Below are 121,896 nucleotides of genomic sequence, written 5' to 3'. Positions count from 1 at the left end.
CCATTTTCAATAGGTTTCTATTCTATAAAATGCAACCTGTTTCTAGACAGAATGACACCACTCTGAATGTCAGTTGGAAACCAAGGGAAACCCAACATGCCCGCAGAGAACTCTCATTTCATGGAGAGTCAGCTCCCACAGCAGGAGGAACACAATCTTTAGAAAGAAAGTACTGTGACGATTACACTTCCCGTGGGGGGAACAACGCAATACAAGCGTTTCAAACAAGCAGGACTTTCAGATTTGTCCACATTCAGCACAGAAACCGAACTGAACTAAAATACACACTGAGAAGTGGAAAGGGAACTGACCACAAAACAGAAACCAGCGGATGCATGATAAATCATATTTGTAACATTTATTTGTATTTGTTGCCCCCGGGAAAAATGTATTGTAATGTGGCTAGTTAAATGTCAAGCCCGTGTAAATTGTGTCAAATTAAGGGCTGGGGCTCATGTCAGCAGTAATGCAGTGTTAAAAGTAGAACAAATGGAAAGAGATGCAGTTAATTTGGACTGGCCTTTGTGTGGCACCTCTGTCAGAATGAGCATTTAACGTAAGGAGCTGTTCTGGGCCCTATGATTTGTGACTAACTGTCGCATTAGAGTCGGTGCTAAGGTCAAAGTTTGATTAGGACAACTAGTTTGGATCAAGAAACCAGGGCTGCTGGGTAATTACAGGGATCTATTTTGTTTAGCTGTAATATTTACTAATGGTAAGGACAGGTTTCTGGGCAACTGGGCAACATTTTGCCCTTTCAAACTAGACCTCCATTCGAGGAAAGTTACATTGGACCCCCCTCACTAAAGCCAGTGATTGCAGTGGGTCGGGGGTTTGGAGGTGAATAAAAACTGGAATTAAGGAGACTTGCAGTTTCAGATCAACATTTCAAAGTTTATTTGAATTATATAAAACTTATTTAAAAAAAAAAAAAAAAAAAGACATGATGGATTTTTTTTTTTTTTAACCTTAAAAGGCAAATGACATTCTTGTAACAGTGCTGTGCAGCTCACTACGAGCTGGATCTCAAACACATCCCTCTATCCCACTCCTCTTAACACCACAGGGTATAATTTATCAATGTTGCCCTACTATGCAGGCAGTGATAGGGGGGGGAGGAGGACAACAACAACCTTCAACTCCAATGGAAAGCATGTGGCTAGCTCATGAATCCCACAGTATGTCTAGAAAGGACATACAGGAGAAAGAGGATTGCCTCCTTTTGGTCCATAAGGATTGGGATGCCAGTGCCCGAGTGGAGTGCTAAGGGAAGGGGAGAGGGGAAGATCGGAGACCCAGCCCTGGATTTTGTGCATAGATTGAAGACATGTTCCTTCTTGCTACACAGACACAATGGAATGCTACCCCCTACTGTATTCAAACAGGAACTGACAAAGTGCACACTCTCAGGAAACAGGATTTAGATTACACAACAGCTGTGGCTTGAGTCTGGAAATAACCCTGTATTAAAAGTAAGAAAACTAGTCTTACATTATTAAAGTGATTATCTGGTACAAACTAGGTTAATAAGAGCAATAAAAAGGCACCCCCCTCCCCTACACCTGATACAATCAAGGGAGACGTTCAGAGAGGCCCAAACTGAATATAGACATCTTCAAAGTTTTGTGGCTATAATAAAAGCATCAAGAATACAGCCAAAAAATCAGAATAAAAAATAAATTAAAATCTTAAATTCAGCCCATGAAAAAAGTGCACCGTACCATCTGAAAATGTGGTAATGATGCGATTCAGATAGTAACAAGGAAAAATAAAAAAAGATTGCTTGTGATTTTTCTTCATTTTTTGATAATCATACAATTGCACACTATGAACTGGGTAATGCTTTGGTGTAGACGGTGCGGTAGGAAAAAGGAGAACTTGGGAGGAAGCATGGTGATACACTACTTTGTGGGCACAAAAGCCTCCAGAATGTGAAGCCAACGATACGTTTATTGGGATTGGTGGGTTCAAGACTGATGTACTGCAGGCCCAGGTCTGCATCGCATTGAGACTGACCAGCATGGATTGGTTTGAGTCCAGTAGCTGTATTTATTATTTACATTTTTTTTTTTTTTTGTATATTCTACAGACTCCAATTTTAGTTCAGGGATGAAAGTGGTCTAAATATTAGGATGTGCCATACTGTCGATGTATCAGAACATCTTATTTTATTTTGCCAAGACCCAGTAATACTCGGTGTTGAGTGTGCTAGACAAGGATGACTAACGCAGGTGGGAACAGCTGCAGGCGTTTACTGGCATCGAGCGAAGTGGCTTTCACCTTCAGTGAATTGATCTTTCAATTAAAGTGATTTACAGGCAAGACAAATCACATGCAGTACACACTGTGTCACCCCTAAATTATTTTTTAACATTTACCACCACATACATTCACAATGTATGTGCATAAACAACTGTAGGTGACTTAAAATTACAGAAACATGATTGCAATATGCTTCCTTTTCTTTTTGGCACAATGGACAGTGGAAATTTCAACTACATTACATGCTGAACAACAGAACATCCATACAATCAATATACAATGTGTGTGTATGCATATATATTATAAAAATGTGCCATATTTAATAAATAAAATGTGCCACACTAAACAAAACAGTCAAATGAAGGCACAATTTATGGAAAGAAAAAAAGTTATTTATAGTAAAGTGAACAACCCAAGAGTTTAAGTGCTCTTCTTCAAGGGTTTGGATGATCATTTTATATTGCCATCAAAGCAAACGCCCGTCTTATAACCCCTATATTAATTAATACAGATCCTATAGCATCAAATGTTCAGAAATAACACCCCCAGACACAGAGGGAGCTTGGAGTTTCTAGTTTCAGTCTTAAGATTACATTTCAGGAATACTGCAGTGGAACGGGAGTATTTTTTCCCACTCAGATGGTCAAGAATATGGTTCATATAGCTGGTTTCACAGAGCTTGATTAGCTCTACTCACCTAAATTAAGATTTTAGTAGTAGACCAGGACTAGTGCCAATATGGGCCTGTGAAACCAGGACTTAAAGGATTCAGCTCAATTTCCAAGATAATTGCACGGTGCAAATATAAGTCTACGTATGTATACTATCTGGCACCGCTGTAATTGTAGCACCAATTTAGAATAATGATATTCATTTAAGTCATCTATCATTATGATAATAGTGCATTCTTATTCACGAGCAAATTTAAAAAAAAATCTCAATAAAAATAAATAATCTAAAAATTTGGTTACGCACACACTTTTACTCCATGTTTTGGTTGTGTATATTTTTAAATAATCTCTCCTAATCCTTCATATAAAATTAGTAAGTGGACAACAAAATGCAATACAAATGTATCTCTTAATATATACTTCCCACTTCATTTTCCTACTATTCATTAGATACTATTGATTTCCATAAACTAAATGTTTATCCTCATATAGTAAGCCATATTTTTAAAAAACAGGAAGAAAAATAAAACTTACTTCTGTACAAAGTTCACAAATGAGTGCTTGCAGTGTTAACATTAGAGAAAATAGCCCAGAATGAGAGCTGGAAATTAATTAAAGGAGAAATGTTTTATATGAAAAAAAAAGATACTTACTTATACACATAAACTACATATCCCTAATCGTTCCTCTTAAATATAATTTGCTATACAATTACACTTTCATTTCTTTGTAAATATTCCACCCCAACCCCCAACAACAACTTTTTCCCTGGTCTGCAAAGATTAGGTAATCAAAAATAAATTCCAGCAGTGCAAGAACAAGAAAAAAACATTCCTGAAAAAAAAAAGGACATGTGCCGACTGTCTGAAAGAGAGGAAATATGTGCTTCTGAGAAAGGGGGGACCCTCCCTGCACATTTAATGAAAAGGAAATAAGAATAAATAAAAGCAAAAGAGGTTAAAAGCAGCACACCGAAGAAGGTCAAATAAAACTGGCCTTTAAATCCATCAAAGGGGAGGCGACCTTCATACCCTGAGTGATGTTTGGAGGAGTTGCGATGGGATGGCACGATGTTGCCCTGCGGCTTGGCATGGGCTGCGCACACCAGGTGGACCGACACAGCCTGCCGAGGCGATGAAGAGAGACGGGCTGATCCCCGCTGCTCACAGCTCGAGAGCAAGGAAGAGCAAACTGACCAGATACCAACGTTGAATCTGAGAACCCCAAAACATCACCACAAGTGTCTATTCTCATTTAAAATAAAAAACTAAGAACCCAATGTCTTCATCAAAACAGGTGGAGAACTCCTGGCTGGGCTTGTGTTAGTAACCAAAAACCAAAAACGAAATTGCTTCTTCCTACAGCGTTGTTTCCCGGGGGCTTGGCCACACACAAGTGTATTTAAGTTTCAAAAAGTGGAAGTGGACATTTATATATAAAAAAACAATCGTAGTGTTGTAAAGGTGAGCTCTTCCTCACCCATGTTCCTCCCACTTCATTCACCCGACAGGACACACTGTGGCCACACAGATTTCAAAAGCCCCCACAGGGTCCCTCAGCAGAGCACGCTGGCTCTGTAAAGCTCCACCACCGCCGACAGTTTCGTGCAGAGCCACTGTGCAAGCATGGCCCTTATAGAGACTGTTCACAGCTGTAACACGGTGAGATAATCGGAGGGGGAACAATAACTTGTGTAATCTCCAGGGGCATTGCTGGAGGCTTTCATTGGCATTGGTCTCTCAAGGTAGCTGCTTGAAGAAGAGCCACTCCGGGTGCCGAGGCCTGGCTGCCACTAGTCCTGCAGCTCCCTCTCCAGGTACTTCTGCAGCCGCAGGCAGCGAGGGCAGGCAGCAGACTGCGCCTTGCAAGAGGAGTGAAACACAGTCTTGCACTCCTGACACCTGCAGGGAGAGAGGGGGACAATCGCTCAGCACCGCAGTCCATGTCTCCCACCCTGTAGCTCAGTCAGGGCTGACTTGGGGAGAAACGTTAAATGAGACTATTGTTTATGTACTATTATTACTAATACAGATAAGTCAGGACTTAGGAAGGATTTAATCACCACCCAATACCGCAAATTGCCTTGCCGATGCGGTGCATTTCCTAGAAGGAAAGACGGTCAACAGCCTTATCTATAGACCATGACCAGACGTTCAACCTGCTGTCCTAAGTTGTGCGTCGACGATTAGACAGGTTTAACTGCAGCCAGAGGTGTTTTTGCCACATGGTTCTGATTTAGTCTTAGTCTTTAGACTAAAATACATATACTATTTAGTCACATTATAGTCATACTGTCTGCATTCATTTTAGTCAAAATAAAAATGACAAATCTAATTTTAGTCGACGGAAACGACCATATGTGTTTTAGTCACATTTTAGTCATAACTGTACTGTACACTAGGGCTGGGTAATAATAACGTTTTTCCGATTAATTGGGATGCTATTAGGGACGATCTGATCTAGATTCTTAAAATCCTCAGATCGGTCTTTTAAATCTATGCATTTTCTCAGTGAATGAACAAACGGTGCCAAACGTGTGAAAACAAAAAAAGACTTTAAAGCTTCACGGACACACACAATAAACTTAGACTTACACTATTTTGAAAGTTGAGGTATGCTTACTCAAGCGTTATTATTCAGACTATAGTGAAATAGAAAATAGTAGGTTTTGAGTGATTATACACCAGGCAGCTAAATTTAAGGTGTATGTGTGTAGTTAATACATGTGGTGACTTTATTGTGCACTTTGGTGAAAGACATCTCAGAGCCTTGGTTAATTTGCCATTATTTCATGGTAGTTTATAAATGATGTACTTTTTTTATTTAGATAATTTTTTGTAAAAAACAAAGCTTTGGATATTTATATTCATGAAATAAAAAGCAATCCAAATGTAATGTTTTGGGCCTGGTTGTCAATGTTTAACATTAATCTTTAGAAATCTACCATAAGTTAGAGGGTTCCCTGTGCAGTTCTTAGCATTCATTCTCAGAGAAAACGCTCTCATAAGCAATGCTGGTATTGTGATCACCACTAATCCCAAATTAAATCGAAATGGAATCGAAATCAGTTCGAATCAGGACCTTGTGAATCGAAATTTAATCGAATCGGGAGATCAATACCAATACCCAGCTCTACTGTACACGTTTTAAAAATGTGCTTAATCAATTGGAGATCAAAAGAGTACATTTGGTGGCAGTAGTGTATTGTCTGTGCATGGTTTCCTTTAGCGTGACTTCACAATGCATTGCCCCCAGTGGAAACAACTAGCTAGTTCCATTTGGTGCAATGCATTGTGAAGCCAAGCCCTGAAACACAAGCTGCAAATTTAAAGGTAAAAAAAATGATTTTGAAGATTTTGCAATAGAAGATTTGGCAATTGGGGATAAAATAGTTTTAACCCTGATAGCCGGGTGAATAAAACAAATAGTCATTTTATATTTACTAATTAAATTGGTTCAACAAATAGAATATCATAAAGATTTTCTTTTTTGAGGGCAAGTTTCAAAATATTTTCACAAATATATATCAACATGTATGTTCATATAAAACAGACATAAATACCAGTAAGCAGTGTACAATACCTGGTCGTTGTACTGAACTCAAAAGGGAAAATTATGTCATCGTGGTTGCAAATCTGGCAGATGAAGCCTCTTTGGGTGCAAAGGACACAGTTGTAGACATGGATGGAACCAAACTGGATAATCGTCTGCAGAAAGGCCTCATACTGCCCCTCTGCGATCTACACATGGGCAGGAGAGACACGCCAATGAACACACATGACAAATGCATTTCTGATGACTGACTTGGCAAGTCAGATTAAAAACCATATAATGAGAAATCCACTTTACCTGCCGAAGATCCGCCACACTGTACTTGTGTGCCGATTCCAGGAGATAATGTCTGTGTTGGAGTCTGACAGGATTAAGGAAGAGACAGTTCCAATTTACAATTAATATATGTATATTTAAATCACAGCTGAAAGTAAAGATCCTGATAGGTAAATATCCATCAGGATCTTTACTTTCAGCTGTGATTTAAATGTTTAACTTAAAAAAGAAAAAGAGAAGGTAACAGATAACGAAAGCAAGGAGAAAAAAAAAAACTCACTTACTTGGCCTGCATGTTTTTTATAGCGCCACTCCGACAGGTTTTCAGATAATCCCCCAGCAGCCTGAGCTTCTGCCGGCTGTTGTAGATCTGCATCATCTGATCCACATGGCTGTAGAGACCAGGATTCAGGCGCTCCATGTTGATCAGGGGCTCGTGGGCAATCTGAGCGAGAAACTTCATAGCCGGTCGGGAAACCTATCATAGCAGAAGAGTTAAAAAAAAAAATTGCACAGAGATGAGACCATCTGCGTGGAGAAGGAAAGCTGAGTCAGCATTCCATGAGTCGGAGGAAAAGAGGGAGGATGGGAACGAACACGGAGGAACTAAACAACAGGAGAAAAAAAATCACTCACCTCTCTGGCGGCAAGGTCCCAGTTATGAATGATCAGGGATGGAATAACAGAAACCTCTCCCTGGTGGCAGCCATCGCAGTAATACTGCCTGGAATATTCACACAGCTTGGGTTTCCCGAAGGAGAAGCCAATCTGTATGCGGCAGCCTATAGAAGCAGGAGGCATGGAGTCAGTTTTTTTTTTTTTTTACATGAATCATCATTTTAGAGTGGAAGAGTAAATGCATGACAATGGCCTGCAAGTCTAAACAAGAAAAATACTACCTGAGCATTTTGCCAAATAAATATCAGCTCTCAGTTGACATTGTGTCTTGCCACTTCGGTTACTTCAAAAAAGTCATTTATGGCTGTCCCCAGCAGATGGAGCCACAAACCAAACAGTTTCAAAATATAGTGTCATGAAATTTAAAGCATGAAAATGAATGCATAAGTGGACATCTGGGCTCCTTAACTTCACAGAATAAATATAGAAAGAGCTGATCAGTAACATCTCTGGGCAGCAAAACCTCAAGCAGAGAGCAGCTAAACTGCTGGTTTATCCCCGACCCCACCACCCCCACTGCATCATGAAGTAAAGCCACTCTGGGATTGTTTGCATCACCTGCACATTTAAACTTCTGCACATCCATTCCTCTCTCTATTGGGACAGTGCAGAGGTAGGGCAGGAGCGTGGTGCCGGCCCGGAGGCTGTGCTGGATGAGCCGGTGGAGGTTGCTGCTATCCCCAGTTCCCGAGGCCTCATCCTCCGTGGTCTCCAGGTAGGAGTTGAGCGCCCCACGGATCAGCCTTCGCCATGAGTGCGCCTCTCTCTCGCACTCGGCCTGCAGCAGGAGGGTGCACTTGGATGTCAGGACCTTGAAGAAGGCCGGGCTTCCCTGGGAGGTGTCCGGCACCACGTCCCTGATGGACTCAATGCTATGCGTGCAGTGCGGGAGCTTCTGCCCGTGCTGGACCCGGAAGACCTTGAGGGCCTCGAGGGAGAGCGAGAAAACATAGGGCGTCCAGCTCCTGCCGTCAGTGGAGTGGTACAGCACTGTCTCTTTGATGGCGTCCTGCTCGGGGTCGGTGTCCCGGATCCAGCACAACACGGGCGGCTGGCTCTCCTCTAGGCTGGGCTGCTTGGAGGCGGGTGAAGAAGCAGGCGTGGGCTTCTCCGGTCCGCCCCGGTCAGAGGCCTGCAGTATCTCCCACTGTTCATCCAGAGGGGCCGGGCGTAACTTAGTGATGGCCTCCCAGAGCCGGTCCACCCAGTCCTCGGCCTCGTCCTGGGAGGGGGCTCGCAGGAACAGCTTCTTCCCGGTGAAGTGCAGCTCGAAGCGGCCGTCACTGTTGGGGCTGCGCACAGACTCACAGCGCCGCAGGGAGCAGTTCTCGCAGCAGGTGCGCTCCTCGTCGTTCAGGTAGAGACGGAATTCGTAGGGGGACAGCTCACAGTAGTACTCCTTCCAGATCCCCACCGGCCCCCGCCTCTCCAGGTTGCCGAGCTTCAGAAGCCCACGGAATGGGTTCACTAGGCCTGGATGACAAAAGGGAATTGAAATCAGGAAATCACATGGGACCCGAGCACACCCACGATCCCGTCACCACCTTCACAAGTCAAACAGAGCTTGGGGAAGTGTACTGTGTTTCCAAGGGACCTGAAAACTGCACTGAATTAAATACATGAAAACTGACTAAATTGCACCCCTGGGAACACCGTCAGAAGGCACTGAATCACTTGTGTTAAGGGATTGTTACAGAGGGCCATACATTTCACAGACAACTCACTAACTGGCTAAGGAAGGCGTCACACAGAAAACAGAACTGATAACTGACAATAGGGAAGTCTGATTTTCAGTGACGTAAAAAACAAAGCACAAGAAAAGCCATGAAGATCGTACGTGCGCATTATACCTAAGGGTTCATAAGGATTTGTACATTTTTGCTCCCCCTGCCAACCCCTCCCCCATATAAATGAACAGTCAAAAAGCCAGCACACACAAATTAGTGAAGGATTTCAGGCAAAAAATTGCTAAATATAACAGTGTATCGATTCTGCACTGCAAAACCCCAAGTTGCACTCGGCACCTGACCTCCATTACAATCCACAGCTGTGCAAAGGAGGTTCTGTCCAGTTAGTTTGTGCCAAGCGATGGTCATAAAAACCTTGGTTGTATTTGTGTGGCTGTGTTTGCAGCTTACCCGTCTGTCTACGATGGACCACACTGGGTGGGGGCTGCTCAGGCTCAGGCTCAGGTACAGGCACAGCCGGGACATCTCCATTAACGAGGGCAGCACCACAGCACACTGCCTCCTCTGGTCTGGAGGTTTCCTCTTGGCATGGCTTATAAAAGTCATCCTCTGATATCCAGCTCCTGTTTTTCTGAAATGGAGGGGATTAAGTAATTAATAATAGCATTGACAATGCAATACTTTCTGAAGTTTGGTAAACATGGCTGTATATTTAACAATTTATATTAAGATTAAACAGATGTAAGAAAACTAAAAGTATTAGTGAACAGGAAGGTAACACCTAAAGGTGGACATTCTGTGGGAAACAGGAATGTACATATTATGTAGGTATCATAACACATGACCTTTCAGTCCCATGTGGTCCTGCAACTTATGGTAGAATGAACAGCAGAAGAAAACACCTCAATATACACTAGACTCTTCAAATACACATTTACCTAAAGTATGTGTCTTGGGGGGAGCAGGATTGAACCAACAACTGGATCTAAGGGTATACAAACTAAAACCTTCAATAAAAATCACACAAATGTGAGCTGAGAAGATAGATTGATACAGCCCATCTGATTCTGCACACCAAACTTTTGAAGAGAAGTTAAACCCACACATCTCTGTTCCAAAACAAATTTAAAACATTGTCGCACTTCAGGGAAGAGAAAGGTGAATAAAGAGTACTTACGGGAAGCCCAGTTGTTGGGGAATGTAAGGAATCTACAGAGAGACAGCTGCTCAAGCAGCTGTCTGTGCGCTTTGGTGCATCGCCCTGCGGCTGCTCCTCTACAGAGGGGCACGAGGCAGGTTCGGGGAGAGACGTCTGTGGGATGAAGACCTTCAAAACAGTCGGCTCAGCTGCAGGAGAGTGTGGATCAGGGACCGGCTTCTGCCTTGGCTTGCTCTGCTCCCCGGGAATGTCTGTGCTGGTCAGGGGCAGCACAGGGGCCGAGGGGCCGGTGGTAGGAGGGTCTGCCAGAGGAGTCGCTGGGTGGTGTGTCTCGCCATCAGAGCCGCTGGATTCCGTGCTCTCTGACAGCGGGAGCGGAGCCTGGCTGGATAGACCGGAGTCGTCACTAGAATGGGCATTTTCACTGAAGTCCGTCATTAACCTTAAGGAAAAGAAAAATCTATAAATAATAGCACTTAGAAACTAGGTGACGAGGAAGTCACTCCTTGTGAAAATTTAAAATGGAAGGAAATCATCAGCTGAACTCTGTTTCAATTGTAGCACTAACCTCAACCCCAGCCCAGACCACAAAGTAACTAGTAGACCACAAATTTCATCCCTAAATTTGAATTGTTCTAAATCAAGTCAAAAGATCATTCTACACATAACGACCGCCTCTCCTACCTTCACCTCTATACCTAACTGCACCTTTGACTTCATCCTTCTACTGCATGACATTAGATCCCTGTGCTGTCTAGCTCATTCATCATTACTCACTCTGGTGAAGACTCGGTGGGGAGTACATCCAGGTCGCTGGGCCAGTGCTCCTCGGAGGACTTGTCTGGACTCTTCTGGCCATTGACCTGCAGAAGGCTATCTGAGCTGAGGCTGGAGGAGAGCTGGGAAGAGCCAGTGGTGTCCAGGCTGAGACTGGAGGCATTGAGTTTGGTGGAGCCCACGTTCCTGGCCTGGTGAGCGGCCGGCCCAGAGTTGTGCTGCACTTCGATGATGTCGGAACCGGAAGACTGGGATGTGGAATCCCAGGACTGTTTGCGCTTAGCGACGGGATTTATCGGGGCTGGGAGCTCCAGGGAGTCGGAGCTGGGCACAAGGCCCGCCAACATCAGCGGAGTGACAGTCCATTCGTTGAGCACCGCAGACTTGTAGGACAGCTCGAAGGACAGGGAGGTCAGGCCCTGGAGGTAGCTAAGCAGCACCTCACGATCTTCTGAGTCAAATAAGAGGGCTGTGGACTGGTAATACTCGGAGAGTTGTGAGCTCTCGCGCAGCAGGGACATCAGGTAGCACTCCATCAGTCCATCGTTGAGAGCCAGTCGAACCCAAGCCCGGCAGCGGCCCACGTCTGTGCTGATGAAGCTCAGATGCTCCAGCTCGGTGATCACATCTCTGAGCAACACAGATGATGAAAAACAAAACAAAATCAGACCTTTTTGACAAGGAAATACTCATGAATCACTACCACGCTGGAAATTAAACACTGCATTGTGATGGATAACAGGTCATTTTTCCCCAATGGAAAAGTATTAAATTCCAGTCTGCTTTGAGCTGCAATTACTTGTGTCATTTCACAGTAGTCCAATAAATGTTTTTATTTAATTTCTGAAATCAAACAAGTCTAATGGGTAAGGAGAAATATGAGCAATACTTCATTCTTGGAATTTACTGATCATTTCTGCTGCTTTCTAAACTTTGCTGCACAGATGGCCAAGGTGGATGGATTTGCAGAGAACACAGCAAAGACACCTGACTTTCAATCCAGCCTAGTAGTCAACGTATACAAAATCTAGTTGCTATACTTTGACCACACCAGGGTAGTGCTAATTTAACAGGCAACTTCCTGCAGGAGTCTGATCCACAGACTAATTTCCCTCTCTCTTAGAAAGGAAACCCAAAAGGACATTAAATCAGGTCATGCCCATGCATCTCCAATAGAAGGGCGCTGGTGAGGAGCAGCGCAGGCGCAGTGGCGTACCGGTGAGTGACAGTCTTCAGCAGGGCCCAGAACACCGGCTGAGGCAGGGGGCCCCGGAGGCCCTTCTTCCCCCTGGCCATGGCCTCCGTCCTAACGTGCTTGTTCTTGATGCCATGGATGAACACGGCCTCCAGAGCGCAGCACAGGGCGTTGGCATCGCCATCGTCGCTGGTGACGGCGGTGTCAGAGGTCACGTAGCGCTTCTGCAAGGCCTTGAGAGACAGGGCCAGCCTGGTCTTGAGCCACTACAGCAGGGAGGAGAGGAGAAACCAAGTGAACAGCGAGCGTCAGGGCTCCACTGAGGCGGAGAGGACTACTATCTGTGGATCTGACGTGACTGGTGGCTTAATAACATGGACAAAAGGTCTGTTAGAGTGCATGCATTGTATATATTATTAAAAGACATCGATGAAACCTGTAGAGTTCTTGGTGTATGCCAAGACAATCATGACAATCACAAATTAGCTGTAACTCCCATCACCTTCAAGGTAAGGTATGTTTGGCAGATGCAGGGTACAGGACCAAACACTGCACTTCGCACTTCACAGGCACAGCCCTTATGCAAGCAGCAACCCTGTGATGCTTACAAACTCTTGTTAAAACACACAGTAACATAGGAAGGAACTGTAATATGCTTCCCCTTTCATGGCCCTCATCATTTCCATTCTTTTGATGTTATACTATATGTGAATAGGTTGTGTGAAGAGCATCTCTTATGGTATAAGAAGTGCTTTCTTGCACACTTTTGGCCGGCACAAACTGCGCCGAGTAAAGAGGTGGCATATGAACGCTAAAGTTCAGAGATTAATGAAAGCCAACTTGAAGACATCTGTAGCCTTTCACATGGTTTTGTCTTATGAGTTACATACTCAGTCTTGGAAACTCTCCAGCAGCTCGTGGTAAGCAGGGATTTAGTTCCCCAATTCATTACCTCAAGATGTACATTCATGGAGATGCTTCCGAAATGTCATGCACAACACATCTTCTTGAAGATACAAAGAGGCTTAGCTCAATCACAATGGGCTCTGCTCTCAGTGATAAATGTAAAATGATCAAGTTCAAATCTCTGCTAGAAGACTGTCGGTAAACAGGCCCTGCTTGTATGGGTCTCTGCAGTTCTTAAGATGCTCAAGATATACTCAGTGTGGTCTGTCTTTAAGTACGGTTCGTAATCTTGGCGGGTTTTAGTTCACAGTACTTCTATTGGCTTTATTTAGGTGTCCTAACAATGTACTTTATACCAGACTTTGATTATGAAGGAAATAACAATCTTACAATAATCTTGAAGGCATGTGGAGTCCTTAACAGATTTTAAATGGTTTAAAGTGCAGCACGAAACGTTTTCATTTTTCTTATTTAACACCAGTAAAATCCTGTCCAGGATATACTCCGTCTATAATACTGTCTCACTTATGCATTATTTTTACAAAACAAAAAAGGGTAGTATACAGATGCACTAAATATAGTAACAGCAGGCCTGTTCCTCTTGAGCCCAACTCACTCTGTCCTATGGATTTCGTTTTTAATTTGAGCTCAGTAACAAGGCTGCAGGTGCCTCAGGTTACCTGTTTGACTTCTTTAGGCTCCGGACCATTTTCAGGCATTTGTGTTGAAAGCATTGCACCTTCCCCGACTTCTCACTCACATGACACCCTGCAACACAAACAACAAGCCCTCCTTAATGTTACTCACTGCTAGGCTTTCTATCTATTCTATAGTTCAGTTTCTCCCCTGCAGTCTCCCTAGAAAGACTACAAGACTCAAGTCCCTCCAGACCATAAACCCCAATCTCTGTAAAGTTCGATAAGCAATCTGTAAAATCAATTGGATAACTTGCGGTACGTGTGGCAGTGTTCTGGACCAAGGAATGTGACCGTCAGCTTGGAGCTGAAACCAGAGCCAGACTCCACTAATAAAGGCTCGTTTCCAAATCCAACTGCACTGACAGTAGAACTGGGGTAATCAGCACATCCTTCGCAAAAGCACACAGCTCTACACAGCGGTTTGATCCAAACCACAAGATTGTGCAACGTGACCCCATTGAGGTACTGTCTTTTGCTGATGCTTATTTCATTATGGTCTCTGCAATTATCACCTCCTCCAATCCCACACACACAATTATTGTCCACCACAAGCTCAAAACTGTAATTTGCAAAAGCTGTGTCAGCTCATGCCCTTGGAAACCTGCAGATCTGGTAGCTCGCGTTTCCTCTTCTGGGTTTCTTTACTGAGTTATTATCAACAGGTCCGCTTTACTGTGTGCATGTGGACATATCTCACCTCAGCAATCAAAAGCGAGAAAATTGACAAAGACCACAGAAAACTTTCAACATCTTGGCAATGCAAGCCAAAAGTAGGCGAGTGCGTTTGGTTACCCACTGAGTGCTCCTATATGTAGAGATTGCAGCCACGATTTCCGAGAAATTAGAGTACATATTACGTGAAGAATACACAAGCAGTCAGACTGGAAGCCTGCCCTCCAAACGTGTTAAAAAGAAAAAAAAAAGAAAAAAAAAGACAACAGCAACAAGAGCAAAAAAGTTAAATCCACATTTAATAATTAAAAAACAAGAAACATTTGCTATGTATGATGAAAGCAAAACAAAGACTGTGGTTTGTTCTTTTTCCCTTTAATTTTTTATACTTACAGAAAAAACTGGGATTTCCATTTCATGACTCAAATGTCACCTGGTTGTATTTACATATTCCTTCCTTTTGCGGACAAATCAACAACCCCCCACACTCCACAGCAACCAACTGAGGCTTAGTCAAGCTTTCACAGAAAAAGGGGATCAGATACACACAATGTTTTTGCAAAATCCTCTTTCATCTCAATATAGATCACATGTTTTATCTGAGTCATAGTTAAGTCTCCTTCAGTTAAGGAAGCTTATTTTGTCTCATCTAATATACATATTGACCTGAAATCACAAGAACAGAGAAATGTACTGAGCAATGTATAGTTTAATTTATTTACTTATTATTAAAACTAGTTTTGTCACGTTAAAAACTAAGTATAGGCCTAAATGCATACATTCAATTACATGCATTCACATTATCTTTGCAGAGCAGCTAACTGATTAAGATCTGACAATAGATCTGAACTTCAAAAGGATTAAGTTATTTAACTACTTGTTTTTATTAAGTTTACTCTTAAAACAGAACTTGCCTTGTATGATTGGCACCTAGGACACAGAAGTGTCTGCTCGTTATCTTTACACTTGTTACGCCTGCCACAAAATATAACAAAATTAAAGTGACTACTCTTTATCGGTCTGCTTGTTATTCTCATAAGCAAGTCAGTTTGCACATAATCTGATTAGCAAATCCAGGCTTCCTGAAGTTACAGAAGCCCTGCAACTGCGCTAAGCCCTGTATATGAAACAGAAAGATTATGAATATATGGGACTTTTGAAACTCCTGCAAGAGAGGAGACACTTAACACACTGTTGCACGTTAGCGGAAAAACTGAGCAAGTCAGATGTAAAGAAGTGGTCGTCTGAATATCGCAACTGCGCCTGCATCAGTACATCACACAGCACGCTGCATTCATTTTATTCATTATTTCAGTTTTAAACTGCAAGTTGCATGCACTGTTACGTCAAACCAGTCTGTTACATTTAGGAATAAAAACAGTAGGCACCCTTTGCACAAGGAGCTGAGGGGAGGGGGGCTAACAGAATCGGACTCCGGTTGCTTCTCAAACAGGTGCCTGGTGCCATTTAGACACAGATCACTTTATTATCGATCATATCAACTGCATCTCTCAACAGCTGAACTGGTGCCATCGAGCAGTTTTAGTTTCTTTCGCTAACTCCCCAGTAAGTCATCGGCAACATTATAAATAAGACTAGAATCAGTGCGGACTCGACATACAATGTCACAGAAAGCAACGACCTATTATGATCCATTACATACTACAGGTAGATAACTACACATTAAAAAACTGTTGTGGCATTTGCTCTCAACTAGGCAACTATAAACATACACAAATGCATGAGACAGTACATAACAGGGGACATTATATACGAATATTGTACTTCAGCCAATCGAGGATCTTATCGATATAACAGGTGTCACGTTGTTAGTATAGCTACGAGAAATAACTGCTGACCCAAAGCTGCTTATATTGGCAAACATGGCCAGAGACTTTCAGTTAGGCTGTGTAATCGCTTCCTCTTGTTGCTGTAAATAAAATGACAAGACCGGAGAAACACTGCGCTTGAATCCGGGCAGTGAGGAGGACAGTCCTGTCCTGGTTGACCAACACCACGATTACACATTACACTGCCTGAGTTTAGATCACAGATAATATAAATCATATAACCACTTTCTTACCGTTTGGGACCCCCGTTCACGCTCGGGTTCATCGGCCAGACACGCAGGCCGGACCCGTGTCACCGGTGTCTCTCAGAGCCGCAAGCGGGCAATGAGCTCTGAGCGAGCGGCCAGGGGCTGCGGTCTCTCCCGCCGACGAGCAGCAGGCGAGCCAGCAAACCTGACAGGAACTACCTGGCAAATGGCAGCCGCCCCAGGATACCGAGAACCGTAGATCGGCAGCCTGAAGAAACAAATGATTATTGTTTCACAAGCGCTGTCAGTCTCTCATTTTCTCACAGAAACGGTTTCCGTCTGAGTTCTGCTGAAAAAAGTATTCGAGAGTCTTAAAGCGATGCATCACGGGACGCTGGCGGACTGGGAGGAGGCTTGTGTCTAACTGGCTACAAGACCGAGATCAGCTGTCTGCATGCTCATGTTCTCTGCAGAAGTTGTCTGGTTTCACACGACATCTAGTGTTTCCGGCGTTATGCAGTGGAGTTAAGAAGATACATATTTTACAATACTTGTTTTGGCTTTTCCCTTATCGTGTTGTTTTGGACTCCTGCAAAATGTAGCATTGCGCCGGAGCAGTGCGAGCCACCTAGCGGGTGGAATCCATTTGTAAATCATAAGCCAGTGCTCAATGCTTCACTAACACAACACTCATTAGATTGTGAACACGTCCTTATTATTTTATGTAAAAGCCATAAAAGCACCTAGCTTACTGTGGTTACACTGTGGTGGAACCTTGCAACATTACCGCTCAGAAAACACAAGATAATAAAGGGGTGCTGCTGGGAAGATGTTTGTAATTCATGTCAGTTCATGCCAAATGTATTGATTTGTAACGGATTAAAATGTCCAAATATAATATCGATTAACAAACGGAATCACGTAGGCCTACGCACAGACCAAAAAGCATGGAAAAGTACAGTGTGGTGTACCGTGGTAAAAACACAGTAAAACGTAGACAGGTGCATTGTGGTAAAACCACAGTAAAGTGTGCTGTGGTGTACTTCACATTCTTTACCTCTGCTTAAGTTTTCATTGAAACCAGAAGTTTCATTGACATTTAACTGCAACCTAACGAAGTGAAGGATAACAAATGGCTTTACTTACATGCAGTGGCTCTCAACAGTATTCACCCCCCTTGGACTTTTCCACTTTTCATTACGTTACTAAATGAACTCAAGATGGATTTAATTAGGAGTTTTGCCACTGATCAACACAGAAAATATCCATAATGTCAAAGTGCAAATTATAATCTGCAAATTGTTCGAAATTAATTACAAATTAAAAACACAAAGTAATACCCCTTCAGTCAATATTTAGTAGATCCACCTTTGGCGGCAATTGTAGCCATGAGTCTACTCTACCAGCTTTGCACATCTGGACACTACAATTTCTGCCATTCTTCTTTGCAATATTGCAATATTGCTCAACTTGGATGGGGATCTTTGGTGAACAGCAATTTTCAACACTTTCCACATATTCTCAATTGGATTGAGGTCTGGGCTTTGACTGGGCCACTCCAGTACATTGACCATTTTGTTTTTAATCCACTCCAGTGTGGCTTTGGCTGTATGTTTGGGACCATTTTCTTGCTGGATGATGAATATTCTCCCAAATCCCAGGTCTCTTTAAATACAACACGTTTTTTTTTTCCTCTCTTTATAGTGCAGTGCCATCCAAAGGACACCAAGGGGCAACAGCACTTAAATAGGCCTACAGATATTTTACTTCAACAAACTAAAATATGTGTATAACAAAACGAGTAGACATATTAAAAGACACATAAAAGCTTTCATATTTGAAATAGCAGTAAGCAACCAGGAAAATAAATGAATAATAAATATTAATATATATAGAAAAAGCAAGAATACAAGCCAAGTACTTATAAAAGTATATTATTTATTTGCACTTGATCCACAAAGTAATTACAATCGTTAAAATCTTGCAAAAACATAATGAATGAATAAATAAATAAATAAATAAACATAGCGTTAGCATGTCTAAAATATAATACTGAAATGTACATGATTTGTGAAATGAAACAATACTGTAACAAGAAATACATTTTTTTCCCTGCGGTACCAATGTGCAAGAATGAAATATACAGTCTATTTCCCGGTGAACATGAAATACTCTGTATGCAGGTGTGATGCTGCACATTTTACAGCTTTCCCATGAGTGATTGAAATTGAACGTGAATTATCCGTATTTCGCCTCTGACCATCTCCCAGGCGCAGCGACTGTATCTCTGAAAATAAAGTATACACACACACATCAGCAACGAGTTAATGCTACGTCATCTCCAAACAGTATCTTCTCTTTTAGATCAGCTTGTGAGAATGGAAAGTGCCGTACCTGCTTCTGCAAATACTGTTCCAGCTTCCTGAAGTACTCTTGAACCTTCTTGTTGTTATTCAGATCATCGTTCTTTACCCAGGGTTGTGCCTGATGAGAAGACAGAGACGGAAAACACATCAAGATTAACAACGAATAACAATTTGGCATAATGTATAAAACAGCCAGTTAGTTCAGTGTTATATTAATGTCAAGCCACTTACACACATGCCCAGATGGTCTTCCAGAATGGACAGCGCGATACGCAGGGGTTGTATATGATTCTTTGCCCAGGGCAGATGATCACCCTTATTGAAGATGATTTGCATCTGATGAAATGTCTCGTACACTGTTTTCATGGCATCCCCCTTCTGAACAAAACAACACGGCGAAGAAAGCAGAGAAAACAACCAAAAACCATTAGACTCCTGTTATCTTGCCAATGCAGGCTCTATGCAATCGGAGGTTCGCCTATTTTAGCAGTAGTGCTGTGGTTGCCTTGCTCCAAAGACTTCGGTGCGGCCAACTTGTAACAGCTAAGTTAAAATATTATACAACACATTTCTAAGCTCATACCATGTTTTAAATCTAAAGCATAAGAACTTGATATGTTTATTAAGAAAGAGTACATTTTCAGTTTTTATCATACAACCAACATGCATGTTACACTCACCTCCATCTGTCCAAAAACGTCCTTGTTTAGTTTAAACCCCATCTGTAAAGTGCTATCCTTGAAGATTGAACAATCACCCCCCCTGGGCAATCGCTGAAATATAAATGACATACTTTTTATTTTCACTCTGTCCTGAGGATATATGATAGCTACAAACAATACATTGGACGTTTATAGGAATACATGTAGAGCATTGTAGCAATGAGAGAAAAAAGGTTCGGGGGTTCAATCAATTAAAAAAATAAAATAACTTACCATTGCAGTTAGCAGGTTAAATACCTCTTGGTGTTTGTTTTTCAAGATTGTCCAGCTACAGTCACATCGCACCTGGAAGACGAAGCAAAGCGATGCAGCTAGAACTAAATATTTGTGCAGCATGGCTGAAGTTCAGTTATCAAGAAAGATAAATAGTTTAATAGTTCAAAATTTCAGGCGATGGCAATGTATGAATCTGTTGCAGAAATCACCACTGTATATATAGGAAACAATACGAAATCGAAATAATAAGCGGATATTCCATATTAGCATAGACTGGGACAAATTCAAAGGAAATAGAAAACACTTTAATAAGGTGGTGCGATTACTCATGAGTACAGATGTTGAGCACATGAACCCTAATCTTATCCCTAAAACCTAACCCTGACCCTGTTATACATGTGATTAACATTACAATTCAGAAGGCATATTCACGAGTTTATCTGTGGCATTCATATATGAATTCATGAGGAATAACACCACCTTATTTTAAAGTGTGACCGAAAATTGTTTCGACAGACAAGCTATGGTTACTTTTAAAATAAACTTGATTTAACAGATCCAAATAACAAGTAAGCCATTACAAACTTATACACCAAACCATATATATTTTACCATACTTTTTACGTTCACTCTCTCTTGAGATGCTAGCAATGAAACATTTCAAAATCTTCCCAAGCAAGGAATGAAAAATACATACATAGATTGTTTCGATTTTTAAACGAACTTTATGTAAATAATTTAAGAATACAAACCAAATGACGTTACATGCCATCAATACCACACCTTTTCGCACGAAATTACAACACCAAACCCTCATACAAACAGCATTACATGGATTATATAAAGTCAATATTTAGTTGTTAATAAAGACAATCAAACCATTTTTACAGAAATACCTATATACAGATATATAGTAAAGTTTTATGCTAATATTCCACAATATTCTTTATGCGAGAACAGAGATTCATTCACTATAAAGTGAAAGCGTTTCTCTGTGTGCGTAACGATTATGAAAGGGAAGGCATGCTGCTAGTCTGACTCCTGAAGCCTAACGCAATCAATGCTGGAACAAGTGTCTTACGTCACGCCGTGTGTTTAAGGAAAGCAAATGAAAAACGAACGCGGATTTTTTAAAGGGAATATAAAATGCATGTCTCCTAAACACTAAAGATGACAGTTTTAGACATAAAATTATAATCTGGAGGAGGCTATTCGATCCCTCATGCTCGTTTGGTGGCTATGTTAACTCATCTCTTTTATATATTACATATAGGAGTCGGCTTCAATACATGGCTGGGGATTACTGTTTGTTTTTAGTTCATTCATATTTACGTTATACTTTCACTATAGCTTACATTACATTTTTTAAGATTTTAATCGTGCTGACATTGACAGTCTCTTAGAGCTGTATATTTATATATTCTATATTTATGGATGTATGTATATATTTATTTATCAATGACTATTCCAACACACGAGAGTATAGGCTTTGGTTTGTCAAAAAGATTGACACATTCTGTACACTCACCATCATATGTGGTGTTTATAATTTGAGAACGGATGGACTTTAATTTGGTCCAAACTATCCTAAATCAATACTGGTCTGTGTATAACTACCGGTAAAAAGCTTTAGAACACCTAATTTTTTCCAGTTTGTATTGAAATGTATTGAGTTTAATGTCTCAATGTACTCTGAAATTAAAGCATAGAACAAATACAATTGGAGATCAAAATGAAATCATGGAATCGTTTTGTTTAACAAAATGTAACCCCTTAAACTGACACCAAATCCGTCTGTGCTCTTCACCGTTGTGTTGTTTGCTCAGTGTTTGGTATCCCATGAAGGCTGACACTGACATGTGAAGCATTCTCTGATGTGAAAAAATAGTTTTTTATACCCACAAATTATGACATATTCTGGAGCCAGTTTAAAAAAAGTGTTACAACAAACCACTTAATTACAGCTAAGAACGTGTTCTCTATTTGATTAATTTTTCACCATGCCTAGACAGTGGAAAAGAAAGACAGACAGAAAAAAGCCTGCCGATGAGGTCAGACAGGGGACCTCAGTCAGCTCTGTCGCCAAGGCTCATTCTATCTGCCATGTCACTTTGAGCAGATACTGTAAAGCGTTACTGAAGCTCAGAGAGAAAGGCTCAAGGGAGCTGCCCCCCTGTAGGCTATCATAGCAGTCAGAAGGTCTTCAGTGAGGAACAAGAGGAAGTCTTGAATGGCTACTTGACTCAGGCAACAGACCTATATTATGGACTGACTCCATGTGAGTAAAGCATATGGCAGGTACAGGTTAGCCAGTTAGACCAAAGTATAAATTGGATAGTGTATGTATCTTTTTTTTTTGTGTGTGTGTGTATTCTGGTTTCATATTTGACTTTCTTTTAGGTCAGAAAGTTGGCATATCAGCTGGCAGTGGGGTATAACATCAAAGACCCTGCTCAGCTAGACACTGTTCCCTCCCCTTCAGGTCTGCTGTTCCACCAGGCCCAAATAAATGAGCCCTCACCTCAAGTGTTCAATCCTTCTGCTGTATGACCATTTCCAAAAGCAGGACCAATGAAGACTTCTGCTAGGACAAGGATGAAGAGACAGTCGGAAATTCTTACAGATACACCTGTTTAGCAAGTCTTAGAAGAAGAAGAAGAAAAGAAGAGAAATGCTGCCAAAAATGTGAAAAAGAAAATCTTCGGAAAGAGGCAAGGCAAGCAAAACAATACAGAGAGAAAGCCAGACAAGAAAAAGTCTAATATAAATAAGGCTGAGGATTCAGAAACTTCAGAAGATGAAGATTTTTGCATTGTGTGCATTGAAGCCTTTGAAATGCAAGACCTAAAGAGGTGTGTGTCAGTTGTGTGTCTTGCAAGTTCTGGGGCAACCAAGCCTGCACCCTGGTACACCGACATTCACCGGTCACCACTGTGACTCCAATTGAATTGATGGAACAGCACACATCATAGTCAAGGACAAACATAAACACACAGAAACAAACACACACACACAATGCCACTGTTCTTTCAAGAAAGTTCTTCTAATGCATGCTGTATGTTGTAAAGTCAGTTGCATTATGACATTTATGTTTAAGACTTTACCCAATATATGAATCCACATTCACTAAACGTTAAAATATGTTAAAAACCTACCCAAACACACACACACACACACACACACACACACACACACACACACACACACACACACTGTATGGTGTGGTCTCGATTTTTGCGTTGTCCCTCTTACTGTTACAACATAACCCAAATTTAAATTTAACACATTCTTTCTAAGAGTGTAGCTTCTTAATCACAAGTACGTGTTTGCCTGCTGCGCCCAATCAGAACAAGCGCTTCGGCTCAAGACGGCTTTCTGCAGCACAACTTCCCTGATCACGTCATCAAAAAGAAACCTGACTCAAGCACAACAACAATCAGTGGAAATCCCGGAAGAAATTTGTGTGCGTTTTGTTGTGTGTCCAACTTTACATTGCAGAAAGATCCGTGCGGCTCCCAGACGTAAATTAACGGCCAATGCATAGATCGCCGAATACCTTTTCATTCACCCACCTCCTTCATGAGGCATGGGGATAGCCTAAATAAACTACTGGTCAAAACATTTTGTGCCGAAATCGTGGAAGGGATTAAAGTATGCAGTGTTTGGCAATCCATTGATTGTTAATATTGTGACATCAATAAATCACTCTTTATACCTAACAGCATCGGGGTCGTTAGACCCGGGTCTCTTAGTAATAGCCCCGGGTCTTTTGATCAAATTCTGATTATTTCTAATAACGTAGTTTCTGCGCGATTATATTATACTGACGTGCGAAAACATAATACGAAAACACCGTCAGCCCCCCCGGTTTTACCGCAGAGATCACTGTCAGCCCCGGGTAAAACCGGGGGATCTAGCGACGCCCCTGCCGAACAGCTCATGCACAGTGATCACGATCAAATACGCTTAGGAATGTATAGACAAATCCTTCTTCCAAAGTATTCACATTTTAAACAAACAAAGACATGTTTTACCTTAAAAGCGAAAATTGCTCATCCTTTTACTACCTATAGTTCCATGTAAAACGACTGTTGGGGGAATCTCTGATCAACCGCAAACGTCCAGGTTTCCAAAGGAATAACAATGAAAAGCAAACAGCCCACAATTGTCTTACTTGTTACGTACCCCCAAAACAATATGATTTCATTGTATGTAATCTGAATTGGAAATCCCATACACATAAAATAATTTAAATGGTCAAGGACATCAGGTTGCTCTTTTATTATGACATAATATTAATAACAATAATAATAAGCATCATCATAATCATAATCATATTAATAATACAAAATAGTCTTCGTAGGCCACTTTGTTTATGTTTTATGTTAATATGTTTCGTGTTATTTTCCTTCCTCTTCCCTTTCGGCTATTATTATACTTACGAATGAACTATTATTGTGTTGACATAACCGAGATTCAATATATCTTCAACTCAACAGACGATTTACATATATTTTACATTTTCTCATCTGCTTCAGTTTTGGAAAACTCACAGCGCAGTTATGAAACACGGACTTAAAAGTTTGCGGGATTTTTTCCTCGCTCTTTCACTTTCCATACACCAGCTTTCCATATCAGCTCAATAAAAAACACCTGGCCATGGAGCGCACTGTTATTATACCAGAAGGACTGTATCGCACAACACGGGTCAGGAGCAGCGGACCCACCATGATTTCCAAGAATGTGCTGAGATGCTTAATTTTCATCGTCGTTTGCACTGCAGCGCTGTCGGGATGTATGACCCAGAGAAATCTGACTTTCTACTTGAAAAAGAGCGTCGAACTTGTGGACAAGATGGTAAGCCGTTTTAAAACTTTACTATCTATCTATCTATATGTGCGTGTGTAAAAAATAAAATGTAATTTCAAGTGAATAAAACAGGTGTAAAATTATAGTATTGCAGTTGTATATAGGCCTGTAGCCAATATATACGTATTAATAATGCTTTACTCACATTGATTGTTTAGGGGGGCGACCTTCCTGACCAATGCGAAGCAGAAGCAGCAGAGATCCGGCTGAATTTCAGTGATCTGATACCAATAACTCGGAAGGTAAATAAGCAGTTACTAACGACTCCTGTGTAATTAGTGAGAACATTGCTTATTTTCACAAACAACAATGTCAAAATTTAGAAAGGATAACTGCAATATATTATTATTATTATTATTATTATTATTATTATTATTATTATTATTAGTAGTAGTAGTAGTAGTAGTAGTATAATACAGTGATTATTATTAAGGCATATCACTGTTTTGTCTTCTTTGGTTTCAGTTATTTGTCTAATTTAAGATTATAGGCGACACAATTTTGAGAATGCGCATGTGATTGTGAATCGTGATTTCTCGCAGAATGCAGACACCATGCGGATTATACACAGAGTGCTGAGGCTCTCCACCTTGCTGTACCTAGAAGATCTGAGCTCTGTGTCCTGGGACAAGAGTGACCTGAACGATTTCCGTCACCTTCTCGCACGCCTGAATGAGTCATATAGGTGTCTAAAATCACAGGTAATGAATTGCTATGAATATATATATATATATAAGGTTATCATATTTTCCGGCACATAAGGGCTCAAAGGGAGTTTTGAAAACCAAATCCCCGGGGGGATCAAAAAGCGCTCGATACTAAATGATTATGAAGTTTTGGTTGAAGTTCTGCTTTGGTTGAACTGCAACATATTTACAGTGGGCTATTGTAAAAGAAAGTAACCAAAACCAACACCAATGCTTATAAATAAATTAATAAATTAACGTTTTGTCCTCTGAATTGTAGCACGCCGAAGTCAGCTCCCCCGGTCTTAAGAAAACCATGAAAACGATGAAGACTAACTTTGAAAATATGAAAAGCTACCTTAGAAGTCAGGTAGGAGATGCTCTTTCGTTCGTTTTTCTTTATTTCATTATCTCTTTTTCTGTTTCAACTATCAGATTCATGTTATGTCTTATTAATATTATTAACCATTAACTTGTGGCTAATAAAATACACGGCAAACACGGGGGGATTTTTGGAAAGGCAATTGAACAAGAAGAAAAAATCCATCGAAACTTGATTTTTTTGGGGGATGTTTCATAACTCTATATATAGAGGCTTGAGTTGTATTTGTTTGTGTCCACACTGCTCTAAAATGACTGTGAAAATCGAGCGCGTTGCCTAACTCTGCTGCCCTCGCTGCTCGCAGAACAACACGTGTGCGTGGGAGCTGCTGAGAAGTGAGATGCGGACGATTCTCCTGCGGCTTCTTCGACTGCGGGTAACCACAAGGCGAAACTGAAGACCATGAATACAAACTGTACCCTGGATACTTCAGAGCCAAGCTGCAAATATATATTACACATAGCACTATAAGCTCTATTTGTACCTTATGCTGAACTACAACTGTTATGCTATAGAACTGTAGGTTACCAACATGAACAACTAAACACGATGTATATATAGACTCCCTTTGGTCATATACGTCCTGTAATTGATGTATTTATGTATTTATTTATTTATTTAAAATTTGTATTAATTTATTAATTGGTGTGTTTTTTTAATAAATACAACTATTTGTTAACTTAAATATCACAAGTTGTCGATGTAAATGTGTGGCTGCTCGGTTTCTAGTGTGTGTGTGTGTGAGTGTCAGTAATCACGATACAAGTTCAACTCATTTGCATTTAGCGTATCGGGGACCGTGGAGTGGGTTGCTAAGGATTAATGAATCTGTTTTTTCACATTTTGGAATCGACTGTATAGTCTTGGAGAAACATCTCCACCACAGGGATCGATTCCAATTTTATGTTATGGAAGAAGAAGATGAAGAAGACGATAACTAGAATTTAAAGTATCAGAAGACAATTTATCTAAATTGGTAGCACTTCTGCATACATTATTACTTAACATGTATTATTATGCATGATAGTATGCAGGTTAAGAACCAGTGATAGATAGTAGATAGTATAGAAAGTAAGTATAGGTATAGCAGTATTTTCTGTATATCATAAAACCACTACAGCAAAAGACCAGATCTCTGATGCGGGAAGTTTAGACTCTGTTTACACAGAGCAGTTATGTCACCGTTACATCACATGTACACAATGAGCATCGTTTTATCCAGGCCTATATACAAACGATAAAAAATAAAAAATAAATAAAAACCTAACATCGAACTCCTTTACATGGCACAAGTTCACACTTGCTCTCAGTACATTATTTTATTACAAGTTACACTTTTCAGTGTTTTCTTTGGCTCTTTTCTTGTTTTACTCTTTTTACTATTACTGTTTAAAATGTCTGTAAAGTGCTTTGCGTACCAGCAATACGGGTCTGATGTACCTTATTTACGCCGATATACCATACACAAAGAACGTGTCATATAAGAACAAACAAAGCCATACAGGACTAAGAAGTGTCATACACATCCAAAAAGTATAATATGCTACAAAATATGTCAAGAGAACAGTACTCACGACAGACGACACAAAATCTGTGTATTTAATCTAATGTATTTAATCACAAAATCTAATGTTGCTGTCATAAAGCAAGTGAAACAGTAAGTCACAAAAGTGTCTGAGAAGTCAGAAAAGAAAACATGGAATCGTTTTGTATAACAAATTGTAACCCCTTAAGCTGACAAACCCCTCTGGTACCAAATCAGTGTGCTTCTAATAAATCCCATGTGTACTCCGCACTGTTGTGATGTCTGTCAAGTGTATGGTATGCCATGAAAGCTGACGCTCAGCTTTCTAACGATGTGAAGCATTCTCTGATGTGAAGAATTTGGTTTTCATAGCCCCCCCCCCATTTTATACCCCCACCGACACGCACACAGACTTGTGTTAAAAAAACACATTATCGTGTTGTGCGTTGGTAAATTTTAACACAGTTGTGTTGTCCTTAAAAAAATGTGGTACATTTAACACATAGTGTATACTTTACATTTTTACCATTGTACACCATTCAACATGCTACCCTGTTTCTACCATCCAACATCACACTACATATTACCAGACTTGTACCATGGTACACTACACTTTAGTGCACTATAATGTAGCATGTTCTACACACTGGTATACCACACTAATACACCATGGTGCACCACACTACACTAAGGAGAGAAACTCACAGCAGCCTCCTGATTGGCCCATGTCTATCCCATTGATATTGGCTTTCTTGCTAGATTATTTATTTATTTATTTATTAGCAGACACCCTTATCCAGGGCGAATTACAAAATATAAGCACAATACAAAGTGCAAAAATACACCGATCAGCCATAACATAATGACCACTGACAGGTGAAGTGAATGACACTGATAATCTCGTTATCATGGCACCTGTCAGTGGGTGGGATATATCGGGCTGCAAGTGAACATTTTGTCCTCAAAGTTGATGTGTTAGAAGCAGGAAAAATGGGCAGCTAGACGACTGGGTCAGAGCATCTCCAAAACTGCAGCTCTTGTGGGGTGTTCCCGGTCTGCAGTGGTCAGTACCTATCAAAAGTGGTCCAAGGAAGGAAAAGCGGTGAACCGGCGACAGGGTCATGGGCGGCGAAGGCTCATTGATGCAGGTGGGGAATGAAGGCTGGCCCGTGTGGTCCGATCCAACAGACGAGATACTGTAGCTCAAATTGCTGAAAAAGTGAATGCTGGTTCTGATAGAAAGGTGTCAGAACACACAGTGCATCGCAGTTTGTTGCGTATGGGGCTGCGTAGCTGGAGACCAGTCAGGGTGCCCATGCTGACCCCTGTCCACTGCCGAAAGTGCCTACAATGGGCACGTGGGCATCAGAACTGGACACGGAGCAATGGAAGAAGGTGGCCTGCTCTGATGAATCATGATTTCAAGGTATTGACTTGGCCACCAAATTCCCCAGATCTCAATCCAATCGAGCATCTGTGGGATGTGCTGGACAAACAAGTCCGATCCATGGAGGCAACCACCTTGCAACTTACAGGACTTAAAGGATCTGCTGCCAACGTCTTGGTGCCAGATACCACAGCACACCTTCAGAGGTCTAGTAGAGTCCATGCCTCGACGGGTCAGGGCTGTTTTGGTGGCAAAAGGGGGACCTACACAATATTAGGCAGGTGGTCATAATGTTATGGCTTATTGGTGTACCATACAGTTCAAGGCATAAAACATTACGAATTCTAATTTACAATTTACAATGATGGATGTATTCATATGTTAATAAATAAACCAACCAACCAACCAATCGATGAAGCAAGCAAGCAAATCAAGCAAAAATAAATTAATACACAAATAATACAGCTTCTGCAATCGCCGCTCGTCATCCACAGTTCTGCTCGTTGTATCAGGGGGCATGGCACTAGACGTCATCAAATCGAAACCGAAATAGCAACTTCTCTGACAGCACCATAACTTGTTGTCTTCATCGATGAGACAATTTAGGGTATTCATTGTTTTCCCACTTTCGGATATACATTTTCAAAACACGACGATGGGTGTGTATTCCACAAAGATGAAGAAAAAGGGACAAAGAAAACAAACAAACGTGGACCACTGGTTTGTTCATTTTTGGAAACGGACGATTTCTTTAAAAATGTGTCTTTAATTAGTCTAGCTCAAAATTCAGAGCTTTGAATTGCTTTGTAACTAAACTTGATCTGTTGTGTCGAAGGGCAAAATACAGCAAATACAATAACATAGAAATGTCAAGATTCATTCTCCCTTTTATGCCAAAGCCTTATCTTGACTGCAGGGTATGAGAGGAGAGGTATATTCGGACAGAGCGGCGAAGAGATACAACATGACATGATACAACACCGTCTGTGATCTGTTACACTACAATATCCCAACAGCATTTCCACTGTAAAGTTGCGGTTCCGAAGCAGCAAGGGTGTCATTGAAACATGGTCTGGACATCAGGCACCGGCATGCACCGTCACCAAAAACAAAAAGGGCACAGAAAGACAAAGGTGAACAAGCGATCAAATCAAGTCTATCAACACAACACACTTCAACTGCTAAAGTCTTCAGACTCGAGCAGAGACATTGTCCGCCAGCGGCAGCTCAGAAGCTGAAAGTTACACAGGAAAAGTTCCAGTGGGGAAGTTCCCACCTACCTTTCGCTTTTTAAACATAGGCTACTACACCTCGGTATATAATCTGAATACACCTGCAGGACAACAGCATGCACACCAATAGCACGCAGAAGACACCGAGAAGAGCGAGCAAAATCCGCCCTGGCAGCGCAATACTTTGTTTCGGAATCGGTTAGTGTGGAAAAAGCCGTTCTCTGTCATCCAGGCACTCTTCAGGATAGCATATCCACCGAAGCACGGGAACAGCAACTATGAAGACCTGGGCGTGTGTTTTTATCCTTCTGTGCAGCCAGGAGCTCTCTCTTGGATGCAAGTGGGTTCATTACAATTTCGGACGTGTGAGTGAGGAAACCCTGTCTCTACTCAGAGAGATGGTAAGTCTTTCTCTGCAATGGGATGCGCTATTGTATTATAGTGCCACCGCAGGAGACGGCTTTTCGACTCTGGTCCTCCTGAGAGCAAACGATCTTTCAGTCCTGCCAGCTAGTGCTTAACGATCAAATGAACCTTTATTGTGCAACACATCCAGGGCTTCAATGAAGTAAATCAAAAACGTGATGATGGAAAACCCGAAGACCTTATCGTTTTGCAGCTTGATTAGAATATTAAAAGACTATTTCAGTGGGATGGGATTAATATTAGATAGCTTTTTGTTAGATGGAAAACAACATCAGCTACATTTCATTTTTTTAACATCACAAAAACTTAATCAAAGCATCTTCATCTGTTTGAATGATGATGATAATGATGAACACTGGGCCTAATAATAATAATAATAATAATAATAATAATAATAATAATAATAATAATAATAATAATAATAATATATGTTTTTTCTTATTCTGTTTCAGGGTGGAGAGCTAGTGCATGACAGAATGGCTGTTCCCTTCCCCATCAAATCATACAAAAACGCTGGAGATTTTAAGGTAAGAACTGTTCTGAACGCTTCTTATCTTTTGAAATAGAATTACAATTAACCATTTAAGAAATGTCCTCAAGAAGGCAGACCAGCGTGGATGAAACACAGAAGTCAGTAAAACAATGTTCTTGTCATTTTTTTTTAAACAGAGTGAGGAGAAGATCATGTTTATCCACGAAGTCATCAGTCACATAAGACACCTGTACAGTGGCAATACGGATGCCGTGAACTGGGATGCCATCAAACTGGAAATGTTTCAGCTCGACCTGCACCGCCAGGACCTGGAGCTGGACCAGTGTGTGAGTAGGCCTGCTGCTCAAGTTTGACTTTTGCTCATAAACACAGTGGTGAATTGTTTTGGACGCTGTGGGCTATGATAAGCCAATTACTGACAATAGGAAGGCAACACGAACATCTTACAGAGTAAGATATTAAGAATCAAAGAGAAGTTTTATAAGTACAAATTAAATCACTGACTAGGCCTTTAGACTAAATACACCTGCTTCTGACACTGAAAATGAAGTTTCCGATATCTAGCTTCCCCTGTAATGGAACACTCTTTATCTGGGCCTTTAGCACGCAGCACCAGGCTACACCGAGATGCTCTAGGAAGTGCTGCGCACCCACAGAACTGATTGTAATGAAATGTATTTCTTTGTAATGTAGAGGAAGACCATGAAATCCGACACCCTGCGATCCTCTAGGAAAGAAAGCAAGAAAATCAACCGCCATTTTAAGGATGTGGAAAACCTTTTAAAAAGCAAGGTATGTGAGAAGTAATTTCTAAGCTTCTCTTACATCATGTATAAACCACGATCAGACTGAATAAAATTATAATAATAATGATAATAATAATAATAGAATTGAGCTATCCACCGATTGTAAACGTGTGTATTCTGTATTATGGATGTAAGCTATTTACAGACTTCTAATGACAATAAATCAAATAATTCCTGCCACCAAATAGCAGATTTGTAATTTGCCAATGGCTCTGATTTACTCTGGGCCTGTTAAAAGAGCACTGAACTAATCAGTACGATTGTTGATATAACGGCTTTAATCTTCCATTCAGAGAAATCCTCTAAAGTAAAAGAAAAACCTTCTCATTCAAGCATTTTATACTCAGTATGGCACTCAAAGCAAATGCAGTGTGCCTATATATATATATATATATATATATATATATATATATACCCTCTGCTGATGTGATGTTGTTTGGTCTTACAGGACCGGTCTCATGCCTGGGAGGTTGTCAGGACTCTTGTGTGGCGTCACCTGCAAAGACTGGATTTACTGGCTGTATCCATAAGGAGAGACAAGAGCACTGCCCAAAGCTGAAAAACACTTAATTAACATTTTGCAGGATTAACATTTTGAGAACCCAAGGACAAGGAATGAAAAAACAACAAATATTGCTGCGTTGGACTTTGTGAATTACACGTGAAAGTTTCATATTATTGATTCTGCAGTGTGTAGTTATGTATACTTTACTTGAATAATGTTGTGTGAAGCAATTTCTATATGCTCGTTTTTGCTCAAAGTATTTAATGACACTATTTTTAATGCTACATTTTGGTATTGATTGTATTTCTGTGGTTTCTAGTATTATGTTTTTTGGAGAGAAGAAAATGGATGCAGTTTGTACTGTGTATGCAACTGTTCTGTGTTTACAAGAAGGAATGATCTTTAAAAATGCTGCTGTTATGTGAAATGCTTTGTAATGTATGATTTAGATATAGGTATTTGAGAGAACTGTATTTTTATGGATTATTTATTGATTATTTATTTATTTATTTATTTATTTAATTATTTGACTTACGTATTAAGTCATGCTGTGTATTTAATGCTTGTGCCAAAAAATAAGAATTTTAAATAATATTTTTTTACTGCTACCTGATCAAATCAATTGTATTTGTTATTGTTTCAAATAAAATATGTGTTTTTATATACTTTAACTTTCTGAATGCTCTTGTGTTGTTGTTCTTGTTTTATACTAGACATATTTCCTCTTCAAAAGCACCCTGGAAATACTTGTATCAGTGTTTATTGAGATAAATTCGTAAATCAATAGATTCAGAAATTACATTTAAAAGAAATTGTAATATGCAAGCTCAGCCTGTGCCTTTATCAGTACTCTGAACAGCTCTGATGCACCTACGAAAAGCAATGACAGGATTTGCTGTACTGTCGGCTTTTTACACATATTAGCCTTAGCAACTAATCATAACACCATCATTAACGTTATTATTATTTATTAGTATTGCCATCTTCTTCATGGCATCATGAATACTTTTCAGGGGAAGCCCTCTGCATGCTAGAGTCCTTCAACATCTCTGTCAAGTGAAGAGCAGCTTTCACTTTGGTGAATTGCATCAGCGCAGTGAAAGCGAAAGCACTACGTCATAGATTGAAATGGACGAGAGAAAGGGAAAGGGGAAGACAGGATTCCCAGCCACCGGAACATAACAGCATGCAGTTTTCCGTTTTCAGTTTAAACATTGCTGTTAGGTAATCCTCCACGCTGGATTTCGAGACAAAATTTAACTTTTTAAAGAAATCTATGGAATCGAAAAATAAACTGGTTAAAGATGTAAGATTGCGATCCAATGTAATTACAATAAAACGTGATTCTCTTAACATTGGTCTATTAACACACGGTATCACATAGCAGGGAATACAAAACAATGACGTAGAGCGATATGCACGAATTAATTGGGAACTTTGTATCCAGATACACATGCATGTATGATTGTATGCATGTCTGTATGCATATATGTATGCCTGTATATATGTATGCATTTTTATTTAGATGGTTAGTTTTTCTTTTTTTTACACTGTGGAAGAATTTCAGAAGAGAATTTTGCCGGCTTCTTAAATCCATCTGATAATTCAAGATTTTATGCATAAAGATGAAATCTGATTAGATGAATGAAATCTGATGTATGGATCAGAATGGGATAACAGCAGTAGTGTGGAGTAGAGGTCAGGGCTCTGGACTCTGGAGCGGAGGGTTGTGGTCTCAATCGCAGGTTAGGGCACTGCTGCTGTACCCTCGAGCAAGGCACCTTACTTACATTGCTCCAGTAAATGCCCAGCTGTGTAAATGGGTAAAAAGTAAAACTAATGTGATTTAATGTAACAATTGTCAGTCACCCTGGATATGGGTGTCTGCTAAGAAAAAAAAGAGTAACAGCCAAGTTGAAATTACATGTTTTGTCAGTTATTTGATCAGAAAAGAACGAAAAATGTCTTCTATAAAGTCTGCCTGTATAGCTGTGAAGCTCACATTAGCCTGTTTGCAGTATTAGCCTAGTATCTTGCGAGTCTAAAGCTAAACAGGATGAAAATGTTAACTACAATTGAAAAACATAAATAATAACTACATAGAATTATAATATACATATTGATATAAATACATGCATATTCTGGGATGAGATGTATAATTTAATTCATTTAATTAATACAGACCTACTCGTCTGTATCCGTAAGAATAAAGCACAGAACATGGGAATTCCCTGCGTTTTTGCTTTTCATACTTCACTCTCTCTCTCCATGTACATAAGGCAGGATCTTATTCTCAATGCGAACTGTTCTCGAAGTCAAAAGAGTTCGTTAGCTTTCCAGTCGAGTGCATTGACTACTGATCAATCACAGTCCAGTGTCCATTAAGAAGACAAGACGCGGCGCTATGGAGGCCAGGAGTTTTTGGAAGTGTATAACCCTTATTCTCTCCGCGCTGGATCTTACTCTGGGATGCACTTGGATTCAGTATAGGTACGACATTGTGAGCAGAGAGTCGCTGAGCCTGATCAGAGAGATGGTGAGTTCAGAAGATTTCCATGAATCTGTCAAGTGCCAAGCAGCTGCTTAACACTACATTTAGTCACAGTGCTAGAGCAATAATGACAGTGCCACACCTCTTACGGGGAAATATGTTTTGCTTCAATTAAGTAGAAACCGTGAAGTGGCCTCTTACCACTGATACCTTTCGTTAAAAGAATTCGTGCTAATTTCAAGCGTTTAGCTGTCACTATGCAACTTTTGTGAATACATATGTTCAATGAATAGATTTGAATCATGGATACAGCCATATATCAACTTTACACGCTTGAACGTTTTCACCACTGCAACACGCATTTGGTATGAAGTTTCTCCTGTATCTTAGCCGCAGTCGATGTGCGAAATACATGAATTACAGGCAAACTTTTTTTCCTCAATTGTTTCGCTTTACAGGGTGGAGAGCTGGTGCATGACGGAGTGATCGTCCCATTCCCACATAAGACATACGATGATGTATTTCATTCGCAGGTAGGTGTTCCTAAAAAAATGCTTTAAACGATTAACACTTTGGCTATGATTGTGGTCCTGGTTGAGGTAATGATGAACATCAATAGCAGACAGAAGAATAACATATCAGTGAGTTGGTATATCTCTAATGACTTCTTTGGTCTTTGGTTCAGATGGACGATAAAATAGCATTCATACGTGAAACCACGAAGCAGATCCTGAAGCTCTACCACGGCAATCTCGACGCTGTGACCTGGGACAGACAGAAACTGACCGAATTTCAAATCATCCTTCATCGCCAGGCCGTGGAACTTCGGAAGTGTGTAAGTTCCACAGAATGTGTGCAGTCGGGACAATGTCGGTGTGTGGCATACCCAATAAATGCCCAAATTCATCGATTCACTGATCGTTCCGTTCAATCCGTCGCGCTTTCATTACCCACACGTGCTCTTTTTATTATCGGGCCGAATGTAAATCATTTGTTTTGTTAGATAAATGAGATCTAGTGTGTTTTTCAGAAATATTAAATAAATAAGCCTTACTGCTAAGAGATGGCTAAGGTGGGCTACACCAGATGGGCGGGACTCATTTGCCTGTTTGCGAAATATTTATTTTGCAAACCTGCAGATGTAACATTTATATTTATATTTAACATTTAGTTGCAATTTTAACATGTATTTACAAACTAAATATTGATTTTGTGAGTCAGAGATTGAGGATTTAATTTAAATATATGTTTCAAACTTCAATATTTAGTTTTCAAAGCCCATAGTTTGTATTTTGTTAAATATTTAGTGAAACTCAAAACTGATATATATATGTATTTATTTTAAAATGTGAAATATTTATGAATGTGGAAAATAGGCTTAATTATTTACGAAATCTGGAGAAACAAACAAGATTTTAGTAAAATCTGTGAAAAGGGACACCAACACAAATAAGCACCCCATATTGTATAGCATACCTACAGAACCACTTGTCCACCTGTGTTAAGCAGACCCTTAATGACAATCAATTCTAAAGGCAATCAGTTCCAGTCTTAATGAATTCAACTGCCAAGTTTATTTCAGTTTTTTTTTCTGCCTTGCGAGTAACGTCCATCAAGAAAACAACGGGAAAAAATAAAGAAAAAAACACTACAGGGAAAAGCACATAACTATATAATTCCGGTTAGAACGATAAAGCCAATATAATTACCATTGTCTGTTGCAGGTACAGCCGAGGAAAAGGAACAGGATACTGATACCATATTTCAAGGCACTAAATGAAAATGTCCTGAAAAAGAAGGTAAGGAGAATTTGATTAAGCTAATACCACCACCACTAATAATAGCCTACTACTACTACTACTACTACTACTACTACTACTACTACTACTACTACTTTTAATATGATTGTTATTATTATTATTAATAATAATAATAATAATAATAATAATAATAATAATAATCATATATTTTGGTGTTTTCTTTCAGACATACAGCGCTCAGGCTTGGGAAATCATCAGGGCTCAAGTGAGGATTCATCTGCAAAGGCTCAATGTGCTTGCTGCTTCAATCCGGAAAGAAATGACCAGCGTTTGATTCATTGTCTACAACCTATATAGGCTTATTGTGAATTATGAGATTGTGGTGTTTAAATCTCGACAGAACGGGTCCAAAGTCTTATTTTTATATTTATATACGTATGCAGTATTTTAGTCAGTGTTAAAAATATGCAAGAGGGTTCAAAACACGAAAATAACTTTTTTTACTGACTGTTTATTTATGGTTTTATTTATTTAATGTTGTATGTATTTATTTTAATGTATATATTTATTGCATTGTATTTATTACTCTTATGTCTCAAGTATGATTTACAGCAACGGGAACAAAACATTTCATGTGTGACTGGTTACATTTCGCTTTTCATAAGCTATGTTTGTAGGTGTCCGTTTTTAAATTGTTACTTTTTCATTAAACTTAAACAATAAAATATAACGTGTATTTTTTATGACGGTCAAATTATTACTCATCAGAGAGAGAGAGAGAGAGAGAGAGAGAGAGAGAGCAGGGGATCATAAAATTAACTATACATTATTATAAAATAGACAAGATATCAGAATAGATTATACAAATTCAGTGTTAACACAATGGTGTCCTTTTTATACAATCCCTAAGGAAGATGCCAGGCTGATTATCGTGTATAATCTATTATTCTCTCTCTCTCATGTGTTCTGTCGTTCGATTAATTAATCTAGATATCACATATAAAATACACTGAGCACAAACGCACATAGCACACACCCACTCACAAATATATGTAAAAGGATTGGCAGAACTGGTTGACACTCTTATTGCAAACATCAATCCAGACACAGTATGGATGTCTGTAGCCAATAAAGGAAGAGGCCTGAAACAATAGTTACGATGAAACCACTTTAGGATCAAACAAAAACACAATGTGCATTTTTATCACAATAACCTGACATGGGGAGGAGTTAGCAGAGCTTGGCTTGGCCTAACTGTTGATTTAAGAAAAATAGCTGTAAATTGATTTAATACATTATTATGTTGGATCTAAATTATTAGATTTGTATTGCATTTGTCATCATCATGATGACTTGATTGGTTGATTGATTAACTTAGTACTGCGGGGACGGGACAGAGGGTACATTAAGATTACTCTCAAGGGAGGTGTGAGGGCCAAAAATTTAACCTAATACATCCGAGTTTTACATCCGAGACGGAGAAACTAGAAATACCTGCACAGTTGCCAAGTGACACCCTGTGATACTCTACAAGAGAAAGCAAGAAAATCAACCGCAGGAAAGCTAGACATCTGTAAAGCCTTAGATCATTGTTTAAAGAGACTATCCTTGTAAAAATCAATAGATTAAGGATCAATTCATGTACAATTCGTCACCAGCTACATTTAATCACATGGACAGTTCATCTAATTTGCATATTCATTTACAAATGACATACTGGCTGTCTCTATTTAGATAGCATACTTCTTAATGTCCTACGATTTATTAAATCCACAGTTACCCACGGCAGTTGTGGTTGGGTTTTCCACCGTTTAATTCCACCCCATTTAATTTATAATGTATCACCCTGTCGGCTTGTTTATGTCACGGGGCACATCGTAGCCAACAACGCCACCTGGTAGTAAAAGTTTAGGGCACCAGGACCCAGTAAGACATTTCATTCAAATCAGATTTCTCCCAAGGTCCGTTAATTTGTAAGAGTGGGAAGTAGTACCAGAGGCCAACACTCGGAGACAAGACTGCGTAAAGTTTGAAACAGGGTTTATTAAAATGTTAAATGCATAAACACCCACTACTGGCTAGGGTGCAAAGTAGCAAAAAAATAAGATAAAAGAACAATCTAGTGAAACCACAAGAGCTTGTAGGATGGCAACACACATCCAGGACCAACAAGGGGGTAAGGGCGGTGTGCATCAAGGACATGCAAAACAAGGGTGGTCCTGCGTGGCCTCTCTAGAATAAAATTGCAATAAACCAACTTTGTATTCTCTCTACTAAAACAACCCTCTCCCATATAATGGATACAATTCAATAAAACCATCAATCTTAGGTTAAAACGGACCCTGATTTAAAATACTAAAAGATTAAAACCCTGTCTAAAATAGAGATTACTGCCCAGTATAGGTAGGGAGAATCACAAGAATAAACTATTGCACTGGTGATCACAGGCTCAAAGTCAAATTAAATAAGTGTCAGCACTTGCTTATCTCCATGCAGGCTTTCTCCAGGCTATCCGCTCTAGCCACCGACTCCTGGTGTGATCCTGCGGTTTCTCCCTGCGCATTCTGTCCGCCTGTCGGTCCTCCACTCCGATGTCAGTACCGGCGCGGACCTCAGGTCTCTGCCTTCTGTCAGGTCCGTCTCCCTCTCGTTCCCCGCAATGCTCCCCTGCGCTCGCATCCTCCCGAGCGATCCGGCTATTGCGCTTGCTGGCTCGCTGTCCGTCCGCAGATCCCCCTTCTCCCAGTCTCCATCCACCCTAAATGCAAAAAGCCCCTCCCTTCTATTTCATCAACCTATCCAGTACAGATACAGTGGGGGAAAAAGTATTAGATCCCCTGCTGATTTTGTACGTTTGCCCACTGACAAAGAAATGATCAGTCTATCATTTTAATGGTAGGTGTATTTTAACACTGAGAGACAGAATAACAACAAAAAAATCCAGAAAAACGCATTTCAAAAAAGTTATAATTTGATTTGCATGTTAATGAGGGAAATAAGTATTTGATCCCCTATCAATCAGCAAGATTTCTGGCTCCCAGGTGTCTTTTATACAGGTAACGAGCTGAGATTAGGAGCACTCTCTTAAAGGGAGTGCTCCTAATCTCAGCTCGTTACCTGTATAAAAGACACCTGTCCACAGAAGCAATCAATCAATCAGATTCCAAACTCTCCACCATGGCCAAGACCAAAGAGCTGTCCAAGCATGTCAGGGACAAGATTGTAGACCTACACAAGGCTGGAATGGGCTACAAGACCATCGCCAAGCAGCTTGGTGAGAAGGTGACAACAGGTGGTGCGATTATTCGCAAATGGAAGAAACACAAAATAACTGTCAGTCTCCCTCGGTCTGGGGCTCCATGCAAAATCTCACCTCATGGAGTTTCAATGATCATGAGAACGGTGAGGAATCAGCCCAGAACTACACGGGAGGATCTTGTTAATGATCTCAAGGCAGCTGGGACCATAGTCACCAAGAAAACAATTGGTAACACACTACACCATGAAGGACTGAAATCCTGCAGCGCCCGCAAGGTCCCCCTGCTCAAGAAAGCACATGTACAGGCCCGTCTGAAGTTTGCCAATGAACATCTGAATGATTCAGAGGAGAACTGGGTGAAAGTGTTGTGGTCAGATGAGACCAAAATCGAGCTCTTTGGCATCAACTCACCTCGCCGTGTTTGGAGGAGGAGGAATGACCCCAAGAACACCATCCCCACCGTCAAACATGGAGGTGGAAACATTATGCTTTGGGGGTGTTTTTCTGCTAAGGGACAGGACAACTGCACTGCATCAAAGGAACGATGGACGGGGCCATGTACCGTCAAATCTTGGGTGAGAACCTCCTTCCCTCAGCCAGGGCATTGAAAATGGGTCGTGGATGGGTATTCCAGCATGACAATGACCCAAAACACACAGCCAAGGCAACAAAGGAGTGGCTTAAGAAGAAGCACATTAAGGTCCTGCAGTGGCCTAGCCAGTCTCCAGACCTTAATCCCATAGAAAATCTGTGGAGGGAGCTGAAGGTTCGAGTTGCCAAACGTCAGCCTCGAAACCTTAATGACTTGGAGAGGATCTGCAAAGAGGAGTGGGACAAAATCCCTCCTGAGATGTGTGCAAACCTGGTGGCCAACTACAAGAAACGTCTGACCTCTGTGATTACCAACAAGGGTTTTGCCACCAAGTAACATGCAAATCAATGTATAACTTTTTTGAAATGCGTTTTTCTGGATTTTGTTGTTGTTATTCTCTCTCTCACTGTTAAAATACACCTAACATTCAAATTACAGACTGATCATTTCTTTGTCAGTGGGCAAACATACAAAATCAGCAGGGGATCAAATACTTTTTTCCCTCACTGTACCTTTCTTTCCCCTGGCCAATAACCAACAACATTCTCAGGTCACAACTGAGACTATCCACCAACTGTCCTGTCTGTGCACAAAAAAAAGTGATTGATCAAATGTGACAACTTAAAGAATATAATAAAACAAATATACAAGTGCTTCAATAACAATAGAAAAAAAAATACAACCCGTGTTCAAATGACAAGACTCTCGAGCGGGCGGTCCACCGTCAGCTCTCGGACTTTCTGTCCCAACACTCACTCCTTGAACCTCTGCAATCCGGCTTCCGCACAGCTCACTCCACCGAGACGGCTCTCCTGGCAGTCACTGACTCCCTCAGCTGTTCTCGGGCGGCCTCCCTCTCCTCAGTCCTCATCCTCCTTGACCTCTCTGCAGCATTTGACACCATCGATCACTCCATCCTCCTCTCCTGCCTCGCTGACCTTGGGATCTCTGGGACTGCTCTCACCTGGTTCTCCTCCTACCTCAGTGACCGGTCCTACCAAATGACATGGCGAGGCTCCTCATCCACCCCCCAACCTCTCCTCACAGGTGTTCCCCAAGGCTCCGTCCTGGGCCCGCTCCTGTTCTCTCTCTACACTCGCTCCCTGGGCCCCCTCATTGCTTCCCATGGCTTCTCCTACCACTTCTACGCTGATGATGCCCAGATCTTCCTGTCCTGTCTGCTGACCTCCCCATCTCGATCCCCTTGGAATCCACCACACTCTCTCCTTCTTCTTCCGCTAAAAATCTAGGAGTCACCCTCGATACTGCGTTCTCCTTCTCCCAGCACATCACCACGCTGACACGCACCTGCAGATTCTTCCGGAGCAACATACGCCGGATCCGTCCCTTCCTTACCGACTACTCAACTCAGCTGCTCGTCCAGTCACTGGTCCTCTCCCGCCTGGACTACTGCAACTCCCTCCTGGCCGGCCTGCCTGCATCCACTACCCGCCCACTCCAGCTCATCCAGAACTCTGCGGCTCGTCTGGTATTCTCTCTGCCCCGATTCGCACACGCTACTCCACTGCTCCTCTCCCTCCACTGGCTCCCGATACCGGCACGCATCCAGTTCAAGACTTTGACCCTCACCTACCGCTGTCTTGACCACACTGCACCAAGCTACCTTCAGTCATTCGTCTCTCCATACATCCCCACCAGACCACTGCGCTCCTGCAGTGCCACAAGGCTAACTCTGCCTCCTCTCCACTCTCCTTCCTCCAGAGCTGCTCCTTCTCATCCCTGGCCCCTAAGTGGTGGAACGACCTGCCCACTGAAGTCAAAACAGCAGAGTCCTTGACCTCATTCCGGCACTTACTCAAGACGCATCTCTTCCGACAGCACTTGTAATATTAGTCCTCTATCCCTGCTAGATAGCTCTTCAGCTTATTATGCTCCTCGTGTTCTTGATTGTTTTCCCCCTTGCTCCCTTTCCCATAGCCCTAGTCTGTAACCCTACATCTTGACAGCACTTAGCTTTCACTGTCCAGGATGTAGGAAGTCTCTTACAGTTCTTGTGTAAATTGTAATTGGAATTTGTAAAATGTATTATTTTGAATTGCTATGTTTTAGCTAAGTTGAATTTGTAATGATTGATGCCTTTTTGCACTTATGTTGTAAGTCGCCCTGGACAAGGGCGTCTGCCAAGAAAAAAAAAAAATAATAATAATAATAATAATAATAATAAAAACAAAGAAGGTGCTCAGACAGTGTGATATAGTCATTCCTGTGACACACTCCCCCACTTTTTCGGTTCCCGTCCCGGGGACCACTCTTCCCACAAGAGGTTCCAGGTTATAGCTATCCTCCGTACAACCAGGGCCAGGTGTCTAATCTGAATAGCGTGCCGGGGGCCCTCCTCGCGTTGTGCGCTGCGAGCACCTCAAACCTTCAGGCTCAAAAGGAGCCAGGGGGTCCTGTACACTCTGCTCCTAAAGGTTCAGGGACAGGGACATCTTCCGCCGAACAGTTGGCAGCCACATCGCGCTCACCCTCCGGAACATCAGCAACACTGGCAGGCAATACCTGCGGGACAACAGAACCACAAATGCCTCCAAAGAGCATCAATAACGGATCAGATCAGATCTGGGCATCATCAGCCTAAAAATGGTAAAAGCGGAGATGAAGTCGGCTTTGTGAGCAGGGAAAGTGTGTCTAGTCAATATCATTTACATAACAATCATTATTGAATAATAATACATCCTGTAGTGTTAGTACACATCAAAGCAGCAACAGTACATTCATTGCCACAATGTTGTACATTACGATGCTACAACCTTGTGGCAACATTGTGTGTTAGCTGGGTTACGTTATTAACTGAAGTATACGACGAATTCAACATAAAATCGTGATGAAGCAGGTTCCGTCGTGCCAATGCTTGCTTTCATTACATTAACAGATGGATGTATTCATATGTTAATAAATAAACCAACCAACCAACCAATCGATGAAGCAAGCAAGCAAATCAAGCAAAAATAAATTAATACACAAATAATACAGCTTCTGCAATCGCCGCTCGTCATCCACAGTTCTGCTCGTTGTATCAGGGGGCATGGCACTAGACGTCATCAAATCGAAACCGAAATAGCAACTTCTCTGACAGCACCATAACTTGTTGTCTTCATCGATGAGACAATTTAGGGTATTCATTGTTTTCCCACTTTCGGATATACATTTTCAAAACACGACGATGGGTGTGTATTCCACAAAGATGAAGAAAAAGGGACAAAGAAAACAAACAAACGTGGACCACTGGTTTGTTCATTTTTGGAAACGGACGATTTCTTTAAAAATGTGTCTTTAATTAGTCTAGCTCAAAATTCAGAGCTTTGAATTGCTTTGTAACTAAACTTGATCTGTTGTGTCGAAGGGCAAAATACAGCAAATACAATAACATAGAAATGTCAAGATTCATTCTCCCTTTTATGCCAAAGCCTTATCTTGACTGCAGGGTATGAGAGGAGAGGTATATTCGGACAGAGCGGCGAAGAGATACAACATGACATGATACAACACCGTCTGTGATCTGTTACACTACAATATCCCAACAGCATTTCCACTGTAAAGTTGCGGTTCCGAAGCAGCAAGGGTGTCATTGAAACATGGTCTGGACATCAGGCACCGGCATGCACCGTCACCAAAAACAAAAAGGGCACAGAAAGACAAAGGTGAACAAGCGATCAAATCAAGTCTATCAACACAACACACTTCAACTGCTAAAGTCTTCAGACTCGAGCAGAGACATTGTCCGCCAGCGGCAGCTCAGAAGCTGAAAGTTACACAGGAAAAGTTCCAGTGGGGAAGTTCCCACCTACCTTTCGCTTTTTAAACATAGGCTACTACACCTCGGTATATAATCTGAATACACCTGCAGGACAACAGCATGCACACCAATAGCACGCAGAAGACACCGAGAAGAGCGAGCAAAATCCGCCCTGGCAGCGCAATACTTTGTTTCGGAATCGGTTAGTGTGGAAAAAGCCGTTCTCTGTCATCCAGGCACTCTTCAGGATAGCATATCCACCGAAGCACGGGAACAGCAACTATGAAGACCTGGGCGTGTGTTTTTATCCTTCTGTGCAGCCAGGAGCTCTCTCTTGGATGCAAGTGGGTTCATTACAATTTCGGACGTGTGAGTGAGGAAACCCTGTCTCTACTCAGAGAGATGGTAAGTCTTTCTCTGCAATGGGATGCGCTATTGTATTATAGTGCCACCGCAGGAGACGGCTTTTCGACTCTGGTCCTCCTGAGAGCAAACGATCTTTCAGTCCTGCCAGCTAGTGCTTAACGATCAAATGAACCTTTATTGTGCAACACATCCAGGGCTTCAATGAAGTAAATCAAAAACGTGATGATGGAAAACCCGAAGACCTTATCGTTTTGCAGCTTGATTAGAATATTAAAAGACTATTTCAGTGGGATGGGATTAATATTAGATAGCTTTTTGTTAGATGGAAAACAACATCAGCTACATTTCATTTTTTTAACATCACAAAAACTTAATCAAAGCATCTTCATCTGTTTGAATGATGATGATAATGATGAACACTGGGCCTAATAATAATAATAATAATAATAATAATAATAATAATAATAATAATATATGTTTTTTCTTATTCTGTTTCAGGGTGGAGAGCTAGTGCATGACAGAATGGCTGTTCCCTTCCCCATCAAATCATACAAAAACGCTGGAGATTTTAAGGTAAGAACTGTTCTGAACGCTTCTTATCTTTTGAAATAGAATTACAATTAACCATTTAAGAAATGTCCTCAAGAAGGCAGACCAGCGTGGATGAAACACAGAAGTCAGTAAAACAATGTTCTTGTCATTTTTTTTTAAACAGAGTGAGGAGAAGATCATGTTTATCCACGAAGTCATCAGTCACATAAGACACCTGTACAGTGGCAATACGGATGCCGTGAACTGGGATGCCATCAAACTGGAAATGTTTCAGCTCGACCTGCACCGCCAGGACCTGGAGCTGGACCAGTGTGTGAGTAGGCCTGCTGCTCAAGTTTGACTTTTGCTCATAAACACAGTGGTGAATTGTTTTGGACGCTGTGGGCTATGATAAGCCAATTACTGACAATAGGAAGGCAACACGAACATCTTACAGAGTAAGATATTAAGAATCAAAGAGAAGTTTTATAAGTACAAATTAAATCACTGACTAGGCCTTTAGACTAAATACACCTGCTTCTGACACTGAAAATGAAGTTTCCGATATCTAGCTTCCCCTGTAATGGAACACTCTTTATCTGGGCCTTTAGCACGCAGCACCAGGCTACACCGAGATGCTCTAGGAAGTGCTGCGCACCCACAGAACTGATTGTAATGAAATGTATTTCTTTGTAATGTAGAGGAAGACCATGAAATCCGACACCCTGCGATCCTCTAGGAAAGAAAGCAAGAAAATCAACCGCCATTTTAAGGATGTGGAAAACCTTTTAAAAAGCAAGGTATGTGAGAAGTAATTTCTAAGCTTCTCTTACATCATGTATAAACCACGATCAGACTGAATAAAATTATAATAATAATGATAATAATAATAATAGAATTGAGCTATCCACCGATTGTAAACGTGTGTATTCTGTATTATGGATGTAAGCTATTTACAGACTTCTAATGACAATAAATCAAATAATTCCTGCCACCAAATAGCAGATTTGTAATTTGCCAATGGCTCTGATTTACTCTGGGCCTGTTAAAAGAGCACTGAACTAATCAGTACGATTGTTGATATAACGGCTTTAATCTTCCATTCAGAGAAATCCTCTAAAGTAAAAGAAAAACCTTCTCATTCAAGCATTTTATACTCAGTATGGCACTCAAAGCAAATGCAGTGTGCCTATATATATATATATATATATATATATATATATATACCCTCTGCTGATGTGATGTTGTTTGGTCTTACAGGACCGGTCTCATGCCTGGGAGGTTGTCAGGACTCTTGTGTGGCGTCACCTGCAAAGACTGGATTTACTGGCTGTATCCATAAGGAGAGACAAGAGCACTGCCCAAAGCTGAAAAACACTTAATTAACATTTTGCAGGATTAACATTTTGAGAACCCAAGGACAAGGAATGAAAAAACAACAAATATTGCTGCGTTGGACTTTGTGAATTACACGTGAAAGTTTCATATTATTGATTCTGCAGTGTGTAGTTATGTATACTTTACTTGAATAATGTTGTGTGAAGCAATTTCTATATGCTCGTTTTTGCTCAAAGTATTTAATGACACTATTTTTAATGCTACATTTTGGTATTGATTGTATTTCTGTGGTTTCTAGTATTATGTTTTTTGGAGAGAAGAAAATGGATGCAGTTTGTACTGTGTATGCAACTGTTCTGTGTTTACAAGAAGGAATGATCTTTAAAAATGCTGCTGTTATGTGAAATGCTTTGTAATGTATGATTTAGATATAGGTATTTGAGAGAACTGTATTTTTATGGATTATTTATTGATTATTTATTTATTTATTTATTTATTTAATTATTTGACTTACGTATTAAGTCATGCTGTGTATTTAATGCTTGTGCCAAAAAATAAGAATTTTAAATAATATTTTTTTACTGCTACCTGATCAAATCAATTGTATTTGTTATTGTTTCAAATAAAATATGTGTTTTTATATACTTTAACTTTCTGAATGCTCTTGTGTTGTTGTTCTTGTTTTATACTAGACATATTTCCTCTTCAAAAGCACCCTGGAAATACTTGTATCAGTGTTTATTGAGATAAATTCGTAAATCAATAGATTCAGAAATTACATTTAAAAGAAATTGTAATATGCAAGCTCAGCCTGTGCCTTTATCAGTACTCTGAACAGCTCTGATGCACCTACGAAAAGCAATGACAGGATTTGCTGTACTGTCGGCTTTTTACACATATTAGCCTTAGCAACTAATCATAACACCATCATTAACGTTATTATTATTTATTAGTATTGCCATCTTCTTCATGGCATCATGAATACTTTTCAGGGGAAGCCCTCTGCATGCTAGAGTCCTTCAACATCTCTGTCAAGTGAAGAGCAGCTTTCACTTTGGTGAATTGCATCAGCGCAGTGAAAGCGAAAGCACTACGTCATAGATTGAAATGGACGAGAGAAAGGGAAAGGGGAAGACAGGATTCCCAGCCACCGGAACATAACAGCATGCAGTTTTCCGTTTTCAGTTTAAACATTGCTGTTAGGTAATCCTCCACGCTGGATTTCGAGACAAAATTTAACTTTTTAAAGAAATCTATGGAATCGAAAAATAAACTGGTTAAAGATGTAAGATTGCGATCCAATGTAATTACAATAAAACGTGATTCTCTTAACATTGGTCTATTAACACACGGTATCACATAGCAGGGAATACAAAACAATGACGTAGAGCGATATGCACGAATTAATTGGGAACTTTGTATCCAGATACACATGCATGTATGATTGTATGCATGTCTGTATGCATATATGTATGCCTGTATATATGTATGCATTTTTATTTAGATGGTTAGTTTTTCTTTTTTTTACACTGTGGAAGAATTTCAGAAGAGAATTTTGCCGGCTTCTTAAATCCATCTGATAATTCAAGATTTTATGCATAAAGATGAAATCTGATTAGATGAATGAAATCTGATGTATGGATCAGAATGGGATAACAGCAGTAGTGTGGAGTAGAGGTCAGGGCTCTGGACTCTGGAGCGGAGGGTTGTGGTCTCAATCGCAGGTTAGGGCACTGCTGCTGTACCCTCGAGCAAGGCACCTTACTTACATTGCTCCAGTAAATGCCCAGCTGTGTAAATGGGTAAAAAGTAAAACTAATGTGATTTAATGTAACAATTGTCAGTCACCCTGGATATGGGTGTCTGCTAAGAAAAAAAAGAGTAACAGCCAAGTTGAAATTACATGTTTTGTCAGTTATTTGATCAGAAAAGAACGAAAAATGTCTTCTATAAAGTCTGCCTGTATAGCTGTGAAGCTCACATTAGCCTGTTTGCAGTATTAGCCTAGTATCTTGCGAGTCTAAAGCTAAACAGGATGAAAATGTTAACTACAATTGAAAAACATAAATAATAACTACATAGAATTATAATATACATATTGATATAAATACATGCATATTCTGGGATGAGATGTATAATTTAATTCATTTAATTAATACAGACCTACTCGTCTGTATCCGTAAGAATAAAGCACAGAACATGGGAATTCCCTGCGTTTTTGCTTTTCATACTTCACTCTCTCTCTCCATGTACATAAGGCAGGATCTTATTCTCAATGCGAACTGTTCTCGAAGTCAAAAGAGTTCGTTAGCTTTCCAGTCGAGTGCATTGACTACTGATCAATCACAGTCCAGTGTCCATTAAGAAGACAAGACGCGGCGCTATGGAGGCCAGGAGTTTTTGGAAGTGTATAACCCTTATTCTCTCCGCGCTGGATCTTACTCTGGGATGCACTTGGATTCAGTATAGGTACGACATTGTGAGCAGAGAGTCGCTGAGCCTGATCAGAGAGATGGTGAGTTCAGAAGATTTCCATGAATCTGTCAAGTGCCAAGCAGCTGCTTAACACTACATTTAGTCACAGTGCTAGAGCAATAATGACAGTGCCACACCTCTTACGGGGAAATATGTTTTGCTTCAATTAAGTAGAAACCGTGAAGTGGCCTCTTACCACTGATACCTTTCGTTAAAAGAATTCGTGCTAATTTCAAGCGTTTAGCTGTCACTATCCAACTTTTGTGAATACATATGTTCAATGAATAGATTTGAATCATGGATACAGCCATATATCAACTTTACACGCTTGAACGTTTTCACCACTGCAACACGCATTTGGTATGAAGTTTCTCCTGTATCTTAGCCGCAGTCGATGTGCGAAATACATGAATTACAGGCAAACTTTTTTTCCTCAATTGTTTCGCTTTACAGGGTGGAGAGCTGGTGCATGACGGAGTGATCGTCCCATTCCCACATAAGACATACGATGATGTATTTCATTCGCATGTAGGTGTTCCTAAAAAAATGCTTTAAACGATTAACACTTTGGCTATGATTGTGGTCCTGGTTGAGGTAATGATGAACATCAATAGCAGACAGAAGAATAACATATCAGTGAGTTGGTATATCTCTAATGACTTCTTTGGTCTTTGGTTCAGATGGACGATAAAATAGCATTCATACGTGAAACCACGAAGCAGATCCTGAAGCTCTACCACGGCAATCTCGACGCTGTGACCTGGGACAGACAGAAACTGACCGAATTTCAAATCATCCTTCATCGCCAGGCCGTGGAACTTCGGAAGTGTGTAAGTTCCACAGAATGTGTGCAGTCGGGACAATGTCGGTGTGTGGCATACCCAATAAATGCCCAAATTCATCGATTCACTGATCGTTCCGTTCAATCCGTCGCGCTTTCATTACCCACACGTGCTCTTTTTATTATCGGGCCGAATGTAAATCATTTGTTTTGTTAGATAAATGAGATCTAGTGTGTTTTTCAGAAATATTAAATAAATAAGCCTTACTGCTAAGAGATGGCTAAGGTGGGCTACACCAGATGGGCGGGACTCATTTGCCTGTTTGCGAAATATTTATTTTGCAAACCTGCAGATGTAACATTTATATTTATATTTAACATTTAGTTGCAATTTTAACATGTATTTACAAACTAAATATTGATTTTGTGAGTCAGAGATTGAGGATTTAATTTAAATATATGTTTCAAACTTCAATATTTAGTTTTCAAAGCCCATAGTTTGTATTTTGTTAAATATTTAGTGAAACTCAAAACTGATATATATATGTATTTATTTTAAAATGTGAAATATTTATGAATGTGGAAAATAGGCTTAATTATTTACGAAATCTGGAGAAACAAACAAGATTTAAGTAAAATCTGTGAAAAGGGACACCAACACAAATAAGCACCCCATATTGTATAGCATACCTACAGAACCACTTGTCCACCTGTGTTAAGCAGACCCTTAATGACAATCAATTCTAAAGGCAATCAGTTCCAGTCTTAATGAATTCAACTGCCAAGTTTATTTCAGTTTTTTTTTCTGCCTTGCGAGTAACGTCCATCAAGAAAACAACGGGAAAAAATAAAAAAAAAACACTACAGGGAAAAGCACATAACTATATAATTCCGGTTAGAACGATAAAGCCAATATAATTACCATTGTCTGTTGCAGGTACAGCCGAGGAAAAGGAACAGGATACTGATACCATATTTCAAGGCACTAAATGAAAATGTCCTGAAAAAGAAGGTAAGGAGAATTTGATTAAGCTAATACCACCACCACTAATAATAGCCTACTACTACTACTACTACTACTACTACTACTACTACTACTACTACTACTACTACTACTTTTAATATGATTGTTATTATTATTATTATTAATAATAATAATAATAATAATAATAATAATAATAATAATAATAATAATCATATATTTTGGTGTTTTCTTTCAGACATACAGCGCTCAGGCTTGGGAAATCATCAGGGCTCAAGTGAGGATTCATCTGCATAGGCTCAATGTGCTCGCTGCTTCAATCCGGAAAGAAATGACCAGCGTTTGATTCATTGTCTACAACCTATATAGGCTTATTGTGAATTATGAGATTGTGGTGTTTAAATCTCGACAGAACGGGTCCAAAGTCTTATTTTTATATTTATATACGTATGCAGTATTTTAGTCAGTGTTAAAAATATGCAAGAGGGTTCAAAACACGAAAATAACTTTTTTTACTGACTGTTTATTTATGGTTTTATTTATTTAATGTTGTATGTATTTATTGTAATGTATATATTTATTGCATTGTATTTATTACTCTTATGTCTCAAGTATGATTTACAGCAACGGGAACAAAACATTTCATGTGTGACTGGTTACATTTCGCTTTTCATAAGCTATGTTTGTAGGTGTCCGTTTTTAAATTGTTACTTTTTCATTAAACTTAAAAAATAAAATATAACGTGTATTTTTTATGACGGTCAAATTATTACTCATCAGAGAGAGAGAGAGGGAGAGAGCAGGGGATCATAAAATTAACTATACATTATTATAAAATAGACAAGATATCAGAATAGATTATACAAATTCAGTGTTAACACAATGGTGTCCTTTTTATACAATCCCTAAGGAAGATGCCAGGCTGATTATCGTGTATAATCTATTATTCTCTCTCTCTCATGTGTTCTGTCGTTCGATTAATTAATCTAGATATCACATATAAAATACACTGAGCACAAACGCACATAGCACACACCCACTCACAAATATATGTAAAAGGATTGGCAGAACTGGTTGACACTCTTATTGCAAACATCAATCCAGACACAGTATGGATGTCTGTAGCCAATAAAGGAAGAGGCCTGAAACAATAGTTACGATGAAACCACTTTAGGATCAAACAAAAACACAATGTGCATTTTTATCACAATAACCTGACATGGGGAGGAGTTAGCAGAGCTTGGCTTGGCCTAACTGTTGATTTAAGAAAAATAGCTGTAAATTGATTTAATACATTATTATGTTGGATCTAAATTATTAGATTTGTATTGCATTTGTCATCATCATGATGACTTGATTGGTTGATTGATTAACTTAGTACTGCGGGGACGGGACAGAGGGTACATTAAGATTACTCTCAAGGGAGGTGTGAGGGCCAAAAATTTAACCTAATACATCCGAGTTTTACATCCGAGACGGAGAAACTAGAAATACCTGCACAGTTGCCAAGTGACACCCTGTGATACTCTACAAGAGAAAGCAAGAAAATCAACCGCAGGAAAGCTAGACATCTGTAAAGCCTTAGATCATTGTTTAAAGAGACTATCCTTGTAAAAATCAATAGATTAAGGATCAATTCATGTACAATTCGTCACCAGCTACATTTAATCACATGGACAGTTCATCTAATTTGCATATTCATTTACAAATGACATACTGGCTGTCTCTATTTAGATAGCATACTTCTTAATGTCCTACGATTTATTAAATCCACAGTTACCCACGGCAGTTGTGGTTGGGTTTTCCACCGTTTAATTCCACCCCATTTAATTTATAATGTATCACCCTGTCGGCTTGTTTATGTCACGGGGCACATCGTAGCCAACAACGCCACCTGGTAGTAAAAGTTTAGGGCACCAGGACCCAGTAAGACATTTCATTCAAATCAGATTTCTCCCAAGGTCCGTTAATTTGTAAGAGTGGGAAGTAGTACCAGAGGCCAACACTCGGAGACAAGACTGCGTAAAGTTTGAAACAGGGTTTATTAAAATGTTAAATGCATAAACACCCACTACTGGCTAGGGTGCAAAGTAGCAAAAAAATAAGATAAAAGAACAATCTAGTGAAACCACAAGAGCTTGTAGGATGGCAACACACATCCAGGACCAACAAGGGGGTAAGGGCGGTGTGCATCAAGGACATGCAAAACAAGGGTGGTCCTGCGTGGCCTCTCTAGAATAAAATTGCAATAAACCAACTTTGTATTCTCTCTACTAAAACAACCCTCTCCCATATAATGGATACAATTCAATAAAACCATCAATCTTAGGTTAAAACGGACCCTGATTTAAAATACTAAAAGATTAAAACCCTGTCTAAAATAGAGATTACTGCCCAGTATAGGTAGGGAGAATCACAAGAATAAACTATTGCACTGGTGATCACAGGCTCAAAGTCAAATTAAATAAGTGTCAGCACTTGCTTATCTCCATGCAGGCTTTCTCCAGGCTATCCGCTCTAGCCACCGACTCCTGGTGTGATCCTGCGGTTTCTCCCTGCGCATTCTGTCCGCCTGTCGGTCCTCCACTCCGATGTCAGTACCGGCGCGGACCTCAGGTCTCTGCCTTCTGTCAGGTCCGTCTCCCTCTCGTTCCCCGCAATGCTCCCCTGCGCTCGCATCCTCCCGAGCGATCCGGCTATTGCGCTTGCTGGCTCGCTGTCCGTCCGCAGATCCCCCTTCTCCCAGTCTCCATCCACCCTAAATGCAAAAAGCCCCTCCCTTCTATTTCATCAACCTATCCAGTACAGATACAGTGGGGGAAAAAGTATTAGATCCCCTGCTGATTTTGTACGTTTGCCCACTGACAAAGAAATGATCAGTCTATCATTTTAATGGTAGGTGTATTTTAACACTGAGAGACAGAATAACAACAAAAAAATCCAGAAAAACGCATTTCAAAAAAGTTATAATTTGATTTGCATGTTAATGAGGGAAATAAGTATTTGATCCCCTATCAATCAGCAAGATTTCTGGCTCCCAGGTGTCTTTTATACAGGTAACGAGCTGAGATTAGGAGCACTCTCTTAAAGGGAGTGCTCCTAATCTCAGCTCGTTACCTGTATAAAAGACACCTGTCCACAGAAGCAATCAATCAATCAGATTCCAAACTCTCCACCATGGCCAAGACCAAAGAGCTGTCCAAGCATGTCAGGGACAAGATTGTAGACCTACACAAGGCTGGAATGGGCTACAAGACCATCGCCAAGCAGCTTGGTGAGAAGGTGACAACAGGTGGTGCGATTATTCGCAAATGGAAGAAACACAAAATAACTGTCAGTCTCCCTCGGTCTGGGGCTCCATGCAAGATCTCACCTCATGGAGTTTCAATGATCATGAGAACGGTGAGGAATCAGCCCAGAACTACACGGGAGGATCTTGTTAATGATCTCAAGGCAGCTGGGACCATAGTCACCAAGAAAACAATTGGTAACACACTACACCATGAAGGACTGAAATCCTGCAGCGCCCGCAAGGTCCCCCTGCTCAAGAAAGCACATGTACAGGCCCGTCTGAAGTTTGCCAATGAACATCTGAATGATTCAGAGGAGAACTGGGTGAAAGTGTTGTGGTCAGATGAGACCAAAATCGAGCTCTTTGGCATCAACTCACCTCGCCGTGTTTGGAGGAGGAGGAATGACCCCAAGAACACCATCCCCACCGTCAAACATGGAGGTGGAAACATTATGCTTTGGGGGTGTTTTTCTGCTAAGGGACAGGACAACTGCACTGCATCAAAGGAACGATGGACGGGGCCATGTACCGTCAAATCTTGGGTGAGAACCTCCTTCCCTCAGCCAGGGCATTGAAAATGGGTCGTGGATGGGTATTCCAGCATGACAATGACCCAAAACACACAGCCAAGGCAACAAAGGAGTGGCTTAAGAAGAAGCACATTAAGGTCCTGCAGTGGCCTAGCCAGTCTCCAGACCTTAATCCCATAGAAAATCTGTGGAGGGAGCTGAAGGTTCGAGTTGCCAAACGTCAGCCTCGAAACCTTAATGACTTGGAGAGGATCTGCAAAGAGGAGTGGGACAAAATCCCTCCTGAGATGTGTGCAAACCTGGTGGCCAACTACAAGAAACGTCTGACCTCTGTGATTACCAACAAGGGTTTTGCCACCAAGTAACATGCAAATCAATGTATAACTTTTTTGAAATGCGTTTTTCTGGATTTTGTTGTTGTTATTCTCTCTCTCACTGTTAAAATACACCTAACATTCAAATTACAGACTGATCATTTCTTTGTCAGTGGGCAAACATACAAAATCAGCAGGGGATCAAATACTTTTTTCCCTCACTGTACCTTTCTTTCCCCTGGCCAATAACCAACAACATTCTCAGGTCACAACTGAGACTATCCACCAACTGTCCTGTCTGTGCACAAAAAAAAGTGATTGATCAAATGTGACAACTTAAAGAATATCATAAAACAAATATACAAGTGCTTCAATAACAATAGAAAAAAAAATACAACCCGTGTTCAAATGACAAGACTCTCGAGCGGGCGGTCCACCGTCAGCTCTCGGACTTTCTGTCCCAACACTCACTCCTTGAACCTCTGCAATCCGGCTTCCGCACAGCTCACTCCACCGAGACGGCTCTCCTGGCAGTCACTGACTCCCTCAGCTGTTCTCGGGCGGCCTCCCTCTCCTCAGTCCTCATCCTCCTTGACCTCTCTGCAGCATTTGACACCATCGATCACTCCATCCTCCTCTCCTGCCTCGCTGACCTTGGGATCTCTGGGACTGCTCTCACCTGGTTCTCCTCCTACCTCAGTGACCGGTCCTACCAAATGACATGGCGAGGCTCCTCATCCACCCCCCAACCTCTCCTCACAGGTGTTCCCCAAGGCTCCGTCCTGGGCCCGCTCCTGTTCTCTCTCTACACTCGCTCCCTGGGCCCCCTCATTGCTTCCCATGGCTTCTCCTACCACTTCTACGCTGATGATGCCCAGATCTTCCTGTCCTGTCTGCTGACCTCCCCATCTCGATCCCCTTGGAATCCACCACACTCTCTCCTTCTTCTTCCGCTAAAAATCTAGGAGTCACCCTCGATACTGCGTTCTCCTTCTCCCAGCACATCACCACGCTGACACGCACCTGCAGATTCTTCCGGAGCAACATACGCCGGATCCGTCCCTTCCTTACCGACTACTCAACTCAGCTGCTCGTCCAGTCACTGGTCCTCTCCCGCCTGGACTACTGCAACTCCCTCCTGGCCGGCCTGCCTGCATCCACTACCCGCCCACTCCAGCTCATCCAGAACTCTGCGGCTCGTCTGGTATTCTCTCTGCCCCGATTCGCACACGCTACTCCACTGCTCCTCTCCCTCCACTGGCTCCCGATACCGGCACGCATCCAGTTCAAGACTTTGACCCTCACCTACCGCTGTCTTGACCACACTGCACCAAGCTACCTTCAGTCATTCGTCTCTCCATACATCCCCACCAGACCACTGCGCTCCTGCAGTGCCACAAGGCTAACTCTGCCTCCTCTCCACTCTCCTTCCTCCAGAGCTGCTCCTTCTCATCCCTGGCCCCTAAGTGGTGGAACGACCTGCCCACTGAAGTCAAAACAGCAGAGTCCTTGACCTCATTCCGGCGCTTACTCAAGACGCATCTCTTCCGACAGCACTTGTAATATTAGTCCTCTATCCCTGCTAGATAGCTCTTCAGCTTATTATGCTCCTCGTGTTCTTGATTGTTTTCCCCCTTGCTCCCTTTCCCATAGCCCTAGTCTGTAACCCTACATCTTGACAGCACTTAGCTTTCACTGTCCAGGATGTAGGAAGTCTCTTACAGTTCTTGTGTAAATTGTAATTGGAATTTGTAAAATGTATTATTTTGAATTGCTATGTTTTAGCTAAGTTGAATTTGTAATGATTGATGCCTTTTTGCACTTATGTTGTAAGTCGCCCTGGACAAGGGCGTCTGCCAAGAAAAAAAAAAAATAATAATAATAATAATAATAATAATAAAAACAAAGAAGGTGCTCAGACAGTGTGATATAGTCATTCCTGTGACACACTCCCCCACTTTTTCGGTTCCCGTCCCGGGGACCACTCTTCCCACAAGAGGTTCCAGGTTATAGCTATCCTCCGTACAACCAGGGCCAGGTGTCTAATCTGAATAGCGTGCCGGGGGCCCTCCTCGCGTTGTGCGCTGCGAGCACCTCAAACCTTCAGGCTCAAAAGGAGCCAGGGGGTCCTGTACACTCTGCTCCTAAAGGTTCAGGGACAGGGACATCTTCCGCCGAACAGTTGGCAGCCACATCGCGCTCACCCTCCGGAACATCAGCAACACTGGCAGGCAATACCTGCGGGACAACAGAACCACAAATGCCTCCAAAGAGCATCAATAACGGATCAGATCAGATCTGGGCATCATCAGCCTAAAAATGGTAAAAGCGGAGATGAAGTCGGCTTTGTGAGCAGGGAAAGTGTGTCTAGTCAATATCATTTACATAACAATCATTATTGAATAATAATACATCCTGTAGTGTTAGTACACATCAAAGCAGCAACAGTACATTCATTGCCACAATGTTGTACATTACGATGCTACAACCTTGTGGCAACATTGTGTGTTAGCTGGGTTACGTTATTAACTGAAGTATACGACGAATTCAACATAAAATCGTGATGAAGCAGGTTCCGTCGTGCCAATGCTTGCTTTCATTACATTAACAGATGGATGTATTCATATGTTAATAAATAAACCAACCAACCAACCAATCGATGAAGCAAGCAAGCAAATCAAGCAAAAATAAATTAATACACAAATAATACAGCTTCTGCAATCGCCGCTCGTCATCCACAGTTCTGCTCGTTGTATCAGGGGGCATGGCACTAGACGTCATCAAATCGAAACCGAAATAGCAACTTCTCTGACAGCACCATAACTTGTTGTCTTCATCGATGAGACAATTTAGGGTATTCATTGTTTTCCCACTTTCGGATATACATTTTCAAAACACGACGATGGGTGTGTATTCCACAAAGATGAAGAAAAAGGGACAAAGAAAACAAACAAACGTGGACCACTGGTTTGTTCATTTTTGGAAACGGACGATTTCTTTAAAAATGTGTCTTTAATTAGTCTAGCTCAAAATTCAGAGCTTTGAATTGCTTTGTAACTAAACTTGATCTGTTGTGTCGAAGGGCAAAATACAGCAAATACAATAACATAGAAATGTCAAGATTCATTCTCCCTTTTATGCCAAAGCCTTATCTTGACTGCAGGGTATGAGAGGAGAGGTATATTCGGACAGAGCGGCGAAGAGATACAACATGACATGATACAACACCGTCTGTGATCTGTTACACTACAATATCCCAACAGCATTTCCACTGTAAAGTTGCGGTTCCGAAGCAGCAAGGGTGTCATTGAAACATGGTCTGGACATCAGGCACCGGCATGCACCGTCACCAAAAACAAAAAGGGCACAGAAAGACAAAGGTGAACAAGCGATCAAATCAAGTCTATCAACACAACACACTTCAACTGCTAAAGTCTTCAGACTCGAGCAGAGACATTGTCCGCCAGCGGCAGCTCAGAAGCTGAAAGTTACACAGGAAAAGTTCCAGTGGGGAAGTTCCCACCTACCTTTCGCTTTTTAAACATAGGCTACTACACCTCGGTATATAATCTGAATACACCTGCAGGACAACAGCATGCACACCAATAGCACGCAGAAGACACCGAGAAGAGCGAGCAAAATCCGCCCTGGCAGCGCAATACTTTGTTTCGGAATCGGTTAGTGTGGAAAAAGCCGTTCTCTGTCATCCAGGCACTCTTCAGGATAGCATATCCACCGAAGCACGGGAACAGCAACTATGAAGACCTGGGCGTGTGTTTTTATCCTTCTGTGCAGCCAGGAGCTCTCTCTTGGATGCAAGTGGGTTCATTACAATTTCGGACGTGTGAGTGAGGAAACCCTGTCTCTACTCAGAGAGATGGTAAGTCTTTCTCTGCAATGGGATGCGCTATTGTATTATAGTGCCACTGCAGGAGACGGCTTTTCGACTCTGGTCCTCCTGAGAGCAAACGATCTTTCAGTCCTGCCAGCTAGTGCTTAACGATCAAATGAACCTTTATTGTGCAACACATCCAGGGCTTCAATGAAGTAAATCAAAAACGTGATGATGGAAAACCCGAAGACCTTATCGTTTTGCAGCTTGATTAGAATATTAAAAGACTATTTCAGTGGGATGGGATTAATATTAGATAGCTTTTTGTTAGATGGAAAACAACATCAGCTACATTTCATTTTTTTAACATCACAAAAACTTAATCAAAGCATCTTCATCTGTTTGAATGATGATGATAATGATGAACACTGGGCCTAATAATAATAATAATAATAATAATAATAATAATAATAATAATAATAATATATGGTTTTTCTTATTCTGTTTCAGGGCGGTGAGCTAGTGCATGACAGAATGGCTGTTCCCTTCCCCATCAAATCATACAAAAACGCTGGAGATTTTAAGGTAAGAACTGTTCTGAACGCTTCTTATCTTTTGAAATAGAATTACAATTAACCATTTAAGAAATGTCCTCAAGAAGGCAGACCAGCGTGGATGAAACACAGAAGTCAGTAAAACAATGTTCTTGTCATTTTTTTTTAAACAGAGTGAGGAGAAGATCATGTTTATCCACGAAGTCATCAGTCACATAAGACACCTGTACAGTGGCAATACGGATGCCGTGAACTGGGATGCCATCAAACTGGAAATGTTTCAGCTCGACCTGCACCGCCAGGACCTGGAGCTGGACCAGTGTGTGAGTAGGCCTGCTGCTCAAGTTTGACTTTTGCTCATAAACACAGTGGTGAATTGTTTTGGACGCTGTGGGCTATGATAAGCCAATTACTGACAATAGGAAGGCAACACGAACATCTTACAGAGTAAGATATTAAGAACCAAAGAGAAGTTTTATAAGTACAAATTAAATCACTGACTAGGCCTTTAGACTAAATACACCTGCTTCTGACACTGAAAATGAAGTTTCCGATATCTAGCTTCCCCTGTAATGGAACACTCTTTATCTGGGCCTTTAGCACGCAGCACCAGGCTACACCGAGATGCTCTAGGAAGTGCTGCGCACCCACAGAACTGATTGTAATGAAATGTATTTCTTTGTAATGTAGAGGAAGACCATGAAATCCGACACCCTGCGATCCTCTAGGAAAGAAAGCAAGAAAATCAACCGCCATTTTAAGGATGTGGAAAACCTTTTAAAAAGCAAGGTATGTGAGAAGTAATTTCTAAGCTTCTCTTACATCATGTATAAACCACGATCAGACTGAATAAAATTATAATAATAATGATAATAATAATAATAGAATTGAGCTATCCACCGATTGTAAACGTGTGTATTCTGTATTATGGATGTAAGCTATTTACAGACTTCTAATGACAATAAATCAAATAATTCCTGCCACCAAATAGCAGATTTGTAATTTGCCAATGGCTCTGATTTACTCTGGGCCTGTTAAAAGAGCACTGAACTAATCAGTACGATTGTTGATATAACGGCTTTAATCTTCCATTCAGAGAAATCCTCTAAAGTAAAAGAAAAACCTTCTCATTCAAGCATTTTATACTCAGTATGGCACTCAAAGCAAATGCAGTGTGCCTATATATATATATATATATATATACCCTCTGCTGATGTGATGTTGTTTGGTCTTACAGGACCGGTCTCATGCCTGGGAGGTTGTCAGGACTCTTGTGTGGCGTCACCTGCAAAGACTGGATTTACTGGCTGTATCCATAAGGAGAGACAAGAGCACTGCCCAAAGCTGAAAAACACTTAATTAACATTTTGCAGGATTAACATTTTGAGAACCCAAGGACAAGGAATGAAAAAACAACAAATATTGCTGCGTTGGACTTTGTGAATTACACGTGAAAGTTTCATATTATTGATTCTGCAGTGTGTAGTTATGTATACTTTACTTGAATAATGTTGTGTGAAGCAATTTCTATATGCTCGTTTTTGCTCAAAGTATTTAATGACACTATTTTTAATGCTACATTTTGGTATTGATTGTATTTCTGTGGTTTCTAGTATTATGTTTTTTGGAGAGAAGAAAATGGATGCAGTTTGTACTGTGTATGCAACTGTTCTGTGTTTACAAGAAGGAATGATCTTTAAAAATGCTGCTGTTATGTGAAATGCTTTGTAAATGTATGATTTAGATATAGGTATTTGAGAGAACTGTATTTTTATGGATTATTTATTGATTATTTATTTATTTATTTATTTATTTAATTATTTGACTTACGTATTAAGTCATGCTGTGTATTTAATGCTTGTGCCAAAAAATAAGAATTTTAAATAATATTTTTTTACTGCTACCTGATCAAATCAATTGTATTTGTTATTGTTTCAAATAAAATATGTGTTTTTATATACTTTAACTTTCTGAATGCTCTTGTGTTGTTGTTCTTGTTTTATACTAGACATATTTCCTCTTCAAAAGCACCCTGGAAATACTTGTATCAGTGTTTATTGAGATAAATTCGTAAATCAATAGATTCAGAAATTACATTTAAAAGAAATTGTAATATGCAAGCTCAGCCTGTGCCTTTATCAGTACTCTGAACAGCTCTGATGCACCTACGAAAAGCAATGACAGGATTTGCTGTACTGTCGGCTTTTTACACATATTAGCCTTAGCAACTAATCATAACACCATCATTAACGTTATTATTATTTATTAGTATTGCCATCTTCTTCATGGCATCATGAATACTTTTCAGGGGAAGCCCTCTGCATGCTAGAGTCCTTCAACATCTCTGTCAAGTGAAGAGCAGCTTTCACTTTGGTGAATTGCATCAGCGCAGTGAAAGCGAAAGCACTACGTCATAGATTGAAATGGACGAGAGAAAGGGAAAGGGGAAGACAGGATTCCCAGCCACCGGAACATAACAGCATGCAGTTTTCCGTTTTCAGTTTAAACATTGCTGTTAGGTAATCCTCCACGCTGGATTTCGAGACAAAATTTAACTTTTTAAAGAAATCTATGGAATCGAAAAATAAACTGGTTAAAGATGTAAGATTGCGATCCAATGTAATTACAATAAAACGTGATTCTCTTAACATTGGTCTATTAACACACGGTATCACATAGCAGGGAATACAAAACAATGACGTAGAGCGATATGCACGAATTAATTGGGAACTTTGTATCCAGATACACATGCATGTATGATTGTATGCATGTCTGTATGCATATATGTATGCCTGTATATATGTATGCATTTTTATTTAGATGGTTAGTTTTTCTTTTTTTTACACTGTGGAAGAATTTCAGAAGAGAATTTTGCCGGCTTCTTAAATCCATCTGATAATTCAAGATTTTATGCATAAAGATGAAATCTGATTAGATGAATGAAATCTGATGTATGGATCAGAATGGGATAACAGCAGTAGTGTGGAGTAGAGGTCAGGGCTCTGGACTCTGGAGCGGAGGGTTGTGGTCTCAATCGCAGGTTAGGGCACTGCTGCTGTACCCTCGAGCAAGGCACCTTACTTACATTGCTCCAGTAAATGCCCAGCTGTGTAAATGGGTAAAAAGTAAAACTAATGTGATTTAATGTAACAATTGTCAGTCACCCTGGATATGGGTGTCTGCTAAGAAAAAAAAGAGTAACAGCCAAGTTGAAATTACATGTTTTGTCAGTTATTTGATCAGAAAAGAACGAAAAATGTCTTCTATAAAGTCTGCCTGTATAGCTGTGAAGCTCACATTAGCCTGTTTGCAGTATTAGCCTAGTATCTTGCGAGTCTAAAGCTAAACAGGATGAAAATGTTAACTACAATTGAAAAACATAAATAATAACTACATAGAATTATAATATACATATTGATATAAATACATGCATATTCTGGGATGAGATGTATAATTTAATTCATTTAATTAATACAGACCTACTCGTCTGTATCCGTAAGAATAAAGCACAGAACATGGGAATTCCCTGCGTTTTTGCTTTTCATACTTCACTCTCTCTCTCCATGTACATAAGGCAGGATCTTATTCTCAATGCGAACTGTTCTCGAAGTCAAAAGAGTTCGTTAGCTTTCCAGTCGAGTGCATTGACTACTGATCAATCACAGTCCAGTGTCCATTAAGAAGACAAGACGCGGCGCTATGGAGGCCAGGAGTTTTTGGAAGTGTATAACCCTTATTCTCTCCGCGCTGGATCTTACTCTGGGATGCACTTGGATTCAGTATAGGTACGACATTGTGAGCAGAGAGTCGCTGAGCCTGATCAGAGAGATGGTGAGTTCAGAAGATTTCCATGAATCTGTCAAGTGCCAAGCAGCTGCTTAACACTACATTTAGTCACAGTGCTAGAGCAATAATGACAGTGCCACACCTCTTACGGGGAAATATGTTTTGCTTCAATTAAGTAGAAACCGTGAAGTGGCCTCTTACCACTGATACCTTTCGTTAAAAGAATTCGTGCTAATTTCAAGCGTTTAGCTGTCACTATGCAACTTTTGTGAATACATATGTTCAATGAATAGATTTGAATCATGGATACAGCCATATATCAACTTTACACGCTTGAACGTTTTCACCACTGCAACACGCATTTGGTATGAAGTTTCTCCTGTATCTTAGCCGCAGTCGATGTGCGAAATACATGAATTACAGGCAAACTTTTTTTCCTCAATTGTTTCGCTTTACAGGGTGGAGAGCTGGTGCATGACGGAGTGATCGTCCCATTCCCACATAAGACATACGATGATGTATTTCATTCGCAGGTAGGTGTTCCTAAAAAAATGCTTTAAACGATTAACACTTTGGCTATGATTGTGGTCCTGGTTGAGGTAATGATGAACATCAATAGCAGACAGAAGAATAACATATCAGTGAGTTGGTATATCTCTAATGACTTCTTTGGTCTTTGGTTCAGATGGACGATAAAATAGCATTCATACGTGAAACCACGAAGCAGATCCTGAAGCTCTACCACGGCAATCTCGACGCTGTGACCTGGGACAGACAGAAACTGACCGAATTTCAAATCATCCTTCATCGCCAGGCCGTGGAACTTCGGAAGTGTGTAAGTTCCACAGAATGTGTGCAGTCGGGACAATGTCGGTGTGTGGCATACCCAATAAATGCCCAAATTCATCGATTCACTGATCGTTCCGTTCAATCCGTCGCGCTTTCATTACCCACACGTGCTCTTTTTATTATCGGGCCGAATGTAAATCATTTGTTTTGTTAGATAAATGAGATCTAGTGTGTTTTTCAGAAATATTAAATAAATAAGCCTTACTGCTAAGAGATGGCTAAGGTGGGCTACACCAGATGGGCGGGACTCATTTGCCTGTTTGCGAAATATTTATTTTGCAAACCTGCAGATGTAACATTTATATTTATATTTAACATTTAGTTGCAATTTTAACATGTATTTACAAACTAAATATTGATTTTGTGAGTCAGAGATTGAGGATTTAATTTAAATATATGTTTCAAACTTCAATATTTAGTTTTCAAAGCCCATAGTTTGTATTTTGTTAAATATTTAGTGAAACTCAAAACTGATATATATATGTATTTATTTTAAAATGTGAAATATTTATGAATGTGGAAAATAGGCTTAATTATTTACGAAATCTGGAGAAACAAACAAGATTTTAGTAAAATCTGTGAAAAGGGACACCAACACAAATAAGCACCCCATATTGTATAGCATACCTACAGAACCACTTGTCCACCTGTGTTAAGCAGACCCTTAATGACAATCAATTCTAAAGGCAATCAGTTCCAGTCTTAATGAATTCAACTGCCAAGTTTATTTCAGTTTTTTTTTCTGCCTTGCGAGTAACGTCCATCAAGAAAACAACGGGAAAAAATAAAGAAAAAAACACTACAGGGAAAAGCACATAACTATATAATTCCGGTTAGAACGATAAAGCCAATATAATTACCATTGTCTGTTGCAGGTACAGCCGAGGAAAAGGAACAGGATACTGATACCATATTTCAAGGCACTAAATGAAAATGTCCTGAAAAAGAAGGTAAGGAGAATTTGATTAAGCTAATACCACCACCACTAATAATAGCCTACTACTACTACTACTACTACTACTACTACTACTACTACTACTACTACTTTTAATATGATTGTTATTATTATTATTAATAATAATAATAATAATAATAATAATAATAATAATCATATATTTTGGTGTTTTCTTTCAGACATACAGCGCTCAGGCTTGGGAAATCATCAGGGCTCAAGTGAGGATTCATCTGCAAAGGCTCAATGTGCTTGCTGCTTCAATCCGGAAAGAAATGACCAGCGTTTGATTCATTGTCTACAACCTATATAGGCTTATTGTGAATTATGAGATTGTGGTGTTTAAATCTCGACAGAACGGGTCCAAAGTCTTATTTTTATATTTATATACGTATGCAGTATTTTAGTCAGTGTTAAAAATATGCAAGAGGGTTCAAAACACGAAAATAACTTTTTTTACTGACTGTTTATTTATGGTTTTATTTATTTAATGTTGTATGTATTTATTTTAATGTATATATTTATTGCATTGTATTTATTACTCTTATGTCTCAAGTATGATTTACAGCAACGGGAACAAAACATTTCATGTGTGACTGGTTACATTTCGCTTTTCATAAGCTATGTTTGTAGGTGTCCGTTTTTAAATTGTTACTTTTTCATTAAACTTAAACAATAAAATATAACGTGTATTTTTTATGACGGTCAAATTATTACTCATCAGAGAGAGAGAGAGAGAGAGAGAGAGAGAGAGAGAGCAGGGGATCATAAAATTAACTATACATTATTATAAAATAGACAAGATATCAGAATAGATTATACAAATTCAGTGTTAACACAATGGTGTCCTTTTTATACAATCCCTAAGGAAGATGCCAGGCTGATTATCGTGTATAATCTATTATTCTCTCTCTCTCATGTGTTCTGTCGTTCGATTAATTAATCTAGATATCACATATAAAATACACTGAGCACAAACGCACATAGCACACACCCACTCACAAATATATGTAAAAGGATTGGCAGAACTGGTTGACACTCTTATTGCAAACATCAATCCAGACACAGTATGGATGTCTGTAGCCAATAAAGGAAGAGGCCTGAAACAATAGTTACGATGAAACCACTTTAGGATCAAACAAAAACACAATGTGCATTTTTATCACAATAACCTGACATGGGGAGGAGTTAGCAGAGCTTGGCTTGGCCTAACTGTTGATTTAAGAAAAATAGCTGTAAATTGATTTAATACATTATTATGTTGGATCTAAATTATTAGATTTGTATTGCATTTGTCATCATCATGATGACTTGATTGGTTGATTGATTAACTTAGTACTGCGGGGACGGGACAGAGGGTACATTAAGATTACTCTCAAGGGAGGTGTGAGGGCCAAAAATTTAACCTAATACATCCGAGTTTTACATCCGAGACGGAGAAACTAGAAATACCTGCACAGTTGCCAAGTGACACCCTGTGATACTCTACAAGAGAAAGCAAGAAAATCAACCGCAGGAAAGCTAGACATCTGTAAAGCCTTAGATCATTGTTTAAAGAGACTATCCTTGTAAAAATCAATAGATTAAGGATCAATTCATGTACAATTCGTCACCAGCTACATTTAATCACATGGACAGTTCATCTAATTTGCATATTCATTTACAAATGACATACTGGCTGTCTCTATTTAGATAGCATACTTCTTAATGTCCTACGATTTATTAAATCCACAGTTACCCACGGCAGTTGTGGTTGGGTTTTCCACCGTTTAATTCCACCCCATTTAATTTATAATGTATCACCCTGTCGGCTTGTTTATGTCACGGGGCACATCGTAGCCAACAACGCCACCTGGTAGTAAAAGTTTAGGGCACCAGGACCCAGTAAGACATTTCATTCAAATCAGATTTCTCCCAAGGTCCGTTAATTTGTAAGAGTGGGAAGTAGTACCAGAGGCCAACACTCGGAGACAAGACTGCGTAAAGTTTGAAACAGGGTTTATTAAAATGTTAAATGCATAAACACCCACTACTGGCTAGGGTGCAAAGTAGCAAAAAAATAAGATAAAAGAACAATCTAGTGAAACCACAAGAGCTTGTAGGATGGCAACACACATCCAGGACCAACAAGGGGGTAAGGGCGGTGTGCATCAAGGACATGCAAAACAAGGGTGGTCCTGCGTGGCCTCTCTAGAATAAAATTGCAATAAACCAACTTTGTATTCTCTCTACTAAAACAACCCTCTCCCATATAATGGATACAATTCAATAAAACCATCAATCTTAGGTTAAAACGGACCCTGATTTAAAATACTAAAAGATTAAAACCCTGTCTAAAATAGAGATTACTGCCCAGTATAGGTAGGGAGAATCACAAGAATAAACTATTGCACTGGTGATCACAGGCTCAAAGTCAAATTAAATAAGTGTCAGCACTTGCTTATCTCCATGCAGGCTTTCTCCAGGCTATCCGCTCTAGCCACCGACTCCTGGTGTGATCCTGCGGTTTCTCCCTGCGCATTCTGTCCGCCTGTCGGTCCTCCACTCCGATGTCAGTACCGGCGCGGACCTCAGGTCTCTGCCTTCTGTCAGGTCCGTCTCCCTCTCGTTCCCCGCAATGCTCCCCTGCGCTCGCATCCTCCCGAGCGATCCGGCTATTGCGCTTGCTGGCTCGCTGTCCGTCCGCAGATCCCCCTTCTCCCAGTCTCCATCCACCCTAAATGCAAAAAGCCCCTCCCTTCTATTTCATCAACCTATCCAGTACAGATACAGTGGGGGAAAAAGTATTAGATCCCCTGCTGATTTTGTACGTTTGCCCACTGACAAAGAAATGATCAGTCTATCATTTTAATGGTAGGTGTATTTTAACACTGAGAGACAGAATAACAACAAAAAAATCCAGAAAAACGCATTTCAAAAAAGTTATAATTTGATTTGCATGTTAATGAGGGAAATAAGTATTTGATCCCCTATCAATCAGCAAGATTTCTGGCTCCCAGGTGTCTTTTATACAGGTAACGAGCTGAGATTAGGAGCACTCTCTTAAAGGGAGTGCTCCTAATCTCAGCTCGTTACCTGTATAAAAGACACCTGTCCACAGAAGCAATCAATCAATCAGATTCCAAACTCTCCACCATGGCCAAGACCAAAGAGCTGTCCAAGCATGTCAGGGACAAGATTGTAGACCTACACAAGGCTGGAATGGGCTACAAGACCATCGCCAAGCAGCTTGGTGAGAAGGTGACAACAGGTGGTGCGATTATTCGCAAATGGAAGAAACACAAAATAACTGTCAGTCTCCCTCGGTCTGGGGCTCCATGCAAAATCTCACCTCATGGAGTTTCAATGATCATGAGAACGGTGAGGAATCAGCCCAGAACTACACGGGAGGATCTTGTTAATGATCTCAAGGCAGCTGGGACCATAGTCACCAAGAAAACAATTGGTAACACACTACACCATGAAGGACTGAAATCCTGCAGCGCCCGCAAGGTCCCCCTGCTCAAGAAAGCACATGTACAGGCCCGTCTGAAGTTTGCCAATGAACATCTGAATGATTCAGAGGAGAACTGGGTGAAAGTGTTGTGGTCAGATGAGACCAAAATCGAGCTCTTTGGCATCAACTCACCTCGCCGTGTTTGGAGGAGGAGGAATGACCCCAAGAACACCATCCCCACCGTCAAACATGGAGGTGGAAACATTATGCTTTGGGGGTGTTTTTCTGCTAAGGGACAGGACAACTGCACTGCATCAAAGGAACGATGGACGGGGCCATGTACCGTCAAATCTTGGGTGAGAACCTCCTTCCCTCAGCCAGGGCATTGAAAATGGGTCGTGGATGGGTATTCCAGCATGACAATGACCCAAAACACACAGCCAAGGCAACAAAGGAGTGGCTTAAGAAGAAGCACATTAAGGTCCTGCAGTGGCCTAGCCAGTCTCCAGACCTTAATCCCATAGAAAATCTGTGGAGGGAGCTGAAGGTTCGAGTTGCCAAACGTCAGCCTCGAAACCTTAATGACTTGGAGAGGATCTGCAAAGAGGAGTGGGACAAAATCCCTCCTGAGATGTGTGCAAACCTGGTGGCCAACTACAAGAAACGTCTGACCTCTGTGATTACCAACAAGGGTTTTGCCACCAAGTAACATGCAAATCAATGTATAACTTTTTTGAAATGCGTTTTTCTGGATTTTGTTGTTGTTATTCTCTCTCTCACTGTTAAAATACACCTAACATTCAAATTACAGACTGATCATTTCTTTGTCAGTGGGCAAACATACAAAATCAGCAGGGGATCAAATACTTTTTTCCCTCACTGTACCTTTCTTTCCCCTGGCCAATAACCAACAACATTCTCAGGTCACAACTGAGACTATCCACCAACTGTCCTGTCTGTGCACAAAAAAAAGTGATTGATCAAATGTGACAACTTAAAGAATATAATAAAACAAATATACAAGTGCTTCAATAACAATAGAAAAAAAAATACAACCCGTGTTCAAATGACAAGACTCTCGAGCGGGCGGTCCACCGTCAGCTCTCGGACTTTCTGTCCCAACACTCACTCCTTGAACCTCTGCAATCCGGCTTCCGCACAGCTCACTCCACCGAGACGGCTCTCCTGGCAGTCACTGACTCCCTCAGCTGTTCTCGGGCGGCCTCCCTCTCCTCAGTCCTCATCCTCCTTGACCTCTCTGCAGCATTTGACACCATCGATCACTCCATCCTCCTCTCCTGCCTCGCTGACCTTGGGATCTCTGGGACTGCTCTCACCTGGTTCTCCTCCTACCTCAGTGACCGGTCCTACCAAATGACATGGCGAGGCTCCTCATCCACCCCCCAACCTCTCCTCACAGGTGTTCCCCAAGGCTCCGTCCTGGGCCCGCTCCTGTTCTCTCTCTACACTCGCTCCCTGGGCCCCCTCATTGCTTCCCATGGCTTCTCCTACCACTTCTACGCTGATGATGCCCAGATCTTCCTGTCCTGTCTGCTGACCTCCCCATCTCGATCCCCTTGGAATCCACCACACTCTCTCCTTCTTCTTCCGCTAAAAATCTAGGAGTCACCCTCGATACTGCGTTCTCCTTCTCCCAGCACATCACCACGCTGACACGCACCTGCAGATTCTTCCGGAGCAACATACGCCGGATCCGTCCCTTCCTTACCGACTACTCAACTCAGCTGCTCGTCCAGTCACTGGTCCTCTCCCGCCTGGACTACTGCAACTCCCTCCTGGCCGGCCTGCCTGCATCCACTACCCGCCCACTCCAGCTCATCCAGAACTCTGCGGCTCGTCTGGTATTCTCTCTGCCCCGATTCGCACACGCTACTCCACTGCTCCTCTCCCTCCACTGGCTCCCGATACCGGCACGCATCCAGTTCAAGACTTTGACCCTCACCTACCGCTGTCTTGACCACACTGCACCAAGCTACCTTCAGTCATTCGTCTCTCCATACATCCCCACCAGACCACTGCGCTCCTGCAGTGCCACAAGGCTAACTCTGCCTCCTCTCCACTCTCCTTCCTCCAGAGCTGCTCCTTCTCATCCCTGGCCCCTAAGTGGTGGAACGACCTGCCCACTGAAGTCAAAACAGCAGAGTCCTTGACCTCATTCCGGCACTTACTCAAGACGCATCTCTTCCGACAGCACTTGTAATATTAGTCCTCTATCCCTGCTAGATAGCTCTTCAGCTTATTATGCTCCTCGTGTTCTTGATTGTTTTCCCCCTTGCTCCCTTTCCCATAGCCCTAGTCTGTAACCCTACATCTTGACAGCACTTAGCTTTCACTGTCCAGGATGTAGGAAGTCTCTTACAGTTCTTGTGTAAATTGTAATTGGAATTTGTAAAATGTATTATTTTGAATTGCTATGTTTTAGCTAAGTTGAATTTGTAATGATTGATGCCTTTTTGCACTTATGTTGTAAGTCGCCCTGGACAAGGGCGTCTGCCAAGAAAAAAAAAAAATAATAATAATAATAATAATAATAATAAAAACAAAGAAGGTGCTCAGACAGTGTGATATAGTCATTCCTGTGACACACTCCCCCACTTTTTCGGTTCCCGTCCCGGGGACCACTCTTCCCACAAGAGGTTCCAGGTTATAGCTATCCTCCGTACAACCAGGGCCAGGTGTCTAATCTGAATAGCGTGCCGGGGGCCCTCCTCGCGTTGTGCGCTGCGAGCACCTCAAACCTTCAGGCTCAAAAGGAGCCAGGGGGTCCTGTACACTCTGCTCCTAAAGGTTCAGGGACAGGGACATCTTCCGCCGAACAGTTGGCAGCCACATCGCGCTCACCCTCCGGAACATCAGCAACACTGGCAGGCAATACCTGCGGGACAACAGAACCACAAATGCCTCCAAAGAGCATCAATAACGGATCAGATCAGATCTGGGCATCATCAGCCTAAAAATGGTAAAAGCGGAGATGAAGTCGGCTTTGTGAGCAGGGAAAGTGTGTCTAGTCAATATCATTTACATAACAATCATTATTGAATAATAATACATCCTGTAGTGTTAGTACACATCAAAGCAGCAACAGTACATTCATTGCCACAATGTTGTACATTACGATGCTACAACCTTGTGGCAACATTGTGTGTTAGCTGGGTTACGTTATTAACTGAAGTATACGACGAATTCAACATAAAATCGTGATGAAGCAGGTTCCGTCGTGCCAATGCTTGCTTTCATTACATTAACAGATGGATGTATTCATATGTTAATAAATAAACCAACCAACCAACCAATCGATGAAGCAAGCAAGCAAATCAAGCAAAAATAAATTAATACACAAATAATACAGCTTCTGCAATCGCCGCTCGTCATCCACAGTTCTGCTCGTTGTATCAGGGGGCATGGCACTAGACGTCATCAAATCGAAACCGAAATAGCAACTTCTCTGACAGCACCATAACTTGTTGTCTTCATCGATGAGACAATTTAGGGTATTCATTGTTTTCCCACTTTCGGATATACATTTTCAAAACACGACGATGGGTGTGTATTCCACAAAGATGAAGAAAAAGGGACAAAGAAAACAAACAAACGTGGACCACTGGTTTGTTCATTTTTGGAAACGGACGATTTCTTTAAAAATGTGTCTTTAATTAGTCTAGCTCAAAATTCAGAGCTTTGAATTGCTTTGTAACTAAACTTGATCTGTTGTGTCGAAGGGCAAAATACAGCAAATACAATAACATAGAAATGTCAAGATTCATTCTCCCTTTTATGCCAAAGCCTTATCTTGACTGCAGGGTATGAGAGGAGAGGTATATTCGGACAGAGCGGCGAAGAGATACAACATGACATGATACAACACCGTCTGTGATCTGTTACACTACAATATCCCAACAGCATTTCCACTGTAAAGTTGCGGTTCCGAAGCAGCAAGGGTGTCATTGAAACATGGTCTGGACATCAGGCACCGGCATGCACCGTCACCAAAAACAAAAAGGGCACAGAAAGACAAAGGTGAACAAGCGATCAAATCAAGTCTATCAACACAACACACTTCAACTGCTAAAGTCTTCAGACTCGAGCAGAGACATTGTCCGCCAGCGGCAGCTCAGAAGCTGAAAGTTACACAGGAAAAGTTCCAGTGGGGAAGTTCCCACCTACCTTTCGCTTTTTAAACATAGGCTACTACACCTCGGTATATAATCTGAATACACCTGCAGGACAACAGCATGCACACCAATAGCACGCAGAAGACACCGAGAAGAGCGAGCAAAATCCGCCCTGGCAGCGCAATACTTTGTTTCGGAATCGGTTAGTGTGGAAAAAGCCGTTCTCTGTCATCCAGGCACTCTTCAGGATAGCATATCCACCGAAGCACGGGAACAGCAACTATGAAGACCTGGGCGTGTGTTTTTATCCTTCTGTGCAGCCAGGAGCTCTCTCTTGGATGCAAGTGGGTTCATTACAATTTCGGACGTGTGAGTGAGGAAACCCTGTCTCTACTCAGAGAGATGGTAAGTCTTTCTCTGCAATGGGATGCGCTATTGTATTATAGTGCCACCGCAGGAGACGGCTTTTCGACTCTGGTCCTCCTGAGAGCAAACGATCTTTCAGTCCTGCCAGCTAGTGCTTAACGATCAAATGAACCTTTATTGTGCAACACATCCAGGGCTTCAATGAAGTAAATCAAAAACGTGATGATGGAAAACCCGAAGACCTTATCGTTTTGCAGCTTGATTAGAATATTAAAAGACTATTTCAGTGGGATGGGATTAATATTAGATAGCTTTTTGTTAGATGGAAAACAACATCAGCTACATTTCATTTTTTTAACATCACAAAAACTTAATCAAAGCATCTTCATCTGTTTGAATGATGATGATAATGATGAACACTGGGCCTAATAATAATAATAATAATAATAATAATAATAATAATAATAATAATAATATATGTTTTTTCTTATTCTGTTTCAGGGTGGAGAGCTAGTGCATGACAGAATGGCTGTTCCCTTCCCCATCAAATCATACAAAAACGCTGGAGATTTTAAGGTAAGAACTGTTCTGAACGCTTCTTATCTTTTGAAATAGAATTACAATTAACCATTTAAGAAATGTCCTCAAGAAGGCAGACCAGCGTGGATGAAACACAGAAGTCAGTAAAACAATGTTCTTGTCATTTTTTTTTAAACAGAGTGAGGAGAAGATCATGTTTATCCACGAAGTCATCAGTCACATAAGACACCTGTACAGTGGCAATACGGATGCCGTGAACTGGGATGCCATCAAACTGGAAATGTTTCAGCTCGACCTGCACCGCCAGGACCTGGAGCTGGACCAGTGTGTGAGTAGGCCTGCTGCTCAAGTTTGACTTTTGCTCATAAACACAGTGGTGAATTGTTTTGGACGCTGTGGGCTATGATAAGCCAATTACTGACAATAGGAAGGCAACACGAACATCTTACAGAGTAAGATATTAAGAATCAAAGAGAAGTTTTATAAGTACAAATTAAATCACTGACTAGGCCTTTAGACTAAATACACCTGCTTCTGACACTGAAAATGAAGTTTCCGATATCTAGCTTCCCCTGTAATGGAACACTCTTTATCTGGGCCTTTAGCACGCAGCACCAGGCTACACCGAGATGCTCTAGGAAGTGCTGCGCACCCACAGAACTGATTGTAATGAAATGTATTTCTTTGTAATGTAGAGGAAGACCATGAAATCCGACACCCTGCGATCCTCTAGGAAAGAAAGCAAGAAAATCAACCGCCATTTTAAGGATGTGGAAAACCTTTTAAAAAGCAAGGTATGTGAGAAGTAATTTCTAAGCTTCTCTTACATCATGTATAAACCACGATCAGACTGAATAAAATTATAATAATAATGATAATAATAATAATAGAATTGAGCTATCCACCGATTGTAAACGTGTGTATTCTGTATTATGGATGTAAGCTATTTACAGACTTCTAATGACAATAAATCAAATAATTCCTGCCACCAAATAGCAGATTTGTAATTTGCCAATGGCTCTGATTTACTCTGGGCCTGTTAAAAGAGCACTGAACTAATCAGTACGATTGTTGATATAACGGCTTTAATCTTCCATTCAGAGAAATCCTCTAAAGTAAAAGAAAAACCTTCTCATTCAAGCATTTTATACTCAGTATGGCACTCAAAGCAAATGCAGTGTGCCTATATATATATATATATATATATATATATATATATACCCTCTGCTGATGTGATGTTGTTTGGTCTTACAGGACCGGTCTCATGCCTGGGAGGTTGTCAGGACTCTTGTGTGGCGTCACCTGCAAAGACTGGATTTACTGGCTGTATCCATAAGGAGAGACAAGAGCACTGCCCAAAGCTGAAAAACACTTAATTAACATTTTGCAGGATTAACATTTTGAGAACCCAAGGACAAGGAATGAAAAAACAACAAATATTGCTGCGTTGGACTTTGTGAATTACACGTGAAAGTTTCATATTATTGATTCTGCAGTGTGTAGTTATGTATACTTTACTTGAATAATGTTGTGTGAAGCAATTTCTATATGCTCGTTTTTGCTCAAAGTATTTAATGACACTATTTTTAATGCTACATTTTGGTATTGATTGTATTTCTGTGGTTTCTAGTATTATGTTTTTTGGAGAGAAGAAAATGGATGCAGTTTGTACTGTGTATGCAACTGTTCTGTGTTTACAAGAAGGAATGATCTTTAAAAATGCTGCTGTTATGTGAAATGCTTTGTAATGTATGATTTAGATATAGGTATTTGAGAGAACTGTATTTTTATGGATTATTTATTGATTATTTATTTATTTATTTATTTATTTAATTATTTGACTTACGTATTAAGTCATGCTGTGTATTTAATGCTTGTGCCAAAAAATAAGAATTTTAAATAATATTTTTTTACTGCTACCTGATCAAATCAATTGTATTTGTTATTGTTTCAAATAAAATATGTGTTTTTATATACTTTAACTTTCTGAATGCTCTTGTGTTGTTGTTCTTGTTTTATACTAGACATATTTCCTCTTCAAAAGCACCCTGGAAATACTTGTATCAGTGTTTATTGAGATAAATTCGTAAATCAATAGATTCAGAAATTACATTTAAAAGAAATTGTAATATGCAAGCTCAGCCTGTGCCTTTATCAGTACTCTGAACAGCTCTGATGCACCTACGAAAAGCAATGACAGGATTTGCTGTACTGTCGGCTTTTTACACATATTAGCCTTAGCAACTAATCATAACACCATCATTAACGTTATTATTATTTATTAGTATTGCCATCTTCTTCATGGCATCATGAATACTTTTCAGGGGAAGCCCTCTGCATGCTAGAGTCCTTCAACATCTCTGTCAAGTGAAGAGCAGCTTTCACTTTGGTGAATTGCATCAGCGCAGTGAAAGCGAAAGCACTACGTCATAGATTGAAATGGACGAGAGAAAGGGAAAGGGGAAGACAGGATTCCCAGCCACCGGAACATAACAGCATGCAGTTTTCCGTTTTCAGTTTAAACATTGCTGTTAGGTAATCCTCCACGCTGGATTTCGAGACAAAATTTAACTTTTTAAAGAAATCTATGGAATCGAAAAATAAACTGGTTAAAGATGTAAGATTGCGATCCAATGTAATTACAATAAAACGTGATTCTCTTAACATTGGTCTATTAACACACGGTATCACATAGCAGGGAATACAAAACAATGACGTAGAGCGATATGCACGAATTAATTGGGAACTTTGTATCCAGATACACATGCATGTATGATTGTATGCATGTCTGTATGCATATATGTATGCCTGTATATATGTATGCATTTTTATTTAGATGGTTAGTTTTTCTTTTTTTTACACTGTGGAAGAATTTCAGAAGAGAATTTTGCCGGCTTCTTAAATCCATCTGATAATTCAAGATTTTATGCATAAAGATGAAATCTGATTAGATGAATGAAATCTGATGTATGGATCAGAATGGGATAACAGCAGTAGTGTGGAGTAGAGGTCAGGGCTCTGGACTCTGGAGCGGAGGGTTGTGGTCTCAATCGCAGGTTAGGGCACTGCTGCTGTACCCTCGAGCAAGGCACCTTACTTACATTGCTCCAGTAAATGCCCAGCTGTGTAAATGGGTAAAAAGTAAAACTAATGTGATTTAATGTAACAATTGTCAGTCACCCTGGATATGGGTGTCTGCTAAGAAAAAAAAGAGTAACAGCCAAGTTGAAATTACATGTTTTGTCAGTTATTTGATCAGAAAAGAACGAAAAATGTCTTCTATAAAGTCTGCCTGTATAGCTGTGAAGCTCACATTAGCCTGTTTGCAGTATTAGCCTAGTATCTTGCGAGTCTAAAGCTAAACAGGATGAAAATGTTAACTACAATTGAAAAACATAAATAATAACTACATAGAATTATAATATACATATTGATATAAATACATGCATATTCTGGGATGAGATGTATAATTTAATTCATTTAATTAATACAGACCTACTCGTCTGTATCCGTAAGAATAAAGCACAGAACATGGGAATTCCCTGCGTTTTTGCTTTTCATACTTCACTCTCTCTCTCCATGTACATAAGGCAGGATCTTATTCTCAATGCGAACTGTTCTCGAAGTCAAAAGAGTTCGTTAGCTTTCCAGTCGAGTGCATTGACTACTGATCAATCACAGTCCAGTGTCCATTAAGAAGACAAGACGCGGCGCTATGGAGGCCAGGAGTTTTTGGAAGTGTATAACCCTTATTCTCTCCGCGCTGGATCTTACTCTGGGATGCACTTGGATTCAGTATAGGTACGACATTGTGAGCAGAGAGTCGCTGAGCCTGATCAGAGAGATGGTGAGTTCAGAAGATTTCCATGAATCTGTCAAGTGCCAAGCAGCTGCTTAACACTACATTTAGTCACAGTGCTAGAGCAATAATGACAGTGCCACACCTCTTACGGGGAAATATGTTTTGCTTCAATTAAGTAGAAACCGTGAAGTGGCCTCTTACCACTGATACCTTTCGTTAAAAGAATTCGTGCTAATTTCAAGCGTTTAGCTGTCACTATCCAACTTTTGTGAATACATATGTTCAATGAATAGATTTGAATCATGGATACAGCCATATATCAACTTTACACGCTTGAACGTTTTCACCACTGCAACACGCATTTGGTATGAAGTTTCTCCTGTATCTTAGCCGCAGTCGATGTGCGAAATACATGAATTACAGGCAAACTTTTTTTCCTCAATTGTTTCGCTTTACAGGGTGGAGAGCTGGTGCATGACGGAGTGATCGTCCCATTCCCACATAAGACATACGATGATGTATTTCATTCGCATGTAGGTGTTCCTAAAAAAATGCTTTAAACGATTAACACTTTGGCTATGATTGTGGTCCTGGTTGAGGTAATGATGAACATCAATAGCAGACAGAAGAATAACATATCAGTGAGTTGGTATATCTCTAATGACTTCTTTGGTCTTTGGTTCAGATGGACGATAAAATAGCATTCATACGTGAAACCACGAAGCAGATCCTGAAGCTCTACCACGGCAATCTCGACGCTGTGACCTGGGACAGACAGAAACTGACCGAATTTCAAATCATCCTTCATCGCCAGGCCGTGGAACTTCGGAAGTGTGTAAGTTCCACAGAATGTGTGCAGTCGGGACAATGTCGGTGTGTGGCATACCCAATAAATGCCCAAATTCATCGATTCACTGATCGTTCCGTTCAATCCGTCGCGCTTTCATTACCCACACGTGCTCTTTTTATTATCGGGCCGAATGTAAATCATTTGTTTTGTTAGATAAATGAGATCTAGTGTGTTTTTCAGAAATATTAAATAAATAAGCCTTACTGCTAAGAGATGGCTAAGGTGGGCTACACCAGATGGGCGGGACTCATTTGCCTGTTTGCGAAATATTTATTTTGCAAACCTGCAGATGTAACATTTATATTTATATTTAACATTTAGTTGCAATTTTAACATGTATTTACAAACTAAATATTGATTTTGTGAGTCAGAGATTGAGGATTTAATTTAAATATATGTTTCAAACTTCAATATTTAGTTTTCAAAGCCCATAGTTTGTATTTTGTTAAATATTTAGTGAAACTCAAAACTGATATATATATGTATTTATTTTAAAATGTGAAATATTTATGAATGTGGAAAATAGGCTTAATTATTTACGAAATCTGGAGAAACAAACAAGATTTAAGTAAAATCTGTGAAAAGGGACACCAACACAAATAAGCACCCCATATTGTATAGCATACCTACAGAACCACTTGTCCACCTGTGTTAAGCAGACCCTTAATGACAATCAATTCTAAAGGCAATCAGTTCCAGTCTTAATGAATTCAACTGCCAAGTTTATTTCAGTTTTTTTTTCTGCCTTGCGAGTAACGTCCATCAAGAAAACAACGGGAAAAAATAAAAAAAAAACACTACAGGGAAAAGCACATAACTATATAATTCCGGTTAGAACGATAAAGCCAATATAATTACCATTGTCTGTTGCAGGTACAGCCGAGGAAAAGGAACAGGATACTGATACCATATTTCAAGGCACTAAATGAAAATGTCCTGAAAAAGAAGGTAAGGAGAATTTGATTAAGCTAATACCACCACCACTAATAATAGCCTACTACTACTACTACTACTACTACTACTACTACTACTACTACTACTACTTTTAATATGATTGTTATTATTATTATTAATAATAATAATAATAATAATAATAATAATAATAATAATAATAATAATAATAATCATATATTTTGGTGTTTTCTTTCAGACATACAGCGCTCAGGCTTGGGAAATCATCAGGGCTCAAGTGAGGATTCATCTGCAAAGGCTCAATGTGCTCGCTGCTTCAATCCGGAAAGAAATGACCAGCGTTTGATTCATTGTCTACAACCTATATAGGCTTATTGTGAATTATGAGATTGTGGTGTTTAAATCTCGACAGAACGGGTCCAAAGTCTTATTTTTATATTTATATACGTATGCAGTATTTTAGTCAGTGTTAAAAATATGCAAGAGGGTTCAAAACACGAAAATAACTTTTTTTACTGACTGTTTATTTATGGTTTTATTTATTTAATGTTGTATGTATTTATTGTAATGTATATATTTATTGCATTGTATTTATTACTCTTATGTCTCAAGTATGATTTACAGCAACGGGAACAAAACATTTCATGTGTGACTGGTTACATTTCGCTTTTCATAAGCTATGTTTGTAGGTGTCCGTTTTTAAATTGTTACTTTTTCATTAAACTTAAAAAATAAAATATAACGTGTATTTTTTATGACGGTCAAATTATTACTCATCAGAGAGAGAGAGAGGGAGAGAGCAGGGGATCATAAAATTAACTATACATTATTATAAAATAGACAAGATATCAGAATAGATTATACAAATTCAGTGTTAACACAATGGTGTCCTTTTTATACAATCCCTAAGGAAGATGCCAGGCTGATTATCGTGTATAATCTATTATTCTCTCTCTCTCATGTGTTCTGTCGTTCGATTAATTAATCTAGATATCACATATAAAATACACTGAGCACAAACGCACATAGCACACACCCACTCACAAATATATGTAAAAGGATTGGCAGAACTGGTTGACACTCTTATTGCAAACATCAATCCAGACACAGTATGGATGTCTGTAGCCAATAAAGGAAGAGGCCTGAAACAATAGTTACGATGAAACCACTTTAGGATCAAACAAAAACACAATGTGCATTTTTATCACAATAACCTGACATGGGGAGGAGTTAGCAGAGCTTGGCTTGGCCTAACTGTTGATTTAAGAAAAATAGCTGTAAATTGATTTAATACATTATTATGTTGGATCTAAATTATTAGATTTGTATTGCATTTGTCATCATCATGATGACTTGATTGGTTGATTGATTAACTTAGTACTGCGGGGACGGGACAGAGGGTACATTAAGATTACTCTCAAGGGAGGTGTGAGGGCCAAAAATTTAACCTAATACATCCGAGTTTTACATCCGAGACGGAGAAACTAGAAATACCTGCACAGTTGCCAAGTGACACCCTGTGATACTCTACAAGAGAAAGCAAGAAAATCAACCGCAGGAAAGCTAGACATCTGTAAAGCCTTAGATCATTGTTTAAAGAGACTATCCTTGTAAAAATCAATAGATTAAGGATCAATTCATGTACAATTCGTCACCAGCTACATTTAATCACATGGACAGTTCATCTAATTTGCATATTCATTTACAAATGACATACTGGCTGTCTCTATTTAGATAGCATACTTCTTAATGTCCTACGATTTATTAAATCCACAGTTACCCACGGCAGTTGTGGTTGGGTTTTCCACCGTTTAATTCCACCCCATTTAATTTATAATGTATCACCCTGTCGGCTTGTTTATGTCACGGGGCACATCGTAGCCAACAACGCCACCTGGTAGTAAAAGTTTAGGGCACCAGGACCCAGTAAGACATTTCATTCAAATCAGATTTCTCCCAAGGTCCGTTAATTTGTAAGAGTGGGAAGTAGTACCAGAGGCCAACACTCGGAGACAAGACTGCGTAAAGTTTGAAACAGGGTTTATTAAAATGTTAAATGCATAAACACCCACTACTGGCTAGGGTGCAAAGTAGCAAAAAAATAAGATAAAAGAACAATCTAGTGAAACCACAAGAGCTTGTAGGATGGCAACACACATCCAGGACCAACAAGGGGGTAAGGGCGGTGTGCATCAAGGACATGCAAAACAAGGGTGGTCCTGCGTGGCCTCTCTAGAATAAAATTGCAATAAACCAACTTTGTATTCTCTCTACTAAAACAACCCTCTCCCATATAATGGATACAATTCAATAAAACCATCAATCTTAGGTTAAAACGGACCCTGATTTAAAATACTAAAAGATTAAAACCCTGTCTAAAATAGAGATTACTGCCCAGTATAGGTAGGGAGAATCACAAGAATAAACTATTGCACTGGTGATCACAGGCTCAAAGTCAAATTAAATAAGTGTCAGCACTTGCTTATCTCCATGCAGGCTTTCTCCAGGCTATCCGCTCTAGCCACCGACTCCTGGTGTGATCCTGCGGTTTCTCCCTGCGCATTCTGTCCGCCTGTCGGTCCTCCACTCCGATGTCAGTACCGGCGCGGACCTCAGGTCTCTGCCTTCTGTCAGGTCCGTCTCCCTCTCGTTCCCCGCAATGCTCCCCTGCGCTCGCATCCTCCCGAGCGATCCGGCTATTGCGCTTGCTGGCTCGCTGTCCGTCCGCAGATCCCCCTTCTCCCAGTCTCCATCCACCCTAAATGCAAAAAGCCCCTCCCTTCTATTTCATCAACCTATCCAGTACAGATACAGTGGGGGAAAAAGTATTAGATCCCCTGCTGATTTTGTACGTTTGCCCACTGACAAAGAAATGATCAGTCTATCATTTTAATGGTAGGTGTATTTTAACACTGAGAGACAGAATAACAACAAAAAAATCCAGAAAAACGCATTTCAAAAAAGTTATAATTTGATTTGCATGTTAATGAGGGAAATAAGTATTTGATCCCCTATCAATCAGCAAGATTTCTGGCTCCCAGGTGTCTTTTATACAGGTAACGAGCTGAGATTAGGAGCACTCTCTTAAAGGGAGTGCTCCTAATCTCAGCTCGTTACCTGTATAAAAGACACCTGTCCACAGAAGCAATCAATCAATCAGATTCCAAACTCTCCACCATGGCCAAGACCAAAGAGCTGTCCAAGCATGTCAGGGACAAGATTGTAGACCTACACAAGGCTGGAATGGGCTACAAGACCATCGCCAAGCAGCTTGGTGAGAAGGTGACAACAGGTGGTGCGATTATTCGCAAATGGAAGAAACACAAAATAACTGTCAGTCTCCCTCGGTCTGGGGCTCCATGCAAGATCTCACCTCATGGAGTTTCAATGATCATGAGAACGGTGAGGAATCAGCCCAGAACTACACGGGAGGATCTTGTTAATGATCTCAAGGCAGCTGGGACCATAGTCACCAAGAAAACAATTGGTAACACACTACACCATGAAGGACTGAAATCCTGCAGCGCCCGCAAGGTCCCCCTGCTCAAGAAAGCACATGTACAGGCCCGTCTGAAGTTTGCCAATGAACATCTGAATGATTCAGAGGAGAACTGGGTGAAAGTGTTGTGGTCAGATGAGACCAAAATCGAGCTCTTTGGCATCAACTCACCTCGCCGTGTTTGGAGGAGGAGGAATGACCCCAAGAACACCATCCCCACCGTCAAACATGGAGGTGGAAACATTATGCTTTGGGGGTGTTTTTCTGCTAAGGGACAGGACAACTGCACTGCATCAAAGGAACGATGGACGGGGCCATGTACCGTCAAATCTTGGGTGAGAACCTCCTTCCCTCAGCCAGGGCATTGAAAATGGGTCGTGGATGGGTATTCCAGCATGACAATGACCCAAAACACACAGCCAAGGCAACAAAGGAGTGGCTTAAGAAGAAGCACATTAAGGTCCTGCAGTGGCCTAGCCAGTCTCCAGACCTTAATCCCATAGAAAATCTGTGGAGGGAGCTGAAGGTTCGAGTTGCCAAACGTCAGCCTCGAAACCTTAATGACTTGGAGAGGATCTGCAAAGAGGAGTGGGACAAAATCCCTCCTGAGATGTGTGCAAACCTGGTGGCCAACTACAAGAAACGTCTGACCTCTGTGATTACCAACAAGGGTTTTGCCACCAAGTAACATGCAAATCAATGTATAACTTTTTTGAAATGCGTTTTTCTGGATTTTGTTGTTGTTATTCTCTCTCTCACTGTTAAAATACACCTAACATTCAAATTACAGACTGATCATTTCTTTGTCAGTGGGCAAACATACAAAATCAGCAGGGGATCAAATACTTTTTTCCCTCACTGTACCTTTCTTTCCCCTGGCCAATAACCAACAACATTCTCAGGTCACAACTGAGACTATCCACCAACTGTCCTGTCTGTGCACAAAAAAAAGTGATTGATCAAATGTGACAACTTAAAGAATATCATAAAACAAATATACAAGTGCTTCAATAACAATAGAAAAAAAAATACAACCCGTGTTCAAATGACAAGACTCTCGAGCGGGCGGTCCACCGTCAGCTCTCGGACTTTCTGTCCCAACACTCACTCCTTGAACCTCTGCAATCCGGCTTCCGCACAGCTCACTCCACCGAGACGGCTCTCCTGGCAGTCACTGACTCCCTCAGCTGTTCTCGGGCGGCCTCCCTCTCCTCAGTCCTCATCCTCCTTGACCTCTCTGCAGCATTTGACACCATCGATCACTCCATCCTCCTCTCCTGCCTCGCTGACCTTGGGATCTCTGGGACTGCTCTCACCTGGTTCTCCTCCTACCTCAGTGACCGGTCCTACCAAATGACATGGCGAGGCTCCTCATCCACCCCCCAACCTCTCCTCACAGGTGTTCCCCAAGGCTCCGTCCTGGGCCCGCTCCTGTTCTCTCTCTACACTCGCTCCCTGGGCCCCCTCATTGCTTCCCATGGCTTCTCCTACCACTTCTACGCTGATGATGCCCAGATCTTCCTGTCCTGTCTGCTGACCTCCCCATCTCGATCCCCTTGGAATCCACCACACTCTCTCCTTCTTCTTCCGCTAAAAATCTAGGAGTCACCCTCGATACTGCGTTCTCCTTCTCCCAGCACATCACCACGCTGACACGCACCTGCAGATTCTTCCGGAGCAACATACGCCGGATCCGTCCCTTCCTTACCGACTACTCAACTCAGCTGCTCGTCCAGTCACTGGTCCTCTCCCGCCTGGACTACTGCAACTCCCTCCTGGCCGGCCTGCCTGCATCCACTACCCGCCCACTCCAGCTCATCCAGAACTCTGCGGCTCGTCTGGTATTCTCTCTGCCCCGATTCGCACACGCTACTCCACTGCTCCTCTCCCTCCACTGGCTCCCGATACCGGCACGCATCCAGTTCAAGACTTTGACCCTCACCTACCGCTGTCTTGACCACACTGCACCAAGCTACCTTCAGTCATTCGTCTCTCCATACATCCCCACCAGACCACTGCGCTCCTGCAGTGCCACAAGGCTAACTCTGCCTCCTCTCCACTCTCCTTCCTCCAGAGCTGCTCCTTCTCATCCCTGGCCCCTAAGTGGTGGAACGACCTGCCCACTGAAGTCAAAACAGCAGAGTCCTTGACCTCATTCCGGCGCTTACTCAAGACGCATCTCTTCCGACAGCACTTGTAATATTAGTCCTCTATCCCTGCTAGATAGCTCTTCAGCTTATTATGCTCCTCGTGTTCTTGATTGTTTTCCCCCTTGCTCCCTTTCCCATAGCCCTAGTCTGTAACCCTACATCTTGACAGCACTTAGCTTTCACTGTCCAGGATGTAGGAAGTCTCTTACAGTTCTTGTGTAAATTGTAATTGGAATTTGTAAAATGTATTATTTTGAATTGCTATGTTTTAGCTAAGTTGAATTTGTAATGATTGATGCCTTTTTGCACTTATGTTGTAAGTCGCCCTGGACAAGGGCGTCTGCCAAGAAAAAAAAAAAATAATAATAATAATAATAATAATAATAAAAACAAAGAAGGTGCTCAGACAGTGTGATATAGTCATTCCTGTGACACACTCCCCCACTTTTTCGGTTCCCGTCCCGGGGACCACTCTTCCCACAAGAGGTTCCAGGTTATAGCTATCCTCCGTACAACCAGGGCCAGGTGTCTAATCTGAATAGCGTGCCGGGGGCCCTCCTCGCGTTGTGCGCTGCGAGCACCTCAAACCTTCAGGCTCAAAAGGAGCCAGGGGGTCCTGTACACTCTGCTCCTAAAGGTTCAGGGACAGGGACATCTTCCGCCGAACAGTTGGCAGCCACATCGCGCTCACCCTCCGGAACATCAGCAACACTGGCAGGCAATACCTGCGGGACAACAGAACCACAAATGCCTCCAAAGAGCATCAATAACGGATCAGATCAGATCTGGGCATCATCAGCCTAAAAATGGTAAAAGCGGAGATGAAGTCGGCTTTGTGAGCAGGGAAAGTGTGTCTAGTCAATATCATTTACATAACAATCATTATTGAATAATAATACATCCTGTAGTGTTAGTACACATCAAAGCAGCAACAGTACATTCATTGCCACAATGTTGTACATTACGATGCTACAACCTTGTGGCAACATTGTGTGTTAGCTGGGTTACGTTATTAACTGAAGTATACGACGAATTCAACATAAAATCGTGATGAAGCAGGTTCCGTCGTGCCAATGCTTGCTTTCATTACATTAACAGATGGATGTATTCATATGTTAATAAATAAACCAACCAACCAACCAATCGATGAAGCAAGCAAGCAAATCAAGCAAAAATAAATTAATACACAAATAATACAGCTTCTGCAATCGCCGCTCGTCATCCACAGTTCTGCTCGTTGTATCAGGGGGCATGGCACTAGACGTCATCAAATCGAAACCGAAATAGCAACTTCTCTGACAGCACCATAACTTGTTGTCTTCATCGATGAGACAATTTAGGGTATTCATTGTTTTCCCACTTTCGGATATACATTTTCAAAACACGACGATGGGTGTGTATTCCACAAAGATGAAGAAAAAGGGACAAAGAAAACAAACAAACGTGGACCACTGGTTTGTTCATTTTTGGAAACGGACGATTTCTTTAAAAATGTGTCTTTAATTAGTCTAGCTCAAAATTCAGAGCTTTGAATTGCTTTGTAACTAAACTTGATCTGTTGTGTCGAAGGGCAAAATACAGCAAATACAATAACATAGAAATGTCAAGATTCATTCTCCCTTTTATGCCAAAGCCTTATCTTGACTGCAGGGTATGAGAGGAGAGGTATATTCGGACAGAGCGGCGAAGAGATACAACATGACATGATACAACACCGTCTGTGATCTGTTACACTACAATATCCCAACAGCATTTCCACTGTAAAGTTGCGGTTCCGAAGCAGCAAGGGTGTCATTGAAACATGGTCTGGACATCAGGCACCGGCATGCACCGTCACCAAAAACAAAAAGGGCACAGAAAGACAAAGGTGAACAAGCGATCAAATCAAGTCTATCAACACAACACACTTCAACTGCTAAAGTCTTCAGACTCGAGCAGAGACATTGTCCGCCAGCGGCAGCTCAGAAGCTGAAAGTTACACAGGAAAAGTTCCAGTGGGGAAGTTCCCACCTACCTTTCGCTTTTTAAACATAGGCTACTACACCTCGGTATATAATCTGAATACACCTGCAGGACAACAGCATGCACACCAATAGCACGCAGAAGACACCGAGAAGAGCGAGCAAAATCCGCCCTGGCAGCGCAATACTTTGTTTCGGAATCGGTTAGTGTGGAAAAAGCCGTTCTCTGTCATCCAGGCACTCTTCAGGATAGCATATCCACCGAAGCACGGGAACAGCAACTATGAAGACCTGGGCGTGTGTTTTTATCCTTCTGTGCAGCCAGGAGCTCTCTCTTGGATGCAAGTGGGTTCATTACAATTTCGGACGTGTGAGTGAGGAAACCCTGTCTCTACTCAGAGAGATGGTAAGTCTTTCTCTGCAATGGGATGCGCTATTGTATTATAGTGCCACTGCAGGAGACGGCTTTTCGACTCTGGTCCTCCTGAGAGCAAACGATCTTTCAGTCCTGCCAGCTAGTGCTTAACGATCAAATGAACCTTTATTGTGCAACACATCCAGGGCTTCAATGAAGTAAATCAAAAACGTGATGATGGAAAACCCGAAGACCTTATCGTTTTGCAGCTTGATTAGAATATTAAAAGACTATTTCAGTGGGATGGGATTAATATTAGATAGCTTTTTGTTAGATGGAAAACAACATCAGCTACATTTCATTTTTTTAACATCACAAAAACTTAATCAAAGCATCTTCATCTGTTTGAATGATGATGATAATGATGAACACTGGGCCTAATAATAATAATAATAATAATAATAATAATAATAATAATAATAATATATGGTTTTTCTTATTCTGTTTCAGGGCGGTGAGCTAGTGCATGACAGAATGGCTGTTCCCTTCCCCATCAAATCATACAAAAACGCTGGAGATTTTAAGGTAAGAACTGTTCTGAACGCTTCTTATCTTTTGAAATAGAATTACAATTAACCATTTAAGAAATGTCCTCAAGAAGGCAGACCAGCGTGGATGAAACACAGAAGTCAGTAAAACAATGTTCTTGTCATTTTTTTTTAAACAGAGTGAGGAGAAGATCATGTTTATCCACGAAGTCATCAGTCACATAAGACACCTGTACAGTGGCAATACGGATGCCGTGAACTGGGATGCCATCAAACTGGAAATGTTTCAGCTCGACCTGCACCGCCAGGACCTGGAGCTGGACCAGTGTGTGAGTAGGCCTGCTGCTCAAGTTTGACTTTTGCTCATAAACACAGTGGTGAATTGTTTTGGACGCTGTGGGCTATGATAAGCCAATTACTGACAATAGGAAGGCAACACGAACATCTTACAGAGTAAGATATTAAGAACCAAAGAGAAGTTTTATAAGTACAAATTAAATCACTGACTAGGCCTTTAGACTAAATACACCTGCTTCTGACACTGAAAATGAAGTTTCCGATATCTAGCTTCCCCTGTAATGGAACACTCTTTATCTGGGCCTTTAGCACGCAGCACCAGGCTACACCGAGATGCTCTAGGAAGTGCTGCGCACCCACAGAACTGATTGTAATGAAATGTATTTCTTTGTAATGTAGAGGAAGACCATGAAATCCGACACCCTGCGATCCTCTAGGAAAGAAAGCAAGAAAATCAACCGCCATTTTAAGGATGTGGAAAACCTTTTAAAAAGCAAGGTATGTGAGAAGTAATTTCTAAGCTTCTCTTACATCATGTATAAACCACGATCAGACTGAATAAAATTATAATAATAATGATAATAATAATAATAGAATTGAGCTATCCACCGATTGTAAACGTGTGTATTCTGTATTATGGATGTAAGCTATTTACAGACTTCTAATGACAATAAATCAAATAATTCCTGCCACCAAATAGCAGATTTGTAATTTGCCAATGGCTCTGATTTACTCTGGGCCTGTTAAAAGAGCACTGAACTAATCAGTACGATTGTTGATATAACGGCTTTAATCTTCCATTCAGAGAAATCCTCTAAAGTAAAAGAAAAACCTTCTCATTCAAGCATTTTATACTCAGTATGGCACTCAAAGCAAATGCAGTGTGCCTATATATATATATATATATATATACCCTCTGCTGATGTGATGTTGTTTGGTCTTACAGGACCGGTCTCATGCCTGGGAGGTTGTCAGGACTCTTGTGTGGCGTCACCTGCAAAGACTGGATTTACTGGCTGTATCCATAAGGAGAGACAAGAGCACTGCCCAAAGCTGAAAAACACTTAATTAACATTTTGCAGGATTAACATTTTGAGAACCCAAGGACAAGGAATGAAAAAACAACAAATATTGCTGCGTTGGACTTTGTGAATTACACGTGAAAGTTTCATATTATTGATTCTGCAGTGTGTAGTTATGTATACTTTACTTGAATAATGTTGTGTGAAGCAATTTCTATATGCTCGTTTTTGCTCAAAGTATTTAATGACACTATTTTTAATGCTACATTTTGGTATTGATTGTATTTCTGTGGTTTCTAGTATTATGTTTTTTGGAGAGAAGAAAATGGATGCAGTTTGTACTGTGTATGCAACTGTTCTGTGTTTACAAGAAGGAATGATCTTTAAAAATGCTGCTGTTATGTGAAATGCTTTGTAAATGTATGATTTAGATATAGGTATTTGAGAGAACTGTATTTTTATGGATTATTTATTGATTATTTATTTATTTATTTATTTATTTAATTATTTGACTTACGTATTAAGTCATGCTGTGTATTTAATGCTTGTGCCAAAAAATAAGAATTTTAAATAATATTTTTTTACTGCTACCTGATCAAATCAATTGTATTTGTTATTGTTTCAAATAAAATATGTGTTTTTATATACTTTAACTTTCTGAATGCTCTTGTGTTGTTGTTCTTGTTTTATACTAGACATATTTCCTCTTCAAAAGCACCCTGGAAATACTTGTATCAGTGTTTATTGAGATAAATTCGTAAATCAATAGATTCAGAAATTACATTTAAAAGAAATTGTAATATGCAAGCTCAGCCTGTGCCTTTATCAGTACTCTGAACAGCTCTGATGCACCTACGAAAAGCAATGACAGGATTTGCTGTACTGTCGGCTTTTTACACATATTAGCCTTAGCAACTAATCATAACACCATCATTAACGTTATTATTATTTATTAGTATTGCCATCTTCTTCATGGCATCATGAATACTTTTCAGGGGAAGCCCTCTGCATGCTAGAGTCCTTCAACATCTCTGTCAAGTGAAGAGCAGCTTTCACTTTGGTGAATTGCATCAGCGCAGTGAAAGCGAAAGCACTACGTCATAGATTGAAATGGACGAGAGAAAGGGAAAGGGGAAGACAGGATTCCCAGCCACCGGAACATAACAGCATGCAGTTTTCCGTTTTCAGTTTAAACATTGCTGTTAGGTAATCCTCCACGCTGGATTTCGAGACAAAATTTAACTTTTTAAAGAAATCTATGGAATCGAAAAATAAACTGGTTAAAGATGTAAGATTGCGATCCAATGTAATTACAATAAAACGTGATTCTCTTAACATTGGTCTATTAACACACGGTATCACATAGCAGGGAATACAAAACAATGACGTAGAGCGATATGCACGAATTAATTGGGAACTTTGTATCCAGATACACATGCATGTATGATTGTATGCATGTCTGTATGCATATATGTATGCCTGTATATATGTATGCATTTTTATTTAGATGGTTAGTTTTTCTTTTTTTTACACTGTGGAAGAATTTCAGAAGAGAATTTTGCCGGCTTCTTAAATCCATCTGATAATTCAAGATTTTATGCATAAAGATGAAATCTGATTAGATGAATGAAATCTGATGTATGGATCAGAATGGGATAACAGCAGTAGTGTGGAGTAGAGGTCAGGGCTCTGGACTCTGGAGCGGAGGGTTGTGGTCTCAATCGCAGGTTAGGGCACTGCTGCTGTACCCTCGAGCAAGGCACCTTACTTACATTGCTCCAGTAAATGCCCAGCTGTGTAAATGGGTAAAAAGTAAAACTAATGTGATTTAATGTAACAATTGTCAGTCACCCTGGATATGGGTGTCTGCTAAGAAAAAAAAGAGTAACAGCCAAGTTGAAATTACATGTTTTGTCAGTTATTTGATCAGAAAAGAACGAAAAATGTCTTCTATAAAGTCTGCCTGTATAGCTGTGAAGCTCACATTAGCCTGTTTGCAGTATTAGCCTAGTATCTTGCGAGTCTAAAGCTAAACAGGATGAAAATGTTAACTACAATTGAAAAACATAAATAATAACTACATAGAATTATAATATACATATTGATATAAATACATGCATATTCTGGGATGAGATGTATAATTTAATTCATTTAATTAATACAGACCTACTCGTCTGTATCCGTAAGAATAAAGCACAGAACATGGGAATTCCCTGCGTTTTTGCTTTTCATACTTCACTCTCTCTCTCCATGTACATAAGGCAGGATCTTATTCTCAATGCGAACTGTTCTCGAAGTCAAAAGAGTTCGTTAGCTTTCCAGTCGAGTGCATTGACTACTGATCAATCACAGTCCAGTGTCCATTAAGAAGACAAGACGCGGCGCCATGGAGGCCAGGAGTTTTTGGAAGTGTATAACCCTTATTCTCTCCGCGCTGGATCTTACTCTGGGATGCACTTGGATTCAGTATAGGTACGACATTGTGAGCAGAGAGTCGCTGAGCCTGATCAGAGAGATGGTGAGTTCAGAAGATTTCCATGAATCTGTCAAGTGCCAAGCAGCTGCTTAACACTACATTTAGTCACAGTGCTAGAGCAATAATGACAGTGCCACACCTCTTACGGGGAAATATGTTTTGCTTCAATTAAGTAGAAACCGTGAAGTGGCCTCTTACCACTGATACCTTTCGTTAAAAGAATTCGTGCTAATTTCAAGCGTTTAGCTGTCACTATCCAACTTTTGTGAATACATATGTTCAATGAATAGATTTGAATCATGGATACAGCCATATATCAACTTTACACGCTTGAACGTTTTCACCACTGCAACACGCATTTGGTATGAAGTTTCTCCTGTATCTTAGCCGCAGTCGATGTGCGAAATACATGAATTACAGGCAAACTTTTTTTCCTCAATTGTTTCGCTTTACAGGGTGGAGAGCTGGTGCATGACGGAGTGATCGTCCCATTCCCACATAAGACATACGATGATGTATTTCATTCGCAGGTAGGTGTTCCTAAAAAAATGCTTTAAACGATTAACACTTTGGCTATGATTGTGGTCCTGGTTGAGGTAATGATGAACATCAATAGCAGACAGAAGAATAACATATCAGTGAGTTGGTATATCTCTAATGACTTCTTTGGTCTTTGGTTCAGATGGACGATAAAATAGCATTCATACGTGAAACCACGAAGCAGATCCTGAAGCTCTACCACGGCAATCTCGACGCTGTGACCTGGGACAGACAGAAACTGACCGAATTTCAAATCATCCTTCATCGCCAGGCCGTGGAACTTCGGAAGTGTGTAAGTTCCACAGAATGTGTGCAGTCGGGACAATGTCGGTGTGTGGCATACCCAATAAATGCCCAAATTCATCGATTCACTGATCGTTCCGTTCAATCCGTCGCGCTTTCATTACCCACACGTGCTCTTTTTATTATCGGGCCGAATGTAAATCATTTGTTTTGTTAGATAAATGAGATCTAGTGTGTTTTTCAGAAATATTAAATAAATAAGCCTTACTGCTAAGAGATGGCTAAGGTGGGCTACACCAGATGGGCGGGACTCATTTGCCTGTTTGCGAAATATTTATTTTGCAAACCTGCAGATGTAACATTTATATTTATATTTAACATTTAGTTGCAATTTTAACATGTATTTACAAACTAAATATTGATTTTGTGAGTCAGAGATTGAGGATTTAATTTAAATATATGTTTCAAACTTCAATATTTAGTTTTCAAAGCCCATAGTTTGTATTTTGTTAAATATTTAGTGAAACTCAAAACTGATATATATATGTATTTATTTTAAAATGTGAAATATTTATGAATGTGGAAAATAGGCTTAATTATTTACGAAATCTGGAGAAACAAACAAGATTTTAGTAAAATCTGTGAAAAGGGACACCAACACAAATAAGCACCCCATATTGTATAGCATACCTACAGAACCACTTGTCCACCTGTGTTAAGCAGACCCTTAATGACAATCAATTCTAAAGGCAATCAGTTCCAGTCTTAATGAATTCAACTGCCAAGTTTATTTCAGTTTTTTTTTCTGCCTTGCGAGTAACGTCCATCAAGAAAACAACGGGAAAAAATAAAGAAAAAAACACTACAGGGAAAAGCACATAACTATATAATTCCGGTTAGAACGATAAAGCCAATATAATTACCATTGTCTGTTGCAGGTACAGCCGAGGAAAAGGAACAGGATACTGATACCATATTTCAAGGCACTAAATGAAAATGTCCTGAAAAAGAAGGTAAGGAGAATTTGATTAAGCTAATACCACCACCACTAATAATAGCCTACTACTACTACTACTACTACTACTACTACTACTACTACTACTACTTTTAATATGATTGTTATTATTATTATTAATAATAATAATAATAATAATAATAATAATAATCATATATTTTGGTGTTTTCTTTCAGACATACAGCGCTCAGGCTTGGGAAATCATCAGGGCTCAAGTGAGGATTCATCTGCAAAGGCTCAATGTGCTCGCTGCTTCAATCCGGAAAGAAATGACCAGCGTTTGATTCATTGTCTACAACCTATATAGGCTTATTGTGAATTATGAGATTGTGGTGTTTAAATCTCGACAGAACGGGTCCAAAGTCTTATTTTTATATTTATATACGTATGCAGTATTTTAGTCAGTGTTAAAAATATGCAAGAGGGTTCAAAACACGAAAATAACTTTTTTTACTGACTGTTTATTTATGGTTTTATTTATTTAATGTTGTATGTATTTATTGTAATGTATATATTTATTGCATTGTATTTATTACTCTTATGTCTCAAGTATGATTTACAGCAACGGGAACAAAACATTTCATGTGTGACTGGTTACATTTCGCTTTTCATAAGCTATGTTTGTAGGTGTCCGTTTTTAAATTGTTACTTTTTCATTAAACTTAAACAATAAAATATAACGTGTATTTTTTATGACGGTCAAATTATTACTCATCAGAGAGAGAGAGAGAGAGAGAGAGCAGGGGATCATAAAATTAACTATACATTATTATAAAATAGACAAGATATCAGAATAGATTATACAAATTCAGTGTTAACACAATGGTGTCCTTTTTATACAATCCCTAAGGAAGATGCCAGGCTGATTATCGTGTATAATCTATTATTCTCTCTCTCTCATGTGTTCTGTCGTTCGATTAATTAATCTAGATATCACATATAAAATACACTGAGCACAAACGCACATAGCACACACCCACTCACAAATATATGTAAAAGGATTGGCAGAACTGGTTGACACTCTTATTGCAAACATCAATCCAGACACAGTATGGATGTCTGTAGCCAATAAAGGAAGAGGCCTGAAACAATAGTTACGATGAAACCACTTTAGGATCAAACAAAAACACAATGTGCATTTTTATCACAATAACCTGATATGGGGAGGAGTTAGCAGAGCTTGGCTTGGCCTAACTGTTGATTTAAGAAAAATAGCTGTAAATTGATTTAATACATTATTATGTTGGATCTAAATTATTAGATTTGTATTGCATTTGTCATCATCATGATGACTTGATTGGTTGATTGATTAACTTAGTACTGCGGGGACGGGACAGAGGGTACATTAAGATTACTCTCAAGGGAGGTGTGAGGGCCAAAAATTTAACCTAATACATCCGAGTTTTACATCCGAGACGGAGAAACTAGAAATACCTGCACAGTTGCCAAGTGACACCCTGTGATACTCTACAAGAGAAAGCAAGAAAATCAACCGCAGGAAAGCTAGACATCTGTAAAGCCTTAGATCATTGTTTAAAGAGACTATCCTTGTAAAAATCAATAGATTAAGGATCAATTCATGTACAATTCGTCACCAGCTACATTTAATCACATGGACAGTTCATCTAATTTGCATATTCATTTACAAATGACATACTGGCTGTCTCTATTTAGATAGCATACTTCTTAATGTCCTACGATTTATTAAATCCACAGTTACCCACGGCAGTTGTGGTTGGGTTTTCCACCGTTTAATTCCACCCCATTTAATTTATAATGTATCACCCTGTCGGCTTGTTTATGTCACGGGGCACATCGTAGCCAACAACGCCACCTGGTAGTAAAAGTTTAGGGCACCAGGACCCAGTAAGACATTTCATTCAAATCAGATTTCTCCCAAGGTCCGTTAATTTGTAAGAGTGGGAAGTAGTACCAGAGGCCAACACTCGGAGACAAGACTGCGTAAAGTTTGAAACAGGGTTTATTAAAATGTTAAATGCATAAACACCCACTACTGGCTAGGGTGCAAAGTAGCAAAAAAATAAGATAAAAGAACAATCTAGTGAAACCACAAGAGCTTGTAGGATGGCAACACACATCCAGGACCAACAAGGGGGTAAGGGCGGTGTGCATCAAGGACATGCAAAACAAGGGTGGTCCTGCGTGGCCTCTCTAGAATAAAATTGCAATAAACCAACTTTGTATTCTCTCTACTAAAACAACCCTCTCCCATATAATGGATACAATTCAATAAAACCATCAATCTTAGGTTAAAACGGACCCTGATTTAAAATACTAAAAGATTAAAACCCTGTCTAAAATAGAGATTACTGCCCAGTATAGGTAGGGAGAATCACAAGAATAAACTATTGCACTGGTGATCACAGGCTCAAAGTCAAATTAAATAAGTGTCAGCACTTGCTTATCTCCATGCAGGCTTTCTCCAGGCTATCCGCTCTAGCCACCGACTCCTGGTGTGATCCTGCGGTTTCTCCCTGCGCATTCTGTCCGCCTGTCGGTCCTCCACTCCGATGTCAGTACCGGCGCGGACCTCAGGTCTCTGCCTTCTGTCAGGTCCGTCTCCCTCTCGTTCCCCGCAATGCTCCCCTGCGCTCGCATCCTCCCGAGCGATCCGGCTATTGCGCTTGCTGGCTCGCTGTCCGTCCGCAGATCCCCCTTCTCCCAGTCTCCATCCACCCTAAATGCAAAAAGCCCCTCCCTTCTATTTCATCAACCTATCCAGTACAGATACAGTGGGGGAAAAAGTATTAGATCCCCTGCTGATTTTGTACGTTTGCCCACTGACAAAGAAATGATCAGTCTATCATTTTAATGGTAGGTGTATTTTAACACTGAGAGACAGAATAACAACAAAAAAATCCAGAAAAACGCATTTCAAAAAAGTTATAATTTGATTTGCATGTTAATGAGGGAAATAAGTATTTGATCCCCTATCAATCAGCAAGATTTCTGGCTCCCAGGTGTCTTTTATACAGGTAACGAGCTGAGATTAGGAGCACTCTCTTAAAGGGAGTGCTCCTAATCTCAGCTCGTTACCTGTATAAAAGACACCTGTCCACAGAAGCAATCAATCAATCAGATTCCAAACTCTCCACCATGGCCAAGACCAAAGAGCTGTCCAAGCATGTCAGGGACAAGATTGTAGACCTACACAAGGCTGGAATGGGCTACAAGACCATCGCCAAGCAGCTTGGTGAGAAGGTGACAAAAGGTGGTGCGATTATTCGCAAATGGAAGAAACACAAAATAACTGTCAGTCTCCCTCGGTCTGGGGCTCCATGCAAGATCTCACCTCATGGAGTTTCAATGATCATGAGAACGGTGAGGAATCAGCCCAGAACTACACGGGAGGATCTTGTTAATGATCTCAAGGCAGCTGGGACCATAGTCACCAAGAAAACAATTGGTAACACACTACACCATGAAGGACTGAAATCCTGCAGCGCCCGCAAGGTCCCCCTGCTCAAGAAAGCACATGTACAGGCCCGTCTGAAGTTTGCCAATGAACATCTGAATGATTCAGAGGAGAACTGGGTGAAAGTGTTGTGGTCAGATGAGACCAAAATCGAGCTCTTTGGCATCAACTCACCTCGCCGTGTTTGGAGGAGGAGGAATGACCCCAAGAACACCATCCCCACCGTCAAACATGGAGGTGGAAACATTATGCTTTGGGGGTGTTTTTCTGCTAAGGGACAGGACAACTGCACTGCATCAAAGGAACGATGGACGGGGCCATGTACCGTCAAATCTTGGGTGAGAACCTCCTTCCCTCAGCCAGGGCATTGAAAATGGGTCGTGGATGGGTATTCCAGCATGACAATGACCCAAAACACACAGCCAAGGCAACAAAGGAGTGGCTTAAGAAGAAGCACATTAAGGTCCTGCAGTGGCCTAGCCAGTCTCCAGACCTTAATCCCATAGAAAATCTGTGGAGGGAGCTGAAGGTTCGAGTTGCCAAACATCAGCCTCGAAACCTTAATGACTTGGAGAGGATCTGCAAAGAGGAGTGGGACAAAATCCCTCCTGAGATGTGTGCAAACCTGGTGGCCAACTACAAGAAACGTCTGACCTCTGTGATTACCAACAAGGGTTTTGCCACCAAGTAACATGCAAATCAATGTATAACTTTTTTGAAATGCGTTTTTCTGGATTTTGTTGTTGTTATTCTCTCTCTCACTGTTAAAATACACCTAACATTCAAATTACAGACTGATCATTTCTTTGTCAGTGGGCAAACATACAAAATCAGCAGGGGATCAAATACTTTTTTCCCTCACTGTACCTTTCTTTCCCCTGGCCAATAACCAACAACATTCTCAGGTCACAACTGAGACTATCCACCAACTGTCCTGTCTGTGCACAAAAAAAAGTGATTGATCAAATGTGACAACTTAAAGAATATAATAAAACAAATATACAAGTGCTTCAATAACAATAGAAAAAAAAATACAACCCGTGTTCAAATGACAAGACTCTCGAGCGGGCGGTCCACCGTCAGCTCTCGGACTTTCTGTCCCAACACTCACTCCTTGAACCTCTGCAATCCGGCTTCCGCACAGCTCACTCCACCGAGACGGCTCTCCTGGCAGTCACTGACTCCCTCAGCTGTTCTCGGGCGGCCTCCCTCTCCTCAGTCCTCATCCTCCTTGACCTCTCTGCAGCATTTGACACCATCGATCACTCCATCCTCCTCTCCTGCCTCGCTGACCTTGGGATCTCTGGGACTGCTCTCACCTGGTTCTCCTCCTACCTCAGTGACCGGTCCTACCAAATGACATGGCGAGGCTCCTCATCCACCCCCCAACCTCTCCTCACAGGTGTTCCCCAAGGCTCCGTCCTGGGCCCGCTCCTGTTCTCTCTCTACACTCGCTCCCTGGGCCCCCTCATTGCTTCCCATGGCTTCTCCTACCACTTCTACGCTGATGATGCCCAGATCTTCCTGTCCTGTCTGCTGACCTCCCCATCTCGATCCCCTTGGAATCCACCACACTCTCTCCTTCTTCTTCCGCTAAAAATCTAGGAGTCACCCTCGATACTGCGTTCTCCTTCTCCCAGCACATCACCACGCTGACACGCACCTGCAGATTCTTCCGGAGCAACATACGCCGGATCCGTCCCTTCCTTACCGACTACTCAACTCAGCTGCTCGTCCAGTCACTGGTCCTCTCCCGCCTGGACTACTGCAACTCCCTCCTGGCCGGCCTGCCTGCATCCACTACCCGCCCACTCCAGCTCATCCAGAACTCTGCGGCTCGTCTGGTATTCTCTCTGCCCCGATTCGCACACGCTACTCCACTGCTCCTCTCCCTCCACTGGCTCCCGATACCGGCACGCATCCAGTTCAAGACTTTGACCCTCACCTACCGCTGTCTTGACCACACTGCACCAAGCTACCTTCAGTCATTCGTCTCTCCATACATCCCCACCAGACCACTGCGCTCCTGCAGTGCCACAAGGCTAACTCTGCCTCCTCTCCACTCTCCTTCCTCCAGAGCTGCTCCTTCTCATCCCTGGCCCCTAAGTGGTGGAACGACCTGCCCACTGAAGTCAAAACAGCAGAGTCCTTGACCTCATTCCGGCGCTTACTCAAGACGCATCTCTTCCGACAGCACTTGTAATATTAGTCCTCTATCCCTGCTAGATAGCTCTTCAGCTTATTATGCTCCTCGTGTTCTTGATTGTTTTCCCCCTTGCTCCCTTTCCCATAGCCCTAGTCTGTAACCCTACATCTTGACAGCACTTAGCTTTCACTGTCCAGGATGTAGGAAGTCTCTTACAGTACTTGTGTAAATTGTAATTGGAATTTGTAAAATGTATTATTTTGAATTGCTATGTTTTAGCTAAGTTGAATTTGTAATGATTGATGCCTTTTTGCACTTATGTTGTAAGTCGCCCTGGACAAGGGCGTCTGCCAAGAAAAAAAAAAAAAAAATAATAATAATAATAATAATAATAATAATAATAAAAACAAAGAAGGTGCTCAGACAGTGTGATATAGTCATTCCTGTGACACACTCCCCCACTTTTTCGGTTCCCGTCCGGGGACCACTCTTCCCACAAGAAGTTCCAGGTTATAGCTATCCTCCGTACAACCAGGGCCAGGTGTCTAATCTGAATAGCGTGCCGGGGGCCCTCCTCGCGTTGTGCGCTGCGAGCACCTCAAACCTTCAGGCTCAAAAGGAGCCAGGGGGTCCTGTACACTCTGCTCCTAAAGGTTCAGGGACAGGGACATCTTCCGCCGAACAGTTGGCAGCCACATCGCGCTCACCCTCCGGAACATCAGCAACACTGGCAGGCAATACCTGCGGGACAACAGAACCACAAATGCCTCCAAAGAGCATCAATAACGGATCAGATCAGATCTGGGCATCATCAGCCTAAAAATGGTAAAAGCGGAGATGAAGTCGGCCTTGTGAGCAGGGAAAGTGTGTCTAGTCAATATAATTTACATAACAATCATTATTGAATAATAATACATCCTGTAGTGTTAGTACACATCAAAGCAGCAACAGTACATTCATTGCCACAATGTTGTACATTACGATGCTACAACCTTGTGGCAACATTGTGTGTTAGCTGGGTTACGTTATTAACTGAAGTATACGACGAATTCAATATAAAATCGTGATGAAGCAGGTTCCGTCGTGCCAATGCTTGCTTTCATTACATTAACAGATGGATGTATTCATATGTTAATAAATAAACCAACCAACCAACCAATCGATGAAGCAAGCAAGCAAATCAAGCAAAAATAAATTAATACACAAATAATACAGCTTCTGCAATCGCCGCTCGTCATCCACAGTTCTGCTCGTTGTATCAGGGGGCATGGCACTAGACGTCATCAAATCGAAACCGAAATAGCAACTTCTCTGACAGCACCATAACTTGTTGTCTTCATCGATGAGACAATTTAGGGTATTCATTGTTTTCCCACTTTCGGATATACATTTTCAAAACACGACGATGGGTGTGTATTCCACAAAGATGAAGAAAAAGGGACAAAGAAAACAAACAAACGTGGACCACTGGTTTGTTCATTTTTGGAAACGGACGATTTCTTTAAAAATGTGTCTTTAATTAGTCTAGCTCAAAATTCAGAGCTTTGAATTGCTTTGTAACTAAACTTGATCTGTTGTGTCGAAGGGCAAAATACAGCAAATACAATAACATAGAAATGTCAAGATTCATTCTCCCTTTTATGCCAAAGCCTTATCTTGACTGCAGGGTATGAGAGGAGAGGTATATTCGGACAGAGCGGCGAAGAGATACAACATGACATGATACAACACCGTCTGTGATCTGTTACACTACAATATCCCAACAGCATTTCCACTGTAAAGTTGCGGTTCCGAAGCAGCAAGGGTGTCATTGAAACATGGTCTGGACATCAGGCACCGGCATGCACCGTCACCAAAAACAAAAAGGGCACAGAAAGACAAAGGTGAACAAGCGATCAAATCAAGTCTATCAACACAACACACTTCAACTGCTAAAGTCTTCAGACTCGAGCAGAGACATTGTCCGCCAGCGGCAGCTCAGAAGCTGAAAGTTACACAGGAAAAGTTCCAGTGGGGAAGTTCCCACCTACCTTTCGCTTTTTAAACATAGGCTACTACACCTCGGTATATAATCTGAATACACCTGCAGGACAACAGCATGCACACCAATAGCACGCAGAAGACACCGAGAAGAGCGAGCAAAATCCGCCCTGGCAGCGCAATACTTTGTTTCGGAATCGGTTAGTGTGGAAAAAGCCGTTCTCTGTCATCCAGGCACTCTTCAGGATAGCATATCCACCGAAGCACGGGAACAGCAACTATGAAGACCTGGGCGTGTGTTTTTATCCTTCTGTGCAGCCAGGAGCTCTCTCTTGGATGCAAGTGGGTTCATTACAATTTCGGACGTGTGAGTGAGGAAACCCTGTCTCTACTCAGAGAGATGGTAAGTCTTTCTCTGCAATGGGATGCGCTATTGTATTATAGTGCCACCGCAGGAGACGGCTTTTCGACTCTGGTCCTCCTGAGAGCAAACGATCTTTCAGTCCTGCCAGCTAGTGCTTAACGATCAAATGAACCTTTATTGTGCAACACATCCAGGGCTTCAATGAAGTAAATCAAAAACGTGATGATGGAAAACCCGAAGACCTTATCGTTTTGCAGCTTGATTAGAATATTAAAAGACTATTTCAGTGGGATGGGATTAATATTAGATAGCTTTTTGTTAGATGGAAAACAACATCAGCTACATTTCATTTTTTTTACATCACAAAAACTTAATCAAAGCATCTTCATCTGTTTGAATGATGATGATAATGATGAACACTGGGCCTAATAATAATAATAATAATAATAATAATAATAATAATAATAATAATAATAATAATAATATATGGTTTTTCTTATTCTGTTTCAGGGCGGTGAGCTAGTGCATGACAGAATGGCTGTTCCCTTCCCCATCAAATCATACAAAAACGCTGGAGATTTTAAGGTAAGAACTGTTCTGAACGCTTCTTATCTTTTGAAATAGAATTACAATTAACCATTTAAGAAATGTCCTCAAGAAGGCAGACCAGCGTGGATGAAACACAGAAGTCAGTAAAACAATGTTCTTGTCATTTTTTTTTAAACAGAGTGAGGAGAAGATCATGTTTATCCACGAAGTCATCAGTCACATAAGACACCTGTACAGTGGCAATACGGATGCCGTGAACTGGGATGCCATCAAACTGGAAATGTTTCAGCTCGACCTGCACCGCCAGGACCTGGAGCTGGACCAGTGTGTGAGTAGGCCTGCTGCTCAAGTTTGACTTTTGCTCATAAACACAGTGGTGAATTGTTTTGGACGCTGTGGGCTATGATAAGCCAATTACTGACAATAGGAAGGCAACACGAACATCTTACAGAGTAAGATATTAAGAATCAAAGAGAAGTTTTATAAGTACAAATTAAATCACTGACTAGGCCTTTAGACTAAATACACCTGCTTCTGACACTGAAAATGAAGTTTCCGATATCTAGCTTCCCCTGTAATGGAACACTCTTTATCTGGGCCTTTAGCACGCAGCACCAGGCTACACCGAGATGCTCTAGGAAGTGCTGCGCACCCACAGAACTGATTGTAATGAAATGTATTTCTTTGTAATGTAGAGGAAGACCATGAAATCCGACACCCTGCGATCCTCTAGGAAAGAAAGCAAGAAAATCAACCGCCATTTTAAGGATGTGCAAAACCTTTTAAAAAGCAAGGTATGTGAGAAGTAATTTCTAAGCTTCTCTTACATCATGTATAAACCACGATCAGACTGAATAAAATTATAATAATAATGATAATAATAATAATAGAATTGAGCTATCCACCGATTGTAAACGTGTGTATTCTGTATTATGGATGTAAGCTATTTACAGACTTCTAATGACAATAAATCAAATAATTCCTGCCACCAAATAGCAGATTTGTAATTTGCCAATGGCTCTGATTTACTCTGGGCCTGTTAAAAGAGCACTGAACTAATCAGTACGATTGTTGATATAACGGCTTTAATCTTCCATTCAGAGAAATCCTCTAAAGTAAAAGAAAAACCTTCTCATTCAAGCATTTTATACTCAGTATGGCACTCAAAGCAAATGCAGTGTGCCTATATATATATATATATATATATATATATATATATATACCCTCTGCTGATGTGATGTTGTTTGGTCTTACAGGACCGGTCTCATGCCTGGGAGGTTGTCAGGACTCTTGTGTGGTGTCACCTGCAAAGACTGGATTTACTGGCTGTATCCATAAGGAGAGACAAGAGCACTGCCCAAAGCTGAAAAACACTTAATTAACATTTTGCAGGATTAACATTTTGAGAACCCAAGGACAAGGAATGAAAAAACAACAAATATTGCTGCGTTGGACTTTGTGAATTACACGTGAAAGTTTCATATTATTGATTCTGCAGTGTGTAGTTATGTATACTTTACTTGAATAATGTTGTGTGAAGCAATTTCTATATGCTCGTTTTTGCTCAAAGTATTTAATGACACTATTTTTAATGCTACATTTTGGTATTGATTGTATTTCTTTGGTTTCTAGTATTATGTTTTTTGGAGAGAAGAAAATGGATGCAGTTTGTACTGTGTATGCAACTGTTCTGTGTTTACAAGAAGGAATGATCTTAAAAAATGCTGCTGTTATGTGAAATGCTTTGTAAATGTATGATTTAGATATAGGTATTTGAGAGAACTGTATTTTTATGGATTATTTATTGATTATTTATTTATTTATTTATTGAATTATTTGTCTTACGTATTAAGTCATGCTGTGTATTTAATGTTTGTTCCAAAAAATAAGAATTTTAAATAATATTTTTTTACTGCTACCTGATCAAATCAATTGTATTTGTTATTGTTTCAAATAAAATATGTGTTTTTATATACTTTAACTTTCTGAATGCTCTTGTGTTGTTGTTCTTGTTTTATACTAGACATATTTCCTCTTCAAAAGCACCCTGGAAATACTTGTATCAGTGTTTATTGAGATAAATTCGTAAATCAATAGATTCAGAAATTACATTTAAAAGAAATTGTAATATGCAAGCTCAGCCTGTGCCTTTATCAGTACTCTGAACAGCTCTGATGCACCTACGAAAAGCAATGACAGGATTTGCTGTACTGTCGGCTTTTTACACATATTAGCCTTAGCAACTAATCATAACACCATCATTAACGTTATTATTATTTATTAGTATTGCCATCTTCTTCATGGCATCATGAATACTTTTCAGGGGAAGCCCTCTGCATGCTAGAGTCCTTCAACATCTCTGTCAAGTGAAGAGCAGCTTTCACTTTGGTGAATTGCATCAGCGCAGTGAAAGCGAAAGCACTACGTCATAGATTGAAATGGACGAGAGAAAGGGAAAGGGGAAGACAGGATTCCCAGCCACCGGAACATAACAGCATGCAGTTTTCCGTTTTCAGTTTAAACATTGCTGTTAGGTAATCCTCCACGCTGGATTTCGAGACAAAATTTAACTTTTTAAAGAAATCTATGGAATCGAAAAATAAACTGGTTAAAGATGTAAGATTGCGATCCAATGTAATTACAATAAAACGTGATTCTCTTAACATTGGTCTATTAACACACGGTATCACATAGCAGGGAATACAAAACAATGACGTAGAGCGATATGCACGAATTAATTGGGAACTTTGTATCCAGATACACATGCATGTATGATTGTATGCATGTCTGTATGCATATATGTATGCCTGTATATATGTATGCATTTTTATTTAGATGGTTAGTTTTTCTTTTTTTTACACTGTGGAAGAATTTCAGAAGAGAATTTTGCCGGCTTCTTAAATCCATCTGATAATTCAAGATTTTATGCATAAAGATGAAATCTGATTAGATGAATGAAATCTGATGTATGGATCAGAATGGGATAACAGCAGTAGTGTGGAGTAGAGGTCAGGGCTCTGGACTCTGGAGCGGAGGGTTGTGGTCTCAATCGCAGGTTAGGGCACTGCTGCTGTACCCTCGAGCAAGGCACCTTACTTACATTGCTCCAGTAAATGCCCAGCTGTGTAAATGGGTAAAAAGTAAAACTAATGTGATTTAATGTAACAATTGTCAGTCACCCTGGATATGGGTGTCTGCTAAGAAAAAAAAGAGTAACAGCCAAGTTGAAATTACATGTTTTGTCAGTTATTTGATCAGAAAAGAACGAAAAATGTCTTCTATAAAGTCTGCCTGTATAGCTGTGAAGCTCACATTAGCCTGTTTGCAGTATTAGCCTAGTATCTTGCGAGTCTAAAGCTAAACAGGATGAAAATGTTAACTACAATTGAAAAACATAAATAATAACTACATAGAATTATAATATACATATTGATATAAATACATGCATATTCTGGGATGAGATGTATAATTTAATTCATTTAATTAATACAGACCTACTCGTCTGTATCCGTAAGAATAAAGCACAGAACATGGGAATTCCCTGCGTTTTTGCTTTTCATACTTCACTCTCTCTCTCCATGTACATAAGGCAGGATCTTATTCTCAATGCGAACTGTTCTCGAAGTCAAAAGAGTTCGTTAGCTTTCCAGTCGAGTGCATTGACTACTGATCAATCACAGTCCAGTGTCCATTAAGAAGACAAGACGCGGCGCCATGGAGGCCAGGAGTTTTTGGAAGTGTATAACCCTTATTCTCTCCGCGCTGGATCTTACTCTGGGATGCACTTGGATTCAGTATAGGTACGACATTGTGAGCAGAGAGTCGCTGAGCCTGATCAGAGAGATGGTGAGTTCAGAAGATTTCCATGAATCTGTCAAGTGCCAAGCAGCTGCTTAACACTACATTTAGTCACAGTGCTAGAGCAATAATGACAGTGCCACACCTCTTACGGGGAAATATGTTTTGCTTCAATTAAGTAGAAACCGTGAAGTGGCCTCTTACCACTGATACCTTTCGTTAAAAGAATTCGTGCTAATTTCAAGCGTTTAGCTGTCACTATGCAACTTTTGTGAATACATATGTTCAATGAATAGATTTGAATCATGGATACAGCCATATATCAACTTTACACGCTTGAACGTTTTCACCACTGCAACACGCATTTGGTATGAAGTTTCTCCTGTATCTTAGCCGCAGTCGATGTGCGAAATACATGAATTACAGGCAAACTTTTTTTCCTCAATTGTTTCGCTTTACAGGGTGGAGAGCTGGTGCATGACGGAGTGATCGTCCCATTCCCACATAAGACATACGATGATGTATTTCATTCGCAGGTAGGTGTTCCTAAAAAAATGCTTTAAACGATTAACACTTTGGCTATGATTGTGGTCCTGGTTGAGGTAATGATGAACATCAATAGCAGACAGAAGAATAACATATCAGTGAGTTGGTATATCTCTAATGACTTCTTTGGTCTTTGGTTCAGATGGACGATAAAATAGCATTCATACGTGAAACCACGAAGCAGATCCTGAAGCTCTACCACGGCAATCTCGACGCTGTGACCTGGGACAGACAGAAACTGACCGAATTTCAAATCATCCTTCATCGCCAGGCCGTGGAACTTCGGAAGTGTGTAAGTTCCACAGAATGTGTGCAGTCGGGACAATGTCGGTGTGTGGCATACCCAATAAATGCCCAAATTCATCGATTCACTGATCGTTCCGTTCAATCCGTCGCGCTTTCATTACCCACACGTGCTCTTTTTATTATCGGGCCGAATGTAAATCATTTGTTTTGTTAGATAAATGAGATCTAGTGTGTTTTTCAGAAATATTAAATAAATAAGCCTTACTGCTAAGAGATGGCTAAGGTGGGCTACACCAGATGGGCGGGACTCATTTGCCTGTTTGCGAAATATTTATTTTGCAAACCTGCAGATGTAACATTTATATTTATATTTAACATTTAGTTGCAATTTTAACATGTATTTACAAACTAAATATTGATTTTGTGAGTCAGAGATTGAGGATTTAATTTAAATATATGTTTCAAACTTCAATATTTAGTTTTCAAAGCCCATAGTTTGTATTTTGTTAAATATTTAGTGAAACTCAAAACTGATATATATATGTATTTATTTTAAAATGTGAAATATTTATGAATGTGGAAAATAGGCTTAATTATTTACGAAATCTGGAGAAACAAACAAGATTTAAGTAAAATCTGTGAAAAGGGACACCAACACAAATAAGCACCCCATATTGTATAGCATACCTACAGAACCACTTGTCCACCTGTGTTAAGCAGACCCTTAATGACAATCAATTCTAAAGGCAATCAGTTCCAGTCTTAATGAATTCAACTGCCAAGTTTATTTCAGTTTTTTTTTCTGCCTTGCGAGTAACGTCCATCAAGAAAACAACGGGAAAAAATAAAGAAAAAAACACTACAGGGAAAAGCACATAACTATATAATTCCGGTTAGAACGATAAAGCCAATATAATTACCATTGTCTGTTGCAGGTACAGCCGAGGAAAAGGAACAGGATACTGATACCATATTTCAAGGCACTAAATGAAAATGTCCTGAAAAAGAAGGTAAGGAGAATTTGATTAAGCTAATACCACCACCACTAATAATAGCCTACTACTACTACTACTACTACTACTACTACTACTACTACTACTACTACTTTTAATATGATTGTTATTATTATTATTAATTATTAATTATATTATATTAATATAATTATTAATTAATTAATTATTAATAATAATAATAATAATAATAATAATAATCATATATTTTGGTGTTTTCTTTCAGACATACAGCGCTCAGGCTTGGGAAATCATCAGGGCTCAAGTGAGGATTCATCTGCAAAGGCTCAATGTGCTCGCTGCTTCAATCCGGAAAGAAATGACCAGCGTTTGATTCATTGTCTACAACCTATATAGGCTTATTGTGAATTATGAGATTGTGGTGTTTAAATCTCGACAGAACGGGTCCAAAGTCTTATTTTTATATTTATATACGTATGCAGTATTTTAGTCAGTGTTAAAAATATGCAAGAGGGTTCAAAACACGAAAATAACTTTTTTTACTGACTGTTTATTTATGGTTTTATTTATTTAATGTTGTATGTATTTATTGTAATGTATATATTTATTGCATTGTATTTATTACTCTTATGTCTCAAGTATGATTTACAGCAACGGGAACAAAACATTTCATGTGTGACTGGTTACATTTCGCTTTTCATAAGCTATGTTTGTAGGTGTCCGTTTTTAAATTGTTACTTTTTCATTAAACTTAAACAATAAAATATAACGTGTATTTTTTATGACGGTCAAATTATTACTCATCAGAGAGAGAGAGAGAGAGAGAGAGAGAGAGAGAGAGAGAGAGAGCAGGGGATCATAAAATTAACTATACATTATTATAAAATAGACAAGATATCAGAATAGATTATACAAATTCAGTGTTAACACAATGGTGTCCTTTTTATACAATCCCTAAGGAAGATGCCAGGCTGATTATCGTGTATAATCTATTATTCTCTCTCTCTCATGTGTTCTGTCGTTCGATTAATTAATCTAGATATCACATATAAAATACACTGAGCACAAACGCACATAGCACACACCCACTCACAAATATATGTAAAAGGATTGGCAGAACTGGTTGACACTCTTATTGCAAACATCAATCCAGACACAGTATGGATGTCTGTAGCCAATAAAGGAAGAGGCCTGAAACAATAGTTACGATGAAACCACTTTAGGATCAAACAAAAACACAATGTGCATTTTTATCACAATAACCTGACATGGGGAGGAGTTAGCAGAGCTTGGCTTGGCCTAACTGTTGATTTAAGAAAAATAGCTGTAAATTGATTTAATACATTATTATGTTGGATCTAAATTATTAGATTTGTATTGCATTTGTCATCATCATGATGACTTGATTGGTTGATTGATTAACTTAGTACTGCGGGGACGGGACAGAGGGTACATTAAGATTACTCTCAAGGGAGGTGTGAGGGCCAAAAATTTAACCTAATACATCCGAGTTTTACATCCGAGACGGAGAAACTAGAAATACCTGCACAGTTGCCAAGTGACACCCTGTGATACTCTACAAGAGAAAGCAAGAAAATCAACCGCAGGAAAGCTAGACATCTGTAAAGCCTTAGATCATTGTTTAAAGAGACTATCCTTGTAAAAATCAATAGATTAAGGATCAATTCATGTACAATTCGTCACCAGCTACATTTAATCACATGGACAGTTCATCTAATTTGCATATTCATTTACAAATGACATACTGGCTGTCTCTATTTAGATAGCATACTTCTTAATGTCCTACGATTTATTAAATCCACAGTTACCCACGGCAGTTGTGGTTGGGTTTTCCACCGTTTAATTCCACCCCATTTAATTTATAATGTATCACCCTGTCGGCTTGTTTATGTCACGGGGCACATCGTAGCCAACAACGCCACCTGGTAGTAAAAGTTTAGGGCACCAGGACCCAGTAAGACATTTCATTCAAATCAGATTTCTCCCAAGGTCCGTTAATTTGTAAGAGTGGGAAGTAGTACCAGAGGCCAACACTCGGAGACAAGACTGCGTAAAGTTTGAAACAGGGTTTATTAAAATGTTAAATGCATAAACACCCACTACTGGCTAGGGTGCAAAGTAGCAAAAAAATAAGATAAAAGAACAATCTAGTGAAACCACAAGAGCTTGTAGGATGGCAACACACATCCAGGACCAACAAGGGGGTAAGGGCGGTGTGCATCAAGGACATGCAAAACAAGGGTGGTCCTGCGTGGCCTCTCTAGAATAAAATTGCAATAAACCAACTTTGTATTCTCTCTACTAAAACAACCCTCTCCCATATAATGGATACAATTCAATAAAACCATCAATCTTAGGTTAAAACGGACCCTGATTTAAAATACTAAAAGATTAAAACCCTGTCTAAAATAGAGATTACTGCCCAGTATAGGTAGGGAGAATCACAAGAATAAACTATTGCACTGGTGATCACAGGCTCAAAGTCAAATTAAATAAGTGTCAGCACTTGCTTATCTCCATGCAGGCTTTCTCCAGGCTATCCGCTCTAGCCACCGACTCCTGGTGTGATCCTGCGGTTTCTCCCTGCGCATTCTGTCCGCCTGTCGGTCCTCCACTCCGATGTCAGTACCGGCGCGGACCTCAGGTCTCTGCCTTCTGTCAGGTCCGTCTCCCTCTCATTCCCCGCAATGCTCCCCTGCGCTCGCATCCTCCCGAGCGATCCGGCTATTGCGCTTGCTGGCTCGCTGTCCGTCCGCAGATCCCCCTTCTCCCAGTCTCCATCCACCCTAAATGCAAAAAGCCCCTCCCTTCTATTTCATCAACCTATCCAGTACAGATACAGTGGGGGAAAAAGTATTAGATCCCCTGCTGATTTTGTACGTTTGCCCACTGACAAAGAAATGATCAGTCTATCATTTTAATGGTAGGTGTATTTTAACACTGAGAGACAGAATAACAACAAAAAAATCCAGAAAAACGCATTTCAAAAAAGTTATAATTTGATTTGCATGTTAATGAGGGAAATAAGTATTTGATCCCCTATCAATCAGCAAGATTTCTGGCTCCCAGGTGTCTTTTATACAGGTAACGAGCTGAGATTAGGAGCACTCTCTTAAAGGGAGTGCTCCTAATCTCAGCTCGTTACCTGTATAAAAGACACCTGTCCACAGAAGCAATCAATCAATCAGATTCCAAACTCTCCACCATGGCCAAGACCAAAGAGCTGTCCAAGCATGTCAGGGACAAGATTGTAGACCTACACAAGGCTGGAATGGGCTACAAGACCATCGCCAAGCAGCTTGGTGAGAAGGTGACAACAGGTGGTGCGATTATTCGCAAATGGAAGAAACACAAAATAACTGTCAGTCTCCCTCGGTCTGGGGCTCCATGCAAGATCTCACCTCATGGAGTTTCAATGATCATGAGAACGGTGAGGAATCAGCCCAGAACTACACGGGAGGATCTTGTTAATGATCTCAAGGCAGCTGGGACCATAGTCACCAAGAAAACAATTGGTAACACACTACACCATGAAGGACTGAAATCCTGCAGCGCCCGCAAGGTCCCCCTGCTCAAGAAAGCACATGTACAGGCCCGTCTGAAGTTTGCCAATGAACATCTGAATGATTCAGAGGAGAACTGGGTGAAAGTGTTGTGGTCAGATGAGACCAAAATCGAGCTCTTTGGCATCAACTCACCTCGCCGTGTTTGGAGGAGGAGGAATGACCCCAAGAACACCATCCCCACCGTCAAACATGGAGGTGGAAACATTATGCTTTGGGGGTGTTTTTCTGCTAAGGGACAGGACAACTGCACTGCATCAAAGGAACGATGGACGGGGCCATGTACCGTCAAATCTTGGGTGAGAACCTCCTTCCCTCAGCCAGGGCATTGAAAATGGGTCGTGGATGGGTATTCCAGCATGACAATGACCCAAAACACACAGCCAAGGCAACAAAGGAGTGGCTTAAGAAGAAGCACATTAAGGTCCTGCAGTGGCCTAGCCAGTCTCCAGACCTTAATCCCATAGAAAATCTGTGGAGGGAGCTGAAGGTTCGAGTTGCCAAACGTCAGCCTCGAAACCTTAATGACTTGGAGAGGATCTGCAAAGAGGAGTGGGACAAAATCCCTCCTGAGATGTGTGCAAACCTGGTGGCCAACTACAAGAAACGTCTGACCTCTGTGATTACCAACAAGGGTTTTGCCACCAAGTAACATGCAAATCAATGTATAACTTTTTTGAAATGCGTTTTTCTGGATTTTGTTGTTGTTATTCTCTCTCTCACTGTTAAAATACACCTAACATTCAAATTACAGACTGATCATTTCTTTGTCAGTGGGCAAACATACAAAATCAGCAGGGGATCAAATACTTTTTTCCCTCACTGTACCTTTCTTTCCCCTGGCCAATAACCAACAACATTCTCAGGTCACAACTGAGACTATCCACCAACTGTCCTGTCTGTGCACAAAAAAAAGTGATTGATCAAATGTGACAACTTAAAGAATATCATAAAACAAATATACAAGTGCTTCAATAACAATAGAAAAAAAAATACAACCCGTGTTCAAATGACAAGACTCTCGAGCGGGCGGTCCACCGTCAGCTCTCGGACTTTCTGTCCCAACACTCACTCCTTGAACCTCTGCAATCCGGCTTCCGCACAGCTCACTCCACCGAGACGGCTCTCCTGGCAGTCACTGACTCCCTCAGCTGTTCTCGGGCGGCCTCCCTCTCCTCAGTCCTCATCCTCCTTGACCTCTCTGCAGCATTTGACACCATCGATCACTCCATCCTCCTCTCCTGCCTCGCTGACCTTGGGATCTCTGGGACTGCTCTCACCTGGTTCTCCTCCTACCTCAGTGACCGGTCCTACCAAATGACATGGCGAGGCTCCTCATCCACCCCCCAACCTCTCCTCACAGGTGTTCCCCAAGGCTCCGTCCTGGGCCCGCTCCTGTTCTCTCTCTACACTCGCTCCCTGGGCCCCCTCATTGCTTCCCATGGCTTCTCCTACCACTTCTACGCTGATGATGCCCAGATCTTCCTGTCCTGTCTGCTGACCTCCCCATCTTGATCCCCTTGGAATCCACCACACTCTCTCCTTCTTCTTCCGCTAAAAATCTAGGAGTCACCCTCGATACTGCGTTCTCCTTCTCCCAGCACATCACCACGCTGACACGCACCTGCAGATTCTTCCGGAGCAACATACGCCGGATCCGTCCCTTCCTTACCGACTACTCAACTCAGCTGCTCGTCCAGTCACTGGTCCTCTCCCGCCTGGACTACTGCAACTCCCTCCTGGCCGGCCTGCCTGCATCCACTACCCGCCCACTCCAGCTCATCCAGAACTCTGCGGCTCGTCTGGTATTCTCTCTGCCCCGATTCGCACACGCTACTCCACTGCTCCTCTCCCTCCACTGGCTCCCGATACCGGCACGCATCCAGTTCAAGACTTTGACCCTCACCTACCGCTGTCTTGACCACACTGCACCAAGCTACCTTCAGTCATTCGTCTCTCCATACATCCCCACCAGACCACTGCGCTCCTGCAGTGCCACAAGGCTAACTCTGCCTCCTCTCCACTCTCCTTCCTCCAGAGCTGCTCCTTCTCATCCCTGGCCCCTAAGTGGTGGAACGACCTGCCCACTGAAGTCAAAACAGCAGAGTCCTTGACCTCATTCCGGCGCTTACTCAAGACGCATCTCTTCCGACAGCACTTGTAATATTAGTCCTCTATCCCTGCTAGATAGCTCTTCAGCTTATTATGCTCCTCGTGTTCTTGATTGTTTTCCCCCTTGCTCCCTTTCCCATAGCCCTAGTCTGTAACCCTACATCTTGACAGCACTTAGCTTTCACTGTCCAGGATGTAGGAAGTCTCTTACAGTACTTGTGTAAATTGTAATTGGAATTTGTAAAATGTATTATTTTGAATTGCTATGTTTTAGCTAAGTTGAATTTGTAATGATTGATGCCTTTTTGCACTTATGTTGTAAGTCGCCCTGGACAAGGGCGTCTGCCAAGAAAAAAAAAAAAAGAAAATAATAATAATAATAATAATAATAAAAACAAAGAAGGTGCTCAGACAGTGTGATATAGTCATTCATGTGACACACTCCACAACTTTTTCGGTTCCCGTCCCGGGGACCACTCTTCCCACAAGAAGTTCCAGGTTATAGCTATCCTCCGTACAACCAGGGCCAGGTGTCTAATCTGAATAGCGTGCCGGGGGCCCTCCTCGCGTTGTGCGCTGCGAGCACCTCAAACCTTCAGGCTCAAAAGGAGCCAGGGGGTCCTGTACACTCTGCTCCTAAAGGTTCAGGGACAGGGACATCTTCCGCCGAACAGTTGGCAGCCACATCGCGCTCACCCTCCGGAACATCAGCAACACTGGCAGGCAATACCTGCGGGACAACAGAACCACAAATGCCTCCAAAGAGCATCAATAACGGATCAGATCAGATCTGGGCATCATCAGCCTAAAAATGGTAAAAGCGGAGATGAAGTCGGCTTTGTGAGCAGGGAAAGTGTGTCTAGTCAATATCATTTACATAACAATCATTATTGAATAATAATACATCCTGTAGTGTTAGTACACATCAAAGCAGCAACAGTACATTCATTGCCACAATGTTGTACATTACGATGCTACAACCTTGTGGCAACATTGTGTGTTAGCTGGGTTACGTTATTAACTGAAGTATACGACGAATTCAACATAAAATCGTGATGAAGCAGGTTCCGTCGTGCCAATGCTTGCTTTCATTACATTAACAGATGGATGTATTCATATGTTAATAAATAAACCAACCAACCAACCAATCGATGAAGCAAGCAAGCAAATCAAGCAAAAATAAATTAATACACAAATAATACAGCTTCTGCAATCGCCGCTCGTCATCCACAGTTCTGCTCGTTGTATCAGGGGGCATGGCACTAGACGTCATCAAATCGAAACCGAAATAGCAACTTCTCTGACAGCACCATAACTTGTTGTCTTCATCGATGAGACAATTTAGGGTATTCATTGTTTTCCCACTTTCGGATATACATTTTCAAAACACGACGATGGGTGTGTATTCCACAAAGATGAAGAAAAAAGGACAAAGAAAACAAACAAACGTGGACCACTGGTTTGTTCATTTTTGGAAACGGACGATTTCTTTAAAAATGTGTCTTTAATTAGTCTAGCTCAAAATTCAGAGCTTTGAATTGCTTTGTAACTAAACTTGATCTGTTGTGTCGAAGGGCAAAATACAGCAAATACAATAACATAGAAATGTCAAGATTCATTCTCCCTTTTATGCCAAAGCCTTATCTTGACTGCAGGGTATGAGAGGAGAGGTATATTCGGACAGAGCGGCGAAGAGATACAACATGACATGATACAACACCGTCTGTGATCTGTTACACTACAATATCCCAACAGCATTTCCACTGTAAAGTTGCGGTTCCGAAGCAGCAAGGGTGTCATTGAAACATGGTCTGGACATCAGGCACCGGCATGCACCGTCACCAAAAACAAAAAGGGCACAGAAAGACAAAGGTGAACAAGCGATCAAATCAAGTCTATCAACACAACACACTTCAACTGCTAAAGTCTTCAGACTCGAGCAGAGACATTGTCCGCCAGCGGCAGCTCAGAAGCTGAAAGTTACACAGGAAAAGTTCCAGTGGGGAAGTTCCCACCTACCTTTCGCTTTTTAAACATAGGCTACTACACCTCGGTATATAATCTGAATACACCTGCAGGACAACAGCATGCACACCAATAGCACGCAGAAGACACCGAGAAGAGCGAGCAAAATCCGCCCTGGCAGCGCAATACTTTGTTTCGGAATCGGTTAGTGTGGAAAAAGCCGTTCTCTGTCATCCAGGCACTCTTCAGGATAGCATATCCACCGAAGCACGGGAACAGCAACTATGAAGACCTGGGCGTGTGTTTTTATCCTTCTGTGCAGCCAGGAGCTCTCTCTTGGATGCAAGTGGGTTCATTACAATTTCGGACGTGTGAGTGAGGAAACCCTGTCTCTACTCAGAGAGATGGTAAGTCTTTCTCTGCAATGGGATGCGCTATTGTATTATAGTGCCACCGCAGGAGACGGCTTTTCGACTCTGGTCCTCCTGAGAGCAAACGATCTTTCAGTCCTGCCAGCTAGTGCTTAACGATCAAATGAACCTTTATTGTGCAACACATCCAGGGCTTCAATGAAGTAAATCAAAAACGTGATGATGGAAAACCCGAAGACCTTATCGTTTTGCAGCTTGATTAGAATATTAAAAGACTATTTCAGTGGGATGGGATTAATATTAGATAGCTTTTTGTTAGATGGAAAACAACATCAGCTACATTTCATTTTTTTTACATCACAAAAACTTAATCAAAGCATCTTCATCTGTTTGAATGATGATGATAATGATGAACACTGGGCCTAATAATAATAATAATAATAATAATAATAATAATAATATATGGTTTTTCTTATTCTGTTTCAGGGCGGTGAGCTAGTGCATGACAGAATGGCTGTTCCCTTCCCCATCAAATCATACAAAAACGCTGGAGATTTTAAGGTAAGAACTGTTCTGAACGCTTCTTATCTTTTGAAATAGAATTACAATTAACCATTTAAGAAATGTCCTCAAGAAGGCAGACCAGCGTGGATGAAACACAGAAGTCAGTAAAACAATGTTCTTGTCATTTTTTTTTAAACAGAGTGAGGAGAAGATCATGTTTATCCACGAAGTCATCAGTCACATAAGACACCTGTACAGTGGCAATACGGATGCCGTGAACTGGGATGCCATCAAACTGGAAATGTTTCAGCTCGACCTGCACCGCCAGGACCTGGAGCTGGACCAGTGTGTGAGTAGGCCTGCTGCTCAAGTTTGACTTTTGCTCATAAACACAGTGGTGAATTGTTTTGGACGCTGTGGGCTATGATAAGCCAATTACTGACAATAGGAAGGCAACACGAACATCTTACAGAGTAAGATATTAAGAATCAAAGAGAAGTTTTATAAGTACAAATTAAATCACTGACTAGGCCTTTAGACTAAATACACCTGCTTCTGACACTGAAAATGAAGTTTCCGATATCTAGCTTCCCCTGTAATGGAACACTCTTTATCTGGGCCTTTAGCACGCAGCACCAGGCTACACCGAGATGCTCTAGGAAGTGCTGCGCACCCACAGAACTGATTGTAATGAAATGTATTTCTTTGTAATGTAGAGGAAGACCATGAAATCCGACACCCTGCGATCCTCTAGGAAAGAAAGCAAGAAAATCAACCGCCATTTTAAGGATGTGGAAAACCTTTTAAAAAGCAAGGTATGTGAGAAGTAATTTCTAAGCTTCTCTTACATCATGTATAAACCACGATCAGACTGAATAAAATTATAATAATAATGATAATAATAATAATAGAATTGAGCTATCCACCGATTGTAAACGTGTGTATTCTGTATTATGGATGTAAGCTATTTACAGACTTCTAATGACAATAAATCAAATAATTCCTGCCACCAAATAGCAGATTTGTAATTTGCCAATGGCTCTGATTTACTCTGGGCCTGTTAAAAGAGCACTGAACTAATCAGTACGATTGTTGATATAACGGCTTTAATCTTCCATTCAGAGAAATCCTCTAAAGTAAAAGAAAAACCTTCTCATTCAAGCATTTTATACTCAGTATGGCACTCAAAGCAAATGCAGTGTGCCTATATATATATATATATATATATATATATATATATATACCCTCTGCTGATGTGATGTTGTTTGGTCTTACAGGACCGGTCTCATGCCTGGGAGGTTGTCAGGACTCTTGTGTGGCGTCACCTGCAAAGACTGGATTTACTGGCTGTATCCATAAGGAGAGACAAGAGCACTGCCCAAAGCTGAAAAACACTTAATTAACATTTTGCAGGATTAACATTTTGAGAACCCAAGGACAAGGAATGAAAAAACAACAAATATTGCTGCGTTGGACTTTGTGAATTACACGTGAAAGTTTCATATTATTGATTCTGCAGTGTGTAGTTATGTATACTTTACTTGAATAATGTTGTGTGAAGCAATTTCTATATGCTCGTTTTTGCTCAAAGTATTTAATGACACTATTTTTAATGCTACATTTTGGTATTGATTGTATTTCTGTGGTTTCTAGTATTATGTTTTTTGGAGAGAAGAAAATGGATGCAGTTTGTACTGTGTATGCAACTGTTCTGTGTTTACAAGAAGGAATGATCTTTAAAAATGCTGCTGTTATGTGAAATGCTTTGTAAATGTATGATTTAGATATAGGTATTTGAGAGAACTGTATTTTTATGGATTATTTATTGATTATTTATTTATTTATTTATTTATTTAATTATTTGACTTACGTATTAAGTCATGCTGTGTATTTAATGCTTGTGCCAAAAAATAAGAATTTTAAATAATATTTTTTTACTGCTACCTGATCAAATCAATTGTATTTGTTATTGTTTCAAATAAAATATGTGTTTTTATATACTTTAACTTTCTGAATGCTCTTGTGTTGTTGTTCTTGTTTTATACTAGACATATTTCCTCTTCAAAAGCACCCTGGAAATACTTGTATCAGTGTTTATTGAGATAAATTCGTAAATCAATAGATTCAGAAATTACATTTAAAAGAAATTGTAATATGCAAGCTCAGCCTGTGCCTTTATCAGTACTTTGAACAGCTCTGATGCACCTACGAAAAGCAATGACAGGATTTGCTGTACTGTCGGCTTTTTACACATATTAGCCTTAGCAACTAATCATAACACCATCATTAACGTTATTATTATTTATTAGTATTGCCATCTTCTTCATGGCATCATGAATACTTTTCAGGGGAAGCCCTCTGCATGCTAGAGTCCTTCAACATCTCTGTCAAGTGAAGAGCAGCTTTCACTTTGGTGAATTGCATCAGCGCAGTGAAAGCGAAAGCACTACGTCATAGATTGAAATGGACGAGAGAAAGGGAAAGGGGAAGACAGGATTCCCAGCCACCGGAACATAACAGCATGCAGTTTTCCGTTTTCAGTTTAAACATTGCTGTTAGGTAATCCTCCACGCTGGATTTCGAGACAAAATTTAACTTTTTAAAGAAATCTATGGAATCGAAAAATAAACTGGTTAAAGATGTAAGATTGCGATCCAATGTAATTACAATAAAACGTGATTCTCTTAACATTGGTCTATTAACACACGGTATCACATAGCAGGGAATACAAAACAATGACGTAGAGCGATATGCACGAATTAATTGGGAACTTTGTATCCAGATACACATGCATGTATGATTGTATGCATGTCTGTATGCATATATGTATGCATTTTTATTTAGATGGTTAGTTTTTCTTTTTTTTACACTGTGGAAGAATTTCAGAAGAGAATTTTGCCGGCTTCTTAAATCCATCTGATAATTCAAGATTTTATGCATAAAGATGAAATCTGATTAGATGAATTAAATCTGATGTATGGATCAGAATGGGATAACAGCAGTAGTGTGGAGTAGAGGTCAGGGCTCTGGACTCTGGAGCGGAGGGTTGTGGTCTCAATCGCAGGTTAGGGCACTGCTGCTGTACCCTCGAGCAAGGCACCTTACTTACATTGCTCCAGTAAATGCCCAGCTGTGTAAATGGGTAAAAAGTAAAACTAATGTGATTTAATGTAACAATTGTCAGTCACCCTGGATATGGGTGTCTGCTAAGAAAAAAAAGAGTAACAGCCAAGTTGAAATTACATGTTTTGTCAGTTATTTGATCAGAAAAGAACGAAAAATGTCTTCTATAAAGTCTGCCTGTATAGCTGTGAAGCTCACATTAGCCTGTTTGCAGTATTAGCCTAGTATCTTGCGAGTCTAAAGCTAAACAGGATGAAAATGTTAACTACAATTGAAAAACATAAATAATAACTACATAGAATTATAATATACATATTGATATAAATACATGCATATTCTGGGATGAGATGTATAATTTAATTCATTTAATTAATACAGACCTACTCGTCTGTATCCGTAAGAATAAAGCACAGAACATGGGAATTCCCTGCGTTTTTGCTTTTCATACTTCACTCTCTCTCTCCATGTACATAAGGCAGGATCTTATTCTCAATGCGAACTGTTCTCGAAGTCAAAAGAGTTCGTTAGCTTTCCAGTCGAGTGCATTGACTACTGATCAATCACAGTCCAGTGTCCATTAAGAAGACAAGACGCGGCGCCATGGAGGCCAGGAGTTTTTGGAAGTGTATAACCCTTATTCTCTCCGCGCTGGATCTTACTCTGGGATGCACTTGGATTCAGTATAGGTACGACATTGTGAGCAGAGAGTCGCTGAGCCTGATCAGAGAGATGGTGAGTTCAGAAGATTTCCATGAATCTGTCAAGTGCCAAGCAGCTGCTTAACACTACATTTAGTCACAGTGCTAGAGCAATAATGACAGTGCCACACCTCTTACGGGGAAATATGTTTTGCTTCAATTAAGTAGAAACCGTGAAGTGGCCTCTTACCACTGATACCTTTCGTTAAAAGAATTCGTGCTAATTTCAAGCGTTTAGCTGTCACTATCCAACTTTTGTGAATACATATGTTCAATGAATAGATTTGAATCATGGATACAGCCATATATCAACTTTACACGCTTGAACGTTTTCACCACTGCAACACGCATTTGGTATGAAGTTTCTCCTGTATCTTAGCCGCAGTCGATGTGCGAAATACATGAATTACAGGCAAACTTTTTTTCCTCAATTGTTTCGCTTTACAGGGTGGAGAGCTGGTGCATGACGGAGTGATCGTCCCATTCCCACATAAGACATACGATGATGTATTTCATTCGCAGGTAGGTGTTCCTAAAAAAATGCTTTAAACGATTAACACTTTGGCTATGATTGTGGTCCTGGTTGAGGTAATGATGAACATCAATAGCAGACAGAAGAATAACATATCAGTGAGTTGGTATATCTCTAATGACTTCTTTGGTCTTTGGTTCAGATGGACGATAAAATAGCATTCATACGTGAAACCACGAAGCAGATCCTGAAGCTCTACCACGGCAATCTCGACGCTGTGACCTGGGACAGACAGAAACTGACCGAATTTCAAATCATCCTTCATCGCCAGGCCGTGGAACTTCGGAAGTGTGTAAGTTCCACAGAATGTGTGCAGTCGGGACAATGTCGGTGTGTGGCATACCCAATAAATGCCCAAATTCATCGATTCACTGATCGTTCCGTTCAATCCGTCGCGCTTTCATTACCCACACGTGCTCTTTTTATTATCGGGCCGAATGTAAATCATTTGTTTTGTTAGATAAATGAGATCTAGTGTGTTTTTCAGAAATATTAAATAAATAAGCCTTACTGCTAAGAGATGGCTAAGGTGGGCTACACCAGATGGGCGGGACTCATTTGCCTGTTTGCGAAATATTTATTTTGCAAACCTGCAGATGTAACATTTATATTTATATTTAACATTTAGTTGCAATTTTAACATGTATTTACAAACTAAATATTGATTTTGTGAGTCAGAGATTGAGGATTTAATTTAAATATATGTTTCAAACTTCAATATTTAGTTTTCAAAGCCCATAGTTTGTATTTTGTTAAATATTTAGTGAAACTCAAAACTGATATATATATGTATTTATTTTAAAATGTGAAATATTTATGAATGTGGAAAATAGGCTTAATTATTTACGAAATCTGGAGAAACAAACAAGATTTAAGTAAAATCTGTGAAAAGGGACACCAACACAAATAAGCACCCCATATTGTATAGCATACCTACAGAACCACTTGTCCACCTGTGTTAAGCAGACCCTTAATGACAATCAATTCTAAAGGCAATCAGTTCCAGTCTTAATGAATTCAACTGCCAAGTTTATTTCAGTTTTTTTTTCTGCCTTGCGAGTAACGTCCATCAAGAAAACAACGGGAAAAAATAAAGAAAAAAACACTACAGGGAAAAGCACATAACTATATAATTCCGGTTAGAACGATAAAGCCAATATAATTACCATTGTCTGTTGCAGGTACAGCCGAGGAAAAGGAACAGGATACTGATACCATATTTCAAGGCACTAAATGAAAATGTCCTGAAAAAGAAGGTAAGGAGAATTTGATTAAGCTAATACCACCACCACTAATAATAGCCTACTACTACTACTACTACTACTACTACTACTACTACTACTACTACTACTTTTAATATGATTGTTATTATTATTATTAATTATTAATTATATTATATTAATATAATTATTAATTAATTAATTATTAATAATAATAATAATAATAATAATAATAATCATATATTTTGGTGTTTTCTTTCAGACATACAGCGCTCAGGCTTGGGAAATCATCAGGGCTCAAGTGAGGATTCATCTGCAAAGGCTCAATGTGCTCGCTGCTTCAATCCGGAAAGAAATGACCAGCGTTTGATTCATTGTCTACAACCTATATAGGCTTATTGTGAATTATGAGATTGTGGTGTTTAAATCTCGACAGAACGGGTCCAAAGTCTTATTTTTATATTTATATACGTATGCAGTATTTTAGTCAGTGTTAAAAATATGCAAGAGGGTTCAAAACACGAAAATAACTTTTTTTACTGACTGTTTATTTATGGTTTTATTTATTTAATGTTGTATGTATTTATTGTAATGTATATATTTATTGCATTGTATTTATTACTCTTATGTCTCAAGTATGATTTACAGCAACGGGAACAAAACATTTCATGTGTGACTGGTTACATTTCGCTTTTCATAAGCTATGTTTGTAGGTGTCCGTTTTTAAATTGTTACTTTTTCATTAAACTTAAACAATAAAATATAACGTGTATTTTTTATGACGGTCAAATTATTACTCATCAGAGAGAGAGAGAGAGAGAGAGAGAGAGAGAGAGAGAGAGAGAGAGCAGGGGATCATAAAATTAACTATACATTATTATAAAATAGACAAGATATCAGAATAGATTATACAAATTCAGTGTTAACACAATGGTGTCCTTTTTATACAATCCCTAAGGAAGATGCCAGGCTGAT

General features: G+C 40.5%; 6 protein-coding genes and 1 long non-coding RNA gene across 7 annotated transcripts; 6 read left to right on the top strand and 1 right to left on the bottom strand.

Moving 5' to 3' along the window:
• Window positions 1-880: 880 nt before the first annotated feature.
• On the bottom strand, window positions 881-16,956 carry plekhm1 (pleckstrin homology domain containing, family M (with RUN domain) member 1). Its single transcript, XM_066698742.1, has 12 exons — window positions 16,618-16,956; window positions 13,845-13,932; window positions 12,280-12,524; window positions 11,064-11,693; window positions 10,305-10,728; window positions 9,578-9,758; window positions 7,998-8,912; window positions 7,398-7,543; window positions 7,046-7,239; window positions 6,783-6,846; window positions 6,516-6,673; window positions 881-4,834 (listed from the first exon to the last, which is right to left on the bottom strand). The coding sequence occupies exons 2-12, from the start codon at window positions 13,896-13,898 to the stop codon at window positions 4,726-4,728; spliced, it is 3,120 nt and encodes a 1,039-aa protein (XP_066554839.1). The 5' UTR covers window positions 13,899-13,932; window positions 16,618-16,956; the 3' UTR covers window positions 881-4,725.
• Window positions 16,957-29,299: 12,343 nt separating this feature from the next.
• LOC136747297 (uncharacterized) lies at window positions 29,300-32,605 on the top strand. The gene is made up of 5 exons (XR_010816470.1): window positions 29,300-30,358; window positions 30,836-30,910; window positions 31,053-31,202; window positions 31,570-31,668; window positions 32,131-32,605. It is a non-coding gene; the product is annotated as an uncharacterized LOC136747297 (long non-coding RNA).
• Window positions 32,606-43,395: 10,790 nt separating this feature from the next.
• LOC136747296 (interferon a3-like) lies at window positions 43,396-46,681 on the top strand. The gene is made up of 5 exons (XM_066700234.1): window positions 43,396-44,454; window positions 44,914-44,988; window positions 45,131-45,280; window positions 45,648-45,746; window positions 46,207-46,681. Exons 1-5 carry the CDS (start codon window positions 44,332-44,334, stop codon window positions 46,315-46,317), a joined length of 558 nt encoding a protein of 185 aa, XP_066556331.1. The 5' UTR covers window positions 43,396-44,331; the 3' UTR covers window positions 46,318-46,681.
• Window positions 46,682-59,005: 12,324 nt separating this feature from the next.
• LOC136747295 (interferon a3-like) lies at window positions 59,006-60,799 on the top strand. Its single transcript, XM_066700232.1, has 4 exons — window positions 59,006-59,075; window positions 59,218-59,367; window positions 59,735-59,833; window positions 60,282-60,799. The coding sequence occupies exons 1-4, from the start codon at window positions 59,025-59,027 to the stop codon at window positions 60,390-60,392; spliced, it is 411 nt and encodes a 136-aa protein (XP_066556329.1). The 5' UTR covers window positions 59,006-59,024; the 3' UTR covers window positions 60,393-60,799.
• Window positions 60,800-71,546: 10,747 nt separating this feature from the next.
• Window positions 71,547-74,835, top strand: LOC136747294 (interferon a3-like). Its single transcript, XM_066700231.1, has 5 exons — window positions 71,547-72,605; window positions 73,068-73,142; window positions 73,285-73,434; window positions 73,802-73,900; window positions 74,361-74,835. Exons 1-5 carry the CDS (start codon window positions 72,483-72,485, stop codon window positions 74,469-74,471), a joined length of 558 nt encoding a protein of 185 aa, XP_066556328.1. The 5' UTR covers window positions 71,547-72,482; the 3' UTR covers window positions 74,472-74,835.
• A 12,315-nt stretch (window positions 74,836-87,150) lies between these two features.
• On the top strand, window positions 87,151-88,944 carry LOC136747293 (interferon a3-like). Its single transcript, XM_066700230.1, has 4 exons — window positions 87,151-87,220; window positions 87,363-87,512; window positions 87,880-87,978; window positions 88,427-88,944. Exons 1-4 carry the CDS (start codon window positions 87,170-87,172, stop codon window positions 88,535-88,537), a joined length of 411 nt encoding a protein of 136 aa, XP_066556327.1. The 5' UTR covers window positions 87,151-87,169; the 3' UTR covers window positions 88,538-88,944.
• Window positions 88,945-115,335: 26,391 nt separating this feature from the next.
• LOC136747292 (interferon a3-like) lies at window positions 115,336-117,143 on the top strand. Its single transcript, XM_066700229.1, has 4 exons — window positions 115,336-115,405; window positions 115,548-115,697; window positions 116,065-116,163; window positions 116,626-117,143. The coding sequence occupies exons 1-4, from the start codon at window positions 115,355-115,357 to the stop codon at window positions 116,734-116,736; spliced, it is 411 nt and encodes a 136-aa protein (XP_066556326.1). The 5' UTR covers window positions 115,336-115,354; the 3' UTR covers window positions 116,737-117,143.
• The last annotated feature ends 4,753 nt before the right edge of the window (window positions 117,144-121,896 follow it).

This window comes from Amia ocellicauda, chromosome 3, assembly GCF_036373705.1.
Source record: "Amia ocellicauda isolate fAmiCal2 chromosome 3, fAmiCal2.hap1, whole genome shotgun sequence".
Taxonomy (NCBI): Eukaryota; Metazoa; Chordata; class Actinopteri; order Amiiformes; family Amiidae; genus Amia; species Amia ocellicauda.
Note: the sequence above shows the minus strand (reverse complement) of the source record. Positions and strands in the feature narration are given on the sequence as shown.

Coding starts and splice junctions, on each gene's coding strand:
- LOC136747295 (XM_066700232.1), top strand. CDS start 59,025: ATGGCTGTTCCCTTCCCCATCAAATCATACAAAAACGCTGGAGATTTT. Junction 59,076..59,217: donor AAAACGCTGGAGATTTTAAG/GTAAGAACTGTT, acceptor TTTTTTAAACAG/AGTGAGGAGAAGATCATGTT. Junction 59,368..59,734: donor ACCTGGAGCTGGACCAGTGT/GTGAGTAGGCCT, acceptor TTTGTAATGTAG/AGGAAGACCATGAAATCCGA.
- LOC136747296 (XM_066700234.1), top strand. CDS start 44,332: ATGAAGACCTGGGCGTGTGTTTTTATCCTTCTGTGCAGCCAGGAGCTC. Junction 44,989..45,130: donor AAAACGCTGGAGATTTTAAG/GTAAGAACTGTT, acceptor TTTTTTAAACAG/AGTGAGGAGAAGATCATGTT. Junction 45,747..46,206: donor AAAACCTTTTAAAAAGCAAG/GTATGTGAGAAG, acceptor TTGGTCTTACAG/GACCGGTCTCATGCCTGGGA.
- LOC136747293 (XM_066700230.1), top strand. CDS start 87,170: ATGGCTGTTCCCTTCCCCATCAAATCATACAAAAACGCTGGAGATTTT. Junction 87,513..87,879: donor ACCTGGAGCTGGACCAGTGT/GTGAGTAGGCCT, acceptor TTTGTAATGTAG/AGGAAGACCATGAAATCCGA. Junction 87,979..88,426: donor AAAACCTTTTAAAAAGCAAG/GTATGTGAGAAG, acceptor TTGGTCTTACAG/GACCGGTCTCATGCCTGGGA.
- LOC136747294 (XM_066700231.1), top strand. CDS start 72,483: ATGAAGACCTGGGCGTGTGTTTTTATCCTTCTGTGCAGCCAGGAGCTC. Junction 72,606..73,067: donor TGTCTCTACTCAGAGAGATG/GTAAGTCTTTCT, acceptor ATTCTGTTTCAG/GGTGGAGAGCTAGTGCATGA. Junction 73,901..74,360: donor AAAACCTTTTAAAAAGCAAG/GTATGTGAGAAG, acceptor TTGGTCTTACAG/GACCGGTCTCATGCCTGGGA.
- LOC136747292 (XM_066700229.1), top strand. CDS start 115,355: ATGGCTGTTCCCTTCCCCATCAAATCATACAAAAACGCTGGAGATTTT. Junction 115,406..115,547: donor AAAACGCTGGAGATTTTAAG/GTAAGAACTGTT, acceptor TTTTTTAAACAG/AGTGAGGAGAAGATCATGTT. Junction 116,164..116,625: donor AAAACCTTTTAAAAAGCAAG/GTATGTGAGAAG, acceptor TTGGTCTTACAG/GACCGGTCTCATGCCTGGGA.
- plekhm1 (XM_066698742.1), bottom strand. CDS start 13,898: ATGCTTTCAACACAAATGCCTGAAAATGGTCCGGAGCCTAAAGAAGTC. Junction 10,729..11,063: donor CCCACCGAGTCTTCACCAGA/GTGAGTAATGAT, acceptor CTTTTCCTTAAG/GTTAATGACGGACTTCAGTG. Junction 8,913..9,577: donor GGTCCATCGTAGACAGACGG/GTAAGCTGCAAA, acceptor TTTGTCATCCAG/GCCTAGTGAACCCATTCCGT.